General features: G+C 46.0%; 2 protein-coding genes and 1 long non-coding RNA gene across 3 annotated transcripts; 2 read left to right on the top strand and 1 right to left on the bottom strand.

Moving 5' to 3' along the window:
• The first annotated feature begins 29,612 nt into the window (after window positions 1-29,612).
• Window positions 29,613-47,759, top strand: LOC129388369 (uncharacterized). The gene is made up of 4 exons (XR_008615328.2): window positions 29,613-29,833; window positions 42,236-42,295; window positions 45,500-45,546; window positions 47,729-47,759. It is a non-coding gene; the product is annotated as an uncharacterized lncRNA (long non-coding RNA).
• Window positions 47,760-48,579: 820 nt separating this feature from the next.
• On the top strand, window positions 48,580-98,472 carry LOC126543527 (uncharacterized). Its single transcript, XM_050190640.2, has 7 exons — window positions 48,580-48,609; window positions 59,994-60,105; window positions 67,843-67,955; window positions 73,910-73,948; window positions 90,745-90,780; window positions 94,438-94,579; window positions 98,335-98,472. Exons 3-7 carry the CDS (start codon window positions 67,848-67,850, stop codon window positions 98,340-98,342), a joined length of 333 nt encoding a protein of 110 aa, XP_050046597.2. The 5' UTR covers window positions 48,580-48,609; window positions 59,994-60,105; window positions 67,843-67,847; the 3' UTR covers window positions 98,343-98,472.
• A 23,452-nt stretch (window positions 98,473-121,924) lies between these two features.
• LOC126543526 (uncharacterized) lies at window positions 121,925-123,005 on the bottom strand. The gene has a single exon (XM_050190639.2). It carries the CDS (start codon window positions 122,780-122,782, stop codon window positions 121,925-121,927), a length of 858 nt encoding a protein of 285 aa, XP_050046596.1. The 5' UTR covers window positions 122,783-123,005.
• Between the last annotated feature and the right edge of the window lie 9,357 nt (window positions 123,006-132,362).

Here is a 132,362-nt window from a genome sequence, read left to right as displayed (position 1 = left end):
CTCATGGAGCACGTGGTCCTAGCGAGGATAACCACCTTCCTCGAGGACTGGGAAGCGCTCCCACGCACGATGATAGGATTCTGGAGGAATCTCTCAGCCAAGGACGCTCTTTTACCACTAAAGCATCAAATCACAGAAGATTCGGGCAGATCGACGAAGGCGATTCTCGGGTTCGACCTAAAAAAGGCCTACGATAACGCAACAAATGCAACAATACTAGATAGAGTAAGAAAACTAGGACTGGGAAAACGGAAGTACGATAACATACGCAATTTCCTAACAGGCAGAAAGGCAAAGATCACGATAGCGGACCTAGTTTCATAGGAGATCGAGATGGGCAACGCAGGTACGCCATACGGCTCGGTCTTATCACCGATGCTATTCAATCTGGCGCTAATCCGGCTGCCAGCCAAGCTACAAGAAATCGAGGGACTCAATCATACCTTATACGCTGATGATATCACGCTATGGGTGTGGAACGGAAGTGACGGGCCAATAGAACAAACGCTTCAAACAGTGGTCGAAACAATCGAACGATATCGGGACGTGACAGGGCTAATCTGCTCGGCAGAGACATCGGAGCTGTTGCTGTACAGACGAACTCGCTGAGGTCGTAAATCAGGCAACTACAGGGAAGATCCCACTTATAGAGAGGAGATGCAGTTAAAGACGGCCGATGAGGAACCCAAGGTTGACTGGATCAAGGTATTGAGGCTCCTCATCGAAGGCATAGGCAACAACGAAGAAACCCTATGAAGACTGGAAGGAACTGTAGTGCAAATCATGAGGCTGATCAGAAGGAAAGCAAACAAACATAGTCGAATGAGAAAGGAAAACATGATTAGGCTAATACAGGCCTCTGTAATAAGTACAATAGTATACGTAGCGCCGTACTTGAAATGGCAGGTCGCGGAGAAGATCAAACTAGAATGCCTCATTTGGAAAATATAGAATCTAGCCATAGGGTTACCGATCAGCACCAGCACGGACAAGTTGCTACAATTAGGCCTACATAACAGGATAGACGAGCTCATTGAAGCGCAATGTACGGCACAATGTGAAAGCCTCTCTAAGACTAGTGCAGGCTGACGCATCCTAGAGAGACTAGACATAGTTTACCAAACGCAGGATGCTGTCAAGGTAGACATGCCGAGAGAGACGAAGAACTGATTTGATCAAGAAACGACAATGTATGAAAGCCTCTAACCCTACAGCTAGAATAGAATTGACAGAATTTCGCAAGTTAGTCAACAAGCGTAAGACAGCTGACATAAGGAAGCATAATATGGATAGAATTGAACATGCTCTCAGGAACAGAGAAAGCTTAAAAGCAGTGAAGAAACTAGGAATAGGCAAGAATCAGATGTATGCGTTAAGAGAGACAGCCGGCAATATCATTACTAATATGCATGAGATAGTTCAAATGGCTGAGTATTTCTATTGAGATTTACACAGTGCCATTGGCGCCCACGACGGTAATGGAAAAGAGAATAGTCTAGACGAATTTGAAATCGCACAAGTAACGCTGGAAGAAGTAAAGAAAGCCTTGGGAGCTATGCAAAGGGGGAAGGCAGCTGGGGAGGAAGGGTCAGGTAACAGCAGATTTGTTGAAGGATGGTAGGCAGACTGTTCTAGAAAACTGGCCACGCTGTATACGCAATGCCGCATGACCTCGAGCTTACCGGAATCTTGGAAGAACGCTAACAAAATCCTAACCTATAAGAAAGGGGACGCCAACGACTTGAAAAATTATGGACAGATCCGCTTACTGTCCGTTACCTACAAAGTGTTTACTAAGGTAATCGCAAATAGTATAAGGAACACCTTAGACTTCTGTCAACCAAAGGATCAGGCAGGATTCCATGAAGGCTACTCAACAATAGACCATTTTCACGCAATCAATCAAGTGATAGAGAAATGCGCGAATATCAGCAATCCTTATATATAGCTTCCATTGATTACGAGAAAGCGTTTTATTTAATCGAAACCTCAGCAGTCATGGAGGCATTACGGAATCAGGAGGTAGACGAGCGGTATGTAAAAATACTGAAAGATATCTATAGCGGCTCCACATCCACCGTAGTGCTCCATAAGAAAGCAACAAAATCCTAATAAAGAAAGGCGTCAGGCCGGGAGATACGATCTCTCCAATCCTATTCACAGCGTGTTTACAGGAGATATTCTGAGACCTCGATTGGGAAGAATTGGGGAAAAGAGTTAATAGAGAATACCTTAGTAACTTGTGATTCGCTGATTATATTGCCTTGCTTAGTAACTGAGGGGACCGATTGCAATGCATGCTCACTGACTGTGAGAGGCAAAGCAGAAGGGTGGGTCGAACAATGAACCAGCGGAAAGCAAAAGTAATGTTTAACAGTCTCGGAAGAGAACACAGTTTACGATAGCTAGCGAGGCACTGGAAATGGTAAGGGATTACATCTACTTAGGGCAGGTAGTGACCGCGGATCCAGATCATGGGACTGAAATAATCAGAAGAATAACAATGAGCTGGGGTGCGTTTGGCAGGCATTCTCCGATCATGAACAGCAGGTTGCCATTATCCCTCAAGAGAAAAGTGTATAGCAGCTGTGTCTTACAAGTACTCACGTACGGAGCAGAAACCTGGCTTACGAAAAGGGTTCTACTTAAATTGAGGACGACGCTACGAACTATGGAAAGAAGAATGATGGCCGTAACGTTAAGAGATAATAAAAGAGCAGATTGTGTGAGGGAACAAACGCGAGTTAATGACATCTTAGATGAAATGAAGAAAAAAAACTGGGCATGGGCAGGACATGTAATTAGGAGGGAAGATAACCGATGGTCATTAAGGGTTACGGACTGGATTTCAAGGGAAGGGAAGCATGGCACTGGCCGGAAGAAAGTTAGGTGGCCGGATGAGATTAAGAAGTTTGCAGGGACAACATGGCCAGAATCAGTACATGACCGGGGTAGTTGGAGAAGTATGGGAGAAGCTTTTCCCTGCGGTGGGCGTAACCAGGCTGCTGCTGTTGCTGCTGCTGCTGCTGCTGCTGATGATGATGATACCTCGTACATTGAGGACATCCTCGCACTTTGGCGCCGTGTCGACAGTGTTATGCCTGAAACTGACCACGTGCGACACCTTCTTAAGGGTATAGGATCTACTGCCTTCAACGCACTCACCGCTCAAAGCGCTTCGACGGTGTCGGACGTCGTCTCCGTCTGTCAGCGCCTCGACGCCCTGCAATCCATCCGCTTGCAACCGGAATTTTCCGACAACTCCCTGGCAAACAGTATTGAGATCCGGTCTATCATTCGAGCCATAATTCACGAATAGCGAGCGCATGGCTCACCGTCTTGCACGAGCGCTCACGTCCAACCTGCTTCTACAGACTTGCGCGGCATCATTAAGGAGGAAATGGCCTCCCTGTAGAACGCCCACTATTCCAACGCTTTTCCTTGCCCACAAGAGGCTTCTTACGCCCAGGTTGCTGCAACGCCAGCCGCGGTGTCTCCAAGCACACCGCCTGCGCCTGTTCAAGATCACCTGGCCCCTTTAGTCGCCTGAGCTCCGAACCCGCCTTACTACTCTGCCTGGCGTTCGTCGAGGCCTATCTGCTATTACTGCGGCCTTTCGAGGACATATCTCCTGGTTTTGCCGACGCCGCCAGGAAGACGAACGTCGTGGTTACGATGCCTGTGAACGCGATGAATAACCTCCTCGCGTCTACGCACTTATGACGATAATTTTCCAGCCCACCGATCGCCATCTCCAGCCAACTTCTCCGACACTGCCCACAACACACGTGCCTCGAGACGCCACTCCCCATCTCCGCTCCGATGTTCTGTTTCGCCACTTCGGCCTGTCTCCCAACTTCATGTCTGGCGACTGGAAAAATAACTAGTTCAGTTTTTGGAGGGAAAACTGCATCACCAGGAAGTGCTCCATGTCCTCCTGAACGTCCGTAGAACACGTTATCGGTATCTATGGAGGCTGCGCGTTTGTTAGCTCTGATTGACACGGGAGTACTATATCTGTTATGCGTGCGGACCTGTGCTCTCGCCTGCGGAAAGTGAAGACGCCCTCTATTGGATCATCGTTGATTAGGGCTAATGGAGCACTGATTTGGCCATCAGTCCAATGTACAGCACGCGTCTTCATTGATGGTATCCGTCATCACATTAAGTTCGCGATTTTATTCCCGTGCGCTTATGAACTAATTTTAGGTTGGGACTATCTCTCGTCAGCGTCCACTTGAATCTCTTGCCGTCAACGTATAGTCCGTATGACCGAAGCAGCTGACTGCAGCAGGAGTGACGATGAGCCATGACTGTGGTTTCCCCCTGCTGCCGATTATGTACTGCCTCCCGGCCACGAGCACTTTATAACTCTCTCTTCTACGGACATCACCAATGGCGATATGTTCATCCCTCCTTACGGCCGCTGTCTTGCCCATGGGACTGTCTTCGCTTCTTGCCTGGCGCGGTTCAAAGAAAGCTCTGCATTAATCATCGCATTAAACACGACTACCGAGACTATCCTCCTACTTCAAGGCTCTGCAGTCACCTGTTATGCGGACACCCAACCAGTCTGCCTGTTTCTTCTTGCCGCCTCGCAAGCTCTTCCTCAACAGGGCAAATCTGCTTCATCTGCCCTTGCTTCCGTGATAAGTCCTGACCTTACTGCTGTTTGTGGTGAAGCGTTGCTGAAATTGCTTACGAAGCAACAGGTCTTCTTTTATATGAATACTTTGTCACTCGGGCAGACCTCCGTTGCCTCCCATCGTATCGAAACCGATGGCCAGACTAAGGTACGCCGTCGTCCCTACCGGGTCTCTTTAGCCGAACCCCAAATCATCGATAACAACGTCGCCGATATGCTGAAAAGAAACATCATACGTTCCTCCGCCAGTTCTTGGTCGTCACCCGTCGTTTAAGTGCAGAAGACGGATGGACCTGTACGATTTTGTGTTGACTACCGCGCGCTGAAAAGATCACCCGTAAGGATGTATATCCGATGCCCCGTTTCGATGACGCTCTTGATTCTTTGCCAGGCGCACAATACTTTTCCAGCCTTGATCGTCGCTCCGAATTTTTGCAAATTCTAATGCACAAAGTGGACAAAGAAAAGACTGCCTTTTCTACTCCGGACGATCTTTATGAGTTTAACGTAATGCCTTTCGGCTTATGCAATGCTCCCGCCACATTTGAAAGAATGAGCGACACTGTTGTTCTTCGCGGCCTCAATTGGAAACCTTGTCTATGTTACCTCGACTACATTGTCATGTTTTCCTCAGCTTTCACTGTGCATCTGCAATTCTTAGATGAAGTGCTCACATGCCTTTCTAATGCCGCACTTCAACTAAACATGATGAATTGCCGTTTCACTAGCACAACGATTAAAGTCCTGGGTCGTCTCGTTAGCAAAGAAGGCATCCAGCCCGATCCGGACATTTCCGGAGTGCCCAACTTTCCACGCCCACTTCGAACAAAATAACTGCGCAGGTTCCTTGGACTCGCCTGATGCTTTCGACGTTTTATCCGGAACATCGCCAGCATTGCCTCGCCCCTCCAAAAGCTCCTTGCTACTTCCAGTTCCTTCGTTTGGAACGATCAGTGTGAAGCCACGTTCGAAGAACTCAAGCGCGCACTAACCTCCCCACCTGTTCTTTGTCATTTTGATGAGAAGGCGCCCACATTACTGCGTACTGACGCTAGTGGTCAAGAAATTGGTGCCATACTGCTGCAGCGGGACCACGAATTAGGCGAAAAAGGTTGTTGCATACGCCAGCCACGTCCTGACTTCCGCGGAAAAAAAGTACTCGATGACCGAACAAGAATGTTTTACTGTTGACTGGTCCATTCAGAAATCTCTTCCATACCTCCACGGGCTACATTTCACGCTTGTGACCGACCAAAATGCCCTATTTTGGTTGTCGACAATCAAAAACTTGTCTGGATGCCTTTGCCGCTGGATACTCCAATTACAAGCATATGATTTCAATGTCATATACAAGTCCGGAAGGAAGCACCAAGATGGCGATGCTCTTTCACGATGCCCATTACCACCGTCATGGGAGCGCATCACATCATCTTGTCAAATCGGCCGCACGGAGGACGCATCGTCTATTACACCGATTTCTTCCTTGACTCCATCAAGCCACCCTTCAGTGCTTTCCATTCACCAGCGCGCCGATTCTTATTCCCATGATATCATCAATCGCCTTAGCAGTGTTTCATCTCCACCCAATGCCAGGCTAAGGAAACAACTCAAACTGTTCAAGTTCGAAAACGGCGGCCGTTACGTTTTTCACCCGGAAGGCCATCGATGGGTTCCCGTTCTACCGCGCTCTCTTCGCGCTGCAGTTCTGCAGGCGCCACACGATGACCCTACGTTACGTCAGGCCACTTGGGTTACAACGAAACACACGGGCGCATATGCAGCCAATTCGTTTGGCCAGGTCTTTCCACGAGCATAGCTAGATATGTTGCCTCGTGCAGGCTTTGCCAACAGTGTAACGCTACAACCACTTCCTTGTCCAGCAGAGCCCTTCTCTGTCGTCGGCCTTGACCTTTTCGGGCCACTCCCACCTGCTCCAGATGGCAACAGATGAATCGTCACTGCTGTTAACGACTTGACCTGATAGGCTGAAACAGCCTCAGTACGTTCAGGAGCCGCCTCATAAGTAACGACCTTCTTCTTGCAGGCTATCTACTTACGTCGCGGGGCGCCTCAAGTTCTTTTGAGCAACCGAGGCAAGGCATTTCTTTCAAGTTCTCCTAATTAAGTTGAGCAAGCATCCAACACCGTGCACAAGACAACTTCTAGCTACAACCCTCAAAGCAATGGTCTAACAGAGCGATTTCATCGCACGCTGTGCGACATGCTATCCGAGTATATTCAACCTGACGATCGTAACCGGGATGCGATTCTCCCATTTGTAACGTCTGCATACATCTCTTCAACGGACCACCGGATACTCTCCGTTTTTCTTAATAATCGGCCGCCAAGCAACCTCATCACTCGACGTTTCTTTCTTTTCTGGAACCGTCATCGCTTCACCATTCATTTGCGACCAGTTTGTGTCTTGTCTCGCCCAATATCGTCACCGCGCCCATATGAACACTGAAGCCAGCCAAGACGATCGCAAATATGAGTACGATGCCTCACACCGCGTCGTTTCCTACCGCCCTGGTGACGATGTGCTCCTATGGACACCTGCACGAACATTCGGTTTATATGAGAAGCTTGAGTCTCGATATATTGGCCCCTATAAAGTGGTGGAGCAGACCTCGCCGGTGAACTGTGGCATTACACCTGTTGATGTCCCCACTGATCGACGCTGCCCCAGAACAGAGATCGTGCACGTTTCTTACCTGAAGCCCGTTACCTGAAGCCCAGAGAGCGCAGAAACCTCTTCCCATATAATATGGTTGGTTTTCGGCCCGGCCTATCGACGCAGGAGGTTATGCTAATGCTAAGGAAGCAAATCTTTGATAGCGGCACCCGAGACGTGAGAGGGATTCTCGCCCTGGATCTCACTAAGGCGTTCGACACAGTGTTTCATAGATACATTCTGCAAGCCACGGCCGGGATAGGCCTGGGAGTCAAATTCCAGGCCTTTGTCAGGTCGTTTCTCATGAATAGAACTGCTACTATTCAGGTGGGGCAGATTCGGTCGAGCGTGTACGGATTGGGAGCTCGGGGTATGCCTCAGGGATCAGTCATCTCGCCACTGCTCTTCGATATAGTCATGAAGGGTCTATCAGATAGGCTGGGCGGCCTCCAGGGCATAAGTCACGCACTTTACACAGATGACATCACGATCTGGTGCCCAAGGGGCTCCCTAGCTGAAATGGAGCAAGCTCTACAGGCGGCCTTGGACGAGACGGAGGCTTACCTCGCGGACACGGGTCTCAAGCTGTCTACGAGTAAATCGGAGCTGTTGCTTTACAGACCCGCAAGGCAAGGGGTTCGGGGTCTGACACCCCTCAACCAGCTACCCGTGGCATTATACGCGAATAACGGGCAGAAAATTCCTAGAGTCGACTCAGTTAAGATCCTAGGCCTGCTTATAGACGCGAGGGGCTGTAATGCCAGAATAATTACCCACGTTACAGCCAAAACGGAGAATATGTTGCGGCTAATTGCTAGGGTGTCCAACCGAAAAAAGGGGTTAGGTGAAGACAACCTCCTTCGGATGTACAACGCGTTCCTCATGAGCCATATTAACTATGTGGCGTCAGCTCTAGTGTGGACAAAAGCGGAAAAGACCAAATTAAATACACTCATGGGCAAGAGCATCAAGAAAGTGCTAGGCTTGCCTATTGCCACGAGCTCCTACAGGCTAGATCAACTCGGTATTCACAATAGCATAGACGAGATCATAGAGGCACAGGTCACTGCCCAGGTGGTTAGGCTATCGTCGACCAAAGCTGGCAGGCGAATTCTCGACGAGGTTGGCATGGCTCCTAGGATATTGGAGGACCGGCGTATAAGATTGACAGGAGAAACGAGGGCGACCTACCTAATAAGGCCTTTCCCGCGGAACGTACAGCCGCAGCATAACGAGGGTAGACGTAAAGCCCGTGCACGAGCCATATTGAAGAAAGTTAGAGATGACAGAGACTCCGCGGTCTTTGTCGATGCGGCGCAGTACGGGAGCAGGAGAATGTAGACGGGCGGGGGAGATGCTTCGGTCCTCGGCCTCGGTCAGAGCGGCCACCGCGAGTATAGCAGAGCAAATTGCGGTTGCGCTGGCCTTGTGTGACCCAGAGCGTTTCTACATTTACACCGACTCGAGAGACGCAATCAGAGCTTTCGAGTCCGGTAACCTCGCGCGAGAAGCGGCCTCTATTTTAGAAAAAAGGGCTTGCCCCGGTTTTCCTTATATCACGTGGTTCCCCGCACATATGGGGACGAACGTTCTCGAGGGATTCCCAAACCTCAACGAGCTTGCCCAGGACCGTGCGCGAGAACTCACGCGCCGCGACGGTCTGGAGGCTCCGGAGGGGCAGGAAGGGACTCAGCAGAACGATCCACTCCTCACATTTAATGAAATTACTAAACATTACCAACTTGGTCGGAGAATTTATCCTCTGCCTCACCCGAAGCTCAGTAGAGGTCAGTCAGCTACACTTAGAATGCTGCAGACGGGATCTTTCCCGTCGCGAGGATTCCTCAGTAGGATGTACTCTGATGTGGACCCTAGTTGTCCCGACTGCACTGAAACATTTTGCTCAATGGCCCACATGCTCTGGCGATGTCCCGCGTTGCCTAACGACTTCCTCCCCAGCGAGGCCGAATGGGAGGAGGCCATCAGAAGCACGGTCCTCCGAAAGCAAGCCCAGGCTATCCAGAGGGCCCAGGAAAGAGCGGAGCGTCACGGTGTTCTGTCCTTTACGTGGGCGCGGCCAGCGGCTACAATGGCCTCCCGTTAAGAGATCCTGACAGTAGCTCCTCAGGACTAAATAACGTTCGTTGTCTGTCTGTCTAATGTAAGTTCTCTGTAGATGGAGGGACCATTCATTTGATTCCACGTATAAGCTTTCAATCGGGCTTGTTCTGAAAGCGCCAGTGGCTATGCGGATACCTAGATGGTGAACAGGATCTAGAATCTTTAGTGCGCTCGGAGCGGCAAAGTTATATACGACGGCACCATAGTCCAATCGTGATCGAATTAGGCTCTTATAAACATTCATCAGACACTTCCTGTCACTACCCCATGTTGTGTGGGATAGAATTTTAAGCAAGTTCATTGTCCTTATACATTTTTCTTTAAGGTATTTAATGTGCTGAATAAAAGTAAGCTTGGAGTCAAGTATAATACTTAGAAATTTGTGTTCTTTGTTAATAGGTATTTGATGTCCACACAGTTGGACACAAGGATCTAGAACAAGGCCTCTCTTTCTAGTAAAAAGAACGCAAGAGCTTTTGTGGGGGTTGATTTTAAATCCGTTCGTGTCTGCCCACTTGGAAACCTTGTTCAAGTCCTGCTGCATCTGTCTCTCGCATACTGCGAGGTTACAGGATTTGAAGCCGATTTGAATGTCGTCTACGTAGATGGAATAAAAAATGGCAGGTGGTAATGAAGCACGAAGCGTGTTCATCTTCACAATAAATAGCGTACAACTAAGCACGCCTCCTTGGGGTACACCTGTTTCTTGTGTGAAAGGTCGTGACAATACGTTGCCAATTTTCACGCGGAAGATGCGATTCAACAAATAGCTTTCAATTATTTTCAGCATATTTCCGCAGATGCCCATTCCGGACGAGTCTCGCAAGATGCCGTAACGCCATGCTGTGTCATATGCCTTCTCCATGTCAAGAAATATTGATAAGAAGAACTGTTTATGTACATATGCATCACGAATATATCCTTCAATGCGTACAAGATGATCTGTTGTCGACCTGCCTTCTCTGAAGCCACACTGATAAGGATCAAGTATATTGTTGAGTTCAAGAAAATGCATGAGTCTCCGATTAATCATTTTTTCAAAAAGCTTGCACATGCAGCTTGTAAGAGCTATCGGGCGATACCTTGCCGCCAGGGATGAGTCTTTCCCCGGCTTCAAAACAGGGACCACAATTGCTTTTTTCCATGCGTGTGGAAGGTATCCAGCAGCCCAAATAGTGTTGAAGAGTGCGAGTAGTGTAACTTGTGTGTCAGAGTGCAAGTTTTTGATCATGTCATACATGACTCGGTCAGGTCCCGGTGCAGTGCTCTTGCATGAGATCAAGGCAGCTCTTAATTCGGCAATACTGAATGGCCAGTTATACGCCTCATCATGTCTGCATTTACGTACAAATGGCTTGAGTTCTTCTATTTCTTTGTATTTAAGGAATGATTCAGAATAGTGTATTGAGCTCGATACACGCTCAAAGTGTTCCCCAAGAGAGTCTGCCTGGTCTTGCAAGGTATCCCTTTGGTCATTCACCAGGGGCAACGGATGGATTTGTTGCCCTTGCAGCTTTCTCAAGCCATTCCACACTTTTGCCTCCTGCGTGTAAGAATTAATGCCGGAGAGGAACCTCACCCAGCTTTCTCTATTTGCCTGACGTCGTGTCCGCCTTCCCTGTGATTTAATTTGTTTAAAGCATATTAGATTTACGGCATTAGGCGATCTGCGCAATACGCCTCATGCCTTGTTCTGTCTCTTTCGCGCCTCTCTACAGTTTTCGTTCCAGCAGGGAACACGTCTTCTTAGTGAACCACCATTTGTCTGTGGAATAAACTTCTCGGCTAAATCAATAATAAAAGCAGTAAAATATGCAATGGCATCATCTATAGTAAAATTATTTATAAAATCTGGTGATAAATAAGATGATTCTTTAAAATGCTCCCAATCCGCCGAAGCTAGTTTCCATCGAGGAATATGCGGAGGGTTCTCATGCAATGTTGTCAGGTTTAAAATTACGGCGAAGTGGTCACTTCCATACAATTTATTGATCCCGGACCATTCTAGGTGAGGCAGAAGAGAAGAAGAACCGATTGTTAAATCTATTGCTAAATATGTGTTGTGTTGGACACTGTAATACGTCGGCTCCTTCTTGTTAAAAAGGCAGGCATCAGAGGTCAAAAGAAAATTTTCAATTAATAGACCTCTCGCGTCGCATCGCGAATCTCCCCACATCGTGTTGTGGGCATTAAAATCACCCACGAGTATGTAGGGGTCAGGAAGCTGATTAATTAAGTTATCGAAATCGTTTTTTTTTTTTCAGGTGAGAATTAGGCGGTATGTATAGAGAGCACTCTGTTACCAGTTTGTTAAAAGGGATTGCCCGAACCGATATGGCCTCAAGGGGCGTCTGGAGGGCAATCTGTTGACAAGCTACAGATTTATCCGCAAATATTGCAACACCGCCCGAGGCGTTAGCCTCGTTGCGGTCTTTGCGATAGATTATGTACTGACGTAAAAAGTTTGTCTGTGTGGGTTTCAGATGTGTCTCTTGAACACACAGCAACCTTGGATTATGTTTGTGTAACAGTTCTTTAATGTCGTCGAGGTTGCGTAAAAGTCCTCGTACGTTCCACTGTAATATTTGTGTTTTCATTATGATAATGTGTTGGGTGCTGTGTGTTTAAGAGATAAGGATTAATTCACGGGCTTTTTTCAGGCGCCGTGACGGGAGTTTTGTCTCTTTTGGAGCGATCGAGAGTGCCTCGCCGCTCCTTAGGCGCTGGTGGCGCCGTCTTGCTGGCGGTGGTGTCCATCGCCTTTTTCTGGGTTGGCGTAGCAGCGCTAGCTGCAGCCGCCAGGGGGGCGGATGGCGTCACTGCCGCCTCACTGGGTGTGGGACGGTTAGCCGCCGGAGACCGTTGTGGCGCTGCCCCCTGGCGCGCCACTTCGGCAAATGTGTTCTTAGGCAGGTATGCCACCCGCCTACGTGCCTCCTTGAACGATATATTTTCTTTCACTTTGATCGTGACAATTTCTTTTTCTTTTTTTCAAGACGGGCACGACCGCGAGTACGCGGCGTGCTCTCCATCACAGTTTACACAATGCAAAGAGTTCTTGCAAGCTTCAGACGTGTGTTCATTAGCACTGCATTTCGCACAAGTTTGGCGGCGTCGGCAGCTCTGCGAGCTGTGGCCAAAACGTTGGCATTTGAAACATCTCAGAGGATTTGGCACATACGGTCTTACACGGAGCTTGATGTACCCGGCCTCGATTGATTCGGGCAGGAAACTTGAATTGAAGGTGAGTATTAGGTGTTTGGTCGCAATTTCTTTACCATCTCGCCTCATCTTGATTCTTTTGACATTTATAACATTCTGTTCACTGAAGGCCTCCAAGAGCTCAGCCTCAGTCAGCTCCAATAGATCATCATCGGAGACTACGCCACGGGTGGTATTCATGGTACGATGAGGAGTTACTGTTACTTTGACGTCACCAAATGAAACTAGATTGGGTAGATTTTCATATTGTTTCTGGTTGCGGAGCTCCAAGAGGAGATCGCCGCTTGCCATCCTGGATGCTTTATAGCCTGTACCAAAAACTTGGGTAAGAGACTTGGACACGAGGAATGGTGAGATTGTTCGCACGGGTTTGTCTGGTGTTTCGGAGTGCACTACATGGAAACGAGGAAAAGTTTCTTTTTGACGGGCGAAAAATTCGAAGACATCATTGGTGCACCCCCTCTTGAGGGAGCGATCAGGTAAGGGGGGGAAAGAAGAAGCCATAAGAGATTGTAATTTCGGCAGTAACGCCAGCCACCCACCGTGGAGTCCTACAAGGGGACGCTGCAGGACCCGTAAAACACGGCCTGTAAACGCCAGCTGTACGTTACCACTATAACCAAATATGAAATAACCTAGGTTGGCTACTCACACAAGGTTAACCCTTGCTGCCTGGAAAAATTGGAATAAGCGGAAGCTAGGAGAAGACATGAAAGATGAAAAGTTAGAGAAAGACGAAGGCTAGAGGGACAGAGCGACAGGAAAAGGCAACTACCGATTTCCCCCGGGTGGGTCAGTCCGGGGGTGCCGTCTATGTGAAGCAGAGGCCAAATAGGTGTGTTGCCTCCGCCGGGGGCCTTAAAGGTCCAACACCCGGCATCAGCTCAACGTCCAGGATCCCCCTTTCCCCAGACACGGCTAAGCCGCGCACGACTACACGCGGGATGGTCCAAGCCTCGTGTGCTCGGGTCCGGGGTGTCGCAACACACCAAACGCCTGCTATCGCAGACGCCCCTGCGGGGACGAAGATTGGAGGGAGAGAGAGACAGGAAAAGGCAACTACCGATTTTCCCCGGGTGGGTCAGTCCGGAGGTGCCGTCTACGTGAAGCCGAGGCCAAATGGGTGTGTTGCCGCCGCCGAGGGGCCGTAAAGGTCCAAACACCCGGCATTGGCTCAACCCCCAGGATCCCCTTTTCCCTGGACACGGCTAAGCCGCGCACGGCTACACGCGGGAGGGTCCAACCCTCGTCTGCTCGGGTAAGTGGTGTCGCAACCCACCAAACGCCTGCTGACGCAGACGCCCCTGCGGGGAGTGTGAAGTATAGATGTTGAGCAAAGCGACCGTTTACGAACTGCGCGAGCCTCCTAAGCGGTGGTAGGTTCTGGATTACAGATCTCTTTATTCTATATAGCGCATGGTCCAAGCATGCGGCATCCACGGTTATAGATGTATTAATGTTGTGCGGCGTGACTATGCAAGCTCGCATTGCGGCGTTAACCCGTTTTTCTTTCTTTTTCGAGAAATAGGATGATAACCGAATTTTTTTTCGGTTGTGTTCGTCCCATTCTCTCTAAGCACTCACACGTATTTCGAAAATTTTGTCCTGAAAAATAGCCATCGCATTGATGATGATGATGATGTATGGGGTTTCATGGCGCAAGGGCCAGGAATGGCCAAAGAGCGCCATCCCCTGTGGTAGTGGGTGTGCAGTGTAACTATGATTAATATGAAATTGGTGTGTCGTGGCTGTAAAGGGGCCTTAAAATATACGCTCTAAAGCGCGTAGAATCTGTGTAATAAAATTATGGCGATGACGTATGACTTGTGCTATGAACATTTAGATGCATATAAAAAGAATGATACGATAGGTAAAATATATCAGATTATGAGAAATGCCTGAGCACTACTGCCTCCTTAGAGCCCTTGAAACACAAGGGCCTGGAGGCATGTGCTATTCAAAACAATTATCGCAGTGGCATCCTCTCGAGAGAGGAGGCGCTACGAATTCATGGGACTAATAACATGTAAGACCACATCTCTAAGATAACGTAGCACTGTGTCTGTATTAAAAAGCGGTTCTGGACCCAAGAGCATTGCAGGATGAAGAGGAATGTGCTGTCGGTATGCTAATGAAAAATGTCTCTTTCTCTCAGATTCGGCTTCCCGACACTCCAGGAGGACGTGGAGTACGGTCAGCCTCTCCCCGCATCTACCACAGGTTGAAGGCTCACTTCCGGTGAGTAGAAAATTATGGGTGCCAAACGTGTGTCCTATTCTGAGACGACAGAATAGGACATCTGTTTGGCGTGATTTTGCAGTAGAGGGCCAGAATCCTAACTATGGTTTTATCAGGTGGAGCTTATTATCCGTTTCCGCGTCCCACATGCGTTGCCAGTGGTCTCGCAATCTCCTTCGCAAGAAAGGCGTCAAATCTGTGACAGGCACCGCAGCGGTAGGGTTAACAGCTTGCAATGTGATTGACGTGGCCATCTCGTCCGCCAGAACGTTACCCTCGATGCTCCTATGGCCAGGCACCCAGCATATAATGATATGCTGGTTAGATCTGTACGCTTTACACAAGACGGAATATAGTTCATTAAGTACTGGATTTTTGTGTGTATAAAGTGACATCAGGCCCTTCACGACACTTAGGGAGTCTGTGTATATCGCTGACTTTTGGAGTTTTGATTTTCTTATATGCTTCACGGCAGACAGTAATGCGTAGGCCTCGGCCGTAAATATACTTGTTTCCGGGTGTAGTACATCGGATTCTGAGAAGGATGGGCCGACGGCAGCATACGACACCCCGGCATTAGACTTCGAAGCGTCTGTGTAGAACTCTGCGCAGGAGTGCTTGTGCTGGAGTTCTAGGAAATGAGTTCGTATTCCGATCTCTGGTGCGTGTTTTGTTATTTCTAAAAAGGATATGTCACATTCTATGACCTGCCACTCCCAAGGCGGTAACAACTTGGTTGGATGCATTAGGCGAAGCTCGAGGAGTGGGACATGTATCTCATCACTAAGCTCCTTCACTCGAAGCGAGAAAGGCTTTCTTACAGAAGGACGATTATGGAATAGTGTAGCGCAGGTCATATCGTTAACAGTGTTAAAACATGGATGTTGATGCTTGGAGTGTATTTTTAGGAAATATGTAAGGCTGATGTAAGTTCTCTGTAAATGGAGCGACCATTCATTCGATTCCGCGTATAAGCTTTCAATCGGGCTTGTTCTGAAAGCACCAGTGGCTAAGCGGATACCTAGATGGTGGATAGGATCTAGGATCTTTAGTGCACTCGGAGCGGCAGAGTTATATACGACGGCACCATAGTCCAATCGTGATCGAATTAGGCTCTTATAAACATTCATCAGACACTTCTTGTCGCTACCCCATGTTGAGTGGGATAGAATTTTAAGTAAGTTCATTGTCCTTAGACATTTTTCTTTAAGATATTTAATGTGCTGTATAAAAGTAAGCTTGGAGTCTAGTATAATACCTAAAAATTTGTGTTCTTTGTTTATGGGTATTTGATGTCCACACAGTTGAACACAAGGATCTGGAACCAGGCCTCTCTTTCTAGTAAAAAGAACACAAAAGCTTTTGTGGGGGTTGATCTTAAATCCGTTTTCGTCAGCCCACTTGGAAACCTTGTTGAGGCCCTGCTGTACCTGTCTCTCGCATACTGCGAGGTTGCAGGATTTAAAGCCAATTTGTATATCGTCGACGTATACGGAATAAAAAATGGCCGGTGGCAGTGAAGCACGTAGTGTGTTCATCTTAACAATAAAAAGAGTGCAGCTGAGCACACCTCCCTGGGGTACACCAGTTTCCTGCGTAAAAGGACGTGACAGTGCATTACCGACTTTCACTCGGAAGGTACGGTTGGACAAATAACTTTCTATTAGGGCAAGCATATTGCCACGGATGCCCATACCCGACAAGTCTCTCAAGATTCCGTAGCGCCACGTTGTGTCGTACGCCTTCTCCATATCGAGGAACACGGATAGGAAATATTGCTTATGTAGAAAGACGTCGCGAATGTTTCCCTCAATGCGCACAAGGTGATCAATTGTGGACCGCCCTTCCCTGAAGCCACACTGAAAGGGATCAAGCATTTGGTTTAATTCCAGGAAATGTATGAGTCGCCGATTAATCATTTTCTCAAACAGCTTACAAATGCAACTTGTGAGGGCTATCAGGCGGTAACTTGACGCCAACGAAGGATCTTTACCTTGCTTCAGAATGGGAATCACAATCGCTTCTTTCCATGCAAGTGGAACATATCCAGCAGCCCAAATAGTGTTAAAAAGTGCAAGTAAAGTCAGTTGTGTATCAGTGTGTACGTTCTTAATTATGTCGTACATAATTCTGTCAGGTCCTGTTGCAGAGCTCTTGCATGTGATCAAGGCAGCTCTTAGCTCGGCAATGCTAAAGGGACGGTTGTAAGGCTCATTCTCTCAGTCTTTTCTTGTTAATGGCTTACGTTCTTCTGTTTGTTTGTATTTGAGAAAAGATTGTGTATAATTTGTTGGATTTGACACGCTCTCAAAATATTCCCCAAGTGAGTCTGCCTGGTCTTGCAGTGTATCACCCTGTGTGTTTACGAGGGGGAGTGAATGTGTTTACCGCCCTCTAATCCTATTAACTCTGTTCCAGGCTTTCGCCTCATCCCTAAACGAGTTAATACTCGATAAAAACTTGTGCCAGCTTTCTCTTCTGGCGTGTCGGCGGGTTCGCCTGCCTTGGGTCTTTATTTTTTTAAAGTTCATAAGATTCTCTGCAGTGAAAGAAGCGCGTAGCAACCCTCACGCCTTGTTCTGATTCTTACGGGCGATCCTACATTCGCTGTTCCACCACGGTACACGTCGTTTGCATGCCAGACCACTCACTTCGGATATGCATTTTGATGCGGCATCTATTATGAATGATGTAAGATACTCTGCAGCAGCATCAATTTCTAGAGAAGAAATGTCGGCCCATGAGATGTTAGTGAGAGTTCGAAATTTCTCCCAGTCGGCTGTGCCTATCTTCCACCTAGGAGCTTGCGGAGGATATTCGTTTTCTTTAGATGTTCTTATCAGTATGGGAAAGTGGTCGCTCCCGTAAGGATTCTTCGTAACTTCCCATTCAAGTTCGAGCAGTATAGACGAGGAAACTATACTAAGATCTATTGAAGAAAATGTTCTGTTTGCTAGAGAGTAATATGTGGGTAGAACAACTCGAACCGCCACTGCTTCAAGGGGCGTTTGTAGCTGTAAACGCTGACAGGAAATACTTTTATGAACCAAAATGGCAACACCGCCTGATGATACGACTGCATCATCGCGATCATTGCGAAACTTGACATACGGTAGGAGAAAGCTTGTATGTTGTGGTTTTAGGTGTGTTTCCTGTAGACACAGCACTGTTGGATTGTGTTTTTGGAGAAGCTCTTGCACATCATCAAGGTTCCTAAGAAGACCTCTGATGTTCCATTGAATTATTTGTGTATCCATATTTTAAATTAAATTGGTGCTGTGTTTACGGAAACGGAAGGGATGTCTTAGATTACAGAACCCTTTCGAGGCCCTGTAACCGGGGTTTTGCTCTTTTTGAAGCGTTCGAGGGAACCTCGCCGCTCTTTAGGCGCCTGGTGCGCCTTGAGGATAGGTGTAGTGTCCATTGCCTCTTGTGAGGCGCCGGACACGTGCTCTTGCGAGCGGGAAGTTTTCAGAGGGAGTCCCGCCTTGGAGGGCAAGACCCCTGCGCCCACCAGCCCGGAGGTCGATGGGGCTCCCAGAGGGATTTCGCTACGCCGGCCGTTGCCAGCGCTGGAAGGGACCTGGGAAGTTGAGGTAGCCTCGGCTGCGCCCACCTTCGGGGTCGATGGTTCCTTCTCCTGGGTTGACGGAGCAGCGCTAGCTGCAACCGTCGCGGGGGAGATGGCGTGACTGCCGACTCACTGCTTGTGGGTCGGACAGCCGCCGGAGGCCGTTGTGACGCTGCCCCCTGACGCGCCACTTCGGCAAAGCTTTTCTTTGGCAGGTATGCTACCCGCCTTCGTGCCTCTTTGAACGATATATTCTCTTTTACTTTTATGGTTACAATTTCTTTTTTCCTTCTTCCAGGAGGGGCATGACCGCGAGTACGCATCGTGATCCCCATCACAGTTTACACAGTGTAGAGAGTTCTTACATTCTTCAGTTGCGTGTTCAAGGGCACTGCATTTCACGCATGTTTGGTGGCCTCGGCAGCTCTGCGAGCTGTGGCCAAAACGTTGGCGTTTGAAACACCTTAGGGGATTCGGCACATATGGTCTGACACGGAGCTTGATGTACCCGGCCTCTACAGACTCGGGCAGAATACTTGAACTGAATGTGAGTATTAGGTGCTTCGTTTGAATTTCTTTACTATCCCTTCTTATCTTAATTCTTCTGACATTGACAACGTTCTGCTCACTGAAGCCCTCCAAGAGCTCAGCCTCTGTCAGCTGGAGCAAATCATCATCAGACACAACGCCGCGGGTGGTGTTCAGAGTGCGGTGAGGAGTTACTGTCAATGGAACATCACCAAATGACAATATACTGGGCAACTTATCATATTGTTTCTGATCATGCAGTTCTAACAGGAGATCACCACTTGCCAGCCTTGATACCTTGTAGCCTGGACCAAGGACGTCTGTTAAGGACTTGGAAACTAGAAAAGGGGAGATATTCCGCACTTGTTTATCGGATTTTTCAGAGTGGATGACATGGTACCGTGGGAAGTTCGGTCTTTGACGACCAAAGAACTGGAATAAATCTTCGGTGCGCCCTCTTTTGTGAGGGCGATCAGGAATTGGAGGAAAGAAAGTTGCCATAGAAAAATGTAGTTTTCGTCAATAACGCCAGCCACCCATTATGGAGCCCTACGAGGGGACGCTACAGAGACTGTATGAACAGGTCTTGTAAACGCCAGCTGTACGTCATCACTATAACCAAATATGAGATAACCTAGGTTGGTTATTCACACAAGGTTAACCCTTGCTGCCTGGAAAAATTGGAAGTAAGCGGAAGCTAGGAGAAGACAGGAAAGATGGAAAGAGGGAAAGACGAAGGTTGGAGGGAGAGCGAGAGACAGGAAAAGGCAACTACCGGTTTCCCCCGGGTGGGTCAGTCCGGGGGTGCCGTCTACGTGAAGCAGAGGCCAAAGAGGTGTGTTGCCTCCGCCGGGGGGCCTTAAAGGTCCGAACACCCGGCATCGGCTCAAGCCCCAGGATCCCCCTTTCCCCGGACACGGCTAAGCCGCGCACGGCTACACGCGGGAGGGTCCAACCCTCGTGTGCTCGGGTAAGTGGTGTCGCAACGCACCAAACGCCTGCTCACGCAGACGCCCCTGCGGGGAGCCATCGCATTCTTTTTATACGATCCCTCTCATATATTATGGCTTTACAGGACAAAAAGGCAATGCCGAATTACATAGCTTATATATGTATCATACCGGTTCACCAACCGCAGTGATCGCGGTGTTGAGTAGCGCCATCAGCCTCATGCAGGAAGGCTGGCGTAGACATATAGATTTATCATTTCATGCTGGTAACGCAGAGACACCGGTTGTCTTCGTTGAATTAAAACCGATATACTCTAAATGAGTCACAAGACATACACACTCCGCGGCTGATAATGCTGGTAATGCATGTACCAGTTTGCGCCCCCGAGAGATATTTCCCCGTAATATGCATCGGTATGATGTATAGAAAGTCTTCTCTGACAACCTTATATGAACCAACATAGCGTAAATTTCACAAAGTAAGACCTAAAACACCTCGAAATTGTTCCGCAGCACGCGACAGCAATACTTTCATGCAGCGCCGCACATGATTGCCCAAGCAAGAGAGGAGGAAAGGCTCGCCGCGCGCCCTTTCCTCCTCGCCCGATGAAAAGGTCCATATTGTGGCGAAGAGAGCATATTAAAACTTGCAAAAGAAACGTCCACTTGTCGAAACGTTGGCTCCTGCTTTCATGTTGTTTTCGTTTTGCTCATACCTTATTGTTGCTATCCATATCACTACATTTTTCCAGAACAGTTCATGATTACAGATAATTCAAATCCTTTTGGACGAGAGCAGGGCCTATGTCCTAGTAAATGCACTGGTTGGAACAACCTCGCGTGTTAAAGAAGTGTGTAAATATTTAGTGTTCGGTGGCTTTTATTCTACGCAGACTATAGATATGGAGAAGTGCCAACTGTTCTGCAACGGCAGGAAAAATGGCCCTGGTTGAAACGTGTATTTGTGTCACAGGTGTTATGCTCTGAAAAATGAATTTGAAATGCTAGATAAGCTTCTTCGAATGCACACGGTTGGTAAGTTTGGAGCGCCCACTGTGAGGTAACACAATATAAAATCATCGAAATGGTATGCGTAGTCAAAGTCTGACGCCGTTAGAGCTTTTTTATTCCAGTATATGGTCCGTACAGGACAACAGGCCATACAATGGTGCTAATGGGATCGAGAACGATGAACTCAGTGCGTTTAGGGATTGTCAAAGAACGGGTAGGCCAGTAGTCGTCCTGCAGCGACCATACAGACTGCTATTCTGAAGAAGGGGAGTTATTCAACACACTGATGTAGAGCCTTCACAGCGTCGACGCAGGACTTACCGCTACTACTAGTATTACTACTACTACTACGGTTAGTACTATTGCTATTACTGCCACTAATGCTCCCTCTGCCAGCTGCTACTGCTACTAATACTTTTAGTACTATTACTTCAACAATAAGAACTATTACTACTACTACAATTTTATATACTACTAGTGCTACTACTACTGCTGACTCTGTTTGTAGCCTACTGGTACTACGAGTTCTACTACTGTTCGTACTACTTCGAAGACTACTGCAGGAAGCAGTAAAGTGACAAAGAAAGCTGCCGCGGCCACCACAACTAAAGATAGTAGAATTATAAATGGAGAAGCTTGGTAAGTGTTCTACTATTTAGCGCTTTTTCTCAAAAGTGACCCACGGTCGAGTGTAGAACTCTTAATATATATGGACATCTCATACTGTAGAGTAATTGACTCACGGCTTTCCGAGCGCGAAAGCTGGCCTGGCTCCTCGGTTGCACGGCATGTGGCCACGGACGCTGTATGGAAACCAAGTAAAACAACTAAGTGGCTATCTCCAGGTAACTGCAAGAGAAATGCGTGGGCGTTACGTCGCACATCCTTGAAGTGCCCAATCAATTATAAAAACCGCGTTCACCACGAGGAAAGGTGTTGTTCAGGAGCTCAGTCGACACATGCCCTGCCCCTTCGAGGAGCCAAGGGCAAGGGATGATGGTAGGGAGCAGACCGCTGTTGGTAGCGATAGATATATATATATATATATATATACATATATATATATATATATATATATGTATATATATATATATATATATATATATATATATATATATATATATATATATATATATATATACATATATATATATATATATATATAGCATAGAATCAGAGGTTCCGGGACAGCAAAAGTAGAAATAATGCGCGCACTTTACTGCCGTTTCGGTCGGCATCCGCCCCTTATCCAGAGTGTGCGTATATATATATATATATATATACAGACGAACTTTTCAAAGCTCTGCCATCCGCTCTCTACCTCTAGCACGTGACCTGCTTCCTACACTTCACACACATACACTTTATTCCACTTACACTTCTAACACTAACGCATTAATATCAGCAGAGAAAAAGTATGCAAATAGAGCAAAGTACATATTTACATAAACAAATAAGTCACGCACTCAAAGATAACAAATTAGGAGATACATTCGGTTGTTTAAGCAAAGAAAATGCTCTTAGCAAACCTTCAAGCTGTTTAAGGCGGGTTTTTGTCTACCGATTCAGGTATATTATGCACGTGGTACTTATACGTTGAATTCTGCGTCGACTGCGGCTGTGTGCAACCGAGAGAAACACTGCCCTTAGGGAATCGGAAAAGCACAGAATCATTTTACAATATATTTATATGCATTTGTCGGCTTAATCATTTATTGGACAAGGTTTGAAAACAGGACCAGTTCGTAATGGCATTTGGTGTAGGAACGAAATTCGCTATAGAAACGGTGACTAAAGAGGATGATTGTGGTATATGTTTCCGCCCATGTAACTAGCTTGCGCTTTCCGCTCTGGAAGATTCGTCTACGGATCTCGTTAAGTAACATGGCGTGAATGTACGTGTTGCGCTGCAAGGCACAAATACCTCCAGCCAGAAGAGATTAAACACCGCAGAAATAACTGTTCGGTACTTGTGCGTAGGCAGCCACAAAAACAAAATTGCAGTAACAAGTTCTTTAAAAAAACGATGCCCTCAACATATAAATGTGGCGAAGAAAGTGTTCGTTGAAAGAAGTGTTGTAGAAAAGGTTTTAGAAAGAGAGAATAAAAGTAAATTACACACAAAAAAAGCAAGATAGTCTTTATTATCGGGTGAACGTTAGCTCCCGTATTCAAAATGTTTTCTGCCTATTTTGAGGAACAGAACACATGCCGCCGTATGCTACGGCTATAAAGCTATATAATGCCGCTCAAAATGCTTCACACCCCGAAATTAGTTGTTCGAAAATTTTATTGCGATAGCAAATACACAGACACCAGAGGCTTATTATTGTCCTTCCGTTGCTGTCGTGGTGACCCGTTATCGACGGTGCCTACATAGTTCGATCATGGAAGGTTAGAGGGCCTCCACAGAGACGCAGAGTGCATTTGGCTGCACTAACGACAAAGCGAAGTGAGCGTCGACGCGTATCTCAACGAGCTCGGTGGCTGATGCACGATGGCGTTCGTCCTTCCGCTGCAGGCATGAGTGCTGTGATCACGCGCACACTATCGGCAAACTTTAGCGTTCTTGCAGAGCTGCTGTGTGTGCATGCACTGGGGAGGTATTCAGCAGAAGTCCACCTAGTGGACGTGTACATTTCGTCTGCTGTTGAAGTTCTGACTGGCTGGCCATGGCGTGCGCACCCGCAGCAGCAAGGCGCAACCTCCAATGAGCACTTCAGCAGCAGACGAAACGACACGTTCACTAGGTGGACTCTTACAGAATACCTCCGCTGGCCTGAGTAGTGTGGGCAGCAAATGCGAAAGTAAAGTAATTCAATATTTCACTGAGTGGCGACAAACGAAGAGAAGCTTCCATCGGCCTCAGTAAGATGCGCGAAATGCCACCGGTGGCACTGTTTGTCACGGCGTCGTCGTGACAAGCCCGATAGCAGGTAGGTTACGGGTTGGCCAGGGGGCCGTTCCTTGTACCCAGCAACAGCTACGTTGAGTCCAAGCACTGCAAGAAGAGTTCGTACGCAACGCGAAGGTTCGCCATTGCAGTCAATGATTCGGCCAGAACTGCCACATGGATTTTAAAGTTGTCCTCTGACATCGTGGATTTGTGAGCTAATGTAGCGCCCCAAAGATAATTGAGTAGCACGCTGCCAATGCACGAGCTTTACTTACCTGCCAGGACCACAAGGAGTGAGACGGTGAACGACCTCATTTTGGCGCACATAGTGGAATTGATGCCAGACGATGCGAGGTATATTTGGAATATATATGCGCCCGAGGTGGCACAATAGCGCGACCTATCCGCTTTTGGAAAGAGCTAGTGAAAGGAGAGCAGTGATTGTCGCACTTATCCGCACCGTAGTCGTCGTCGTGGCGGAGTTGCAACTGTACGCTTTTCTGCAGAGACTCAGAATGTAGCGAAATTCTTGTATGACGGAAATGACACGTGCGACCTTTAGCGTGTCGCGTCAGGAAGTCGCAATGTGGATCCTTATCTAGAAAACAACGTGCATTGTATAAACAGAGCAGTCTTCAATAAATGAAACTCATAAGCAGATGTAATGAACAACGCGTGCGTATGAAGAAAACAGATTGTTTTTGTATGGCGTCTAGATTAAAATATGCGCAGAAAAAGCTGATAGCGTACTCTTATCTCCAACTAGGGAGTCACCCTTGAGTGACAGGTACATTATTCAGCCTTTTATTCTACAGTCTGTCTCGCCAGTGATATCGCATTTCTTCAGAAAAATGTCCGACAAAAGTAACGAGACTGTCACTAGAGATGAAGGAAGCGCACATTTATATAAAAAAAATATGATTTTAATTTTATTGGAAAAGCGGAAAACAAATGTTATTGCGTCGCTCAGTGGAAGCGTTAGGTCGGGTTGCTAGAGCATTTTATATCATTTTTCTATGAACTGTTTTTGCTATTGACGAAAGAGACAAGGGGCCGAAATCATGAAGATTTTTGTTCCTCAGTGCTCATTGTCATTTGTCTGCGGCCTTCGTTAATAACGTGTCGAGATTAGGGTTCGGTATAATGGTCACTTGGAAACGATTGTAGCGCAAGAGGTTCCTGTTAATACGTGCTCTGCTTAGTACACCTTGCATTTCTTTTGCTATACGAACAGGCAGCATCGCTTCAAATTGCGGTAAACTGTCACATCTCATATTTGATCGATATTATTTTTGTTTCCCTATATGTCTTCGTTTCGAGGGACGCACTTTTGTAGACAAGTACGTTGCACAAGTTTGGCGCAGCCTTAGTATCTTTCACTGATTGAGGAGAGCGAAGTCATTTAGAAGCCGAGAGACATGGAGTTGAGGAGGTTTATCGGGGTTATCCTCCATCACCTACTACGAACCTTGTATAATGAATCCCGTGTAACGAACAAATTAAGAGAAAAAATAGGCTTCACTAATTATTTGCGACGGTCCTAATCAGGCAAGAATTAGGGTATGAACGTTAAAGTTTTGTGAAGCATTGCACTTAACATAACTCCCATTCTCATCAATTTGGCGAAACGTAGAGTTCCCTAGGGAACATCGGGAAGCATAGCTCGCAATGGCCGTATGACACTTTGGAGCACTTACTTATCAAGTTTTTTGCAAAGGCTGCATTTTTCCCATACGCATTTGACTTTGCACGTGTAATTGAGATAGCCTTCGTGCCATATCAGATAAATGTGATCTCGGTAACCAGGGAAGCGGACTAAGTCCTCTGCGCTCGTAAACCATTCATAAAGCTTCGGAGAATTTGCATATATATTTGATCGTGAAGGTCAAGATCACCGACTCACCCTTAAACTTGCCTTCACAACACCCATTACCTGGCCCTTAGTCTCGTCAAACATGAACAAGCTACGTTATTCAGTTCAGCGAGGAAACCAGGCAAACCTTCTATAACGCATCAATATTTGCACAAAAATGAGGGTTCAAATAATATCTTCAATATTCCTAATTGGGCCACTAACGATAAAGTTTCCCGACCCATTGAACTTAAGATGGCCTCTTGGAAAATTCAACCATATGTGCTTATGAACACTTGAACAGGCAATTTCTTGAACAGGCCATAATTGTCCCAAGTACTGAAATTTGCTTAGGCATAATGTATTTAATGCTCCATATTGTCTCCCACTGTAAACATTGCACGACGCTTAGTTACCTGGGAACACTGGGAAACGTAGCGTAGAATTGCCTTATATCGCGATGAAGCAGTTCATAAAGAAAATTGTTTTACGAACGCTGCATTTGATCGACACGCATTTACCTTAGCGAAGAATATTGCCCTGGCGTTCCCCCTAGTCGCGCCATGCTAGCGGGCTAAATTATGTGTATTCGGGAAATACTCGTAACCCTCTGGAGCGTTCGCATATGTAATTTATTTTAAAAGTGAATTTTAACCGTCACTTTGATCTTTGGCTAAGCATAACCCGTAACGTGCCCCTTGTTTTCACCAGATAAAACCAACGTGCCTTGTTTACACCAAGGAGATTACTGGAGAAACTAGCAACGAACCTCATATGGCGCATGAGAATAGGGAAAAATACATTTTATTGAACTTTCGGAAACCTTATATTTAAGCCAGAAGCTTAACGTCTCGCCTGCCATTGCACTTAACATTTCCGCTACTTTCATTGAACTTGCAATGGCTGTCTTGTACAGTGACTTTAAGACTTTGACATGCATTGCGGATAATGTCAGTTTGACATTGAGGAACGCTTTAATAGGAGACTTGCATAATTCTTACAACCCTGTGCTGCAGTGAAACAAGCTGTTTTTAGGATGTCATGGTGAGGACTGACTCCAGAGGGCTCTAGTGTCAGGTTAGCTGCATGGCCGTGTGAATGCATACATGTGCTGTTTCTCCAGCGTTCCTTTCCTCAAATTTGAGATTGCGACCTACAGCTACGGGCCGGTATGCAAGTAGATTGTCTACGTGTGTGGTTCCGGTCGTAAGGTGTACATAGATGCGCTAATTCAGCACGTCGTTCAATGAACCACCTTCACTCGTGGACTCAGTCGCTTCGGGGCTGTATCAACCGTTTGCTTGTTTTTCAAAGCAATTGCGACAGCTAAGTGCAGATGTTTCAATTCGCCACTCATACAGGCTACTGAAAGTTGTGTGTATAGCCTTTTTTACATCATTATTGATCCGCGTCAAACCTACCGTGGTTGCTTAGTGGCTGTCGTGCCGGGCTGCTAAGGCACGAGGTGGCGGGATCGAATTCCGGCCACGGTGGCCGCATTTCGGCGGGGCACATTGCGAAAACACCCGTGTACTTAGATTTAGGTGCACGTGGAGGAACCCCACGTGGTCCATATTTCCGGAGTCCCCCACTACGGCGTGGCTCATAATCAGATCGTGGTTTTGGCACGAAAAACCCCACAATTTAAATAGTTCAATCAGCATCGCATGCATAATCAGCGTCGTGTTTCCTGTGTGGGCAACAGCAGGCACCTTTCTTGAGCCAAGAACAATCTGAAGGCAATTGTGGCCGCCAAAGGCCACCTGGGCTACGATTTCGTAGCGATCGCTTTTCAGACGATGTTCCTTTCCATGCTTTTTGTGTTTAGTAGTGGTCACAGCGACGCTCAGTCCGTGGTATCAATGGGATAAGCCGGTCGTGAACGGTAAATGATAAGAGCGTCATAGAATAGAGTGAAAGGCATCGCTACAATATCACGGCCCCAGTGATGTGGTCGAATACTGTATCTTTCGAGAGGCCATTGCGGACGCGGCATGATCACGCAGTTAGCTACAGCAGTAGACAAGATATCGCAGCATGCAGCCCTTCATGAATTGCTTCATTTTTTCCTGTAGTTTTCTGTGATGGTATCCGAAATGGCGTCAAGGACTCTCCCTTTCACCGCTTGTGCTTTGTAGTGGTCAACTATGCCTCCATGGGGTCAGCAGAAGAGCATGCCAAGGCATTACATTTATCCAGTTCCGTTCTCAGAACCGCGTTATGCAGCGAACACAGTATGTGCATGTCGGAACACCGCAGCTCAATGAGACCTGAACCAGAGTGGACGCGGCCCAGACGCCTTATATGCACGTACTGTGCTGGCCCGTAAGTCTATCTTTTTCGATGATGGCGGAAATGAAATGAGTGCGCACGTTCGTCGTGACTATTCGTCTTGACCACGATCTGATTATGAGGCACGCCGTAGTGAGGGACACCGGAAATCTGGACCACCTGAGGTTCTTTAACGTTCACCTAAATCTAAGCACACGGGTGTTTCCGCCCTTCGCCCCCATCTAAATGCGGCCGCCGCAGCCGGGATTCGATCCCGCGGCCTCGTGTTAGCAGCCCAACATCATAGCCACTAAGTAACCACGACGGGTGCACTCCCCTCTGACAAGGAGGTTATGAAGGGCAATATGGCAGTTTTGTGAAGGAATTAGAGGCATTCTAGTTCAGGTGCGGCAAGCACCTGAATAAATGCTTGGTGGCACGGGTGACGCGCTTACACAGGATTAGACGCAGCCCCGCGGGCCAAAATGTCGCATGACGGCGATCAAGACTGAAGGGAACTCATCCGTCCATGGAGCTGCCACCTGAGCAGGCCCTGCGCCTTCGCGGAGTGATCGCCGGCGTGCGACACCTTGGCCTGCGGTATTTAGCCTGGCACTGTGTAGGAGCGGCGTCCCGCTATGAAGCGTTTCGCCACGTGCTCGTTGCACGCGGCACAATCGATGGCACAGGGCCATCGCTGATTTGGCGAAGTCGCGCGCACACGTGGTCCAATGCTGAAAGAATCCGTCGCCGCACTTCCGTGACAACTTTTCCTTGCACTGATCCGAGAGCCTACCTTTGCAAACCTTGTGGTGTCATGGCGTCGTCGTTCGCGAAAATTCTAGTTATCGGCAATGCCTCCCAGGCCAGCATACCGAGCAGTTGCTACTTGCTGAAAGGAAGAAAACACACGAGACGCACAGCAAAAAGGAAGAAAATGTATTATAGACACAAAATGTTACAAATATAATGTGTTCACTTTCTGGCAAAAATAAAAACATCTTTTCTGCATGAGTAAAAAGTCTGCATGAAATAAAAGAAAACGCTTCCCATTGTAAACATGTCAATCATTAGTATTCAACATGTCCTAATTAAAACTTCTTTCTAGGCGAGTTGGTGCATAATTGATTTGAATATTATAACAGCGCAAACACATGTAACCACAAAGGAACAAGGACGAGAAAAGCGCTGTCAGCTAAATTTTATTGGCGGAAGACGAACACCTTATATAAGGCGAAAGGCAGAGTTGAAGGGCAAGAGAGCGATACAATCGGGAAAAATGACGTCGCGCATCGATGGGCGTACGTGCCGGCAATAAACAGAAATAGAAGACAAGAAATCTAGAAAAAATGCAAGACATATACTAACAGACAATCAATTCAGTAAGTGGTCACAATATAAAAATTCAAGCTCTGCAGCAAATAGCGATACTGTGGCGGTGTTTACGCACTTGCTGCCATATTTCTTTATGTGGAACGCTTTCAAACTGACGCACGCCGTCATGTCGGCACTCTTACCGAGAGTATTTGTCTCTCCCAGCCTACCCTCGCAACCTCTGAATTTAATTACGTGTGCGGCCAAATGTGCGTACTGGCCCTCTAGATCACTTAAATTTCGGGCGTGGTCCTTCAAGCGGTCACTGATGCAGCGGCCGGATTCGCCGACATAAAGCCTTCCATATTTCAAGCGAATGGCATAGATTACTCCCGTGGAACACTTGGCGATCAACATGTCATGTTTTACCTGACAACCTCTTTTTTTCGAGTTGCAGATGCGCGGGTATAAATGTGCCAGCATGTTGGATGCCGAAAAAACAGCGGATACCCCATGCCTGTTGCCCACCTTGAGATCGTGGTAAGTCTTGCGTAGGTACTGCACAACCAAAGGCTTGTCCGTCTTCTGACGGTCATCTTTTTCTTTTGACAGTCATCTAGTTTTAGCTTTTGAAAGAGGTTCTCAAACACAGCAATCAAGATCAACCAGGGGCACCCCGCCGCCAAAAGTCGGCTGGCACAGTTCTCAAAACTTTTCCGCATTAGGTGCGGGCACGATTTCTGAAGGGACGATTCCAAACAGTGCGACGGCATAGCTCTTTTTACAGTTTTGGAATGTGCTGAATCAAATGACAACAAATCCTTTTTTGCTCGAAGGAAGTAGCCCCAGCAAACGTGGCTTTCACAAAAGGTTAGTCACAGGTCTAAAAACTGCAAAACGTCTGCATAAGGTAATTCATGGGTAAAATCGAGCCCAAGTACATGTTTGCAATATGCGTTTAAAACTTCACCCACGGTAGAGAGGTAGGTGAAGGCTGTCTGCTTTTTTAGAAGCACTAAAATGTCATCAACGTACCTAAAGACACTTAAAACAAACCCCTCGAAAAAAGACCTATCTAAAAGTTTATCTACTGTTGCTAAAATATGTCACAAAGAATAGTTCCTTTGTGGTTGCATGTGTTTGCGCTGTTATAATTTTCAAATCAAGCATGCAGCAACTCGGCCAGAAAGAAAGCTTTAATGAAGTATCTTTGTCGTTCAGTGAGCCCTTCCTTCCGTGTTCTTCCCTCTCCTCGCATCACTGACCATTCACTGACCCACATCGTGGACGCTACATGCCTGGCAAGGTGGCGCCTTCTGTATCCGCAAGCGCATCGTCCCGGATGAATTAAGTGCTCTTTTTGGCCCTGTAAAACCGTCGCGGGGACACGGTTAAAGGCTGTGCAGATTAATGCGGTCAGAACTGCGGCGGCAAGTTTGTCTTTTTCAAGATTGGCTTCAATGGGGGGGACCACATGCAGCGACAGTCCCTCCTTTTGTAGACGTTTGCCTGGTTTCGCAAACAGATTATATATATATATATATATATATATATATATATATATATATATATATATATATATATATATATATATATATATATAGATATAATACAGAAACTAGAAATGATTTTTATACAGAAACATGTGCAACTGGCAAGAAAAGAGGGCTAGAGCGTAGGCAATCCGCCTACTCGTACCGGAAATTGCCGGTGAATTAAGGCAGCAAATACCGACTATCGCATGCATATTTGCATATTTGCAAATTGCATATTTAAAAGCCGACTATCGCATGCTTTTAAATATGCAATTTTGACAGACTTCTGCAACTAGCACAAGTTTCGTGTAATAAAAAAAAAGATAGTCCATCGTTATGTCTGCAGAAAACATTGGCGTCTGAATATCGCAATCAGGAGCCTGTAAAAGTACCAGTACGCATTTTTCAACTTGCGCAGCCTGTCTGACTTGCTTCAAATGTTTCACGGCACTCAAGGAATTGGTGTATATGTGTACACGAATTACTTTTGAAGATTGACGACCACCGTTCGCGCACATTGAATATCCTCCATCGTCGTAAAAGATAGACTTGCGGGCGTGCGCACGACGCGCAGAGAAAGCTTTGGTACAGCTCTCATTGAGCTACGGTTTTCTGATGGGCCCATACTGTGTTCGCCGCATAACTTGCCCTGAGAACGGAACTGGATGAGCGTAATGTCTTGGCATTACCCTCTTCTTGCTTCAGGAAGGCATAGTTGACCACTACAATGCACAAGCGGTGAAAGGGGGAGGGCTTGACAGCAGGAGTATTACGTCATTCCAGATTCCATCACAGAAAACAAACAAAAAAGGAAAATGCTGCACGCTGCGATATCTTGCGTACTACTGAAGCGAAGTGCGCGATCATGCTCTTGCTCTTCCGCAGTTGCCTCTCGAACGACACAGTGTTCGGCCAGATGATCGGCGCCATGATACTGTAGCGATGCTTCCACTCGATTTTTTGGCGCTCTTATCGTTTACCGCTCATAGCCGGATGATCTCATTGATAACACCGGCTGAGCATCCCTATGACCACGATGTAGCGCAGGAAGCGCGGAAAGGAACATCGTCTGAAAAGCCATCGCAACGAAATTGTGGCCCAGGTCGGGTTTCGTGGCCGCCATTGCCCGGCATATCATTCTTGGCTCAAGAGAAGTGCTTGCTGTTGCCTACACAGTTTTCGTTGTGTGACAATGTTCAGTAACCATGTAAAAACGCTATAAATAGAACCCTAACTTTATTGTGTGAATGGTGAATCAAAACTTCTGCTTTTACCTCTTGCAATTAGTGTGAAACATAAATGAGCGGTTGGCACGGCCACCAAGGATGGAGTCCGCAAGGGAAGTCGGTGCATTTAACCACGTGCTCAATTTAGCGCCTCTATGTACGCCTTACGACCGCAACCGTACACGTAGACAATCTAATTGCATGCCGGGAAATAGCTGTAGGTGAATGCGAAATTTCAGGAAACGAACGCTGGAGAAATAGAACCTATGTTCACACACACGGTCGCGCAGCTAACCGGATACTAGAGCCCTCTGGAGTCAGTCCCCCACTATGGCAACCTGAAACCAGCTTCGCTTCACTGTAGCACAAGGCCGTAAGCATTAGGCAAGTCTCCTATTGAAGCGTTCCCGACTGTCATACTGACGTTATCCGCAATGCATCCCAAAGTCTCAAAGCGACTGTACAAGACCACCATTTCAAGTTCAATGAAAGTAGTGTGAATGTTAAGTGCCATGGCATGCGAGACGTTAACGTTCCTGGCTTCAATATAAGCTTTCCAAAAGTTTAGTAAAATCTTTCTTTCCCTATTCTCATTCCTCATACGAGGTTCGTTGCTAGTTTCTCTGGTGACCTCGTTGATGTAAACAAGGCACGTTATGTATACTTGGTGAAAAGAAGGGACACGTTAGTGGTTATGCTTAGGCAAAGATCAAAATGACGGTTAATTTTGGCTTTTAATATACATTACATATGCGAACGTTCCGGAGCATTACGAGTATTTCCGGAATACACATAATTTAGCACGTTTCCATGGCGCAACTTCAAACGCTACAGAGATGAAATATAAGAACATGGGGAACGCCAGGGCAATACTGTTTGCGACCGTAAATGCGTGTGCATCAAATGCAGCGTTCGTATAAATATTATTTATGAACTGCTGCATCGAAATATAAGGCCATTTTACGCTACATTTCCCAGTGTCCTCACGTAAATAAGCGTTGCGCCATGTTTGGAATGGATGACTGTATGGGGTACTATATGCATTATGCGTCAGAAAAATTCAGTACTTGGGAGAATTATGGCCAACCAAATATGTATGCAAGTGCTCCGAAGTTTTATGGGTGTTTTACGAGAGCACAGGAGTTAGTCAGCTTACGTGGTTCATCGAGATCACATTTATCTGGTATGGCGGCAAGGCTATCTCAATTACGCGCGCGAAATCGAATGCGTTTGAACAAAATACCGCCTCTGCAAAAAAATTCGTAAAGAATTGTTAGAAAGTGTCACACGGCCATTCTCAGCTATGCTTCCCGATGTTCCAAAATAACTCTACGTTACGCCAAGTTGATGGAAATGGGGGTCTCGTTAAGTGCGATGCGCGACAGAACTTTAGCGTTCTTGGCATAGTTACGAGCGTCGTAAATAATTAATGAACGGCATTTTTTTCTCTTCTTTCGTACGTTGTACGGGGGTTCGTTATACGAGGTTTATTAAAACGCATCATATCTGCCACCCCCAGTACTCTTGTCGTCGATCTGCTCCTTCGCCCGGGCTACATAAGCAGTGACCGGTGGCAAGCTCGCGTCAGAGCGGTGGTGGTTGCGGATACGAGCCTAATTGCTGTTCCCTCGTCCTACGGGTCAGGCGATTTGCTGAAACATTACTAGTACGTGCTGTCTTATATCGCAACCACCGCTGCTTCTGCTCTTTTTAATTTGTGCTTTCGCCCGTTTTTCAACTTGTGGATTCGCGAGGCCAACGCATATCGAATTAGCTAAGAGCCTTGAAGCAAAATTTGACCACGAATGACAGAGCTCATAGACAAAACCTTAGTTGATGTCAAAATGAAGCTTAGAGCATTGGGATTTGATCTCAGTGCTTTTAAATCGGAAGTTACGAGCATGGTTGCTAGCCTCAATGTGCTTAATGACATTGTCGAGGCGCAGCGCATGATCAAAAGAAATAGCTTTGTTCTGATAACTAAGATTTGAAGAATGAGAATGAGGCACTAGGAAAAAAGGTGGCTGACAGTGCAGTCTATTGGCAACAAAAATAGCTGTCCGGTATCCAACACTCATCTTGGTGTTGTTCACCGAGTACCAGCAAAGTCAGGGCAACAAAACATTGTGGCCCGTGTCTGTTCCCTTGAGAAAAAGATTGATTTTACAAGGAAGGCACGCAACGCTCACCTTAACTACCGTTTCATTGAATTTTCTTGGCGAAATACTCAGGCTGTCTTTGTCAACGATCACATTTCGCCAGACAAGAACGCTTTTCGCTAAAGCCCTTGCACTCCAAACAGAGAAACAGTGAGCGTCGCTCTGGACAGATAACCACCGGATAAATACAAGGAAGTCGGCGAACAGCAGGGTGTTTTGCATAACATCGGAGCTCGACCTATTTATATTCTCCCAGATGTATTTACAACCCAGCGTCTGTAGCGTTTATCTAGTCATACGAGGGCCTATATTTCAACTTCGGATCTTGCTTCGCAACTGTCTCTACCATGTAGGTCATTCGTGTATAATAATGCTCGAAGTCTAAGAAGAAACTCTGATAATATTACAAACTCATTGTTGTCCATTTGTCGCCATTTTGCGTATATATGTATTAATGAAACATGTTTAGGTGAAAGTGATAAGGACCTTCTCACGTTTTCTTTTTATGTTTGTTAATTTTTTCACCGAAAGTATGATACTCATGGTGGTGCAGTTGTTTTAATATCAACATGCTTTCCACATCACAGGCGACCAGATTTGACCTTAAATGTTACATCACATCTTGTCCAACCACAATAATCCTCCTGAAGCTGGTGTTGTCGTAGTGTATGTAACCCGGTTTTCGCGCGTCTAACCACTCCAAGTATTACCTAAATGAACCGGCACCTTAACAATCGCCTAAACATAGCGTCAATCGTTAATGTTATTGAGCAATGTGACTGGTGCTCAATATTTAAGTGCAATAATGCGAAAATTGCTGATAAACAGTTTTTATCCAGCATAGCAAATGCACTTTCAGCCACCTCGACATTGGTATCGTGCACAAAAATTATGCTGCCCGATTGAACCGTGCCTGAGACCTAATTTATTAAAATGTCCCCACTACAAGGATAACCTATACGAAAAGACAAAAAAATTGCTGTTTAATGATAATTTACAGAGGGGCTATGACGATTACTGAAACACTGAAGGAAAATTGCGTAAAGCCGCTAAATTGAAGTACTTTGAAGAGAAAATAAAACGGGCTGAGAGTGACGGCATCCAACAGTGGAAAATTGTTAATTCCTTTCTTGGTAGAACTACTGCGCATTCAGAGATAACGTTGATTCACTCGGGAAACCATGTGATTGAAAACCGATCTGATGTTGCAAATGCTTTCACTGATGCATTCAGCATTGACCAACCTCGGTCGGCAGCACCCCTCAACTACACAAGCTCGCGGTTATCACATTTTTTCTTCTTTATCCGGCTTCACCGGAGGAAGTTTACACCGTTATCATTAGCATTAAGAATGCAGATGCTGGTCTTGATAATTTTTCTGCTGCCAACACAAAATCTTAGCGCATTTCATCTGAGATGTACTTTTGACATCATTAATCTTGTATTTATAACTGTCTTCTTTCCAACAGCGCTGAAGAAAACGAAAATTATTCCCGTCTTTAGGAAACGAGACAAGTGATTAACTTTTAGATTCCGTCCCATAGCAATTTTTTTAATCAAAGTCATACAAAAGCATTTTGCAGGACGTTTAAGAACCCATCTAGACAAGTTTCCTATTCTTTGCAATCACCAGTGTGGTTTCAGAGCAGAATACTCGACTGAATTTGGTCTAATATCGCTAACAGAAAAAAAATTTATTCTGTAATTGACACCGGTAATGTCGTTGGAGGTTTATTTATAGGCTTTCAACAGCTTTTGATTTGATTATGCACGACATTTTATTGCAGAAATTGCAGTCAATCGGTGTATCCTGGCCCCCATTAGAACTACTTCATAGTTATTTGCATGATCGTGACCAAAATGTACATGTGTCGTGTACCTATTGTAATGCCCGAACCATCAACATGGGCATTCCGCAGGGGTCAATCCTGGGTCCACTTTTACTTCTGATTTACATCAATGATCTTCCGCGAACTCTTGTACATTCTTCCTGTACACTTTATGCGGATGACACCACTGTAATGGCCGCCGATGAAGATGTTAACTCGATGTTGCTTAATGTAAATGCAGATTTGATGCAGTTTTTGAATGGTTAAAAAAGAATAAATTAAATGTAAATGCCAAAGGAATCTAACTTCCTTTTGCAAACTGAAATAACTTTCTCGAACATAAATCCAGGACTAACTATGGCAAGTCTACAGCTAGCTTCTCGCCAATATCATTCTGCAATTCCTTGCCAAAGCAGAAATCCTTTGAAACGTTTAAAAAGGCTTTTCGCTCATACTTGTTAAACTCATAAACGCTTTTTAATGTTCACAGTTATAATGCAGGTATAATATTGTATATATGTCTTGTTTTTTGCTTAATTGAACATTTCTATAACTCAATTTTCTGTTTACCACTGTTTATCAACATGTTCCTGTCTGATGTATGCTTTTATAGGAAGTCTCACTCTCAGTCTCGCGACATTGAGACGTCTAGCAGTATTTATATGTGCGATGCATCACATGCACTTCGATAATAATTGTAAATAATAAATTAAATTATGGGGTTTTACGTACCAAAACCACTTTCTGATTATGAGGCACGCCGTAGTGGGGAACTCCGGAAATTTCGACCACCTCGGTTTCTTTAACGTGCGCCTGAATCTAAGTACACGGGTGTTTTCGCATTTCGGCCCCATCGAAATGCGGCCGCCGTGGCTGGGATTCGATCCCGCGACCTCGTGCTCAGCAGCCCAACACCAAAGCAAACAAGCCACAACGGCGGGTAATAATAATTGTAGGTGATGCAAGGAAACCCGGAGGACCTACTCCGCTCTTTGCCTCTCGTATACTGAATCTCTTTGTTATCGTCAATCAATAAAAATATTGATGCTGTACCGAGTGTGTACAACGTGTTGGCCCACACGAGTGCTTCCCTCAAGACGAAGATATGTATTGAAACAAAAGTAATAACGCTAAAATATAATATATGACAGTTTACCACACTTTGAAGGGAGGCCGTCAGTTCGTATAGCAAAATAAATGCAAGGTGTACTAAGCAGGGCACGTATTAACGGAAACCTCTTGCGCTACAATCGTTCGCAAGTTAACATGATAGCCAACCCTAATCTCGATATGTTATTAACGAAGCCCGCCGGCAAATGGCAACGAGCATTCGGGAACAGAAAGCTTCACGATTTCGGCCTCATATTTCTTTCCTCAATAACATAATCATTTGATAGTAAAATGAAATAAAATGCTGAAGCAACCTGGCCTTAACCCTTCCACTGAGTGACGCAGTGCTATTTGTTTCACGCTTTCCCGTCTGGAGGTGAGGGACCTCGTTTGGTGAAGGGGACACTACCTACGCGTTCCAGAGGAACTAACATCACATTCTTTTTTTTTTTCGACGTAGATATGCGCATCCTTCGTATATAATTATTGCAGCGATGTTTTGTCGGACATTTTCCTGCACAAATAAGATATCGCTGGCGAGACGGACTGTAGAATGAAAGGCTGAGTAATGTACCTGTCATTCAACATCCACTGCGTAGTTGGAGATAGAAATACGCTGCCAGAACGTCTGCGCATATATTAACCTTAACGCTCTACAAAAACAGTCTGTTTTCTTTATGTTCTCGCATTGTTCATTACATCAGTTTGTGAGGATTCTTCAGTGACGACTACTCTGTTCATACAATGTATGTAGTTTGCTAGATAAATATGGACTTTGCGACCTCGTGATGCGCGACGAGGTCATCTCTGTCATGCAAGAATTTGATGACACGTTTAGTCTCTGCAGAGAAGCGCACAGTTTCAGTCCTGCGACGACGAAAACTGCGACCCCCATAAGAGCTACTATCATTGCTCTCCTTTCCCTAGCTCTTTCCAAAAGCGGCTAGTACGTGCAATCGTGCCACCTCAGGCGCATATATATTCCATGTGAATCTCGCATTGCCTGGCATGTGTACCAGTATGTGCGCCAAAATGAGGTCGTTCATCGTCTCACTCCTTGTGGTCGTGGCAGGTAAGTAACGCGAGTGCATTGGCAGGGTAATACTCAATTATCTTTCGGGCGCCTCATTAGCTCACAAATGCACGATGTCTAACAATAACTTTAACAGCTATGCGGCAATTCTGGCCGAAGCTTTCCCCGCAAAAGCAAAGCTTCGCGCTGAGCACGAACTTTTTGGGCAGTGTTCGGACGCTAAGTAAGTGCTGTTGGGTGGAAGGAACGGCGCGCTGACCCTAGCTGCGATTCGGCTTGTCACGACGCCGGCATGGTAATGAACGCCACCGGTGCCACGGTGTGGGTCGTACTGAGACCGACGGAAGCTCGTCTTCGTTTGTCGGCACTCGATGGAATATCGTATGGCGTTGCTTTCACTTTTGCTGCCCCCTCCACTCTGACCAGTACGTGGGCACACAGCAGTTGGGTAAGAAGGCTACAGTGGGCCGATGGTGCGTGCGTGACCACAAGGCTCGTGCATTGAGAAAGAAGTTCAACAAGAGACACTCGCAGAAAACTTGCAACAACAAACACCTCACGCCTAGTGTTAATCCCATCCGTTAGCTGACGCGAGCATCGAAAAAAAGAAGGAAATAATGCGAAATGAACTTACCGTTAACGTTTTATTTTTTACTCTTTCCCGCTAAAACTAAAATGTTTTACGTATAAATGAGCGTATACCTTAAGAGATATTTTCTTGCGTTACCTAGCAACGAGCTAGCGGCAGGCCAGACGCGCCCGGTGCTTGTGTAAAGCACCAGACACGCCACTGAAAGGAGCGGGGCCGGTTCGCCGGTTCTGTGACGCGTTTCTTTTGGACGTAGTCTGTTTGTTGGGTTCACGGGGTATTCTTCCGTTCCCTTCGACACGGCACCACTGCACGGCAAGGCAAGGTGAGAACTTTTGCTTTACAGTCTGCGACACATTTAAAGCAACTTTGGCTTCCACGGCACGGAACTGAGATTTGTGACGCTCTTAGGCATAAACAGCGCGGCCTTCCTGCCGCAGAGAATTTGAGTTAATGACTCGTACTGGGAAATATCTGCGCCACTTTCTCTTAACCCCCTACTTATTTCGGTAGTTTTCGGGCAGACTCGCCGCACCCGGCTTTCTCACGCGGTTAGCGAAAAGCACCTCGGCCGTTCGACGCAGTTTCGCGTGTACTGACTCTTACTGGGACAAGTTTTGGTACGTTCTCTGACCCCGAACGTTATCGTAAGTTATTTCGTTACTTTTTGTGGTACTTTTCAGCCACAGTGGCCGCGCCGGACGTTGTGAGGCAGTTCGCGAAAAGCAGCTCGGCCGTGTGACGTAGTTCGTTTCGCTTCTACTGAATCTCAGTGAGACAAATTTGTGACGCCCTCTACGGATCGACAACAGATGCCTTACTTCGGTACTCCCGCTTTTCTAAAACGCGACGAGCAATTTCCAGGAGTGATAACATTGGAGTGTGCTGCTTGCGCCGGCAGAACGCGTACATGATAACGCGGAGGAGCTCACAAATCAAGAGCTCGAAAACTGCCTTCTGAACGAGTGAAAACACTCTTTTAGACCAGCGCATTTGTCTTGATTGCGAGTAGAAGGCGGTCTGCGAGCGTCCAGCATGGTCCTCGTAATCACAATGGGGTTTTGGCACGTAAGGCCCCATAATGTTTTTCCTTCGCGATTATTTTAAGCGGTTGCCTTGCTCTCTAACAGGCTTTTATGAGAATCGCAATGCACACATAACGTGGTAGTAAAAGCATTGGTGAGCTCTCGATCCCTCACACTACATTATCTCCCACGCACACAGCCTTCGGATTTTCTCGCTGTGAACAGACGTATTGCTCCTCTAACATCCCGTCAACATACAGAAGATTATCGTATTCCAAAAAAATAAAAATACATATAACGATAAGATCGCTACACCGTCAACAACTACCAAACCACCTCTGGAAGCGATCAAGAAAACAAATATTTGCGAGCTGTGCATTTTCGTCACGCTTACAGTAATGCACCCGGATGGACATTATCGGTCGATAACCTGTTCCTCCACCGTGAGGACCAATCTCTTCGTCAAGTGTGGAAGAGTGCCAGAGTTACATTTGAATGGCCCGCGCCAGTAACGCAAGGGCTTGCAAGGTAGTTAAACTTGCGTATGCAGCGTACTAAAATGTCGGCTAATGCCACGTTGTTTTGGAAACGCGCCTTCACCCAAGTATTTGTGCTATTTAATTGCAGTAAATAATTCATGAGAAAGAGGGAATGCTTGGAAATCAGATGTCTTTTTCATATGCTATACACGGCATTGTTCGGGATGAGTCGGGCATTTTGTACGCCATGCATTTAAAACAGAGCTGCTTTTGTTTGTGATGCAACCCATTCACCGCTTTCCCACGTTTCGCCTATACACACAGTATTTCTATAAGGTCAAAGTACCGAAATGACAGATCGTCGAAATTAACCTTTTTCAGCTGATGCCGCGCGGTGGGGTTTCGTGCGGAAACTACTGCTGCTTACCTCGTGCCAGGAAGTTGGATTGATGCACAAAAAGCCCTGCACCAGCATTTATGTAGAGCGGAATAACAATTTCCTCATTTAGAAGGAGTCTTGGTTCTACTTTATACAACTGCACGTGACACAGATGCGATGAACGCTTGTAAAGATGGTTCGCAATAATTTTTCTGAATAATAAAGCAATTTCGCACTACGAGCACGTGCGGTTGAGCAGCAGTAGCAAAAAAAATTAATAAAGCCTCGACAAAAAAAAAAAAAAAAAACGCCGCCGGCTTACCGCCTGCTAGCTGGCGTTCAAAACGCGCGCGCCCATAACCCTAACCGGAAAGTGTTAATCCAATCCGCTTGGTGCCTTGCAGTCAACACGGCCGCTAAGCGCTTTGGGAGTGTCCGCAGTTGTGTAATGTCTTTCTCTGTGGCTTATGCCTGCATCGGAAGGAAGAACGCTGTCCTGGATTCACCACCGAGCTTGTTGGGAGACGCATTGACGCTCACTTCAATTTGTCGTTTGTGCAGCCTCAGCACTCTGCGTCTCTGTAGAGACCCTCTAATCATCAGTGCGTGAACCTCGTATGCGCCGTCGATAACGGGACAGCACGACGGCGACGGCAGCGCAATAATGAGCCTCCGGTGTATGTATATTAGCTATCGCAATAAAGCTTCGAACGAGATGCGTACCTGAAGTATCCAGAGCGGGAAGCTAAAGCTAGAAACACGGACGCAAACACAGACCACGATCACACACTTTAGTCTCCGCTTCTATAGCGGATGCCATTACGAAGGGGTGCTGTTTTCAAACCTTGTCCATGAAATGATTAAACTGACATATACTTGCAACGTATTAGGTAACAAACTTCATTACTGTTCAGAATCTCAAAGGGCAGAGTTTCACTCGTCTGCACACAACCACAGTTGACGTAGAACTGTACGTAGAAGTACCACGTGCGTGATATATCTGAAGAAGTAGGCAAGAACCTCCCGCCTCGAACAACTTCAAGGGATTTTAAAGGCATTTTCTTCGCTTAAATAACCGAATCTACCTCCTAAATTGTTATCTTTGAATACACGACTTACTTCTTTGTGGAAATAAGTACTATGCTTTATTTATATACATTTTTCTGTCCCTAGATTAATGCGTTAGCGTTAGATGTGCCCAAGTGGAATAAAGTGTACCCGCGTGAAGTGTAGGAAGCCGGTCACAAGGGAGAGGTATAGAAGGGATGGGAGGTCATTGAAGCGGGTATATATTTATATATATATATATATATATGTATATATATATATATATATATATATATGTTGTGTGTGTTATCGCTAGTGACGATGGTTTGCTGTGGACCACCATTGCTGGCACTTCGCTGCTCAAAGACGCCGGACGTTTACCGAAGGAGCTCCTGAACAATCTTTTGCATAGTGGTGGGCGCGGTTGATGTCATGGATCCGGCACCTCAAAGAAGTGTGACGTAATGCTCCCGCATTTCTTTCGCAGTTGCTTTTATATAGCCACTGAATTTTTACTTGCTTTCCATACAGCATCCGTGGTCACAAGCTGTGGAACCGAGGAGCAAGGCCAGCTTTCCCGTTCGGAAGGCCGTGAGTCAATTACTATACAGTATCAGATGGCCATATAATTCAACAGTTCTACCCTCGACCGTGGGTCACTTTTGAGAAGAAGCGCTGAATAGTCTAACACTTGCCAAGAATCTCGGTTATTAATTCTACTATATTTAGGTGTAGTGGCTGCGGCAGCTTTCTTTGTCTCTCTACTAGTGGCTTAAGTAGTAGTCGAAGTAGTGCGAGCAGTAGTAGTAGCAGTAGCTGTAGTAGTAGTAGTACCAGTAGGCAACAGAGGCAGCAATAAGAGTTGCAATAGTACTAACCGTATTAGTAGTAGTAATAGTAGTAGTAGCCGTAAACGCGGCGTCGACGCGGTGAAGACTCCACATCTGTGTTGCGTAACTCCGCCTTCTTCGGCATAGCTCTCTGAATAGCTTCTCCAGCAGAATTGTTGACCAACCTGTTCTTTGACAGTGCTCAATTAAACGCACTGAGGCAATCGGTCTCGAATACATTATCGCCATTGAACGGCTTGATTTCCCCTACAGAATATATACTGGAACAAACGAGCTCTAACGACATCGCACAATGACTACTTGTGCCATTTTGATGACATCATTGTGAGCGATCCCACAGTGGGCGCTCCGAACTTACTAACCTGATGCATTCGGAAGACGACGAGGGGGGGGGGGGGAGAATATTATCTGCTCCGCTGAAAATCAGTGAACTATCGTCTCTCTGAAGGAGAGCGTCATAAAGCGGCAGAATAAAAGCAGGGTTTCTTGCCTCGCTCACCCACCCAGATGAGGTTTTGCTCATCGTCTTGAATTTCCATCTCCCGTAATCCCCGAAAATTCCCAAGAATAAAGCATGGTATGTGTTGAACGAGCTAGAGACTATTGAAGGACAAAATCTCGATTGCTTTGTCCAAGGAGCAATAGTGACCTTTACTGTGCAGCGTAATAGAGAAAAAAACCACAGTCTGGCGTATTTTTTTTTCTTTTGCTCTGTGTACATTGATACATCAAAACACCAACCAGCCCGGCTTACAATCATTTCATCTATTGTACACGTTATTGGGGGAGGGAGGTGGGGGGGAGGAATTTAAGGAAGTTATTTTTCAAGATATCTTTCTGTATCCTTAAGTTTGAAAATGAACCTCGAGGTCCGCACGGTGAGGAGATAAGTTCTGCGGTGGCTAGAGGTAATTTAAAGCAATGTTTCAGGCTTTGTTTTTTTAAAAGCCTGCGTTTAAGCATACTAATATGTGAATAAAATAATAGATACAGGATAAGATTCTGCATGATAAATTGAAAAAAAAAACATTTTAATTGGATAGTATCATCCTTTCCTCAGGGGGCACCATTCCGGGTCTAATATATGTCTAGTGAAATGTACAGTTCGTCGTGTACCAACTATCGTCTTCTTTGCCAATTGGATGAGAGGTGAAAGTGGAAAAAAATTAAATGACACACGACTGACACGAACATCAACACCAAGCTTTAGCTCGGTGCGAACTCCCGATTTCGCTATTCGGTATATGTAAAACGCTGAAAGGCTCTAATGAGGCAAACATGTTATGTGCCATTTGAATAAAATTGCTTGTACTTGAGAGAGAAAATTACATTCTACCCATTGTAGAGACACGATTCCTAATTATAACCTGCGCTTTAATAAACATGTTCGGAAATTTGTAAGAGTAAAACATTAACCTAGGCAAGAAGATTAAAAATCCCTAGTACCGCACGAAAAGCCGATGCCACAGCTTCGTAAACTGCACGACTTAAGATATACGAAGCAGGAAGTGTAAGATAGGAATCTACAGGTTACAGGAAATTGTTTGCGTTTACGAGGTTTGTGCACAGTTAGAAAAAGCGTGTTATGCATCAGTTGTATACATTTTATATGTCCCGGTTGAAGCAATTGCAGAACTGCGTTATTTTTATTTCTTACTGAGATGCATAGATGAATTGGGCAACCTTTTCCACACATTATCATGGGCCTAACTCAAACTTCTGTTCACTAGGGTCGCTAGATTTTGATTTTACTTCTAAACGCAACTACACTTATGAAAATCCATGCAGCTGACGCAGGGCAGAGCAATTCCTCCATCCCCATGGATTTATGATTTCCCGAGGTAGAGCATCATTTAGTGCAAGCATTAGCTATCCTTGAGTAATTATGGCGTATAGAAATATCGGACCTGATGTGAAGAAAAAGCATGGTCACATGTGCGCAGCGACCTGCACTCGATTTGCATGGCATTCATTTGATATTTCACAAGCACGGCATGAACAAACTACTTTTCAACGCATAAGCAAACATACGTGAACTAAAAGCGAGCGGATGCTATATGACCGTACTGAAGAATGCAATCTACCGCTAACGGAAAGTGCTTTATCAGGATCGCCGACAAACAGCTGTCTTCAGGTCTGGTTATTTCAACATATAGGCAAACTCATGGCCAAGGAAATGAATCAAACAAAATAGCTGCCTCCCTCTACTCATTTCGACAGTATTTTTCAAGGGGTATTGACCTGTGACGTGTTTTAGGGCCCTACAAGTACTAGAACTCGCACAGGATGCATATCAGCAAGAGTAGGAAATGTTCCAACACACGTGAACGTTTTCGGATTTCAAACATGTAGGGGTTGAAAATGCATGGAGCTACAAGTTCGAAAGAAAAACATTCTCATATTTTGTTTTGTACTATTTAATACTAGTACCTGAGCTGCCCGTTACGAGTGATAAAACCTGTGCTTAAAAAGGGCGGGAGGTCGAGCTATCAATGACAACACCACGTACGTTCCACGCACTGAGTTGTGTTCGCTTGCTGATCGGTACTGTATAGCTCGTCGATACAGGATGCTTTACCTAGTGGCCATAACTTATATGGCTTTATGTTCACCTTTCATCTATATAAGCGTTGCTGACTGTGCGACTGAAGGTAAGCAATTGTTCGGTTTTATGAATCTCGAAAGCTGCGTATTGCGAAGCACCTTGTTAAAAAGGTAGAAACGCTTTTTCTTGCTGCTGCTTAATTATTTTCTCTCAAAATAGTGAATTATTCTGAAACAGTTATCTACCCCTCTAAATACTAAGCGCAGGACGTGCCTGCGGAAAAAATATTAATACGTCGTGATGTCATAATATTCAAATACAGGGAGGCAGTTTCGATCTCAATGCACGTTTTACCATATTTTCGGAGCATGCACTTGTTGTTACTTACATTTTTTACAGAGTCCTGTGAAGGCATTGAACTGCCAAACGTGAGAAAGCTGGCCACGGTAAGGGTAACCATTTTCTTTCTATAAGATCGCAATATCCTTGCCGCACAGTTTCCAATAAATGTAACTGAAGGAATCCTGGGTTGCCATGCAAAGAAAAGGTAGAACGTGAATTTGTCCACCTTTATAATAATGGCTTCGCACATTTTACTGGCGTTATTGATTGCGCTTCGTTTCTTTGCGAAATTCCCAGCAACTACAGCTTTCTGACCACACATTGGCAACAAATATCTGCACCCATGCTGATTCAATGCAAATTGTTCTGTGTACTCTCCAACAGTTTCTTGAAAATGATCAATTTACAAAGTCACAAAGCCGCTTTATGCCAGAACAAAGGCGTTTAGACAAATCAATTAAGTTGCCGTCTTGCCTATGCCACATGAACAGGCATACCCGTAGCTTCTCTTAACACTAGCGCTGCAGTACCCTCTAATAACTTCTGTGTGGAGCACTATGGTCGCTGTAACAGAAAAATAACACTTTCTTTTTATTGCCTTCAAACGGGTCAACTGTTTGCGTGCATGGCCTTGCCGGATAAAATTGCAGCGATACCACGTTTTATATAACTTAAAGTTCACAAAAGATGGAATAAAGCAGTCAGAAACTGTGCACAAAGCAGTATCCCAAATGACTAGGCAAATATTTAGGGAATCTTTTAGGACAATCTTAAGGCGTTAAATTGAAGAGCCATCGTCACATTAAGCCTTTCTTAAATATAGTCATGTTGTTAGGCGGCACCATTATGGATATTTAGCAGAATGTTCCAATAAAATTTCGCACTGAATGGAATACGACTATTCACAGAAAAAGTCGACCTTGCAATATTGACTCAGATAACGAAATTTGCTGCAAAGTGAAAAAGCCCTGTTTAGGTTCTGCGATACACTCCTTGCTGTGAACGACTGGATTTCTCGTCAACTGAGAAGGTTGTGAATGAGAGGCAAAGGAAATACTCTATCTAGCGCACCATGACAGGGGCAGCAATGAAACACATACAAAAAAAAACAGTACGACAAGAGATTAGTGTAGTTAAGGACAGTGCTCCTTGAAGAAACTAATTGCAGTATTGAAACAGAGGAAATTGTTTCGGAATCCAAACATGCTGAAACAGGCCCAATGTGAAATGAAAAGAAGCACCCAATTCGTGGGCCACTCAAGAGAAAACATTCTAATTTAACCACTGGCAACTATTGCTCGTATTTGATTTCCTCTCTGCTTTCTCCGGGGTACTGGTTGGCCAGTGCATCGATGGCCCTTCTGCCTTCTGACTCATTTGGAAGAGTTCACTTGCATCTCTCCTTTTCCCTCTAGAGTGCAACAGCGGTTGTTTTGTTTTATAGCACGCAAACAGAGCGAATATTCGACAACTTCAAGTAGGTAATTCTCGATTCTAATTCGAACAAAATATGAAGTCCTCTATAATTCGTAGTCCAAATTTATAATATTCGAACTCCTTCGGTTTTTATTATAATCACCATTTGGGTCCGTTATTAGCTACAATTTGGGTACGCCCGCCTAATGATGCCACTCACTTATGTAGTAAAAAATGCGATGGTTTTGACTTCTAATTGCAGAAAGCGGCTATGAAGCGTTAAGGGTTAGTCGGGAGACGTCGGAAGCAGACTAACAAGCAAGGTTCACTTTATAACAAAGAAATACTATTTTTCGGCCGCTATTCAACCATGGCATGAGTAAATATCGGGTATCATTTACTGATTTATTTTGCCATGCAGAACCAAGAATACCGTATATATTTATTTATTGAAGATACGTTCCGGGCCAAAAGGCACTACAGAAGGGAGTAGGGGGAACATGGCAAGACGTGAAGCTAACAATATATATATATATATATATATATATATATATATATATATATATATATATATATATATATATATATTACAAGGCATCTTTTAAAGCGACCTGGAACTCGTGGCCAACAGTTATGCTGGCGATTGTGGAGGGCAGATGGTTCCATGCGGCACTTTTTCTAGGAACAAAAGAGTCATTACACAATTCTGTGCGACAAGACGGTAGATCCACCTTGAAGCGATGATCGGTCCTTGAAGGTATTATAATGAGGAGGATGAGACAGATCGTCCTTCAAATCGTTTTACAATAATAGATTGTATGAAAAAGGTTAAAAGTTATTGTTCTGATGCAAAACTTCTTTTTCTTACAGTGCCTCAGTTCATCCTGCGATCCCTCACAGGCGAGTAACTTCTCCACCTTTTGACAGGAACGCTAGAAATATTAAACATGTGTTTATGGCTTCACATTCAATGTTGCCCGTTCAACTCGTCCAGCTTCATGTCAGAAGACGCAAATATTTTCACTAAGGTAGTTATAAAGCAGTAATCACAGAGATCCGAGGGAGAGAGAAAAGAGATGAAAGGCAGAAATGTCAGTGAGAGTAACTGGCTGCCTGGCTACCCTGCACTGGCGTGAAGAATAGATAGAAAAGTTCAGGAGAAAAGATACGATGACAATCTGGACTTACAAGCGCTATGAAGGCAAATGACAATGATGGCAGCTTTTTCAGTCAGTTCCAGTGGGATTAAAAACCACTAATGCTACTAGAGCATCTGCGGTGACGTCACCTGGAACTAATGTCCGAGAATCGCTTTTCCTAAAGTGACGGTTGTCAAGCTTGCCCAGCGTGTTGCCGACAACCATTCTGTGCTACCACAAATGGGCAGTCACACAGAACGTGCCGCAATTGTTTCTTTTCACCAAGAAAATTCACGCTAAGGAATTGTTGGCATTGTAAAGAGGAAGGAATAGTTAGTTGTGAAAGCTACTCAAGAAACAAAGAAACTGCTAGACATAGGGCACGTCCTGTTCAATGCTGGTATAACCTGGACTCTCTACCATCTAGACCAATGCTACTTTTGTCATAAGAAATAGACAATGGTACAGTAATGATTTGACATAAGCTTGACCTGTTTCGCAAATACCGACTCGTAAAATTTTTAAGCCAATCTACTGCACCGCGTTTCATGAATTGCATTTTGTTTATTTACTACCCAGGATCTTATTGATGCTGTTGGGCCATTGGTAAAGGTAAGTGTGTTGCCGACAACTAAATCAAGTAATTACGTTCTTCAAATTGAGATGTGCTATCTACAAAAGAATGCCTATAGTTATATGTTTGGTACACGGCTATAGGACGCTTACGTACACTGCTCGCTTTCTCTAAGAAAATTTTATTGCAAAACGTACAAGAGAGCAGCTCTTAGGCGCCCGCTCCTGGGTTGAGCGTCTCGGTACCTCGGCTCTACCGCGCGAGCACACTCGTGCCACTGCTCACGCCTTCGTCATCGTCTGCTTCCCCAGCTGGCTCCCATGCCACTCATCATGTCAGCATTCCTATACTGCTCCTCCCTCTGCCAAGGCGCTGATGGAACTGACGCCCTACCCGTCTGTGCGATGATTTCGGTCTAAAGTGATTTGCCTCATCACGAAATGAAAGTTCTTTTAAAGCTGCGCTCATATTTCGCATTAAAGGGAAGCTGAAGAGTCTGTCGAATTCAATAAGACGCTCATATACGGATGCGGGAACCTTATAAACCATGTAGGTAAAATTTGGGGCTTTTTTCAATTAGGAGCGACGTAACCGTCGGTTGAAATTGCGGTGTAGCTCCGCCCCCCGTCGAATGCCGCGCGCTGCTGCTGACGCTGACGATGCGAGCGGAGACCGGAAACCGCGGTGTTGTGACGTCAACTCTAGTGTTTCGTTCCTTCGCAGCGTCCGCGACCGTGCCTGACCGTGCTTGTTTCTGCGTGCGTGCCATCGTAATCTGCTTCGATCGACCCTGCATTCCTTTGTTGGTGCGTCTGCGTGTATGTAGAGTGGCAGTCAACGTGCGTGGTAATCAACGTGAGTGGTTATCAACGTGAGTGGTAGTCAACGTGGTAGTCAACAGATGAAGGTCACTACGCGTACTGCACGAACCGGGAAGCTTTTCACGCGTTTAAACCGTCTTTGTAGATTGCCGACAGCTTTGGACAGCGCACAAATGCCGACGATCGCATCCCCCCTTACGTTCCACGAGGAGGCATGCAGGAACACAACACTACAGTTGTTTGACCGGAAACGAGCTCACTAGATCGGCGAAAGATCGGCGAGATCACTAGATCGCTTTGCAAAAAACATACTCACGAAAGAGCATTTCCAACACGAGGAGATCCCAAGACTTTGCTTTCGTTCGCGTCGAAAGCACTGCTCGCACCAGCATCGTTTGCTTCTTCGAGAAGCCGGCTCTTCGCAATCAGCTCGTACATGTAGGGAGTAACGCCGAACTCCTCAGAAAAACGCAGTCTCTCTAAATTTTCCATTACCGTCTCAGAAAAACAGCACCAAACTACCTGGCACCGCGCTTCATGTGTAGCGGCAGCGGTCGGTTACTAGAGTTGACGTCACGAGGCGCCCGATCAATCACAGGCGGAAAGGAGACGCGCGTGCTGGGCGTGTCCGCTGCTGCACTTTTCGTCGAAATAAAATATATTTGCGCTTTATTTCGCTCAATTTAGATACGATATTCGAATTCGGAGGGTTGAAAACCATTATGTACAGATGTTCACTCATTTTTTTCTGGAAAACCTTTCAGCTTCCCTTTAAGGAGCATCGTCACCGTCAGATCTGTTTTTAAAGACCGCAGCTCTTGATGGTCCGCTTCTGCGGAGAGCGTCGGCGGTCGCAGCGGCGTAATCGAGCGAACGAACCCAACAGCGAAAGATAAAAGTGCGAGCGCGGAGCGGCAGATGAAAGACACCACCTGCGAACGACAGAGACCAATGAGGGCTGCTCCTTAAATGACGTGCGCGCGGGAAGCTGGTTTCATGCAGACCTGCCCGAACGCTCGATGCGTATTCGTGTCTGGCCTCAGCCGGAATGCTCGTTTCGTACTATCGTCCACTCGCGTCAGCTCTTGCACGCGCTTGTTTGGTTTGCCTGGGTTTGCCTCGTTTGCTCTTGTTTCCATTGTCATGGTTTGAGATTGTTTTGTAATCTCATTGTATGCGCAACGCAAATTGTGTAGTGCAATCTGGAATACACGCGGCACCAGCGATTACTATGGAACCGTTCTCGATTCAGGTTTGAAAGCCGACCCGCTTGACCCCCGGATCAAATTGCCGATTCTGCTGCATATCTCTCTCAAATCATTTGCCTCCGCATATCGCAAAAGGAAGACACGTGTATATCAGCACTCAAATTTTGCCATAGGGATTGTTGTACTTTTGCATAGCTTCTAGGTTACGTTTGCTAATGGAAAGCTACCGCACCTCTTTTGTGCCTTATATTGCCCAAGCTGTGTATTCAGGAATTCTTTGTAAAATTTGACTCGCGTAATCTAGTTGATACATTAGATTGACCAAGAACACATGCCAACAAGAGTAGTATTTCGCCTATTGTTTAATGCACCAAAATACCAATGGTGTGCCTTAAAAAACATTGGCTTATAACTCTCTTGCTCTACTTATAGACAGCCTCGGCCAAGATGTGGGGTACATAGATTGAAAATGTAAGGTCATGTAGGCAGTCCCTCATACTTAAAAATTTCTTCGGGTACGTTTCTGTATGAGTAGGGGGGAGTGCATAAGTATCGAGGTATCGACGTAAGGTCGTGCGCACTTCTGTCTGTAGCACTCAGACGCTAGGCTACGGACGAATCAAAGAACGAGAACAGAGGAGCCGCTCTGTTCAGCGTAAGGGGCTGAATACGGACTTGCACAGATGCGCTATGGCTACTGCTGATCAGAACCATTGTCTCTCAAGCTGGCCTGAACAACCTGATATTGATTTCCTTGCATCAGTATTCTAGACGAAAGTGTGGACCTCGGTGCATGCCCAGATCCGGTGTTATTACTGGGCTGACAGTGATTATACACAACGTCGCTGCAAGTTTAGCACTAAATACATTAGTGTTTATGTAGTGTCACTCTGTCTTGTGCGCACACTGTTCTGCGCAACCGTGGTAATGCAGCAAATGTACGTGCCTTATCAGCTGCTGCCTGTATATGAACACAGCGGGAATAAACACGGGATGCTTCCGACGTGCATCTGTCAACTGTCGTGCTTGAGTCTCCTCTTTGGTCGTGGCGCGCCTTAGGCACGATATGTCACGAGTGGGATAGTGTTTGTCTTCCGCGTGTCTTGGGAGTGGTTGTCGTGGCGCTCTACTGACGGTGATGTGTGCGATGGGCACTCCCTCGTGACCACCCGTCCGACCGGTAGCTGTATCGGCAATTCCTCCACCGGAAAATTACAGCTGTAATCGGACGTCGGAGTGGCCGGAATGGATTTAGGAGTCAGACCACTACCAATATGCAGCAGGCCTGAACGAAAGATCACAAATAGTCCAAGTCTGGACGCTGCTGTATACTATGGACAAACAAGCCAGGAAAGTCATGCATGCGGTTGGTCTGTCAGAAAAAGAACAAAAAAATCTACAAGGCTCTCCGCAAAAACTTGTCTGCTCATTTCATGGCTACAAATAGCATGGAGTATGAAAGCGCCTGTTTCCACCGTAAGTAACAACAGCTCGGTGAGACAGTGAGATTACCAGTTCGTAATTGTTTTACACGCCCTGGTAGACCGCTGAAAATTGCGGCATCCTGCGAACAGCTGATCCGCTACAAATTCGTCGTGGGACTTCCAGATGCCGCGCTGTTGCAGTTGCCCCAGATGGATTCGAGTCTTGCTCTAAAAACAGTGGTGTCGAAGGCGCCACTGAAGCAGACTGTTCAGTTACAACAGGGGAATCCACGCTCCACCATGGCGACGTCAGAGGAAGTCGGCGATGTGGCTAAACAGAGGACACCAAGGGCTTCAACATATAGCGTCAACAACGTTCGCCAAGCCCTTAGTAAACGGGTGCAGAAAATATACAGGACATGCAGCAGTGCATTTTTCGTGGATGTTCGTACCATCCAAGGTTAAAGATGCCTGCTCGGGCAGTACGGTGTAACATTTGTAAAGTCAAAGGACACTTCGCTGTGGTTTGCGGTTTGCCATTTGTATATTCGGAGCACATTGTTCTACTGGGGCTTCCAGGCATTGAGGCGCCGGGCGTCGTGAAGTTTATTCATATGCTGTCGGATAAAGAGTTTGAAGCGATGCACCCCCAATTGTTCTCATGGCCAAGCACAATGTCCGCCGAATACACAATTCGCTTGAAGCCGGAAGCCCCGCTATTCGCTACACACATACTTCGTCGTGTTCCCACTGCAATAATGGATGCTATGAAAGTAGAACTGTTGCTGATGGAACACAGAGGAGTCAAAGAAACAGTTGATGTACCAACCGAGAGGTGTGCGGGCATTGTGCCAGTGCTCAAACCGTCATGCGAAGTTTGCATCGGCGTAGATTTCACTCAGCCAAAAAGGAGTGTGCTGCGGGAGCGCTTTGTGTTGCCCAGAGTTGATGATGTGTTTGGCATATTGGCGGGAGCGTCATAAACTTAAAAGTTGGATGCTACTTCTTGCTTACTTCAAATTAAACTGGCATAAGTGTGTCAGAAGGTTACCATTTTCATTACGTCTTTCAGCCGCTACTGTTGCATCCGGTTACCGTTTGGAATGAGTTCCGCTCCGGAATGTGTTCAGAAGCGCATGGACGAAATCTTGGATCGTATTTCAAGCTTAGCGGACCTAATTCATTACATATTGGTTTTTGGCACATGAAAGAGCTAACACGTTGAGAGGCTGCCTATACTTCTAAGAAAGCGCTCTGTGGCCGGAGTTAAGCTTAATCGGACTTGATGTTCATTTGGTATCCGCGAAGTGGCATTATTTGGCTATGTTTTTTAGGCAACAACGTAAAAGCAGACCCTGAAAAAGCGCAAGCAGTCAAAACGATGGTTGCACCGTAAGACGTGCGCAGGTTTCTCGCCATGGTAACTTATTTGGGAAGGTTTATGACAAACCTAGCTGAGCTGTCTGGCCACTTCGTGAATTCTTTGTGAAGGCCAAAGAGTGGCATTTGGATTTACCACGGGAAAGAGGGTTTGCTTGTTTGAAACAGCTGGTGTCTTCAGCTAGGTTTGTTGAGGAGTTCGATCACATGCTTCGCATGGTTTTATCTGCTGATTCGGCTTAATTCAGCATCGGGGCGGTGTTGCTGCCATAGCAGATAGATGGGCAGTAGTGAGCTGTTGCGTTTATCTCCCGTGATTTAGCCCCTACTGAGAAGATACCTGCAAACTGAAGAATAAGTTTTGGCTCTGACCTTCCAGGCCGAACGCCTGGAATGTTACTAAGGAGGTCTAGACTTCCAATTTGAACCTGATGACCAAGTCTCTCGTTACGCTTCTTGAGAAATCTCCGATGCACGTGTTACAACCAGAATTCAAAGGTCCCGAATGAGGCTTATGCAGTTTTCGTTCCTTCACATTCGTCTACATCCCGGGGAGCAGATTATCACGGCTGATGCCCTTTCTCGAGCGCCTTGTAAAGAAATCAGTCTAGTGCGGGGCCAGTTGTTGCCTGGTGAAGTTTTGTGGAAGGCTGCATCGCCGAAGGTCACTCTTGAGCACATCTAGACACGGTGCGGTTGACGCAATAGGGTGACGTCCTATTTCAACAGCTATTGTTTGTCTGCCGTAATGGTTGTCCATGGTTCGCAGATGTCAAACGCTGACTCAGACCTTTCGGGCCCCACGGAGCACACCTTACAAAAGGTGACGGGGTGTAAATGTACGTACCTCGTCTATTCCTTCGTCAGGAGACGAGGGGCGAAGTGATGGCTGTGTTGCATGAAGGCCATCAAGGGGTCGTAAGATGCCGGTATCGAGCCCGCGAATGTGTCTGGTTGCCGTGGATTAGTTCGGAGTTGGTTACTGTAATGAATAATTGCCCAGAGTGCACTAAGTCGAGAGTGCAAAGAGCCATACACACCCGAGACACGCTCCTCAAACAATCTACCCCCGACATATACGCCCAATATTTACGTCACGCCAGGAAGCGTCTGCAACCAACCTTCACTTCATTCCCTTTATTGAGAACGAGGCCACCGCAGCAGTGCCGAAACGCCTTTTGTTTGCAACGATTAATCAGCGCTCGATATTTCCCACCTATACAATACTAACGCTGCAATAAAAATTTTTTGCAGCAGCAAATAGGGCTGAAAACGATAGAGCAGCACAAACGTCGTGCGTGCGAACTCCTTAGAAAAGACCCTTTTGCTGAAGAATCCACGACATAATTCAATTATTTTGGGGAAAAGCAAGCGCGTATATCGCTCAGAGAAAAATTTATATCTTTAAAAATTTATTTACAAAGTTCCGGCCACTCAGAAAATTGTTTTCTTTTGCCCTGGTTTAGGTTTAAGTAATCAAAAACGATGCGTGAGCGGTTACACAACAAAATAAGGCACAGGGCTAAGCAACCGACTAACCCTGCAGAATCCTCATAAAAACTATATATATATATATATATATATATATATATATATATATATATATATATATATATATATATATAAAGAAGACATACTCAATGGAATGTACAGGAGCTACAGTTACCAGGACACGCACCAAGATCTTCAAAATGTCACGGCAGACCTCTACAGAATGTACCTATCGCACTTAGAGCTTTTAAAAGTAACAGCCAATTCTGGAACGTCATTCCCTTCATCTTTTGCTCGCAGAAAGTAAGAGAACCTATGAACATTAGTTCTGAAAAAGTGCAGGGCAAACGTAGAGCTTTAATGTGAAGGGCTTTCGTTGTTGGAGCTGGCGTGAAAAACTGTGAGGTCGAATCAGGTAGTTTACCATGAAGCAATAGGTGCGGTAAATTTAGCCAGGCCATTTGATTCAAAGCTGCAGCGGCTAAATGCGGTTGTCAGACCTTCACACGGATGGTGAGTGCATTTTATTTTATTTGTTGAAGATGAAGTACGCAGTGCGCTTCTAGAGTTTTTTTCGATGCTCAAGCTGTTGCTCTGCCTGTGACAATCCGTAACAATAGGGTGAAAAACACCACCGTCAAAAAGCAAAACAATGTATTCGCGATAGTAAGAAGAGTTCCTGAATTTCCAATTACCTATGCGTTCGTGTTCGTTACATAGCGCCAGGAAAGTAAGTTGAAAGTGCCGTGTTTTACTCTGTTCGAGGTCGTGGTACAAGCCTGGGCTCATGAACACGCGTGAAGGAATTGTGTGGCCTCTTTCTTAACCATGAAACATTTATAATTTGTGTCGAAATGCAATAAAATATTAGTAAAAGAAGCACGCATACGCTAAGTATACATTTTATCCCCTCCTAAATACTGAAGACTAGAAATGCTTCCTGCGGTAAAGAAAAGGTTATGCAGATAAATCGCAGGTTTTGAAATCTGAGTGAAAAGAAGCATTTGTGAAGTGATTACTTATGTGCGAACGAGCTAACTGCGATTCGTATGATTCCCTTTGTTGTAATATAAGCATCGCGTAATCTTATGCAGTGTTATGCAGGCACTGGAGTATCACAAGTGTAATTTGATGTAGTGTTCATACTAAGCGCTACGCCGTTCACAGTCGAAGACGAAATGCAAATAACAATTCATGGAAAAGCACAGTGCAAGACATGGAGGCAGGGATGTGAAGCAGTATGAAGGTGATGGTTTCCGAGGAAGGAATGATGAGAACACATGCGCGGGGAGACAATTACTGCGGGAAGGACAGTGGTAACGTTGTCTACTATTTGGCCATTTCACCCGCCGTGATTGCTCAGTGGCTATGGTGTTGGGCTGCTGAGCACGAGGTCGCGGGATCGAATCCCGGCCACGGCGGCCGCATTTCGATGGAGGCTAAATGCGAAAACACCCGTGTACTTAGATTTAGGTGCACGTTAAAGAACCCCAGGTGGTCAAAATTTCCGGAGTCCTCCACTACGGCGTGCCTCATAATCAGAAAGTGGTTTTGGCACGTAAAACCCCATAATCTAATCTAATCTATTTTTCCATTTCATTTTCGCTTCCTGGCCTAATCAAACATGGCACGTGATTTCGAGCGCACGTACGTTGTACGCGACATGAGGTGCACGACTATTCGGCAGGACAGCAGCTGCAGTCCCCGTCAAGAAATACAGTGACGTTGGCTGAGGAAACAACGCCATAATATTCGGCCATTCCTATGCTAAGAACTGTATTTTTTTTTAATATTGTTGCGGTCCAACCAAAACTGGTGCCAGTCAGCAAAAGACGATTTGACGTGGAGAGGTGTAATTGATCTCGACAACCATTTTGTTTATGCATCGTTGTCGCTCTTGTGAACTGCCTTTGTAACACCCGACGGCAACTACCCATTCAAGATTATGCCGATAGGCCTTTGTAATGCCCCAACAAGCTTATAAAGAATTATGGACTCCTTACTTAGGTGCTACGAATGATCCACATGTCTGTGTTATCTAGAAGGTGTCGTAGTTCTTTCACCAACTTTCACGAGTCATCGTCTATCGGCTATTATTGCTGTTTTCACACGCGCCCGCCTGCAATTGAACGGAGGCAAGCGCCGTTTTGGACGTTGTGAAATTAGCGTTCTCGAACATCTCCTAAGAGCCGCTGGCGTTCCACCGGACCTTCACAAGATTCGCGCTGTTCAGTATTTTCTGTTCCGTCTTACGCCGCAAACATAAGAATCTTTGTTGAGATATGCTCGTATTTGCGTCGTTCTATCAACAGTTCCGCCGAAACCGCTCGCCCCCTCACCGACTTAAGAAGGGCGTTGCTTTCACACGGGGCCTTACTCAAGCCAAAGGCTTCGCTATCCTCGTACGTTGGCTCCCCTACCCCCCCCCCCCCTTGCTGGCTCTTTATGATCCATCTGGCGTGACTGAACGTCCAACAGATGCCAGCAGCGTTCGAATTGGACGTCCCACAGATGCCAGCAGCGTTCGAATTGGAGCAGCAATTTTGAAATGGCAGCGTAACACAGAGCGCGTAATTACATACGCCAGCCGCCTCTCGTCACTCACCCAGAGGAGTTTATTGATTGCCGAACTGGAGTGCCTGGCGTTAGTTTGGGCAGTTGCCAAATTTCCGTCCTACTTGTACGGCCGTACATTTTCCGTAGCTGACGACCCCACGGTTTGTGCTGCCTCTCCTTACTTAAAGACCTCGCTGGATGATTGGGTATATGGGCGCTACGGGTCTAAGAATATTCCTTTCCTGTTTAATACATGTCAGGCCGTTTGCACAAGGATGCCGACTGCCTCTCTCGTCATCCTGTCTACCGCCATTAATATGATGCGCATGACACCGACTTTTGCGCCCTGGTGATTTCTGATCTGCACAACAGCACTGAACACCGGTGTAATGACTGCTTACGTGTTCTCATCGGTCGTCTCAATTATGGACATTCTGAGCCCAGACTGTGCATGTTCATGCTCTGCGACGACGTTTTCTACCGTCGTAGCTTAGGCCCTGAAGGACCCGGATTTTTACTCGTTGTACCACGCCATCACTTTACCATGGACCATGTACCATGGACCATGGACATCAATTCTAGAGCAGTTGCATGCGCCCCTACTGCAAGCTACCTCGGCCTTACATCTACTTACGATCACTATCGCGTACGGTGCCGCTTTTGCTGGCGAGGCCTGTACCGCTCTGTGCTACGCTACGTTGCAGCCCCGGGAAAAAGCTGCTGTGCTGCCCGCTGGATGCCTTCACCCAATCGATGTGCCCTCAGAACCATTCTGTCACGTCGGTCTCGATCTTCTCAGCCGTTTTGCGACGTCGAAATTTGGCAATAAGTGGGTCATTGCCGCGACTGAATACGCGACTCGGTACGCGATCACGCGAGTTTTGCGCGCAAAGGGTGAAGTTTAAGGGGCAGATTTCATTTTACAGGAAGTCATCCTCCATCACGGTGTACCCCGGCAGCTCCTCACTGATCGCGGCCGCGCCTTCTCGTCCCGAGCAGTTGAAGACCTAATTCACTCCTGTTCTGCCTAACACAAGCTGTCCACCGCCTACCACTCGCCGACGAACGGATGGATCGGTTCAATCTCACGTTAACAGAAATGCGGTGCATAGGTTTTGAAGACCACACTGAGTGGAGCAGGACGTTACCCTTCATGACTTTCGCCTATAATTCATCTCGTCACGAAACCGCTGTCTTTTGTTCTTTTACCTTCTGCTCGGCCGCCAAACTTCTTTGCCCTTTGACACGCAGCTTCCTTCCTCCATGATCGCACCCACTGAATATGTTCAAAACGTCTTCGCCCGGGCTCACATGACAGGCCAGATTGCTGTATGGCGGCTCCCCGAGATCCGGTATGTCAGGTGATATAGGAACGTTCGATTTTCTCATGGCTACGTTGTCCTCCTTTGGACATCATGTCGCTGCGTCGGCTTGTCTTAAAAGCAGCAGCCGAGCTACACAGGGCCCGGCACGATATTGCGTCCGGTTGGCGATACGAACTACGAAATTACTTACTCCCCTGGACTCGTGTGTCCCCACGGACGTTGTACATGTGTCCCGGCTGAAGCCTTACTTTGCCGGGACTTCACCTCCCTTATAGTTAGCGCCGAGACGGCACCTACACATGCGGAGGTTATGTTAAGGCGCAACCAAGGGTGGCGCCAGTGAGAAAAAGACGATTTGACATAGAGTGCAGGAATTGGTATCGAAAGCCATCGTGTTTATGACTCGTTGTCTCTCTTGTAAATATGGTAAATACATCTTTATATGTGACTTCTGCAACGTAAACATATACTGTAACTTTCGTATTCTTTAATATGGGTTTCTGCATGCTAAAGTACTATAATTTATATCGAAGGACAACAGAAAAAATTATGTATGAGCACAAAACTATTTATATGGTATGAAAGCGATTACTCTTACAAATGAGAACAATATCTCATCGCCTTGCAGACCTCTCTCCGATTGTCCATCTTACGGTGGTATGCAGGATTCTGTTCGCAGCAATGCTTCTGGAAAAATATTAAAAGGAGCAGGAAAGATGCCAGTTTATTTTCTCATGGATTAGTCATATTATGTAAGCAGCCCATACGTGTTAATGATTTGGATATAAGGTGCAATATCACGACTACAGGATACCTGATACTTGAATATGAGCGAAGACTTTCAAGATATAATGTAGATGCAAGCTTTGAGTTGTGTCTACGCACTTACCTTATAACTATTCGAGCAAAGGACGCTCATAAAGCAGTTCTGCTAGAAAGTCTGAATGTTATTATGCTCCCTAATATATTTCGCTAGACGTCTCCCCAATAACTAAAAAATAACTGTTCTTACTTGCAAAAGACATTAGCTATATCAATCTCTATCAGTTGGCATATACAGGCTCTTTTATTCACAGGCTTAGAAACAACGCAATATAATATGGGGATATGAAAGTGTCATTTTAGCCACGTGCATGTTGGGCGTGAACTGTTCAATTCCATGGTCAACTGTTGTGATTAGTTGTCCTATATTCCGTTCCCTGCTTTAAATATTTCAGTGCGTATATGAAGCCTTGAAGGAATACAACAGCCCTGCAGATGCAGTAGTGGCATATAGTAACGTCATCCTCGAGCTTGTCAACGCGGTCGACAACGAGCACACACAAGCACGTAAGTACGTGAGAGTGCCGTTTAGTCAGGCTGCGAACACATGCCTCATCAAAGAGTCCAGGGGGGGGGGGGGGGGTATCCTGCAAGAGTCCACCTAGCAAACTGCCCATTTCGGTCGCTGATTGGATGCAGTTGTAGGAGCGAGGAGCGTCCCTAGCCAATCAGGAACAGCTGAAATGGACAGTCCACTAGGTGGGCCCTTACAGAATACCTTCCCTGTTTACTTTTCCTTTTGGAGACCCTGTTTTTCTAAACGCGATACCGCCATTTATTTGTAATATGTTTCTATATTTCTAGTGAGTTTTGTGGAGCGATGCCAAAGGTAATGCAGTCTAAAGTATTCCCGTGAGTACGTGCAGTCTAAAGATGTGTGTCGAAAATCTGGACGATATCGAAGTAAAAAGTTTAAGGATATTGACGGCCCTCCTAATCCCCACACAATGAGGACTGACCGGATAAAAGACATCGTGTAGGGATTCCGCTCCATTCTCACGCCCGACATGGTCAGAAAAGCATCGATGTCAACTAGACATTGAATCACCTTCCCACTTTTTTTTTTCACTACTAGCTCATCTGTTACACTCTGTTAGCTCATCTGTTACTGTTACATCTTAGATATATACACGAATGGGAGGCAACTGCGAGGACAGCTAAGGTCCGGTTCAGGCTAGACTGGTTACTGTTCCTTATGGATATTAATGACTGTGAAGAGCGTACCGTAATGACTGGAATATAGGTTATTTGTGTTTTTAAAAAATCGCGGCGAAATGTCGGCCCCCGTATTATATACAGCTCATTTTTACCGGTTCATACCAGTGTATATATATTTTAACTTAAAGTTTGGGAGCTTGACCTAAATTTCGGTCCCACCTGCATGCCGGTTTTTAGAGCAGGTTAGACAATTCTTGAGAAACGTGTCTGTAGGAGCAGGTATAAGTATTATTCTTGATGTTTCATAGTGGTTATTTGAAGAATAGGTTACAAAAGTTCGGTTAATCTGTAATATCCTGCAGTATTTTGGGTGCGTTAGAAGGAATACGTTTCAAGAAAAAGAAAACAGAAATGGCCTAATGCGGCTGAACCTTTATTTATACGTATAATAAGTATCCCCTATGTTGGCTAAGTGGTTATGACGTTGCACTGCTGAGCGTAATGTCGAACGTTCGAGTCTCCGTCGCGGTGGACACATCTGATCAAGAAAGAATTCAAAAAACATGCGTTTACTTGGCTTTACCTGTATGATAATTCTCTCAAGGTGGTCTGTATTTCTCCGTACCTCCCACTAAGGCGTGCCTCCTCGCCTGTGTGTTTCACTGGCACGGTAAGCTCTGTAGTTTCATTTATTAGGCTATGATAAATGTCCCAACCACAGTTTCACACTAAGCTCAGTATACCTACATCTGAGCTCTCAGCACAAGCAGAAGGCACACACAGTCGGAGACACCGCAATTTATAGCTTTCAAAGTAAACTTGCTGAGAAATGGCGGCCATGACTTCTCTCTCACGATACCCCTATACGGAACCTACGGCTGATGTGTTTCCGTCGAGAAGAAATGAGCCAGACTGACAATTCAGAGTCACCTGTGCATTTCGCGAGCTTATTCAGCTCTTAAGATTTGCACACGGCAAAAGCCTTAGCCAAACCGAACCTTAGCCAAACCTATGTTTGGCAGATCAGTTCTTCAGAATACCGCAAAGTGGAGGTAGCATCGTGAATGAAAGATATTATTATGCACTCGAATAAAGCAAGCAGGTGCAAAGCAACCATTAGGTTTCTCAAAAATAACGCCTCGATGCTCAAAAAAATAAAATTCGTCCCCACTGCTGGATTCTTGACCACGACAATTTTTTTCCTCAAATGCAAGATGTGTTTTCTGAAGACCCTTACAAGCTTCCTTTGTAGCTTGGCGCTACATTTGGGTGCATGAAAGCGGTTCTTCCCTTTCAAGCGTTTCTTTCAATGTGCATGGTTTTTCTGTGTGTTGCGTCGTTGCTTGCGCTGGGAGCTAGGATACACAACCCGCACAAACTTCCCCAACAGCGCGTAAACTGTATTCGCGCGATTGAGCGCACGTATTCCGACGTTCTTCAGGGAAATAAAATTTTCTAGTTAAATGCCCAAAAGATTTGCAAATCCCAGAATACCAGCTGTCGTATTAAACTTAACGAATACGTCTGAAGCAAAGTAAGAACACAATGTGTCAAGCTGAAAAGGACCTGTAAAGCGCTAAAAAAGATGCATGCCGTGAAACACCTCGAAAGTGAATGGAATAGCCGTCACACAGAGAGCATGTCTCAAACATCGCCGGCTACTGGAGTCTTCTGCATACAAAGCTCATACAAAGGGATACCGTAGTAAATGAATTTTGAACACGTTTAGAATGTAAAAGCTATTTATGGGGTTTTACGTGCCAGAACAACGATATGATCATGAGGCACGCTGTAGTGGAGGACTAAAGATCAATTTTGACTGCCTTGGGTCCTTTAACATTCTCCCAATGCTCTACACAAGCATTGTTTTTGCGTGTCACAGTCGTTGAAATTCTACACAAGCATTGTTTTTGCATTTCACACTCATTGAAATGCGGTTACTGCGGCGGGGATTCGATCCCGCACTCTCAGGCTTAGCAGCGCAACGCCAAAGCTACGACGCCACCACGACGGTTGGAATGAAATATTAAGGATGTTTTCATCATATCTGCAAAAGAGGCGTGCAGCTCTGTTGGCCATTACGATCACGAACGAATAGGCTTTCATGAATGCGATGACAAACTACAGGCGACAATGTAACGTTTTTTTCACTACGGGAAAGTCCCTCCTTCGTAGGTTTATCATTATTCCATGGTGCTCAGCTTCAACGCATAATGAGTCGCAGAAGGGTTGAAATCCGGGCAAGTTGGTAAATAGTTGAAGGAAAAAAAAAACAGTCAAAAACACAAAGGACAAGAAAAGAGGTTCGCACCACAACGACAGGACTTCCACAGTCCAGTCGTTGTGGTGTGAACCTCTCCTCTTGTCCTTTGTGTTTTTCGACTGGTTGTTTCCTTCAACATAATGAGTCTTCAGCTATCTCAATTATTGTATTATAAGACAGAGAAGAACAAGAACTGTGTCGCAAAATGAAAGCCCCGCAAGTAGGCAAGATACCATACTTTCAGCGCTAGTGTTGCGCGACCTTTAACTTAAGATTGAAGAGAAGAGTTGTACCTGTCATGTAAATAACTGAGAAATGATGCATTCGCTATGAAACTCACTCCTTTATTCGTCCTGGCTGGGTGTTTTGCAGTAAGATGTTGTTTCCATGCAAGGCTTCCATGTAAGGCCTTCTAAAACTGAGCTCTAGACAGGTAATAGAACTGATCATTTGCTGTCTTTAGTGGATTTGTGAACAATCATAACTCTGGTAAACGCAAAGGTCGAGAAGCATACACTACAAACTACCGTGCAACAGCTTGAGACTCTGTAGGTTGCGGCACACCTATGCAGATACGACTGGTATGCACTCATTTGGGAATCCTGAGATTGCGGGTCAAATCTAAATTCACCTATGTTTTTGAAGATATGTATTCAAAATGTCCAGATCTTTACCTTTCTGTGCAACATGCCAAATATCATCTAGTACGCAAAGTTGCGACATAAAAATGTCGAGGTCGTACCTAACTCTTAGACGTGGCACACTGTGTAACCTGGGTAATGGTTCTTTCAGTTCCTTTTATTTATTTATTTCAAATACCTTACAGGCCCACTTAAGGGCATTGAGTAAGGGGGGACACAAAGTAACTGTTTCAACAGGAGTAAACAATATAAATACCTATACAGGCAGTCACAAGATAAGTAAAGCAAAGTTCAAACAATGTTTGTATAGGCTGAGCTTTACACAGCGTAAACACAGTAATATACTCATACGCACAAAAAATACAAAACTACAAATGTGAAAAACAGGGAAGGAAAGCAGGTCAATAACATCCTTATACAATGTTTCTACAGGAAGCTTTGAAATTCTTCGCGAAAGGCGTCACGATTTGTTAAGCACGCAATGTTACCAGGAAGGCTGTTCCATACGGTTATCGCACGTCGCAGTGCTGATGCGTTAAATGACAGTGTATTGCCGAATATGCGCTTGAAACTATGGCTATTTTTAAAGCGACGTGACGTGCGCGCTGGTACTTCAAGCGGCAACACATGGGGTCGATTATCATGAACGTATCTGTGGAAAAGGCAAAGAAGACTTATTGTGCGACGAGTTTCAAGTGGCTGGAGCGAAATATCTGCTTTAATCTGCAAGTTCTGTCGTAGTTGCTTGTGATGAAGCGCGATGCTCCGTTTTGAATTGATTCTAGCGCATCAACTAAATAATTTTGATGTGGCGACCATACTGATACGCAAATTCTAACTGTGGGCGAAGAAGAGTCTGATATGCTAATTTACGAACTGGAGCAGGAAATTTACGCAACTTCCGTCGAAGATAACCAAGAGTCTTCGAAGCTCTTGCGCAGATAGCTGTTTTATTTGTACTCCAGGAAAGATTAGCTTTAAGTTCAATGACAAGGTACCTGTAGGACGATGTCGGATTACGGCGGTGTTGTTTAGGACGTAAAAATAGCGAGAGTTTGAATGTTTTCGCGAGAAGGACATAACTTTACATTTGTCTGAGTTCAGGGTCATCTGCCATGCACTGCACCAGGAACTGACAAGGTTAAGGTCGTTCTGTAATACTAAATGGTCATCAGATGTTTTTGTCGCAGGTATAAAATGCAATCGTCTGCAAAAAGCCTTATGTGCTATGATATGTTTTGTGGAAGGTCGTGAATGAAAATTAAGAAAAGAAGAGGACCAAGGACACTGCCTTGCGGTACGCCAGAAGTAACGTCAGAAAGCGACGAGTGGTTATTAACAACAGTGAACTGTTGCCGCAAGGAAAGAAAGTTTCGGAGCCAAGATAAGGTTAATGAATCCAGTCGAAGCGCGGATATTTTTGAGATGAGGCGACAATGAGCGACACGATCAAATGCTTTCGAAAAATCTAAGAACACACAGTCAGTCTATGGTTTGTTATTCATGCTGGAATGTAATTCTGTTGTAAATTCGAGCAACTGAGTTTCACATGATAAGCCTTTTCAGAATCCATGCTGGTTAAAATAAAGAAAAGTCGTTTGATTCGAAATGGCGGTAGATATGCGATGCTATGATATGTTCCAGTAGTTTACAGCAGATGCACGTTAATGAGATGGGACGGTAATTTCGTGGAGAGTACTTGTTATCCCCTTTGAATACAGGGATAACCTTTGCAATTTTCCAGTCCAGGGGTAGTTCGCCAGATGATAAGGATTTCCTAAAACTATGGCACAAAATATGGCTTGAAATTGTAACGGTATTTTTTATATTTTTGAGTTGATATTGTCTATACCGGAAGATGTGGACAATTTCAGATTATTTATTAAAGACGAAATGCCATCTGCTGTAATATGTATTGGTTCCATAAAGGGATATTCAAAGTCGGGAACTACAGGAACAGTGGAACAGTCTTCCTGTGTGAAAACAGATGTACAAAATTGTTAAACACTACTGGACAATCAGCGTCAGACAAAGGGCTTTCGCCGTCATCATGTAGCACAGTATTGCGGACAGTGTTACCTGGTGATATGACTTGCCAGAATTTTGAGGGGTTATTGATTAAAAAGAGATGGCAGATCACGTGAGAAATATTTGTCTTTGGCTGCGCGTAGCTCTTTGCAGTAAAATTTAAGAAAATAACTGTATGCTGCCCAAGATGAGGCTTGATTGTCCCTTCTGACCACCCGATACAGGCGCTTCTTCTTGTTTCTTAATGTTCGAAGGTGCTTATTAAACCAAGGATTAAATCTGTCATTTGCTATAAAAATTTCTGGCACGTAATTTTCTACCAGAGCTGATAATTTTTGCTTAAAAAGTTCCCAGCTGTGGTTTACCGATCTTGAATTAAAGAAAGGCAGAAACTCTTCACTAATAAAGATAGCCAATTCAGCAATAATATGTTTATAGTCGACTCTATTGTAATCTCTAATACTTTTAGTCTCAACCCGATAGAAAGTTTGTGGAATATTAATGCCTAATTGAAGAATTTTGTGATTGCTCAAGCCATCAATGTAAGCAATAGGCCCGGCGGTATCAGGTGCGGTAGTTAATACTAAATCTAGGATGTTGGGACCACGGGTGTGTTGATCGACTGTCTGGGTTAGATTGTAATCTAGTGTTAAGCTAATAAATTCAGCAGAGGAGCGATATGATGATGACAGATTTGGCCAATCAATAAGTGGAAAATTAAGGTCTCCCAGGAGATAAACGACAGCCGCGGAACATTGTTGAGTAGCAGATGTAATGCTTTCACGTCGTACATAGAGAAACGAGTGCTCAGCGCCGGGCGGCCGATAACATGTACCCACTAGGACACGGGTAGAGGCTGTTGCGCATGCGACCCAAACTATTTCAGCAGGGCAATGTGTCTACCAGAAAGGATGAAATGCAGGTTTTTGCAGCAATCAGGACACCACCGTCCCTCTTGCCAATACGGTCATGCCTGTAAATATTATATTTGTTAGTGTTGCGAAGAAGTTCTTCATTAGTGATATCGGTGTGCAACCAAGTCTCAGTTACAGCTACAATATCGGGATCGCCATCTTCCAAATAGGCACTCAATGCATCGCGCTTGTTTAGTAGACTGCGAATCTTCGTGTAAGATAACGGCAGCGGTGACGTTAAGGAAGATTGCGATTTCTTGGCTATACAAGCAAATGTTGCCTTTTAGGTACAGGACTGACGGCACAACTGTGTCGGTAGCGCGGTCATAAACATTAGTGGTGTCATTAATACGAACCTTATCTATTGTAAGCTTGAAAGGCTGTTTACTGGTTTTGGCAAATTCAATTAATTTTTTCCTAGCTTGCCTTGTGGATAAAGAAAAATCTTCACGTATCAAATACTCACTACCTTTTATCTTGTGCGCAAGTGCGAGAATATACTGCTTGTCTTTAAAAAAGAGCTAATTGTGGTACGAAGGGCCAACATTTCTCAAAGAAAAGCGTCCCAATCTATGCACGCCCTGAAACTGTGCACCCACCATGGTAAGGCCAAGCTGTTCAGCGCAAAAGTGTAGTATTTTTTTTTGCAGATGCAGCTCAGTTTTCGCCTAGCTCATCATCAATATCGAAAAGCAGTAAATTACATCGTCGCATTCTGTTTTCTGTATCATCACATCTTGAAGTGAGCGAGTGAAGTTGATCACATAAGCTGCGTAACACGTTATTTGGCTCCGAAATGTGAACACTATCGAGAGATGCAACAGTATTTTCGAATGCATCTATCCTTCCAGCTAAGCAGTTTACTCTGGCATTTGCGGCTTCTTGCCGTTGCCTGACACCTTTAAGCTCATTTAGAATAGCCAACTGTCCCGCTTCTAGTCTGCTCACAGTCTCAAGAGCGGAAGCAAGCGTTTGCGCGATGACATTAGTGGCATTAGTCTTTAAGCTAATGTTTATTCATATGTTCACCGAAGTGTACCAACAAGCATCAGTGTGTATGCGTTTAGCGGTGAAAACGTTTTGGATGGGGGAGAGAAATGCCACATTTGAAACGCAGCTTCTTTGTACTGTACACAGTCACAATTATATGAATTCTTCAGATTTCTCGAAGGTGCGAATTTGACTTTAAGGTGCCCTGCTTGTTTCACTGAAAAACTGTATTACTGAATTTTTGTTGCAGTGTCAATGGATTTTGTCAACACCGTTAACATGGTGGAGACAGGAACTATACAGCTGACCTACTGTTCCGGAGGAAATATCAGTGTTTCTTTGCCAGGTGCCCTTATAGGACAGGTAAGTTGAGTAGATATATATTGAAAAATGTTTCTGAACGGGGTGGTAACACGAACGCGGCACAAAGTGGCAAAGGAAGAAAAATGAGCCATTTACCTGGAACTTAATTTCACTGTGGCCATTAGCTAACCAAAATAACGTAGTTGGATGGAGTGAATACCGGATTCGTGGAGTTAACAGAAAACGAAAAGCAATATAAAGACCATTTAGACGGCACATATTACATGGTTAGGTCATTCAAAATTTTGACGCATGGTCATGTGCCACTGAGAAACAGTTCCAATCATCTTCATTGGCAGCCTATTAGTTATAAGGCCCATGGTGAAAACACAGACTGCAAGAAAGCATCCTAGAAGTATCCCCAGTTAAGATTTGCTACAACCCACCACAACGTAGGCCGACACATCTGCTGATTTGATCCCTCGAACCAACACTGTGCCATTGTTGCCAATATTTTTCTTTGCTAAGGTCCCATTCTGTCCATCTGACTGAGCATTTATCAGCCAGTTGCAGGTGCTACATAGTCTGCTGAACGTGCTCAACTTCTTGCTCACAATATAACTGCATGTTTATTAGTTTTTTTGTCTGACGTTTTCCCGAAAAGCATGCACGAATAAATGTACAAGTCTAGGCATTTTGCGTCAATATGTGCCCATACAGCATGGTGGTAGGGTTCTTGGAGCCAAGAATGTTAGGCTGGTCATCCCGTAGCGTAAACGTCCGGGGTTTGCAGGTAGCGTAATGAGCCATGGGGCGAGTGCCGCCCCCACACTACGTCTCGGCAACAATACTTTCCGCTGGCGGGAAAGGCCGCCTGTGAGGATTGAAGTGCAAAATATGTTTAGATATCTGCTGCGGCAAAGAGTATGTTTAGAATGGACCAAACCAATTGTGGGGCACATCTGAAGGATCTGAACAAATGAAATGTGCTTGCATTATGAGCGGAAGAACTCTAACCAAGAATACGCTTTGCGTACGAAGCTCACCAAGCACCTGTGCCGTCATGAAGATTTCGTCAGGAAGAAGCTGGGAATTTATACTCTTTTGTCTTTCTCAATGGGTTAGATTGAGTTTCTGCGTATCATAAAAGACGTCGGGTACCCACCTGTTATATTGATTCTTATAAGATCTATCATCATCAAACTTAAGTTTCTTCATTTATCTACTAGTTGCACACTCTTTAGAATCCCGCGAGCAAATATACTCTGTTTGATATCTGAGCCTAAAGGTCGCTGAAATACCATTCAACACTCAGTGTTTAGTGGGTGCTCCTCGAACACGAAGGAATTGCAGTGGCCATCCTTGGTATAAGAATACGTTGTGCAGAAGAGTGCCTTGCAGAAACACGTCACCCGCGCAATCGCAATAAACAGAGCCTGACGCAGTGAGAGAAACTTTAATTGCAGTACAACCAATTTATTGGTAGGAAAGATGTTCGGAGCTCGGTTTGGTGGAGGCAAGGAATCCACGTTTTAACAGGTTGAGAATGAAGATTCGAAGGCGTTATGAAAAAGCAAAATCAGGTTTGCTCAGTGGAATTGGTGGCGCCACAGTCGGGCAGCCTCTCCGGTTCAAGGAAGAGCACGGGGAAATTGTACCGATGCCAAGGACAACAAATTCAGGGACGGTCACTACAAGGGCTCCCCGTCTAGAAAGCAGAAAGCTTACGTGAGAATGGCGGAAGGAGTGAGGAGTTAATGTTCGACATAGGCTGGCTTCACGCGATCGCACGACACCGCCTTTCCTTTGCCGCGAAAGCCCACCTTCAGGGTTTTCTCTGAATGCGAAACCACGCGAAAACGGCCTTCATAGAAAGGAGTCAATGGTGAGGAGTCAATGGTGGCTTGACCAAGTCAGACGTGCGTGGTTGCGTGGATTGTTGTGAAACACAGGCTGCCAGGCTGTGCCTAACACAGGCTTGCCTATGCCCCCCCATACGTGCGGGTATAGTGCGAAGCTGGTCGAGAAAGGAATGTAGCATCGATAAGGGCTGCGGGTCCGCTGGAGGAGTGCGTTGCTGCGTGCCGACAAACTGGCCTGGAACGTGGATTGCTGACCCATGGATCGTTTCGGCTGCGCTTACGCTGAGGTCATCCTTGATTGTTTCTTGCAGCCCCAGTAATACTACAAGTAGCCTTACCACAGAGTGCTGTCTGTCGAGCTTGGTTGTCAATGACGCCTTAAGTTTTCGGTGGTGACGCTCGACCATACCGTTGCTCTGTGGGTGATTAGCGGTGGTGTTATGAAGGCGCGTGTGGAACAGTCCCGCCAGGGCAGAAAAAAAGTGAGCTTTGGAATTCTCGGCCTCGGTCATTAGTTATGCGCGAAGGGCTACCGTACCACGACGCCCAACTAGTAAAGAATGCTTGCGCCACAGTTTCGGCCATGATGTCTTGCAGAAGCGTCGCCTCAGGCCACCTTGAGTACCGGTCCACGCACGTAAGGAGGTACCTGAAACCTTGGCAGGGGGGAAGAGGCCCCACCGAGTATACATGCGCCTGGTCGAAACGGCTCTCTGGTGGTTGAAACGACTGTACTGCCGAACGCGTATGCGGGTCACTCTCACGGCTTCGCAGCCTTTGCAGCTTCTCGCCCAGCTTCGAACGTCTTTTTTATCCCTGGCCAGTCGAATCAGTCCATGATAAGCCTTTGTGTCGTTCTGATGCTGGGATGGCTTAGCCCATGCAGTCAATCGAATGGGGAACGAACTGGCGAGGAGCTGCCTGCGATATGTCACACGTGACCAGCGTTCTTGTGTAGCTGCCTGATTTTCGGTCCCAGAGGTATGGCGCATGTCCATAGAAAATTCGGATTTAAAGGAAAGTTGCCGTAGCTCACTAACTGAGAACGAGGAACTTTTGTTCTTGAAAACGCAGGTTGACGGCTTATGGTTGGTCAGAATGTAAAAGCTACAGCCTTCAAGAAAAAACGGAAATGCTTGAAAGTGCAATGGATGGCTATTGTCTCCCTCCCAAAAGTGCTGTAGAAAGCTTCTGTAGGTCTGAGATGCTTGGAGAAGAAGCCCAGCGGCCTCCAATCTATTCGACAATGCTGCTGCAGTACTGCGACTATTGCCGTGGTCTATGAGTCTCCCACAAGGAGTATTAAAGTGAAAAGTTGGGCAAGTTGGTATAGATTCGTAATGGGAACAGCACGATCAAGACGACGACGGAGTGAAAGGACACAGGACCGCGCTCGTCCTGTGTGTCCTTTGACTCCGCCGTCGTCTTTATCACGCTATTCCCATTATGAATCCCATAAGGAGAGTTCGCGATCGGTCATCAGATGAATCAACAACGCTACAGTCGCCAAACGCGTTCTCGCATCCTGGAAGGAGCGTTCATGCTCTGACGACCAGTGGGAGGTAGGCGTTTGTTTTTGGAGTTGTGGCGCAGCATGTCGATAAGCGACTAAAGAACTTGCGCACAGGATGGCATGAAGCGTCTGTCAAACTTAAAGCCCCAGAAACTCGCGCAAATTTCTGGAGGAGATTGGAGAGGGGAAGTCCTCGATTGCCCGCACCCGTGATTCCAGTGGCTTGATACCTTGGGGTGAAATGAAATGGCCGAGAAAATCCAGGGCTTCAACTCCGAAAATGCATTTCTTGGGCTTTAGTACTAGCCCCTGTTCAACCAGTCGTTTAAATAGAAGGAAAACGTGCTCTTTGTGCACTTCGTCTTTGCGACTTGCAACAAAAATTTGAACCATGTACCTTGGAAAGTTTACGCCGCATTCTTGAAACCGTAAAGCATACGAACCAAAACACAAATATCCCAAATTACGTAGTGATTGCAGTCTTCGGAGCGTCGCTAGGTGCTACGAGAATTTGGTGGTACGCGCTCGTTAAATCAATCTTGGTGTATATTTTGGTGCCTGCGAGATGAGCGCCGGAAGTATATATGTGGGGAAGGGGATAATTATCCGTAGCAGTGATGGCATACAAAGCTCGGTAATTACCACAAGGCTGCCAGTCGCCGCTGCCCTGCTTTGAAACTAGATGGAGAGGTGAAGACCAATTGCTGGAAAAAGGTCGAATAACGCCGAGCTGAAGCATGTGTTCGAACTACTGCGGGCGACTTCCAACCTCCGTTCAGTAGGCCTCCTTGGCCGGGCAGGCAACAGGTGGGCCGGTTGTGGGGATATGATTTTATGATATGATATGATATGGTGTTTCCCAAGCTGCGCATCGTTTCAGCACATCGTGAGTAGTGGGTACTCAGCAAGTGTGTTGTCGTACATTGAGAGCGGCCTAAATATATGGATACCATATGAGGTGAGGTTGGACTGGAGGCAAAGTACATCGAGGGATATGAAGTTAACCTTTAGGCGCCGATCGCTAACACTCACATCTAGGTTGAAATGGCTGAGGATGTCTGCTCCCAGTATGGCAAAGCTGGCGTCAGCGGTCACAAACACCAACCTGTGCAAGTGCCTGAGTCCGATGTCAAGCGTTCTTGACCGGAGCCCATATCGCGCGACGGCAGCGTTGTTCTCTGCGTGGAGCGTGGGTGTGAACTTGCCGCGTTGGCGATCTAAGGCCGCGGCGTAAACTATAGACAGCTCAGCTCCGGTGTCGACGAGGAGGCAGGTGCTGGCGATGCGGTCGACTGCGGGGAATAGCGGGCCTGTGCGATGGCCGATGTCGCATGCCACGGTTAGCGACTGGCCGGTGCGCTTCCCCTCCATGAAGAGGGTTGGGTTCAGCGACTTCCTTGCTCGCGAAAGCGACGGGCTACCAGCATAACTGCCACGGCGAGTCATTAGGGGCGCTACGAGATTGAGAAGGCGAACGGTTGTGCGAAAGTTAGTCGCCATAGCTCCCAACTGTCGTCAGCTTCGATAGTGCACTGGTAAGGCAGTCGACTGTTTGTCCAGGTGCGAGAGTTGGTCTCCTGACTCTGAGACTCTCGCAGCGGCAATAGGTAACTGTGCCGCAGACGAGCAGTTACATATGCGGTCATCGCGTGCAGCTAGCCGATCAAGGTCCGCGTCGTCGGAACCCCCCAGTAGCATGCGTGCGGACTGTGGGAGACGTTGCAAGAGCAGCTAGCGCAAAATTGGAAGCCGGCTCTCGTTTACGGAATGCTCACCTAGCAACTGACGCAACCGGTGTAGGAGTTGTGGCGGTCGTTGGGCGCCGAGTTCCCCGTAGAGGAGCTGTTGGAGCCTACTGTCTTACGATGGCTCGAGGCGCAGCAGGACCGTGTGCTTCAGGTCGTCGTATGCTGTGGCCTAAGGCGTACCCACTAGCAAGTCGTCTATGGCATCGGCGATGTCAGAGGAAAGCGCGGCGCCGACGTGCAGGTACTTTACTGTCTGTGAAGTGATGCGCCGGAGTTTAAAACGGACCTCTAGATGCATAAACGAAACTCGGGGATTCTTGGGCCAAACGCTTAGAAACAAGCTCTGTGGCGATTACAGGAGACGTAATCGCGGCGTCGTCTCTGTCAGCACGAGTATGGGCAGCGTCATCCATTGCTAGTGCTCGAAAGAACACGTAAATGTCCTGGGTCACCATTTGTCGGGAGCTCTGTTTACTGGAGGCAAGGGTTACACGTTATGACAGGTTGAGAACGAAGAGTCCGCTGGCTTAATTGAAAGAGCAGGTCTGCCGTATGGCAGTGGTGGGGCCCTCGTCGGGCGGCCTCTTCGATGCCAAGAAAGAGCAGGAGGCAATGGCCCCCATGGTGGGACAACCAAGTTAGAGACGGTTGATGCAAAGAAAGCGGCACAAGATCTTCATAACGCCTACTGCTTGAAGAGAGCCGAGTGAATACTATTTCCTTCCTGGTGTTCTCCAGAAAATAGTAGTCTGCATCTAGCGCTGGTGCTTATGTCGTTACAATAAGAGATAATACGCAAAGATTTTTACCGTTAGCTTAAATATGACGTATAGTTCAGGTAGGTAGCCTCTATTTATATCCATACCAGTATTATTTTTTTCATTCTTGCAGTGTAACTCTGACCTTGGTACCAGCTGTAAAAAATCGAAGGTAAGTTTTTTCACTTTTCAAATTGTGCATTATTTCTTGACAAACACATGCGAGAGTTGTTGAGACTATTGGCCTTGCAAATTGCCACTTTTCTCTCTCAGCACAACAAACAATACTCTTACAAGTTCACTGTACTCAATATAAAGGGAGTAAAGGTGAGAATATGGAGAATGCAAAGAGCGACATCACATTAGGAACAATTTCAGCACGTGAAAGCATCGGTACCGCGTACCATATCAACGTTGTGCCAGAACTAAAACTCCGCTTACGTATTTTGAAGGTCTGACGGAACACACATCACAGTTTTTAGAACGACTGTGAGTTGGTCGTGAAGGTAAGCGTTCGTGATTGAAAAAAAGCGCTACTAAAAATGGAGACGTAGCAAAAACACAGGAGCGCTTTGACTAGTGTTCTTGCAAAGTGTGCGTTTGACTAGCGCTTTTTTCATTATGAAAAAATCACAACACTTCAAAGCAACCTGAGAACATTTCCACAAATAGGTCAACTTATAGTTGGCGAACAAAAGAGGGTTTTAGGGCGGTATTGGCACAATATTAGAAAAGGTGAAAGGTTAATAAAGTGAGTAAATGAGGAAGATTGTGAAACGGGTCAAATCGCCATGAAACACATTCTATGAAACTATTAGACATCTTCACAACTGTCGCCCGCAAAGACACATAGAGTTTCACTCTCTCGTGGAATGTGTCACAAATACATAGTTCAGCAAACAAACAGTCACGTAAGCTCATGAACGGTTGAAAGCAGTTCGTAATATTTGGGCCTTTCGTAATATTTCAATCAATTCTAAACCATGGAGATAAGTAGATTGAGGGGCAGGACCCCCAGATTTAATAATGGTGGCGTTACACCGAGCAGCTAGTTGGGAAATAAAGTGAAAGGTTCTTGTGTGATATTGCCTTAAGCCTTTATCTAACGCTTTTTCGAACAACTGAAATTTGCCTAATCGGCAAGGTCATTGGCATGGCAGTGTCATTGGCAGAAAATAAAACGCAGTAAAGGAAGGAGACGGACAAAGCCGCCGTTTTCTGTCCCTTTCTCATTTGTGCTCAGTTTGGCGCCCTTTGCTAGATTTGAATTCTGCTCAAATATTGACACTTTTTCATATACAACGGGAACTCACCATGGCTGACAATAGTATCGTTCTTTCTCGCCAGAAATATAAATAAGCGCATCATTGTTATTTCCGCGGTCGTTTATTTTAATTACTACTATTACCACCGTGCGCACCCATGCTCCTTGCACTTGGTGTCAGAAAAAAAAAAACGAATTCTAGTTTCCCTGTAAAAAAATTAATAAATTAGGGAGTCTTACGTGCCAAAACCATGATATGATTGTGAAGAATGCCATGGTAGGAGGCTCCTTGAATAATCTGGACCACATGGAGCTACTTACCGTGCCCTCAACTCTACGTGCGCAAGCGCGGGGACCTTTCGCCCTCATCGAAATACGGCGGCCCCGGCCGAGACCTCAAAGTGTGCAGCGCAACGCCGAAGCCTAAGTTTTTATTTCACCCCCATAATGGACCATATCCGAAATCCCGCAACCAGTGGAGTTTTGCAGGTAGTCCCGAGCTTGTCAAAATTTGGGTTCTTCGCGACCTCTGGCGAATACCTCGAATGGATGAGTTAAGTGTATCCAAAAAACAAAATTCAGCCATAGGCGCGCCTGCGAAGGGTTTTACTGCTTTCATTGGCTTATCTAGATTCGCCCTCGGGATATCATCTCTTGGGCGCCGCGTCACGCGCGGATGAAAAAGCAGTCACGTGGTCAAACTGTGGTCACCTTCTTTCATTTGTTTGTAGTTCCATCGACTGCATTACTTGTGCAAGTAAACTGTGGGAAACAATGTTTTGTGGTGTATCTTTATTGCGCTCTTTATAATAGTTTCTAAGCATTGAAAGAGTGCAAAAGCTTCGCTAACTCTGCTTTAAAAAAAGTCGCACTTTCGCCCGAAATCAGCAGCATCGATGGCGATAGGAAAATAGTAGATCGCTGAGTGAAGTAAGGATAGTAGTTTTATCGGCTCTGTAACCTCGTAAACATTCGCCTACTACCTAAGCATGATATGACGCGCGCCAACAGGATGCTCGTATGGTTGACCTCCCTGCGTTTCCTGCCCTTGCTCTCTCTCTCTCTCTCTCAACACGTCTAACTCGACGGCCGCGCAATTTCGCCTTCAAATCGTTGACGTGAGAAAACGCAACAGCAGCGAGCGAGCGAATGGACCTTCATGCTGCCTCTGGCTTCAACGCCAACTAAACGATCAAAACAGTGCATGCGAATCGATGAGCACTCGCACTCTGTGTCCATCGCAGATTGCTTTCAAGATACGACCCGCAAGGTATATGCACCCAGGGTAGCGAAGGTGCCGTAGAAGCCCATACGGCCTTCAATGGCGGCTGGATGGATGGATGTTATGAGCGTCCCCTTTGGAACGGGGCGGTGGGTTGCGCCACCAAGCTCTTGCTATTATACCGCCTAATGTCCAATCTAGGTTAAACAATGAGAAAAAAAACACTATGAACTACCACGCCCAAATGTTCTGATCCCCTATGGCGAACTGTGCTATTGTACGTCTCCGTCTTTTTTCGTTTCCCTGCTTTTCTTCCACCAATCCTCCAATCACCTCTTACTAGTGCCTATTGCGGACATGTTTGCTTTCCCACTGCTCCCGCTGGACCCAAAGGCTTCAAGGAGGCCAGTGGTGCCTAAATCGACCGCTGGGTAGACGTCTTAACCTTCTAATAAAACATGCTCCGTCGTTTCCCTAGCTTTACCGCAGCGAGCACATGCTTCTTCTCCCTTCTTATATCTCGCTTTATAGGTGCGTGTTCTAAGGCATCCCGATCTCGCTTCGAAAAGTAACCTACCTTCCCTTTGAGTTAGCATAAATGGTTTTTTTCCTGATTTCGTTTTTTCCTCCTAAGTAGTTACTCATGGCAGGTTTCTTTTCCATTGCCACCACCCATGAGATAATTTCAGCCTCTCTGACTTTCTGCTTGACCTTCTTTCTTGCTGTGTTGCCCACCCTATAGGCCGCATACTTGCTGGTAAGCCTCCCAGTTCTTTTCCTCCTTGTGGAGCCACATCAGCGCAATCTACATTTCGCGGGGCCTACTTCCCGGTGAAAAAAAAATATCCGTCTGTCATTCGGGACATGTTGCGCCAAGTCGTCTACTGTTCTTCTACGCCGGCTGACCTCACATCGCATATACTGAGCATACGACCGTAGAAAATTAAGCTTGTGTACGTGATAATACTGACCCCAAGATTGCATGTCCTAACATGACAATGTAACTTGACTACACCCATCTGTATTTATACGTTTGATTCTCTAACGGCACACATTACACTGGTTGAATTCATAGCAAAGTGTTCACCCATATCTTGAACTAAGTCACATATGCATGTGCGCATAGTACGAACACACACCTGTTATTTCGGAGTTAAGATACAGTCAACAATACATTGAAATAATTCACAAAAACAACACAACAATATTCAGTAACACAGCACGCGTGCGACCTCTATCCTTACTTTTCTTCCGTCACTGAACACATAGCTAGAACATAACATTTCGTGAAAAGGGCACTCAGAAAACAACGTTACAGACCAAATTTATAAAGTTATAAGGCTCATACCATGCATATGGCATATTACTTGTTATAGCTACGCATAAGAGAGCTGCAACGCAATTACAGTATAAAATACGGCAATACGACTCAGCATATATCAGCACGCAAGCCACGAGCAAACTTCAGAAAGCCTGCACGGTTTATTACTCATAAGTATTCGTGGACCAAAGAAAACAACCTGTGACTAGACATTTGGTATTCTAACTACATTGTCTGTACTTTTTCGAGTGTTTCTGTTGATGTCGTATTGGATGCGTAATTTTCATCAAGTAGTGTTTTGCCCCGCGAGATGTAGTAGCACTTCGATTTCACGACCATAATTGATGTCGAGGCTCATTGTTTTGGCAGGGCATTTCAGCCTCACTTTCATGACCATGTGAACTCACCTTGGGGCCCACGCGACCGCGCCATAAGCAGTAGACGCTAAAGTAGAACCTTTCCCCGCCATCCGTCAATTAAAAATTAAAGTTGAGTAAATTATGGGGTTTAACTTGCCAAAACCAATTTCTATTCGTGAGGCATGCCGCAATGGAGGACTCCGGAGATTAGGACCACCTGGGGTTCTTTAACGTGCATCTAAATCTAAGTACACTTCAGCTATTAGGACTGGTAAATCTGAGACACGTGTTTTCAAAGCTTTGATGGTGTCAAGGCGGCAAGGGCGCAGGTATGGCGTCATCATCTATCATGTTGACACCTTGATGATGTGTGGAGGTTTAGGGCGCAAGGGCCAGGTGTGGCCAAAGAGCGCCATGTCTGTGGTAATGAGTTTGCGGTGTAATTATGATTGCTATGAAATTGGTGTGAGGTGGCTGTAAAGAGGCCTTAAAATATACGCTCTAAAGTGCGTAAAATCTGTATGATAAAATTATGGCGATGACGTATGACTTGTACTACGAAAATTTAGATGCATATAAAAAGGATGATACGATGTGTAAAAATATAGAAGGTTATAAGATTGGCTGGAGCACTACTGCCTCCTTAGAGCCCTTGAAACGCAAGGGTCTGGAGGCATGTGCTATGCAACACAATTATCGTAGCGGCATCCTCTGGAACGAGGATGCTCTACGAATGTAATGGGCTTATAACATGTAGGACAACGTCATTTAAGAAATTGAGGACTGCCTTAATATTAAAAAGGGGCTCTCTGCCAAGAAACATAGCCGGGTGAAGAGGAATGTGGTAACGGTATGCAAGAGGAAAATGTTTCTTTCTCTCCGCTTCGGCTTTCCGGCACTCCAGGAGGACGTGGAAGACGGTAAGCCTCTCCCCGCATCTACCACAGGTTGGAGGGTCACTTCCTGTGAGTAGAAAAGTGTGGGTGCCAAACGTGTGTCCTATTCTGAGACGACAGAATAAGACATCTGTTCGGCGTGATTTTGCTACAGAGGGCCAGAATCCTAACTGTGGTTTTATCACGTGGAGCTTATTATTTGTTTCCCCGTCCCACAGGCGTTGCCAGTGGTTCCGTAGTTTTCTTCGTAAGAGAGGCTTCAGGTCAGTAGCAGGGACCGCAGCGGTAAGAGTAGCTTGCGATGTAATTGATCTGGCCATTTGGTCTGCTAGAACATTTCCCTCAATACCTCTATGGCCAGGTACCCAGCATATAATGATATGCTGGTTAGATATGTATGCTCTGCAGAGAGCGGAGTAGAGCTCAACAAGTATAGGATTCTTGTGTTTAGAGAGTGAATTCAGGGCTTTTACGACGCTTAGAGACTCTGTATATATGACTGTTTTTCGAAGTTTTGATTTCATTATATGCTTCACTGTCGACAATAGTGCATGGGCTTCTGCCGTAAATATACTAGTTTCCGGGTGCAGCGCGCCGGATTCTGAAAAAGATGGGCCGGTGGCTGCGTAAGAAACCCCTGCATCCGACTTGGAAGCATCCGTGTAAAACTCAGTGCAAGAGTACTTATACTGGAGTTCTAAAAGATGCATTTTAATATGTGCCTCTGGCGCATGTTTCCCGAAATCTACAAATGACAAATCACAGTCTATGATCTGCCACTGCCAAGGCGGTAACAGTTTCGCTTGAGTCATAGGACAATGTTCAAGGAGGGGAACACCCATTTCCTCAATTAGGTTCCTCACACGCAAAGCAAACGGCTTCCTCATTGCAGGCCGGTTATGGAAGAGCGTAGCCGCGGCGGTATCGTGTGTGGTTGGATAACAAGGATGTTCAATGTTCGCTTGTACTCTCAGGAAATATGTGAAACTGCTATATGACCGTTGTAGATCAAGTGCCCACTGATTTGACTCTACGTAGAGGCTCTGGATTGGACTGGTTCTGAAAGCGCCCGTCGTGAGACGGATACCCAAATGGTGGACGGGGTCTAGGATTTTTAATGCACTTGGTGTTGCAGAATTATAAATTATTGATCCGTAATCAAGGCGGGAGCGGACAAGACTGTTATATAAGTTCAAAAGACACTTTCGATCACTACCCCATGTTGTGCGTGACAGAAGCTTGAGAAGGTTCATTGTTTTCAAACATTTTATTTTCAGATTTTGAATATGGGGAATAAACGTGAGCTTTGAATCTAAAGTGATTCCCAGGAATTTATGTTGGCTGCTCACAGAGAGGTGGTCTCCCTTGATCATAATACTAGGCAGTGGTGCTACCCCCCTCTTGTTTGAGAAGAGTACGCAGGTACATTTTTGGGTGTTTATTTTGAAGCCGTTCTCATCCGCCCATTTGGAAAATTTGTTTATCCCAAGCTGCACTTGTCGTTCGCAGACAGCAATATTGCAAGATTTGAAACTTACTTGTACATCGTCAACATACACGGAATAAAACATTGCCCGTGGAACGACTGTATGTAGGCTGTTCATTTTAACAATAAACAGTGTGCAACTAAGTACTCCCCCTTGCGGAACACCAGTTTCTTGGATGAATGATTTGGATAAGACTTTACCAACCTTTACGCAAAAAGTGCGGTTAGACAGATAGCTTTCGATCGTGTTCAACATGTTCCCACAGACGCCCAACGCGGAAAGATCGCGGAGGATCCCATATCGCCACGTCGTGTCGTACGCTTTCTCTAAGTCCAGAAACACTGAAAGTAAAAACTGTTTATGAATGAAGGCATCTCTAATGTTTGCCTCAATGCGGACAAGGTGGTCTACTGTCGACCTTCCCTCTCGGAAACCGCATTGAAGGGGGTCTAGTTTATTGTTGCTCTCTAGGAAGCTGATTAATCGCCGGTTTACCATTTTTTCAAAAGCTTTGCACAGACAGCTTGTTAGCGCTATTGGCCTGTAGCTGCTGGCTAAGGCAGGATCTTTCCCTTGTTTAAGTATGGGAATTACTATAGCTTCTTTCCAGGACGATGGGATATACCCCGCCGCCCACATGGTATTAAAAAGAGAGAGAAGTGTTTCCAGAGCTTCAGGGTGTAGGTGTCTAATCATTTCGTACATGATACGATCGCCACCTGGCGCCGAGTGGTTGCAAGAAGCCAGAGAGGCCTTAAGTTCCGCCAAAGTAAATGGACAATTGTAAGCATCACTCGATGAGCCTTTGCGGTTTATGGGATGCCGCTCCTCACGTTCTTTGTGTCTTAAAAATGTTTCTGTATAGTGCGATGCACTGGAGATATATTGAAAGTAATCGCCTAGACAATCCGCCTGATTTTCCAGGCTATCACCTTGGCTACTTACTAACGGTAGGGGATGTGACTCCCGGCCTATTAACTTATTTACCCTATTCCATACTCTGGTTTCATCAGTGTACGAATTTATACTAGAGATGTACCTATCCCAGCTTTCTCTCTTTGCTCGTCGACGTGTTCTCCGGCCTTGTGACTTGACTTGTTTGAAATTAATAAGGTTTTCGGCGGTTGGACAATTTCGAAGCAATCTCCAGGCCTTATTTTGATTTTTCCGTGCTTTCCGACATTCGTCGTTCCACCATGGGATGCGACGTTTACTTGCCAAACCGTTAGTTTGCTTGATACATTTAGTTGCAGCGTCAATAATAAAACCTGTTAGATATGCCACAGCGTCGTCTATATTAAAACCAGCAATGTTATCTGCGCCTAAATGCGTCAGCTCTTGGAACAGTTCCCAGTTGGCTGAGTTCATGTTCCATTGCGGAAAATGTGGCGAGCATCCATCCTGCTTGGTTAGGTTTAAAATAATTGGAAAGTGGTCACTCCCAAAGCAGTTCTTCAGAACAATCCACTCAATATACGGAATTAGTGTACTCGATACTATACTTAAGTCTATTGATGAGTACGTGTTATGTGCAACACTATAGTACGTCGGCTCTTTCTTGTTAATTATACATGCTCCTGAGTAGGAGAGAAAATTTTCAATTAGGCGACCTCTCGCATCGCAACGAGAGTCTCCCCACAGAGTGTTATGTGCGTTGAAGTCGCCGACAACTATGTAAGGTGCCGGAAGTTCATCTATATAGTTTTGAAATTCTGTTTTGTGAAGTTGGTAATTTGGAGGAATGTATATGGAACTAATCGTGACTAGTTTGTTAAACAACACTCCTCGGACAGCAACTGCCTCTAGGGGCGTACGAAGTCTTAATTCCCGGCAAGCAACACTTTTTGCAACTATAATGGCCACACCCCCGGACGACACGACAGTGTCATCACGGTCTTTACGAAAAATAGCGTACTGTCGGAGAAAATTAGTTTGCGTATGTTTGAGGTGTGTTTCCTGAACACACAGCACTTTTGGAGTATACTTGTATAGGAGTTCTTTGATATCATCAAGATTATGCAGCAGACCTCTGACATTCCAGTGTATTATTTGTGTATCCATGTTGAATGTGGTTTATGTGCTGTGTGTTTAAGAAAGACGAGTTACCTCACGGAGCCCTTTGAGGGCGCCAAGATGCGGTGCTTTTCTTTTTGGGAGCTATTGCGAGAATCTCGCCGCTCCTTAGGCGCTAGCGGCGCCGTCTGGCTGGTTGTGTCCATCGCCTCGGAAGAGGTGCTGGGCAAGCGCTCTTGCGAGCGCTGCGTTCGAGAAGAAGGCCTCGTCCCTGTGGAAGAGACCTTTGAGGCCACCTGCTCTAAGGTAGATGGCCCCTTCGGCTGGGCTGGCGTAGCAGCACTAGCTGCAGCCACCGGGGGGGCGGGAGGCGTCACTGCCGCCTCACTGGGTGTGGGTCGGACAGTCGCCGGAGGCCGTTGTGGCGCTGCCCCCTGACACGCCACATCGGCAAAGCTGCTCTTGGGCAGGTAGGAAACCCGCCTGCGCGCTTCTTTAAATGAAATATTCTCTTTAACTTTTATCGTCACGATTTTTTTTTCTTTTTTCCATGACGGGCACGAGCGCGAGTATGCAGCGTGCTCGCCATCACAGTTGACACAGTGTAGAGCGCTTTTGCAATTTTCGGAAGTATGATCTCCGCCACTACATTTAGCACATGTCTGCCGGCCTCGGCAGTTCTGGGAACTGTGTCCGAAACGCTGGCATTTAAAGCATCGAAGAGGATTTGGGACATAGGGTCTGACACGTAGCTTTACATAGCCTGCCTCGATTGTCTCGGGCAGGATGCTTGAGCCAAAAGTGAGTATAAGATGCTTTGTCTTGATTTCCTTACCGTCACGCCTTAGCATAATTCGCTTGACATTGATAACATTCTGTTCGGTCCAGCCTTCCATCAGTTCGGCTTCTGTCAGCTCCATTAGATCATCATCAGAGACAACACCACGGCTCGTATTCATAGTTCGGTGCGGTGATATAGTGACTGGAATTTCTCCAAATTTAACTAGGTTCGGAAGGCTTTCATGTTGCTTCGCATCGCGGAGTTCCAGAAGGAGATCTCCACTAGCCATCTTTGATGCCTTGTAACCTGCACCAAGTGCTTCGGTAAGACATTTTGACACAAGGAAAGGTGAAATCATTCTCATCGTCTTTTCAGGTTTGTCGGAATGGATGACGTGGAATCGGGGAAAGCTTTGTAGTCTGTTGCCAAAAAACTTAAGGACATCTTCGGTGCGCCCTCGTTTCTGAGGGCGATCAGGAAGCTTAGGGAAAGGAGTTTTCATGAGAATATATAAAAATTCGGCAACAGCGCCGACCACCCACCACGGAGCCCAACGAGGGGACGCGGCAGAGCTTGCGTACAAGTCTGCACGACGCCAGTCGTACGCCGTCACTATAACCGAATATGGTGTACCCAAGGTTGGATAGCCACACAGGGTTAACCCTTGCCGCCAGGAGAAAGGAAGCAAAAAGAAGAGAGAAGGAGACAGGAAAGGTCAAAAAGTGAGAGATAAAGACGAAGATTCGAGGAGGGAGAGACAGGAAAAGGCGACTGCCGATGTCCTCCAGGTGGGTCAGCCTGGAGGTGCCGTCTATGTGAAGCCGAAGCCGAAGAGGTGTGTTGCCTCCGCCGGGGGGCCTTAAAGGTCCAGACACCCAGCATCGGCTCAACCCCCAGGATCCCCTTTTCCCCAGACACAGCTAAGCCGCGCACGGCTACACGCGGGAGGGTCCAACCCTCGTGTGCTCGGGTGCGTGGTGTCGCAACGCACCAAACGCCTGCTTGCGCAGACGCCCCTGCGGGGCATGTTGACACCTTAATCACGACCTTTCCCAACGTCCTCCATCGTGGTTAGCTCAAACTAAGTGTGTGGAAAATTCTGGTTACTGAATTTCATATATTACCGATTGGTGCGAAGAATTCGTGAGAAGGCTTCTTCTAAACTACAATAAAGGCACGTAGAGACAGTTAGGGTAGTTCTCTCCGTTAAAAAAACGGTGGTTTATGGCTGGTTGTCTCCCCACTATACAATGTTCGCGGTACTCATTTGCGTTAGGATTTATTAACTGCAACGCAACGAAAACAAATATTTCAGATATGAATAAAAGGCTTAAGGCACGCTACTAGCGAAGTTTATTAAATCTCTGTCTAAATATTTTTCCATAACGCCACTAGTTAGAGAAGGGTGTTTTTTTCTTTTTTTTTTTGGCCGTATTGACAGTCCATGCTTCAAGCACGAAGCCAAAAAATACAACACTTGCAAATGAGAAAATTGCATTAACTACTTAATTACCATTGTATTAACTATTATTTGTGGCGCTGTTTGCCTCAAGACTACCTAGAGCACGGCTATTAAACATGTTACAAAAAAGGGGAAGAGAAGCATACTGCTCCACCAACCGCTTAGGTGTGGTTTTCCCGCACGCAGACTTAGGAGTTCCCAGAACTATAACAAATAAAATCTTAGTGCTAACGAATACTCAGGAAAAGCTCGACCACGGCGGGAGCTAACAAACGCTTTATGCGCATAGTATTATTGATGAAGGTTTTCCAATTAATTGCCTGATTAATGACACTCTGTGGTGGGTATGTAGCTAGGTAGGTAAATCCCTTTCTTGCCTCGCTTTATTAAGGAAGATCGGCAGCAACTTACGCTCCTGTAACAAGTGAAGGCGAAAGCCTGTTGCACACTTGGTACTGCACCGTCTGGCATGGTCGCCTTGCTGCTTTCGCAGTTCGGCTCATTTTCGATGCTTAGTTGCGGCTTCCCGCGCTCGTATAGCGTGGTCAGACTAACGCCAACGACGTTTGTCATCGACCTTGCTTCGCATCACCTCAGCAGGGGATTCAAACGTATGCTGTTCTGTGTGTTGTACGGGTGATGTCCGCGTGATTTCTGTTCAGTGCATGTGACGTACACACTGGTATTTTTTTTTATTTCCTGCTTTCATCGAATGTACCCTGCTGAATCAAAATGCTGAGTTGTATGTTTTCTTGGAACGAGCACGATACTAAACGATTGACTTTTGGCCTTCTTGGTGAGCGGATTCTCCCGTCGATTCCTGTGTCCTTCGTTTGAGTCGCTTGTTTTGTTCCGTATTTGGTATAGTACTTTATCGTGAATACTATACCAATTACTGAACAAAACAAGCGACTCAAACTAAGGACTCCGGAATCAACGGGCTAAATTCGCTCAGATCCGTCACCTATTCTGTTGCCCTCGAATGGTATTCTAGATTTGTAGCAGCGCGTTTGCATATTGACACCTTGTATCCACGTATTCTGTACGCTGGAATTCATCGGGCGTTCCTTCCTTTCATCAATCTGCCGTAATAAACGCAACGTAAACAAATATTTCAGATATGAATAAAAGGCTTAAGGCACGCTACTGGCGAAGCCTATTAAATATCTGTATAAATATTTTTCCATAACGCCACTAGTTAGAGAAGGGTGTTTTTTTTTGGCCGTATTGACAGTCCAAGCTTTACCTCATGGCCAACACCAATTTCATCGTTAAAAACGGGTAACGCGCAAGTGGTCTTGTTGCTCTATCACGTAACCAATCTGAACGAAATTTGTCGCATTTCACTGCAAAATATTAGTCTCTGCCGACTGCAGGACGAACAGCTTTCAATCAGAGGCTCACGCTATCTCATATATACTACATATACATATATATGGAAGCAGGTCTCTAAAAACACTTTTCTCCAAGCACAAATAAATAGCGATCGTTTTCCGACTGAAGTTTCTCCGTTGTAGTGAGACTACTAACAATAGAATATCACTTTAAAATTATGCCTCAAGTGCATATTTCGGAGAATATAAGTTTACAAAATGGTAACATGGCCACAAAACAGATATCTTAGTTATCTAAACTGTACCTGTTAGAGCATCAGACGTCCAAAGAATTTGAACTGCCCACTAACGTTAAATCGCTTCACTGTTTAAGAGGTGTTCGAAAAAGTTATATTCTAAAGCGAGTGGTATCTTTCCCACCGGCGTATAGTACATAAATTTTGAAATTAAATTAGGGGGTTTTACGCGCCAAAACAACTTTCTCATTATGAGGCACGCCGTAGTGTAGAACTCCGGAGATTTCGACCACCCGGTGCTCTTTAAAGGGACCCTGAAACGATTTTGACGATTTTCTACAAACGTACTGAGTCGTTAGAGTAGGTCCTTCTGATCATTAATTGACACATCTAAGTGCTCCGCGTAAAGCGTGTAATTTATTATAAGGTTTTAAAAATGCACATCGCTGCCGATCGGAGCACGCTGCTCGGCGGAATTTTAAGCCGCCCCTACCCATATGACGAAAATCACCCATATGACGTCAGTGGGGCGAGCTATCCGATTGGCTGACCAGGGCGCGTGATCAATAATTTTTACAACTTTATGGTAAACAAATGATCTTCGTAATAGTTGGAATGTTAGTTCATTTGTTTTTATAAACAGAAAGTAACATAAAGAGAATGCACAAGAACGACTTTTCAATACAATTAAGCACTTCCGGCACACAGCAAGTGTCGTCTGCTTGTGTTACAACGTACTCCATTTTGACGAAAGCTCCGCGGTCAGAGTCGGTCTCAGTCTTTTCGCGAGCACTATGATTCGACTTTGTTGCTTTGTGGACTGCAAACGTAGCGACTGGCAATATGTCAAGCTGCGACATCGTGTCCCTCTGCAAGGCAGCATACGAGCGAGCTGGCTGCTGCGCATCGGACTGCCGCTATCCGATCGGCGCCAGGGTTTGCGCGTTTGTGGCCGTCACTTTACACCGGAAAATTACTAACGGAATAGCGTATCGCAAGTCCGGTATTAGGACAAATGCAAGCGCAAGGGGACAGGGTCTGGCCGCTTGACTGTGCCGTAACGGGATGAGCCATGGGATGAGCAGAATCGCAAATGCGAATGGTCTGCACGGTGCAGCCACCTGGTGGCACAGAGCTCAACCATACACAGTAGCAGTAACGAAGTGTATTCTTCTTTGGCTGCTGGTGTGTATTTTTCGCAGGAGTGTAATCATCAACACTTTGTTTTTATAAATGTTTAAAATGTTTTACACTTGGTTAGAGCAATATTAGCGATTTGTTTGGCTGGTTAAGCACTGCGCCAACAAGTGGCTGGACCGTGCAGACCGATCAGGCCGCACGTATGTCTACGCTAAAGTTCCTTCATCAGCTTGAGTTTATGCCTCCAGTCGTTTGCCGAAATGACCAGCTTGCCTGTGGTTACCGGAATACCAGACACGTTCGGCGCTACGACAGAATGCTCGCAACGCACGCTGCTTCGATGGCTCTCGCTTGGGGTCGACGGCCAAGCAGCTAGCGGAGAGGTTTCACGCGGCGGGGGCGGGCTCCAAAACAACCGGAAGTGGACGATGTGACGTCGCATCGTGACGCGAAACCAGTGAAGGCGGAGCTTAGCCCCGATCGCTCGGCGAACGAGTTGAGGAGGAAAAGCATGACTAGGGAGGAGGGTAACTTCTAATCGCTTGAAGCTCCATTAATACGTAACGCTTCACTTAAATTGTGGTGTGAATGTTCTACTTAAGCTGTACCCTACGCGTCTACAAAATTTGTCCGAACCGTTTCAGGGGCCCTTTAACGTTGACCTCCTCAATCTAAGTACGCGGGTGTTTTCGCATTTCGCCCCCATCTAAATGCGGCAGCCCTGGCCGGGATTTGATTCCGCGACCTCGTGGACAGCAGAACAACACCAAAGCCACTGAGCCACCACGGCAGGTTTACATCATTTTTTTCCGCTCTACATGCATAAATGTGTGGGCATTTAGAGAAGAGCGATAGTGTTATTTATTGCTTAGCAAGTGTTGTAAATTCATTCTTCAGGTTTACTTTACGATAGCTATTTAATGGGCACTCCAGGCGGATTCCCGTCGTCGTCGCCGTCGCCGTGAGGTTCTGTATGAAGTTCGAGCGTGATAAGACCGCGCCCGCTGTAGGTGCGAGAGGATGCGCGCGAGAGTGAGCTGGGAAGGAGGGTGTCTCGATGTGGTGGCGTCTTCTGGCTCGTGCAAGATCGACGGAGGGGAAAGGGAGTAACTTGATGTGGTGGCGTCTTCTCGCTCGTGCAAGATCGACGGAGGGGAAAGGGCAGCCGCTTAGCCCGCATATCTTCTTCCACTCCGGCCGAGACTGCGCCGTCCGGCGTGGCCGTGCGCGCCGTGCGTGGCCGTGCGCGCCGCATCTTGGAAGTATTCTGCCAAGGCTGGAAGAATTGGGCGACACGAGAAGCCTGATGAATTTGTGTGCACTGTATTTCTGCGCTCCTTCTTCGTGTTGAAGCAAGAGGCAGCACAAATGGCCATTCGCTCGCCCGTAGTTTCTCTTCATGTCGCCAGCGTAGTGAGAGCGAGTGTCTGGGGTCATCCAGCGAGATGTGTTCAAAATTGCCTGTTCGCGCGTTCCTCGTTATTTTGTTAACAATGCTTGTTAATTTAGTTACTACGCGATAGTTTATATCAGTTTATGTGACCGATATACTCGTAACCTTACGTCGTATTGCTGTCTAATAATTTGCCATCGCAATGAGTCCTGTGCCTGTCGGACGAAACTGGGGTATTTTCTTTCAACTGTGCAATTTCCTGCATTTGTGACAGCCAAAATTTCTGACAGCCATTGACAGCCAAAAGAAATGTCCTTGCTCAAGTTAATATAATTTATACCATTCTTCTAACGCTCATGGTATACGGTGCAATTGACGCAGCACAATTTCTCCTTTCCCATGTGTTTAGAGAGAAGATGTTGTGCTGACACTGAGCGCTGTAACGTAAAAGTATTCCAAACTTTTCTATTCCGATTCTGCTACCAGCCCTCCACGATTGGTGAAAAACATTTTTCGACCACCCCCATTTCACCTGTCTGTCACGCGAGGTCACGAAAACCGCGATACCTCCACATCTGATATGATGTTTACACACTGATTATGCATGATTTGACAGAAAAAAGAAAACAGTTATTTCTGATTCGACCCCTTTTCACCATTAGCCCTCGGGTATTGGTAAAAAGTCTTTGTGCTGCACCCACTTCACCTGCCTGTCACGCGAAGTCAAAAAATCGCAAAAACTCACCGCGTCAAAGTGGTGTGTACGCGATAAAGTTGCATTAACATGCCGAACAAAACTGAATTTTCTTCGGAATAGCCGCAGGCTGCCGGTTCCGTAAGGAATAAAAGGTGGCTGCCGCCCATCGCTCAGACGCTGGCTACTCACACCTGCCGTATAGCATGGGTATATTTGCCTATAATAAAATTTCTTGCGTGGCCATGTAACGTTTTCGAGCACTTTCGGCACGTTTACCACCCCATTCTGCCAACTCTTCTTTGCTGAGGGTCAGTTTAAGCGTCATTCTTAAGCTTCCGTTGCATGCCACCGCGATTTGCGACCAGCCATCACAAGCTAAGTAAGGGAAAGCCGACCAATCAAACACGCCGGCACCGCCCTCTTCATCCAGTTATCGATTTTCAGTGCACTGGCCCTGCCCCAGCGAATTCCTCTCCACTTGAGCGTTCTCCTCGCCTCTTGTCAGCGAATTAGATACGACAAGCCGCTCAGTGTAGGCAATGTTATTAGTTTTTCAAGCAAACAAAAGTGACCTCCTATGGAAGAAGAGAGCATTTGATTGGTATGTTCAAACAACCCTGCGGGTGACCGCCCGGTGCTTGCGTCGGTGGTTACGCAAATTTGACGTCAGGATATTCGAATAGAAACATATTGGAATAGTTTTACGTTATAGGGCCCACTATCTCTTATTGTCACCACACGGATGTCAAGGTAGCTCTTTGTGGGCAATTTTATGTTTCCTTGCCTTAGTGCCATTATTACCTGAATGAAACTGCTAGTGATGACATATGTTTACTTCCATCAATAGCAACAGTAGTTACATCACCGCATTATACACACCCATCGATTCCATGTGAGCAAGCTGGACGAGACTGAAGAATGAAACAAACATTGCTGCCTTAACAACTGTAGGATCGTAAATGCCCTACAGAAAGTGTCGTTAATAATATTACTTCATCAGGAAAATGGTTAATATTAGTAACTGCTGCCATCAGTACAGCAGTACACTTTGTGTCCACTTATCTATCGCATTTAAACAAGCCTCACTGTCCTGATGAATAATGGGCCTGTTGCTGTCTTTGACGCTACAGATTCGTAAAGAACCTGCAGGAAAAGCAGCCGTAGTCTTCGGTACTGGGACGACCATGCACTGTTCGTAACGGGTACTCATTATGCAGCTGCATGTAGAGCCTGCGACCTGCTATCGTACGACATACTGTATGGTGTTTCAGTAATAACTCGCGGAATGCAAATCGTTACAGAGTTTACAATCAATATTTCATACAACTCAGACACCCTATTTTTTCTCATTTCTTTCTTTCAGACAAGCCTTGTTGCGCCGCTTGTGTCACTCATAGAGGTATGTAAGAATCATATACTTATCAGCACTCTTTTCTTCACGAATTGTTGATAGAACAATGGTATAATACAAAGTTTTGTAAGATACGGTCTCCTTTTACGAATAATTTATTTTCAAATGCACATCAGTGCAATAGACCACGTAAATCCCAAAGTACATTATTATGATGTAAGGAAAAAGCATAAATCACACTTCAATATTAAAACGAAACTTGATACAAAGCCGTGCGTCTAAGGTAGTGGTACATCATTATCATCATCATCATCATCATCATCAGCCTGGTTACGCCCACTGCAGGGAAAAGGCCTCTCCCATACTTCTCCAACTGCCCTGGTCATGTACTAATTCTGGCCATGTTGTTCCTGCAACCTTCTTAATCTCATCCGCCCACCTTACTTTCTGCCGCCCCCTGCTACGCTTCCCTTCACTTGGAATCCAGACCGTAACCCTTAATGACCATCGGTTATCTTCCCTCCTCATTACATGTCCATGCCCATGCCCATTTCTTTTTCTTGATTTCAACTAAGATGTGATTAACTCGCGTTTGTTCCCTCACCCAATCTGCTCTTTTCTTATCCCTTAACGTTACACCCATCATTATTTCCATAGCTCGTTGCGTCGTCCTCAATTTAAGCAGAATCCTTTTCGTAAGCCTGCTTGGTTTCTGCCCCGTACGTGAGTACTGGTAAGACGCAGCTGTTATACACTTTTCTCTTCAGGGATGATGGCAGCCTGCTGTTCAAGATTTGAGAAAGCCTGCCAAACGCACCCCAGCCCATTCTTATTCTTCTGATTATTTCGGTCTCATGATCCGGATCCGCCGTCACTACCTGCCCTAAGTAGATCCACTTCCACTTCCAGTCCCTCGCTACCTATCGTAAACTGCTGTTCTCTTCCGAGACTGGTAAACATTATTTTAGTTTTCTGCAGTATAATTTTTAGACCCACTCTTCTGCTTTGCCTCTCCAGGTCAGTGAGTATACATTGCAATTAGTCCCCTGAGTTACTAAGCAAGGCAATATCATCAGCGAATCGCAAGTTACTGAGGTATTCTCCATTAGCTCTCATCCCCAATTCTTCCCAATCCAGGTCTCCGAATACCTCCTGTAAACACGCTGTGAATAGCATTGGAGAGACCGTATCTCCCTGCCTGACGCCTTTCTTTATTGAGATTTTGTTGCTTTCTTTATGGAGGACTACGGTGGCTGTGGAACCGCTATAGATATCTTTCAGTGTTTTTACATACGGCTCATCTACAACCTTACGCCGTAATGTCTCCATGACTGCTGAGGTTTCGATTGAATGAAAATCTTTCTCGTAATCAATGAAAGCTATATATAAGGGTTGGTTACACTCCGCCCAATTCTCTATCACCTGATTGATAGGGTGAATATGGTCTATTGTTGAGTGGCCCTTACGGAATCCTGCCTGGTCCTTTGGCTGACAGAAGTCTAAGGTGTTCCTGATTCTATTTGCGATTACGTTAGTAAATACTCTGTAGGCAACGGACAGTAAGCTGATCAGTCTAAAATTTTTCATGTCTTTGGCGTCCCCTTTCTTATGGATTAGCATTATGTTAGCCTCCTTCCAAGATTCCGGTACGCTCGAGGTCAAGAGGCATTGCGGATACAGGGCGGCCAGTTTCTCTAGAACTATCTGCCCACCATCCTTCAACAAATCTGCCGTTACCTGATCCTCCCCAGCTGCCTTCCCCTTTTGCATAGCTCCCAAGGGTTTCTTAACTTCTTCCGGCGTTACCTGTGGGATTTCGAATTCCTCTAGACTATTCTGTCTTCCATTATCGTCGTGGGTGCCACTGGTACTGTATAAATCTCTATAGAACTCCGCAGCCACTTGAACTATCTCATCCATGTTAGTATAGATATTGCTGGCTTTATCTTTTAACGCATACATATGATTCCTGCCTATTCATAGTTTCTTCTTTACTGTTTAGGCTTCCTTCATTCCAGATAGCATGTTGAATTCTATTCATATTATACTTCCTTATGCCAGCTGTCCTACGCTTGTTGACAGCTGACATAGTAAAGTATAATATGGACAGAATTGAACATGCTTTTAGGAATGGAGGAAGCCTAAAAGCAGTGAAGAAAAAACTAGGAATAGGCAAGAATCAGATGAATGCGTTAAGAGACATGTATTTATGAATGTGCAAAGTGATGCCACTGTAATAATTAAAGACGTTGTACATTTATAAAATTGCATTTATGAATGCGCAACAAAGCTTCCACTGTTCCTCAATTGCTTTGAAAGATGAATCTAGAGCTTTTTATTACTATTAGCACTTTTTTGCCTGATTTATGTGTTTTGGGCCTATCCATCTGTCAATTTATCGATAATTTATCCAGCCTCTTATTCCGGCCCAGTATGCGAAGTTCTCCACCAGCTTGGACCACTACATTCGTGATCGTGATTTTGTCGTCATTGCGTTGGCATCGTTTCAGCTTCGTCATGTGACTGTCGGTATCACGTCATCGTCGTGCCTTATACACCTACCTAGTGGCCTAAGTTGTCTAGTACCTTAGTCCACGGAATAATTGTTAGGCGTCGTGATGCAGTTGTGGTCGTTGCATCGCCGTCAATCAAGCTTTGTCATCCGACTCTCGTCATGTCATCGCATCCACACCACTCTCGTCATTCAATACTCATACATTCGCTGTCGTTCCATTGTCCTCATGTCGTCGTCTTCAGCTGCCTTCGCTGTTATTCGATTTATTATTCGAATATCCAGTTATGCCTTGTCCATCATTCTAGCGTACTTGTGCTTTGCTTGATGCCGCTCTTTCATGACACCCATGCTAGCTTCATCATCCGGTTTTGCTCAACAGCTCGTCGCCATCATACCGGTCCTCGTTCCGTCGTTGTCACGCTGTCGACCATATGCCATCGTCATTCTTTTCCAATCATCATGTAATTGTCGTTATGCCGCCGTCGTCATACCGCCTTTCTCACTTCAATGGACTTCATCTTTCTTCGTCCATCGTAGTCACTTCTCGTCCTCATTCTGTCATCGTCATGCCGTCATGCTCATCGGCGATCTTCCCAAGCGAGTTCCATACTAAAGCGGCCTGATACTCGAAACGGTGTACTTCACACACAGCCGAAGCAACGGAAGTTTCAGAATGCCCGCTACACAACTTAAATAAACGTGACTTCAACAATACTGCTTCGCTACATTGCTTGGAGGCTGATCGTATTAGCGTCGGCAGTCATCGACAGACAGGTTCTCCTGTACTTTTTTCTTTGTTTTAATGACACTCGTTTTTTTTTTCCTATTCAAGAAAGGAGATTGGTGCAATTGTTGAATAGATATCGCCATTACCGCCATTGCTAACGATGTCGCAAAATTCTGCTGCTTCGCTTGTCCTTCTGCTGTGCCCATTAGGTTGTATTTCTCAGGGAGTTCTTTTTTCTTTTCTGCGGGAAAGAGTCGCGCACAGTTTCTGTCGGCGTACAAATTTAAACTGCCTGCTACCAAACGTACGCACAATCTAATTACACGCGCAACACGAATAAAGAAAGAGCTCATTATATAATTTGGCGTCCATAATGTTGCCTTAGGATAACTTGAATTTTAAGGGCCTCTTCAACGCTGCATTTAGCATTGAAAAGCCTCTGCATATATTTTTAAAATTACAGTGTCTTGTTGGAAACGCACTTCCCAATGCTCCGCAAGACAAGATCATCGCCCTCGTCTGCGACCTCATCAACAGTACTGACATTGCTTCCTTCAGCCGCTTACCATTATGGCTGGGCGTCTACGACATGAAGAGAATGTGGTGTAAGTTTTACAACTAGGGGTCACAAAGTTTCCGTGTAGAAATAGTATAGTACGTAGTTTTTGCACTATATAACGTGTAAAGGAGTTTTAACGGGGTGCTTATGGAAAGCATGTGGCGGAGACCTTGATAAGACAGTGAAAGAAGATAGACGCCAGTAGAAGAAAGGGCCGCCCTGAGCTCATACTATCTGCTTGTAACTTGTTTAGCGTAAATGCACTGGAGGTAAGTCTTTTAAAATGTAAAATGTTGCCCAGTGTCTCTGCACGCCATGCTATCATCAACTGCAGCACACGAGCCCCAAGCCACGAGGCTACAGAAATAACCAGGAGAATGCTTCTGGTCTTCGTGTTGTTTTCCAATCTGTGAGGACGTCCAACCGTTGTTAAACATAAGCGCCCCCTCATACCATGTACTATGTGAATCTTGCCATCAGTACAAACAGGGCATTGCATGCTACCGGCATGTTCGAATGACGGCTTCTGACTAGCACATAAGGCAGATCTTTGAGTGACTGTAATTTTCGCTTCAATTTGATTACATACTGACGTCACAAAAAAATAATATTTTACATGGTGACGCATGCCTCGATGTTCATGGATGGAATAGTATCATGTTACAAAGAATGAGGCACCGAGTCTCTAAAGTAGTTCGTTTTTTCAGAAAAACTGCCAGTTGTGCCTGAGTGAAGAATTGAAAGTAACAGTAAGGGTTTGCGTTACTCTGAACGAGTGTCGCAGCCCTAAATTGATGTGAAGCAACGAGTTGCCAGCGTGGCAGTTCGATAGTGCAGAACCGCAGAAAAACCAGTGGCGTTTCCCAAAGAGAGAATTATATCGATTTAACCAATTCCGACCACATTAGGCATCGCGGTGCCCCAGTAGTTGCACTAATGTGTGCGAGCGCCACACTCACGCCAGCAGTGGAGGCCAGAACGCTGTCCTGGCTCTGGCAGAGCCGCTTGAGTTGAATGCTCGGATCTAACTTACTTCGTCACTTTGGCCGAAACGCATTGCGCGTCTTTCGAGTCCTTCTAACACTCATCGCGCAAATTGTTTATTCGCGTAGATACCGTGAAACCGTGCCGGCACTCACACCGGTGGCGACGATGGTGGCGGCGGTAGTGGTAGTGCAGGTAGTAGAGCTGGCGGCGCCAAAGACAACAGCACGAGCGCGCCTCGAGCGTCCGCATACTTGCGATTCCAATAAAACTCTATCAAATTGACGCTGTCATCCTCGGAACAACACATGTGCAGACAAGAAAGGAATCATGCCTAGAATTTATTGTAAGGAGCTGCAATGGCAGTGGCTGCCAAAGAAGTCAAGCGTACTGATTATGCTGGTAAGGGGAACCAGCTTCAGTGGTCATCTACGTTATCCTAAATATCAGATTCCAATTGCATATTGGTTCAGCGTAAGTTTCCTTGCAGCGTTTTAATTCTTCAGCACATGAACGCGTGATCGTTTAAAACATGGCCGGCCACGCTTGTAGTTGTGTAGTTGTAGCCGGTTTAGTGTGGAGGAGCATCAGGAGCGAATGCAGTGAGTTGTTTGCCAAAGAATGAGAGAAGGCGATGTGATAGCTCGGCGGGAATCTTCTGTGTCACGTAAGTTACTCTTGCTCCTTTCTTTTAGTGACTGCGTATTATCAAATCAAGTATTGATTTCCACCATGTACATGCAACTTTGTTTCCAGAGGCATTGCGTGCACTTCCTTGTTTCATCCTCTCATGAATTCGTACGGTTTGCTAGGAAGCTAGGGCTGTCTTCGGTAATCATTACGGAAGGTTTGTAACAGAATGGCCAAGACACCGAATTCCAGACTAGAGCATCTGCTCACTAACTTCTAAGTGCGAAATACGATTGGTCATCGGCGCGGTGATTAGTTTCTTTTCACGCTGATTGCTATTTAGAGTGGTCATCGCTAGAACGCATGCCAACGAGCAAAGAATTTTATGTGAGAGAGTTATTGCCTACCATCCTTTGGTTAGTCGCACAAAGGTTTATTATTACTCTAAAATTCTCCCTAGGTAGGTCTTCTTGGCCTCTTAATGACGGATTTCTAAGCGCCGCCAATCGTTTACACTACTGAATTTATTGTGAACATTGCAGATAATGCTTCGACTCAGCCATCCACCAATAATGATACATATGTAAAGTGTACCCAATGTAAATATGCAGTTTCACTTGGTTAATTTTAATGACTTTGGTGGATGTTAGGTCGCATCATATTCCCTGTGTCCAACTAGGTTTAGCAAAGTGTCCGCGATACAAGTATTCAACGTGATGGTTCTGCCCTAGCTTGAAGCGTTAAAAATGACAATGAATGAGTTAATTGCATTCCCTAAGAAGCAGATATGAGGGTTCATTCATTTATTTATATTGTTTGTTCAGTACCTTTGAATACGTTTCACAGTTAGTCCTAAACGTTTGAATATAACATAGGCCGTTGTTATTGTGACGTTAGAATTATTTGCATGCGAGCATTACCTCGGAAGAAGCATTTTGCTACGTGTCATATGAAATTAGCAATAATAAACGTACTAAGCTGGTAATCTGTTATATTATGCTTATACTTTTTATTTCTCACAGTGTTTCTCGAGGAGCATCTTTACTATTTAGGTGGTAAAGATGAGTAAGCTCACAAAATGTATAAAGATATCAAACCATAAAGAATTGCAGTAGTTCACTGGGCAACACAGTGAGTGCACCTGAGAACGCTCGGATGATTGAACGTTTCGCGCATAAAGCGTTTCGCGTGGCAAACACAGTTTTATATTGCATTTTGGGGTCGCGAGTAATACCAGTGCTAGCGTAGTCAGCCTGTCGTGGGGCCAGGCCCGTCTTTATTAGGCAATAAAGCATCGTGCTTACACGTCTCACTGTTCTTATGACCCGATATTCTTGTATTGACCTCAACGTGACATTCCATCTCTCAGGAATCTGATCCTTCTGAATTGGAAGGACATTTTTTGACTGCATAAATATAGTTTCTTGCTGCATGTAACGATTCTACACCTACTTGGGCTAGTTTTTTGAGCAAGCTCTTTAGCTCCCGATAACGCATGTGTATCCGACCAAGGCTAAGCAGTTGGCGCCCGATTTCGTTGGCACTCGCAAAAGGCAAGCCCAACACGAAGCATCATTAGAAAAATTTGCGGCAACATTTTATGAGATACGGTATTGCTGTTGTCAATTGTCACATCCGCATTCTCCTGCATAAGTGGACCAAATAAGGTTTTCAATTCTATTGTCATGCTCAGTTGTTAAAAGATCCACGAATAACTTAAAAATATGTCAAGTGAATATGTGGGCTTTTATTTTCGCAAGAGTATTTATTTAGGACATGTGTGATTGATCAGGCATTTCACACGTAATTAAATTAAAATAATGTTCTTTAAAAATCAAGGTATTTAGGTCGCTCGGATAGTAAGATTTAGAAAAGCGTCTGGCCATAATGAATGATTTGTTACCCGCCATGGTTGCTTAGTGGCTATAGTGTTGGGCTGCTGAGCACGAGTTTGCGGGATCGAATCGCGGCAACGACGGCCGCATTTTGATGGGAGGGAAATGCGAAAACACGCGTGTACTTAGATTTACGTGCATGCTAAAGAACCCCAGGTGGTCCAAATGATTTCGGAGTCTCCCACTATAGTATGCCTCATAATCAGATTGGAGTATTGGCACCTAAAACGCCATAATTTAATTTATTTCTTACTCTAATAAACGTTTTCTTTTTGTTTGTTTCTTTTACCAGGTATGTAATTCGTTCTTCACCGTGCATCGAAACAACCGCACACCAAGCCTTGTTTAGACGACAAGTTGCCTTTGCTAAATTTTTCTTTGTTAAACCAAAAATTACTTTTCTGTTGAGCAATAAACTTTTGTAAGAGAAGTTGCTTCTACGAATGAGTGATGTTCCTTAGTGTACTTTATTAGGATAAGTGCATTTTAGCTTGTATTTTTGTTACTGGCTGCGAAAAAAAAGCGATTTTTTTTATACTGGCTGTTTCTATTCTATAGACCATACAGACTTTCTTCTAATCACTTGGGGCTGATAGCATAATCGTAGTCATTGAGAAAGATTCCTCAAAGAGGTGGACATTGCCTGCAGAAAAGATTGAAATGCATATTTTGATTATTAAGAAAAATTATTACTGTTTCGATTATTTACCGTACGGTAGACATTGAAGTCTATGAGTTGTAGCCAGTGAGTTAGCAAAACGTATCGATTTGGAAGGAATCTTCCCGAGCAAACGAGTTTCGACTTATACATTGCCACAGCGCGCGACAAAATACTCGCGTGTTTTAATTACTTGCGTGCTTCAATGCATAAGACGGGGGTTGGTAAAAAAAGAGCAAGTGGGAGAATCGTGCATTTTTAAGGATAGTTTCAAGGCACGTGTGTCGAAACCCCTGCATGCAATCCTTAGAAGGAGCTCCAAGTAAATATGCATTACAAGCTGTCCTGCTACAATTTATAAATTGCAATATGTGACGCAGCGGAATTAAAAAGCTGATTAGCACATTCTGTTAATTAGACAATTATGGATTTTAATTTCTCGAGCGATTAATGTCCGCCGCTTAGTGTCATTATGCTCATAGATTGAATTGCGCTATTACACAAGCGACTTTTGAAAATTCTGCATGGCCTAAAAGAACAGCCCCTATTTTTCCTTCTGCAGTTTTCTGCTCAATTGCCGTTACATCCATTCCATACACTGATGGTTACAGCATAGTTGTAACCTGAGAATAAATACATGCAAATTTACACTTCCACGCATTAACTAGTCTACGCATGATGAGGCAAATTTATCCGCGAACGTAGGAAATATCAGTGCACCGGTATGACAGGGTAGGTACCGCCAGAAATGCAAACGAGGTTTCTTAGAAAACCTACTCAAAGAACGCCTGCGCAAACAGCATAACAGATTTGTAGTGGACTGCAAGCAATCAAGTTGGCAATTTTCAGCCCCAAGGTTGAGTTCGTGACAGGAAATAATTGTGCATGTTAAAATATTCATGCAAATCCAACATAGGTATCGGAGTCTATATGGAGCGAAGCTCAAGTAAGGCGGTTCAGAATTCACCAAGACGGCAAGTTGGGGCAGTTGGTTAGGATTCGTTGTACGGTTCAAAATGCTTTACAACTAATGACGATGCGTACAAGTTTATTTCCACCGATACCTTGCAACGCATATACTCATACAATGTTTATATCGATCTAATACATAAGTCACAACCTTATTTTCATGCAACATTTATGTTTAGGCGCGGCCTCGTTCAGAAGCTCTCCCATAAAGGAAACTCCAAATCAAGCGCATGCACAGTGTGATACGCATACGTGGTGATGTCAAAAGTACGAAGGAGATGTATGATACTTGTTGAGGGAAAAATGGTAATGGCTGGTACATGCACACGAAAACACGACATGCACCGTGCAGCACTTAGGATTTGTGTAACTCTATGGTCACAGTGCAACATACCCATTTTGGAGATGCGCCACGAACACACACACGAGCGGACACAACCCCAGTACGACATACCGAATTGCTAAATCAAAGAAAATAAAGTAATAGAAAGAATCGCTCAGTTATGTATCACCATTCTTTAAGCATATCGGTGTGCTTGAAATATATTTCTGAGCCAACGATACATGTCCAGGTTTTATGTAAGCATCACCGCGGGACATATATCTCGAGAGGGACAACATTCTCAAGCATTGGCAAAGAATACACAAGACCCCAATAGCACATACCGAATGACTAAATAGAAAAGGAAAGCGAATCAAAGGAACTAGAAAATATAATTGACCATTCTATAAACCGAACGCTGTGCGTTAGAGTCTGTAAGCCTGGGAGCCTACATCATATGTTCACGTTTTATGTGGACACATATTTTTTGTTAGCCAAAACTGGACTGCGAATACATGATCGCCTTACGAGGATTATATAGGCCACTTCTGTAGTGCTTTTATGTCACTTTTGCAAATATATTCCAAACACAAGTTCGTCGAGGTAGTAGCCGACCCAGCAAGGAGCCATGCCACAACCTCGAATGTTGGCAAAGGTGCATTTCCAAAGAACTCGGTTGTGGCAAGAACCATGCTGCGGTGTGAACGCTGAATTTTTGCCTTGCGTCTATCATACCTCATGGATTTGGGCACAACTCACCTGCCGTATTCACTCTCCTTGTGCTTCTAGTTCTTAATTATTTCACCCATACCCTGCATTCCTCTAGCCTCCTGGTTAGCGTAGGTAGCAGGAAAACCACCCCCCGAGAAGTATTTGGCCGCTGCTGGATATGAATCCCCTCCCAGGACTTTTTCTCTACTCCACCCCGCAGGAGCGTCTGCGTCAGCAGGCGTTTGGTGTGTTGCGACACCACGTACCCGAGCACCCGAGGGTTGGACCCTCCCGCGTGTAGCCGTGAGCGGCTTAGCCGTGTCAGGGGAAACGAGGATCCTGGAGGATGAGCCGATGCCGGGTGTTCGGACCTTTAAGGCCCCCCGGTGGAGGCAACACACCTCTTTGGCCTCTGCTTCACGTAGACGGCACCACCAGACTGACCCACCTGGGGAAAATCGGTAGTTGCCTTTTCCTGTCTCTCTCTCCCTGCAACCTTCGTCTTTCCCTTACTTTCCACCTTTCCTGTCTTCTCCTGGCTTCCCTTTTACTTCCAATTTTTCCAGGCAGCAGGGGTTAACCTTGTCTGAATAGCCAACCTAGGTTATTTCATATTTGGTTATAGTGGTAACGTACAGCTGGCGTTTGCAGGTCGTGTTTCACGGGTCCTGCAGCATCCCCTTGTAGCACTCCACGGTGGGTGGCTGGCGTTACTGCCGAAATCTCACATATCTTTATGGATAGCTCCTTTCCTCCACTGCCTGATCACTCTCAGAAAAGAGGGCGCACCGATGAAGTTTTTTAGTTTTTCGGACGCCAAGTCCACAACTTCCCACGTTTCCATGTAGTTCACTCGGAAAAACCCGGCAAACCAGTGCGCTTTATTTCACCGTTCCTTGTAGCAAGGACTTTGACTGATGTTTTTGGAGCCGGATGTAAAGCGACCAGGATGGCAAGCGGTGATCTCCTCCTGGAGCTCCGCGATAAGAAGCAATACGAGAGACTGCGTAAGCTAGTGTCATTTGGGGATAACCAACTAACAGTAACCCCACACCGTACTATGAACACCACCCGTGGCGTTGTGTCGGACGGTGACTTCCTGGACCTCACTGAGGCTGAACTCTTGGAGGGCTTCAGCGAGCAACATGTTATCAATGTCAGAAGAATAAAAATGAGGCGAGATGGTAAAGAGATCCAAACCAAGCACCTAATGATCACCTTTGGTTCAAGTGTCCTGCCCGAGTCAATCGAGGCCGGGTACATCAAGCTCCGTGTCCGTCCATACGTGCCCAATCCACAGCACCTATTTACTACCAACATGGATACGCAGATAATTCTATGGAACGTCAGAGGTCTTCTTAGAAACCTTGATGATGTGCACGAACTCATCCCAAAACACAATCCAAAAGTGCTGTGTTTACAGGAAACACACTTAAAAAACAAACACACAAACTTTCTCTGACAGTATATAACTTTTCGCAAAGATCGCGATGATGCCGGCGCATCATCGGGTGGTGCTGCCATTGTCCCTCATAGAAGTAGAGCGTGTCAACTTTTACAGCTACAAACGCTCCTTTAAGCAGTGGCGGTTCGAGTTGCCCTACTAAACAAACTCATCACCATTCGCTCGCTTTACATAGCCCCGCATTACCAACTAAACAAACATGAATTTCAGTCCATGATAGATCAATTGCCAGAACCTTATGTTGTTCTTGGCGATTTCAATGCGCACAGCAGCCTATGGGGAGACTCTCGTATCGATGCGCGCGGTCGTCTCGTTGAACAATTCCTTTTTTCGTCCGGTACGCGTCTGCTGAATAAAAAGACACCCACATATTATTCTCTCGCAAACAGGACATTTTCTTCAATTGACCTCAGCCTAGTTTCCCCTTGTATACTGCCTGAACTCGAATGGGAAGTAACCAACAATCCTTACGGGAGCGACCACTTCTCCATACTGCTAAGAACACATAAAGAAAAAGAATGTCTACCACAGGCTCCTAGGTGGAAGATCGATGCAGCCGACTGGGAGAAGTTCCGAACTCTCACTAGTATATCATGGAATGATATGTCTTCTTTAGGAATTGATGCTGCTGTGCAGTATTTCACAGCCTTCCTTATAGAGTTTGCATCTAAATGCATATCCGAAGTAAATGGCTTGGCATGTAAACGGCGGGTCCCGTGATGGAACGACAATTGTAGGATCGCTCGTAAGAAACAAAACAACGAGTGGGGGTTGCTACGCGCTTCTCCCACTGCAAAGAATCTAGTCAACTTTAAGCAAGTAAAATCCCAAGGCAGGACAACCCGCCGACAGGCCGGCAGAGAAAGCTGGCAGAAAGTATTTGTCGAGTATAAACTCGCTTACAGATGAGGCCAAAGTCTGGAACAGGGTAAATAGAATTAGAGGGGGACAAACATATTCACTCCCTTTGGTAAATACACAGGGCGATACACTGCAAGATCAGGCAAACTCACTTCCGGAGCACTTTCAGAGCGTGTCAAGTTCAAACCATTACTCGCAATCTTTTCTCAAATATAAACAAATAGAAGAACGTAAGCCATTAACAAGAAAAAGTTGAGAAACCGAGCCTTACAACCGTCCTTTTAGTATTGCCGAATTGAGAGTTGCCTTGAGCGCATGCAAGAGCTCCGCACCAGGATCTGATAGAATCATGTATGAAATGCCCAAAAACTTACACAATGACAGGCAAATTACACTACTCACACTTTTCAACACCATCTGGGCTGCAGGGTACCTTCCAACCGCATGGAAGAAAGCCATTGTGGTCCCTGTTTTGAAACAAGGCAAAGACCCTTTCTCAGTGACAAGTGAGGGCAAGGAGAGCCCTCACAATTTGCATTTGTAAGGTTTTTGAAAAAATGATAAATCGGTGACTCCTTCATTTCCTTTACCAGAGCAAAATGCTTGATCCTTATCAGTGCGGCTTCCGAGAAGGGCGCTCCACAACTGATCACCTTGTACGTATTGAAGCAAACATCCGTGACGCATTTGTACACAGTTTTTCCTATCCATATTCCTCGATATGGAGAAGGCATACGACACAACGTGGCGCTACGGAATCTTGAGAGACTTGTTAGAAATGGGCAACCACGGTAATATGCTTAACCTAATAGAAAGCTGTCTGTCTGATCGTACCTTCCGGGTAAAAGTCGGCAATGTACTTTCACGTCCTCTTACGTAAGAAACAGGTGTACCCCAAGGAGGCGTGCTCAGCTGCACGCTCTTTATCGTGAAGATGAACACGCTTCATGCTTCATTACCACCGGCCATCTTTTACTCTGTCTACGTGGATGACATTCAAATAGCTTTCAAATCTTGTAACCTCGCAGTCTGCGAGAGACAGGGACAGCATGGCCTGAACAAAGTGTCGATGTGGGCAGACAAAAATGGTTTTAAGATCAATCCTAACAAAAGTTCTTCTGTTCTTTTTACAAGAAAGAGAGGCCTGATCCCAGATTCTTGCTTAGAACTATGTGGACAACAAGTACCCGTAAACAAAGAACACAAATTTCTAAGTGTTATGCTTGACTATAGACTCACTTTCCTCCCCGACATTAAACAACTTAAAGAAAAATGTCTGAAAACAATGAACCTAATGAAACTTCTATCCCAGACTACGTGGGGTAGTGACAGGAAGTGCTTAATTAATCTCTATAAGAGCCTGATTCGTTCACGATTAGATCATGGTGCCGTGATCTATCATTCTGCCGCCCCGAGTGCGCTAAAGATGCTAGACCCTGTTCACCATCTAGGTATCCGCTTAGCCACGGGCGCTTTCAGGACAAGTCCCGTTGAAAGTTTATTTGCAGAATCGAATGAGTGGTCACTTCATATCCAGAGAACATACATCAGCCAAGCATATTTTCTGAAAGTCCACTCTAATCCTCAACATCCGTGTTATAATACCGTTAACGAGATGTCATATGCTACACTCTTTAATAATAATAATAATCATCATCATCATCATCATCAGCCTGGTTATGCCCACTACAGGGCAAAGGCCTCTCCCATACTTCTCCAACTACCCCGGTCATGTGCTAATTGTGGCCATGTTGTCCCTGCAAACTTCTTAATTTCATCCGCCCACCTAACTTTCTGCCGCCCTTTGCTACGCTTTCCTTCTCTTGGAATCCATTCCGTAACTCTTAATGACCATCGGTTATCTTCCCTCCTCATTACGTGTCCTGCCCATGTCCATTTCTTTTTCTTGATTTCAACTAAGATATCATTAACTCGCGTTTGTTCCCTCACCCAATCTGCTCTTTTCTTATCCCTTAACGTTACACCTATCATTCTTCTTTCCATAGCTCGTTGCGTCGTCCTCAATTTGAGTAGAACCCTTTTCGTAAGCCTCCAGGTTTCTGCCCCGTACGTGAGTACTGGTAAGACACAGCTGTTATATACTTTTCTCTTGAGGGATAATGGCAACCTGCTGTTCATGACCTGAGAATGCCTCCCAAACGCACCCCAGCCCGTTCTTATTCTTCTGATTATTTCAGTCTCATGATCCGGATCCGCAGTCACTAGCTGTCCTAAGTAGATGTATTCCCTTACCACTTCCAGTGCCTCACTACCTATTGAAAACTGCTGTTCCCTTCCGAGACTGTTAAACATTACTTTAGTTTTCTGCAGATTAATTTTTAGACCCACCCTTCGACTTTGCCTCTCTAGGTCAGTGAGCATGCATTGCAGTTGGTCCCCTGAGTTACTAAGCAAGGCAATATCATCAGCGAATCGCAAGTTACTAAGGTATTCTCCATTAACTCTTATCCCCAATTCTTCCCAATCCAGGTCTCTGAATACCTCCTGCAAACACGCTGTGAATAGCATCGGAGATATCGTATATCCCTGCCTGACGCCTTTCTTTATTGGTATTTTGTTGCTTTCTTTATGGAGGACTACGGTGGCTGTGGAGCCGCTATAGATGTCTTTCAGTATTTTTACATACGGCTCGTCTACACCCTGATTCCGCAATGCCTCCATGACTGCTGAGGTTTCGACTGAATCAAACGCTTTCTCGTAATCAATGAAAGCTATACATAAAGGTTGGTTATATACCGCACATTTTTCCATCACCTGATTGATAGTGTGAATATGGTCTATTGTTGAGTAGCCTTTACGGAATCCTGCCTGGTCCTTTGGTTGACGGAAGTCTAAGGTGTTCCTGATTCTATTTGCAATTACCTTAGTAAATACTTTGTACGCAACGGACAGTAAACTGATCGGTCTATAATTTTTCAGGTCTTTGGCGTCCCCTTTCTTATGGATTAGGATTATGTTAGCGTTTTTCCAAGATTTCGGTACGCTCGAAGTCATGAGGCATTTCGTATACAGGGTTGCCAGTTTCTCTAGAACTATCTGCCCACCATCCTTCAACAAATATGCTGTTACCTGATCCTCCCCAGCTGCCTTCCCCCTTTGCAAAGCTCCCACGGCTTTCTTTACTTCTTCCAGCGTTACTTGTGCGATTTTAAATTCGTCTAGACTATTCTCTCTTCCATAACCGTCGTGGGCGCCACTGGTACTGCATAAATCTCAATAGAACTCCTCAGCCACTTGAACTATCTCATCCATATTAGTAATGATATTGCCTGCTTTGTCGCTTAACGCATACATCTGATTCTTGCCAATTTCTAGTTTCTTCTTCACTGCTTTTAGGCTTCCTCCGTTCCTGAGAGCATGTTCAATTCTATCCATATTATACTTCCCTATGTCAGCTGTCTTACGCTTGTTGATTAACTTCGAAAGTTCTGCCAGTTCTATTCTAGCTGTAGGGTTAGAGGCTTTCATACATTGGCGTTTCTTGATCAGATCTTTCGTCTCCTGCGATAACTTACTGGTATCCTGTCTAACGGAGTTACCAACGACTTCTATGGCACACTCCTTAATGATGCCAACAAGATTGTCGTTCATTGCTTCAACACTAAGGTCCTCTTCCTGAGTCAAAACCGAATACCTGTTCTGTAGCTTGATCTGAAATTCCTCTATTTTCCCTCTTACCGCTAACTCATTGATCGGCTTCTTATGTACCAATTTCTTCCGTTCCCTCCTCAGGTGTAGGCTAATTCGAGTTCTCACCATCCTATGGTCACTGCAGCGCACCTTGCTGAGCACGTCCACATCTTGTATGATGCCAGGGTTAGCGCAGAGTATGAAGTCTATTTCATTTCTCGTCTCGTCGTTCGGGCTCCTCCACGTCCACTTTCGGCTATCTCGCTTGCGGAAGAAGGTATTCATAATCGTCCCTCCGTAAGACAGCCTTTCTCGCTGCGTGTGAGGGAGCTTAGTCATGAAATGCATGTTCCACTCCTCGAGCTTCGCCCAATGCATCCAGCCAAGCTGCTACCTCCTTGGGAGTGGCAGCCAATACAATGCGATATATCTTTCATGCAAGTTACCAAACACGCTCCAGAGTTTGAAATCCAAATGCATTTCCGGGAACTCCAGCACAAATACTCCTGCACGGAGTTCTACACAGACGCATCGAAGTCACACGACGGGGTGTCCTGTGCAGCCGTCGGTCCATCCTTCTCGGAAGCCGATGTACTGCATCCGGAAACTATTATCTTTGCGGCTGAGGCCTACGCATTGCTGTCGGTCGTAAAGCATATAAATAAATCAAAACTCCAAAAAACAGTTATATATACGGATTGCCTTAGTGTTGTGAAGGCCTTGATGTCTTTCTGTAACCACAAAAAACCGGTAATTAATGAACTCTACTCCGTGCTATGTAAAGCATATATATCTAACCAACATGTGATTATATGCTGGGTGCCTGGACATAGGGGCATCGTGGGTAACGTTCGAGCGGACCAGATGGCCACATCAATTTCAATGCATGCAGTTAATCCTACTGCTTCGGTCCCTGTCACAGACCTGAAGCCTTTCTTGAGAAGGAAACTGCGAAACCACTGGCAACGTATGTAGGACGCAGAAGAAAATAACAAACTGCACGTGATAAATTCACAGTTAGGTTCTTGGCCCTCCGTAACAAAATCACTGCGTACAGATGTCCTATTCGGTCGTCTCAGAATAGGACACGCATTTGGAACGCATAACTTCTTACTCACTGAAAATAATCCTCCAACCTGCGGTAGATGCGGGGAGAGGCTGACCGTCCTCCACGTCCTCCTGGAGTGTCGGGCAGCCGAATCTGAGAGAAGGAAACATTTTTCTCTAGCATACCAGCATCACATCACCCTACATCCCTTAATGCTACTCGGCCCAGAACCTTTATTTGATATCAACGCAGTCCATGTTTTCTGAAAGATGTTGTCTTGCATGTTGTTAGCCCCACATGTTCGTAGCGGGTCCTCTCTTAAGAGGATGCCTGTGATAGCTCTTTCGTATAGCACATGCCTCTAGGCCCTTGTGTTTCAAGGGCTCTGGCGAGGCAGCAGTGCTCCAAGTAATTTTATCATCTTATATATTTTCTATTTTGCATCATTCTTCTACAATGGATTTTAATGCTCATAGTATTCGTCATTAGTCATCGCCATAATTTTATAGCACCTAGATTTTACGCACTTTACAGCGACTATTTTTAGGCCACTTTACAGCCAAGTCACATCTTCCATAATACATCGTCAACATTACCACTTGTCATGGCGCTCTTTGGCCAAACCTGGCCCTTGCGCCATAAAACACCACACATCATCATCATCTCTACTTCGAAGCTCTGTTTCTGAGAGACATGCCTGGTATGTCTTGGTTCCGGCGCTGAAAACTCAAGGATTTGATAATTTAATGGCCGTCGTTTAGCTGTGTGCTACTCTTCAAGTAGATGCCAATTATTTTTGTTTCTGTAACTTTCTACGCCTCGCGGATTTTTGCAGAACTGATTCGCAATTTACTTCTGCTATTTCTTTTACACTCCAGTATAATACGAAAATACGCGATACATAATTCCCTTCAACACTTTTACACAAGATCAGATAAATGACATGGCGTTATGATGCAATGCTCAATTATTTGTACTTGATATGTTCAGATTATTTGAGCAGCGTTGTTACTCTCCGAGACATGCCTAAAAATAAAAGATAATTGCGGCATTTCCTTGTTATAAAGAAAACCTTAAAAGTGAGAATGTACACACATGCACACACAAACACGCTATATATAATGTGGGCATTTCTTAGGCTCTTCTTCGTCTGCACATGATCATCATAAAATCGGGCTCTTCGTCTTCATCGCTTGGCACACATTGATATTTCGCTTGAGGGTGAGCGGTCCGCCACCTTCGGGTAGTATTAAAGGTCGTGCTAACGGACACGTCATACGTGGTGTAGGTTGCTCCTCGGTCCGCCGTCCTCTGATCGCCCGCTCTATCTACTGGAGCTTTGCTCAGGTCGCTGTTTGTGCCAGCTGTCCACCAGCATGCCGCAGGACGAGCCACCCGGCAATTCTACATCTACAATGTAGGCTCCGCCTGCCGCAGCTTCTGCATATTGGATCGTCAGGGGGCCCAATCGCCACTGCCATCTGTTCGCTGACCTTCGCTGTGAAAATGTGGGGGATTGGCTTGACATCTACGACCAGCGGAGTTGTGCTAACCGTTGCGACACGTCGCTGAAGCTATGCCATGTCTCCTTTTATCTCACGGCCATAGAGAAGACTGTTTTTCAGCTACGGTACTGAATCCACCGACTTGAGTACTACGAACAGCAGCTCGGAGAAGTTTTGGGTACTCCGGCGGTTCGTTTGGCACCCGCGAAGAAGACACTCGACACTCGGAAGCAACAACTCGGCAAGCCCTACACCTCGTATATAGAGGATGTCCTGGCTCTTTGTCGCCGCGTCAACGCTTTCATGACATAATCAGACAGAGTACGCCACATATTCAAAGCCATCGGGACTATCTCCTTCAATGTGTTTTCCATCAAGGATTCGGCTACCGTCGCTGATATTGTAGCCACTTGCCAGCGCCTTGACGAACTCAAATCAGCACGACTGCCGCAAAACATCCTTGAAAACCATCCCACCGCCGATCCCTCGTTGCACGCAGTGGTCCGTGCGATTGTGCGAGAAGAGCGGCAGTTTATTGGCTTCTCGCAACGTCCCAAGCCTTCCCATGCCACCATTCACATCTTGCGTGACGTTGTCAAGGAGGAGGTGGCATCCATGGCTGGTACTGCGTATACTAACCCTGTAGCCCGTACGCCGCCTCCAACATACACGCACGCAGCCGCCGCTACCCCAGCCATCGTTCAATTGATGCCTCCACACCCGACGCTGGCCCACTTCGCATCGATGTCCCCCAACGCACCTAACCAACCTTACTATCCACCACGGCGTCTGGTTGTGAATTGTGGATTTCATGGCTTCATCGCACGTTTCTGTCGCAACCGTCAGCACACCGAGCGCCGTGGATTTGGCACACACGAACGGGCGATTTTTCTGCTGGGGTCACTTTCCAGCGTCGTCATTACGCTTCGCGTCATGGCCACCCTCCATCGCCATTTGCAACGTCCGTGATGGCTCTCAGCTGCTGCCCTGTCGGACGTCGCTCGCCGTCACCCTTACGTCGCTCTACGTCGCCACTTCGACCAGCCTCTCAAGTCGGCGACCATCGCGCGGAAAGCTAATTTATGCAGCTTTTGGAGGAAAACCTGCATTGCACGACAGGAAACAAATGGCTCCAGTGCGCCCGCATAATACGCTATCCGTTTCAGTAGATGGAGTACACGTGATAGGATTAATAGACACTGGCGCTAGTTTGTCCATTATTCACCGTGATTTGCGTTTGTGTCTAAGGAAAGTTACCACTGCTTCTGATGGACCTAACTATCCCTGCTCAAGCGGGCGTCATTCGACCTTCATCCATGTGCACTGCTCGTGTCCTCATTAATGTGCTTCTGCATTATGCACAGTCTGCAGTTCTAAGTTACTGTGCTCAGCAGCTGATATTAGGATGGGCTTTTCTTTCTACAGCGTCCATTTCCGTTTACTGCCGCCAGCGTGTTCTCCACATGACCGACACTGTCTATTCGCTTCATGGAGGTGACGCACCACTTTGTTTGCTTGATTCAGAAGACACCTAGCTACCTCCTTGCCATCAACGCACTGTTGCAATCGCGTCGTGTGTAACTGGCCGTGGTGACGCGCTGGTACAACCGTCTAAACGATATCTCAAAAAAGGGATAGCCTTTGTATTTGGCCTGGTCCGGTTTGCCAGTGGCTCGGCATTCGTCTGCGCTACTTTCGAACCTAAACTCGAAAAAATTCTTGTTCCTAGTGCCACTATGTTGGCTTGCCTCACTCAATCAGAGTCGCCCTCTTTTGTTTCCGTTGAGGCGGCTTCCTCTGTGGCTCCTTCTATTGGACATTCCGCCTCTCTTTCTGCAATTGCAGCTGCAGTCAGTTGCGATCTGATCCGTTCGCATTCACCACAGTTGATTCGCTGAAAAAGCCTGAAGCTTCATTTGACGCGCTTACCATTCCAGTGGCACAGACGTCTGTCACCACGCATCGAATAGAGACAAATGGCAGTTCCATCGTTCGCCATCGACCATATCGCATATCTGTAGCCGACCGGAAAGTCGTTGAAGAAAATGAAGACGACATGCTGCAACGGAAGATGATACGCGCCTCCGCTAGTCCTTGGCCACTCCCTTCATTCTGGTTCGAAAAAAGGGCTGCTCTGTACAGCTTTGCGTAGAGTACCGGGCACTCAACAAGATCATGCGCAATAATCTATACCCTATGCCGCGCATAGACGTTGTCTTGGATTCGCTGCAAGATGCCGAGTACTTCTGGAGCCTCGATATGTGTTTGGGCCACTCGCAGATACCTATGCAATATAAATACAAAATAATTGGGGTTAATATGTAGACAAAGCGCACCTTCGTGCTAGGAAAACTATGCTGTTTTTGTTCTTTTGAATCGTGCTTTATCTGAAGGTAATTGAAAATTTAAGCGGTCATAATCCGGTATTTAGATAATAGAAATAGGCGACCAACTTTTTCGAAGACGAATAGTAACTTTTGGATATCGAATTGAATATCGAATAGACAAACACAGGTGAGCGTATTTATAGCAGGAATATTTGTTTCGGTTTAAGGAACACGCTTGTACTGTATAGACGGGCAACTATCGCGGACGATTAGGATCGTTTTAAACAAAAGATCACTACAACCGTCATGAAAAGAACTGCACGAATAGCCCAAGGTCGATGCAAATAGGGGGGGTGGAGGGGGGCATTTGAATATATAGCTCTAAAGGCAGGCCAACAAAATAAATTTCGCGCCTTAGAAAACAAAATGACGTCACTTCTGTTTTTAACGGATATGGCGTCATATTTTTCCTTTCGCCGGAAGTGACCCCTCGGTGATGATGATGATATGTGGTGTTTAATGGCGCAAGGGCCAGGTTTGGCCAAAGAGCGCCATGACTAGTTGTGATGTTGACGATGTATTATGGAGATGTGACTTGCCTGTAAACTGGCCTAAAAATTGTCGCTGTAAAGTGCGTAAAATCTACGTCCTATAAAATTATGGCGATGAGTCATGACGAATACTTTGAACATTAAAATCCATCGTAAAAGAATGATGCAGAATAAAAATTTATGAGATAATAAAAATACCTGGAGCACTGTTGCCTCACCGGGGCCCTTGAAACACAAGGGCCTAGAGGCACATGCTATACAAAAGAGCTATCACAGCGCCATCCTCCGAAGAGAGGAGACGCTACGAACATGTGGGGCTAACAACATGCAACACAACATCTTTCAGGAAACTTAGGACTGCGTTGGCGTCAAATAGCGGTTCTGGGCCGAGTAACATTACGGGATGAAGGGGGATCTGCTGCCGGTATGCTAAGGGAAAATGTTTCTTTCTGTCATATTCGGCTTCCCGACACTCCAGGAGGACGTGGAGGACGGTCAGCCTCTCCCCGCATCTACCGCAGGTTGGAGGCTCATTTCCAGTGAGTAAAAAGTTATGCGTGCCAAAAGTGTGTCCTATTCTCAGGGGACAGAATAGGACATCTGTTCGCCGTGATTTTGTTACGGGGGGCCAAGAACCTATCTGTGGTTTTATCACGTGCAGTTTGTTATTTACTTCTGCGTCCCACATACGTTGCCAGTGGTTTCGCAGTTTTCGTCTTAAGAAAGGTTTCAGGTCTGTGACAGGGACTGCAGCGGTAGAATTAACAGTGTGTGATGCAGTTGATGTGGCCATCTGGTCCACTAGGACGTTACCCTGGATGCCGCTATGGCCAGGCACCCAGCATATAATTACATGCTGGTTAGATACATATGCTTTACATAGAACGGAATAGAGTTCGATTATTATAGGATTTTTATGCTTACAGAACGACATCAAAGACTTCACAACACTAAGGGAGTCCGTATATATAACTGATTTTCTGAGTTTTGATTTCCTTATATGCTTCACGGTCGACAATATTGCGTAGGCCTCAGCCGTGAAGATACTAGTTTCGGGATGCAGTAAATCGGATTTCGAGAAGGATGGACCGATGGCTGCATATGACACCCCCTCGCGTGACTTCGATGCGTCTGTGTAAAACTCCGTGCAGGAGTGTTTGTATTGCAGTTCCCGGAAATGCATCTGGATTTCAATCTCTGGAGCGTGTTTTGTAACCTGCATGAAAGATATATCGCATTTTATCGTCTGCCACTCCCACGGAGGTAGCAGCTTAGCTGGAGGCATTAGGCGGAGCTCGAGGAGTGGAACATGCATTTCATTACTAAGCTCCCTCACACGCAGCGAGAAAGGCTGTCTTATTGAGGGACGATTGCGAAAAAGTGTAGCATATGTCGTGTCATTAACGGTATTGAAACACGGATGTTGAGGATTTGAGTGGACTTTCAGAAAATATGCTTGGCTGATGTATGTTCTCTGCAGATGAAGTGACCACTCATTCGATTCTACATATAAGCTTTGTATGGGACTCGTTCTGAAAGCGCCAGTGGCCAGTCGGATTCCTAGATGATGCACTGGGTCTAGCATCTTTAGTGCGCTCGGGGAGGCAGAGTGATAAACTACGGCACCATAGTCAAGTCGCGATCGAATGAGGCTTTTATAGAGATTCATTAAACACTTCCTGTCACTACCCCATGTAGTCTGGGATAGAAGTTTCATTATGTTCATTGTTTTCAGACATTTTTCTTTAAGATGTATAATGTGGGGGACGAAAGTGAGTCTGCAGTCAAGTATAACACCTAGAAACTTGTGCTCTTTGTTTACAGGTAATTGTTGTCCGCCCAGTTCTAAGGAAGGGTCTGGGGTCATTCCTCTCTTTCTTGTAAAAAGGACACAAGAGCTTTTGTTAGGATTGATCTTAAATCCATTCCTGTCTGCCCACATTGACACTTTGTTCAGGCCATGCTGTACGTGTCTCTCGCATACAGCGAGGTTACAGGATTTGAAAGCTATTTGTATGTCGTCCACGTAAACAGAATAAAAGATTGCTGGTGGTAATGAAGCGCGTAGCGTGCTCATCTTCACGATGAAGAGTGTGCAGCTGAGCACGCCTCCTTGGGGTACACCCGTTTCTTGCGTAAAAGGACGCGAAAGTAGATTACCGACTTTTACCCGGAAGGTACGACTGGACAGATAGCTTTCTATTAAGTTTAGCATATTACCATGGATGCCCATTTCTGACAAGTCTCTTAGGATTCCGTAACGCCACGTCGTATCGTACGCCTTCTCCATATCAAGGAATATGGATAAGAAAAACTGTTTGTGAACAAATGCGTCTCGGATATTTGCTTCTACACGTACGAGATGGTCAGTTGTGGAGCGCCCTTCTCGGAAGCCACACTGATAAGGATCAAGCATTTTGCTCTGTTCAAGGAAATGAATGAGTCGCCGATTAATCATTTTTTCGAATACCTTACAAAGGCAACTTGTCAGGGCTATCGGGCGGTAACTTGCCACTGAGGAAGGATCTTTGCCTTGTTTGAAAACCGGGATCACAATGGCTTCCTTCCACGCGGTTGGAAGGTACCCTGCATCCCAAATGGTGTTGAAAAGTGTGAGTAGTGTAACCTGCGTGTCATTGTGTAAGTTTTTGATCATTTCATATATGATTCTGTCAGATCCCGGTGCAGAGCTCTTCCATGCGCTCAAGGCAGCTGTCAACTCGGCAATGCTAAAAGGACAGTTGTATGGTTCATTCTGTTGACATTTTCTCATGAGTGGCTTACTTTCTTCTATTTGTTTATATTTCAGAAAGGATTGCGAGTAATGGTTGGCACTTGACACGCTCTCAAAGTGCTCCCCAAGTGAGTCCGCCTGATCTTGTAGGGTATCGCCTTCTGTGTTTACCAAAGGGAGTGCATGTGCTTGTCGCCCTCTTATCCTATTGACCCTGTTCCAGGCTTTCGCCTCATCTCTGAACGAGTTAATACTCGATAGAAACTTCTGCCAGCTTTCTCGTCTGGCCTGTCGCCGGGTTCGCCTACCTTCGGATTTTACTTTTTTAAAGTTAACTAGATTCTCTGCAGTGGGAGAAGCGCGTAGCAACCCCCACGCCCTGTTCTGTTTTTTACGAGCGATCTTACAATCGTTGTTCCACCATGGGACACGCCGTTTGCAGGCCAAGCCTTTTACTTCTGGTATGCATTTAATTGCGACATCTATTATGAATGCTGTAAAAAACTCGACTGCAGCGTCAATTCCTAACGAAGACAGGTCAGCCCATGGGATACTAGTTAGAGATCGAAATTTCTCCCAATCAGCTGTCTCAATCTTCCACCTAGGAGCGTGTGGTGGATATTCGTTTTCTTTATGTGATCTTAGCAGTATAGGGAAGTGGTCGCTACCGTAAGGGTTGTCGGTAACTTCCCATTCAAGTTCAGGCAGTACAGACGGGGAGACTATAGTAAGATCTATTGACGAAAAGGATCGGTTTGCAAGAGAGTAATATGTGGGTTCTTTCTTATTGAGAAGGCACGCTCCGGGAGAAAAAAGGAACTGTTCAACAAGACGACCTCGCGCATCTGTACGAGAGTCGCCCCACAGGCAGCTGTGCGCATTGAAATCGCCAAGAACAACATAAGGTTCTGGCAATTCGTCTATAAATGACTGAAATTCATGTTTGTTTAATTTGTAGTGTGGGGGTACGTAAAGCGAGCAAATGGTGACGAGTTTATTAAGGAAAACAGCTCGAACCGCTACTGCCTCAAGGGCCGTTCGTAGCTGTAAACGTTGGCAGGCTACGCTTTTTTGAATTATAATGGCGACACCGCCCGATGATGCGACAGCATCATCGCGATCTTTCCGAAAAGTAACATATTGTCGAAGAAAGTTTGTGTATTTTGATTTTAAGTGTGTTTCCTGTAAACACAGCACTTTTGGATTATCTTTGTGGATAAGTTCTTGCAAATCATCAAGGTTTCTAAGGAGACCTCTGACGTTCCATTGTATGATTTGTGTATCCATATTTAATGTAAATTAGTGCTGTGTGTACGGAAACGGAAAGATGCCTTAGATTACAGAGCCCTTTCGAGGCCCTGTAATAGGTGTTCTGTTCTTTTTGAAGCGTTCAAGCGATTCTCGACGCTCCTTAGGCGCTTGGTGCGCCTTGGGGACAGGTGTAGTGTCCATTGCCTCGTGTGAGACGCCGGACAAGAGCTCTTGCGAGCGAGAGGTTTTCAGAGGGAGTCCCGCCTTGGAGGGCAAGACCCCTGCGCCCACCAGCCCGGAGGTCGATGGGGCTCCCTGAGGGATTTGGCTGCGCTGGCCGTTGCCAGCGCTGGAAGGGGCCTCGGAGGTTGGGGCAGCCTCGGCTGCACCCACCTTCGGTGGGGATGGTTCCTTCTCCTCGGTTGACGGAGCAGCGCTAGCTGCAACCGCCGCGGGGGCAGATGGCGTAACTGCCGACTCACTGCCTGTGGGTCGGACAGCCGCCGGAGGCCGTTGTGACGCTGCCCCCTTACGCGCCACATCGGCAAAGCTGCTCTTAGACAGGTATGACACCCGCCTACGTGCCTCCTTGAAAGATATATTTTCTTTGACTTTGATTGTCACAATCTCTTTTTCTCTTTTCCAGGACGGGCAGGCGCGCGAGTATGCGGCGTGCTCGCCATCACAGTTGACACAATGTGGAGTCTTCTGACATGTTTCGGAGGAATGTTCAGTGTCACTACACTTGGCGCATGTCAGCCGGCCTCGACAGTTCTGTGAACTGTGGCCGAACCTTTGGCACTTAAAGCATCTCAGAGGATTGGGCACGTATGGCCTAACACGAAGTTTGATATAACCGGCCTCGATGGACTCGGGGAGGACACTTGAACCGAAAGTGAGTATCAGGTGTTTCGTATTCATCTCTTTGCCGTCTCGCCTGATCTTAATTCGCTTAACATTTATGACATTCTGTTCACTGAAGCCCTCCAAGAGTTCAGCTTCAGTGAGCTCTAGCATGTCATCGTCCGAGACAACGCCGCGGGTGGTGTTCATGGTACGGTGCGGAGTTACTGTTATTTGGGTCTCCCCAAAAGAGACAAGTTTCGGCAGTTTCTCGTACTGCTTCTTATCGTGGAGCTCCAAGAGAAGATCACCACTTGTCATTCTCGACGCCTTATATCCTGTTCCAAAAACTTCAGTTAATGTCTTCGAAACAAGGAACGATGAAATGTTACGCACTAGTTTGTCTGGGTTTTCTGAGTGAATCACATGGTATTTAGGAAAGTTCTGGACTTGTCGTCCGAAAAACTGAAAGAGATCTTCGGTGCGCCCTCGTTTGTGAGGGCGATCAGGGAGTTTGGGGAAAGAAGTTTCCATGAAATATATAAAAATTCGGCAACAGCGCCGACCGCCCACCACGGAGCCCAACGAGGGGACGCGGCAGAGCTTGCACGCAAGTCTGCACGACGCCAGTCGTACGCCGTCACTATAACCGAATATGGTGTACCCAAGGTTGGATAGCCACACAGGGTTAACCCTTGCCGCCAGGAGAAAAGAAGTAAACAGAAGAGAGAAGGAGACAGGAAAGGTCAAAAAGTGAGAGATAAAGACGAAGATTCGAGGAGGGAGAGACAGGAAAAGGTGACTGCCGATGTCCTCCAGGTGGGTCAGTCTGGAGGTGCCGTCTATGTGAAGCCGAGGCCGAAGAGGTGTGTTGCCTCCGCCGGGGGGCCTTAAAGGTCCAGACACCCAGCATCGGCTCAACCCCCAGGATCCCCTTTTCCCCAGACACGGCTAAGCCGCGCACGGCTACACGCGGGAGGGTCCAACCCTCGTGTGCTCGGGTACGTGGTGTCGCAACACACCAAACGCCTGCTTACGCAGACGCCCCTGCGGGGGGACCCCTCGACATACAGATGGAACTAAGTCGTCATGAACCGCCGATGAACCGCTATCTTCTGAACCGATGGAGTCCTTTGGAAGCTTCGCTACCAGGTATATTCACCTTGAGTAGTCACTAGCCACTTAGAGCCTTGTGGGGAACACGCTTTCCAAGAATGACTGGCTGCTGTACGTTCAACGCTTCAAAATGCAACATAATTGTTGTAAAAAAATTAAGTTAAGGAAAAGGCACCGAATAAACTAATGAGGTATTTGTGTGCCCTAGACACAACAGAGGCCCTGTTACAAGAATAACATCTCTGCTTCTAACGTTAAAGGTTAAACTGCTACTACAAGAAAGACTAATTGGTAGGCCAGAAGCAAAAATAGCCGGTTTTCGTTTATTGGACAGAAAAGAAGGGGAAACCAGGGCCTCGGTTTTGTAAGAGCGCCCGCACATATTTGTTAGTGAGAACCATATGAACCGATAAGATAAGGAATAAAGGGAAAGCTTAGGCGAAATTATTTGTCGATAATAATTGAAGTATAAAGTGCGAAGCTAAAAGGAAGTGGAGGCAAAACCAACTTGCTGACGGTGAGAACCGAACAACCTCAGCAATACACACGCGTCGCACTACCAATTGTGCTACGGCGACGGCAGCTACCACGTCCTAGCATTGTTGTGTAATTCTGTACGTGTACATCTGACCCAAGGAGTGTTAAGCAGCGCCGCACTGACACCATCAAACCGAAAACAAACCTTGCATTATCGATTTCGTTTCTGCATTGCTTCAACAGCTTTGTTGCTGTTTACTTCTCATAATAATTGCAACATTTTGTTCGGCAGGCGAAGAACAGTAGCGCGATTATAATTGTCGATTGTTGCGAAATGTTTGGTCAGTTCTCACATTTGAAAATACTGGAAAGATCATTTTTGAATAGGAATAAAATATTACGCACCGACTATTCATATTAGAAACTTGGAATATTCGCCAACGCTATATTCAGTTCAGTTCAGTTTATTACCTTAAAGGTCCCCCGTAGGGGCATTACATAAGGGGTGGGTTTTTATAAGTAAGCAAAACATCGTCAGAAATAATTATTTAAAAAAATGGTCGGTTACAAGTTCGGTGAACGAAGATGGACAAGTCGTATTAGCGATGTTGGCGGGAAGGCCATTCCAGTCTGTGGCGGTACGGAAGAAAAAGGAGGCTGCGAAGGTGGTTGTCCGTGCACGTGGGCGTGCCACTTGAAGTGGATGGCTGGTGCGATGAGATATGCGTGCTGCTGCTGTGATGTAAGGCTCTTGATTAAGGGAGGAAAAGTAGAACTTGTGGTACAGGGAAAGACTGGAAATGCGACGTCGACATGAAAGTATTGACAAGCCGGATTCTGATTTCAGTGATGAAACGCTGACGTCATATGAATATGAGGTATGAATGAATCTAACAGCACGATTTTGAACTGATTCTAATGCGTCGGTGAGATATGCTTGATGCGGGTTCCAGATAGCTGACGCGTATTCCAGTTTCGGCCTGACAAGTGACGTATATGCTAGTAATTTTAAATCTGATGGGACCAGCCGTAGGTTCCGTTTTAGAAAACCTAAGGTTTTGTTAGCTGCAGAGATAATGCTAGTGACATGTGCGCGCCAAGACAAATCGTGAGACAGGGTTACACCTAGATATTTATAGGATTGTACTGATTCTAATGGTGTGCTAATAATTTCATATGGGAAGAAGGAAGGGTTGCGACGGCGGGAGAAGGACACGAATTTACATTTCTTGGCGTTAAGGGTCATCAGCGAATTGCTGCCCCATTCTAAAACACTGTTAAGATCATTTTGGAGTGCAGTATGGTCAGATGAGTTATTGATAGAGCGGTAGATGACGCAGTCGTCTGCAAACATGCGTATATTACAGGAGACACACTGAGGTAAATCGTTAATATATATTAAAAATAACAGGGGACCAAGAACAGATCCTTGGGGCACGCCAGAGGTTACTGGGAGGGGACTTGATAGGTTACCGTTGATAAAAACCATTTGTGTGCGATTAGACAAAAATTCATTTATCCAGATTAGAACGTTAGGGTCCAAGTTCAACAGTTGAAGTTTTAGAAGCAAACGTTGGTGGGATACTTTATCAAATGCCTTTGCAAAATCTAAAAAGATTGCGTCAGTTTGTACATTGATGTCAAGGTTAGTATGCAAGTCATGAACGAAAATAGCTAATTGAGTTTCGCAAGAAAAACCTTTGCGAAAACCATGTTGTGAAGGGTGAAAAAAGTTTTTACTGTCCAAGAAGGCAATGATTTGAGAGTAGATGACATGTTCCATGATTTTGCACGGCCCGCTTGTTAGCGAGATGGGTCGATAATTTAATGGAGAATTCCTGTTACCGGTTTTGTAGACTGGAATGACCCTTCCCACTTTCCAATCACCCGGCATGTTTCCTGAAGAGAGTGACTGTGAGAACAGTAAGGACAAGTATGACGCAGCCATGTGTCTTGTGTTTCTTAGAAGTTTAGAGTTAATTTCATCAATGCCAAATGACGATGATAGCTTAGTCTTCTGGTTATGGATGAAATTCCGTCAGCAGAAAATGTGATGCATGGCATGTGACCTTCAATGTTGTACAAAGGTAAAGAAATGTTTGTTTCGATTTCTTTGGTAAATACTGTTGCAAATGCGGAATTAAAAGTGTCAGCGCATTCAGTATCGGTAATTGTCTCGTGTGAGTCATTGGTGAGCATAATAGTGTGAACAGGATGAGGATTTATTACTTGCCAAAATTGTCTTGGTTTAGTGCGCAGCAAATTTGGGAGTGTAGTGCCATAAAAGGAACGCTTTGCGCTGCGGATTGCAATCAGATATTCGTTTTTAGCTTTGCAGTAGATTTCCCATCGATGCGAGTTCCCGTTATTTGTAGCCACTCGGTAAAGACGTTTCTTTTTATTTTCTAGTTTTTTTAAGGCGTTAGTAAAGCAAGGTTTTTGATTATTGGGGCGAATGTGAACTTTAGGAATATGTTTGTTAGCCAAATCTGTTAACTTATCCTTAAACATCGACCAGTTATGGAATATTGACCGATTGCGATACGCGGCTTCAAACGTGGGGAAGAAGGTCTCAAGTTCGCGGTTAATTGCGTCATAGTCACCCTTTTCGTAAAGCCTTATAGTTTTCTTATGTGTCTTATTTGGTGTTACAGGAAAAGAGAAAGTAGCATGAATGACTTTATGGTCACTAATTCCTCGAAGGTGTGTAACTGATGAGAGGGTACTGGGATCATTAGTCAGGATGAGGTGCAGAATGGTTGCAGATTCTGGTGTGACACGCGTTGGCTCCGAAACTAATTGTGTTAGATTAAAGTTCAAACAAATGTCAATGAAATTCCTTGTCTCTGGGGGACCTACTATTGAAGAATATGTTAAGTTGGTCCAGTCTATGTTTGGGAAATTAAAGTCCCCGAAAAGTAAGATGGAGGCATTAGGGTAGATGGTCGTTAGTTGTATTAAATTGTTATTGAGCTCCCCACAGAATTCAGGAGTGGCATGTGGATGCCTGTAGCAAACCCCCAGCAGCACTGTAAGTCGTGATGTGCGATATAGTAGCCATAGTATTCCGAGTTTTGATGCGATGTTAATAACTGAACACAAAAGTTGCCGGTGAACTGCTACAAGAACGCCACCGCCCCTTGTGCCTACGCGGTCAGTTCGATTAACATGGAAGTCGGGTAGCTCGGCCAAAACTTCAGTATCAGTGATGTCATTGTGTAGCCAGGTTTCTGTTAGAATGAGCAAGTTGCTGCCTGTTGATGATATGATGTTAGATATAAGCTCGCGCTTTGGAAGATAACTACGTGCGTTAGTAAAGACTGCGGAAAACGAAAGATCTTTTCTAGGTGCAAGTTCTGGTTGATTCTTTTTTTGTAGAGGACGGGGTGATTGCTACACAATTTCTTTTACAGAGTTAGATGATTCACCAAAAACATATCGTTTAGGACCAATGTACAAAGTTTTATAGCGTAGAGAATATGCAAGTGATTTAGATTTGGCGAAATGCAAAAGGGCCTTCCGTGCTTTCTGAGTCAGGCGAGAGAAATCTTCACCTACACTATAATTAGTTCCTTTCAGCATTCGGCCTTTTGACAGAAGGGCGTCTTTCGTTTTCCAATGTGCGAATTTTACTATTATTGGACGATTTCGATCTTTGGTGTGTTTTCCTAAGCGATGTGCCCGTTCTATATCTGTGGGGTTGATGTCGGTTTGTAAATGATTACGGCAGATCTGGATTATTAATTCTTCAGACTTAGTAAATGTTCCATTTGTAGTGGGGTCAGTAATTCCGTGGAAGATCAGGTTATTGCGGCGAGATCGGTTTTCGGCGTCGTCGAAACGGGCCTCTAATGCTGTGACTAGGCGAGTTGTTTCAGTTGATGTTGTCTGCAGTATTTCTATGTCTTGGCGTAGAGGCATGAGAGCCTGATAATGGGCCTCTAAGTCGGTCATGCGCTTATTCAGGTCACTGATTGTTTTGTCTGTGGTGGTCAGCTGCAGTTTCAGGCCCTTTAGCTCCTGCACAAGTGTTGTTTGGCCGGCGGTTAGTTTCTGCAATTCGGCCAGTACAATGTCAAGGCTGGCAGGACCAGGGTTAGTCTCGACGTCACCAGATATGATTAATAGCAGACGGATGACAGAAATGCACTCAGTGGCAATCGCGACGCAGCACCGTGGGCTCGGGAGCTGTACCAGAAGATAATTGCCTGATTTTTTAGCAAAAAGTGCATATGTTTGACTAACCTGCATGGCAAAAGCAAAGCGGTTAGCGAACTGCACCAAGGTACAGTCACCGGGCCCACAGAGCTGCGTCGACGGTGGTTGTTGCTTTATAGCTGGTAGGGCTGTCGATGGCGATGAATCTTTCCAAGTTGGCTCCAGGACCGGTAGGTGGCATGCAAACGGTGAGGCAGATGGAGATGGCGATATGTGGAAACCAGGCAAAGGATTGCACGTGGCCGCTCCGTCTTCGTGACAAGGGGAAGCCTGCACAGACGACGCATTCGAGGATGCGCATGCCAGAACAGGGAGCAGCAGGTTGTAGATGCGATAGACGACCATCTGCATGGCAAAAGCAAAGCGGTTAGTGAACTGCACCAAGGTACAGTCACCGGGCCCACAGAGCTGCGTCTACGGTGGTTGTTGCTTTATAGCTGGTAGGGCTGTCGATGGCGATGAATCTTTCCAAGTTGGCTCCAGGACCGGTAGGTGGCATGCAAACGGTGAGGCAGATGGAGATGGCGATATGTGGAAACCAGGCAAAGGATTGCACGTGGCCGCTCCGTCTTCGTGACAAGGGGAAGCCTGCACTGACGACGCATTCGAGGATGCGCATGCCAGAACAGGGGCAGCAGGTTGTAGATGCGATAGACGACCATCTGCATGGCAAAAGCAAAGCGGTTAGCGAACTGCACCAAGGTACAGTCACCGGGCCCACAGAGCTGCGTCGACGGTGGTTGTTGCTTTATAGCTGGTAGGGCTGTCGATGGCGATGAATCTTTCCAAGTTGGCTCCAGGACCGGTAGGTGGCATGCAAACGGTGAGGCAGATGGAGATGGCGATATGTGGAAACCAGGCAAAGGATTGCACGTGGCCGCTCCGTCTTCGTGACAAGGGGAAGCCTGCACTGACGACGCATTCGAGGATGCGCATGCCAGAACAGGGAGCAGCAGGTTGTAGATGCGATAGACGACCATCTGCATGGCAAAAGCAAAGCGGTTAGCGAACTGCACCAAGGTACAGTCACCCGGCCCACCATAGCTATAGTAAGTATATTAGTAAAGCTAAAGCCACCTATACCATGCAGGTAAATTTACTGTTTCACTTCAGATTCACAGACATGAAACGTCTACTTAAAGGATTTACTTCACGTTAGCCTATATTATAGAGTTGCTAAACACATACGCTCTTAAATTCCACTTCACAGATATAGCCAGAAGTTTAGTCATGTTTTAGGATTACTACCAAGCGTTAGTGGCCCGCCAGTGAAATCAACGAAGGTGATCAGCGGCCGCTGCGTACGACACGGCCGCGCGAGCGCTATCTCGAAAGTCATCCGCAATGTGGCCAGTCTAGGCGACTAGGTAGGCCGAGGGCCGATACTTTGTATGCACTACAGCAACCATACGCTTGCGTGTGACACGCGTACACGAAGTGAAACGTTACTTGCTCTATTGGCAACGCAGGACGGTAATGGTCGATAAACCGCGATTTAAAACTTGATCTGTCGAAGGCAAAGATATTATTAAAACAGCGCTCGTATATGGAACGCGAACAGGGAAGCGAGCTTCCAAACGTGCGGAAATTTTCGTCGTCAGCTCTCGAGCTCAGACCGATGAGATTACGCGCAACAACTTATTGAGGCTTGGGTACAGAAACCCAACGAAACCATGGCCATGTATGCGGAAGATATGGCACGTCTGTTTCGCCGAGCTGACCCCGATACGACCAAGGCAAAGAAAGTACGACATCTGATGCGGCGAATTAAGGAACCACTCTTCGCCGGTCTTGTACGAAACCCGTCAACGACGGTCGACGAATTCATCAAGGAAGCAACTGTCATCGAGCGCGAGCGTCAGCAACGTTGCCGACTCTTCGACCGCCAGCCCAACAACACGCTCATCAGCTCCACAGCTCAGATTGTAGACCACACTTTTTTACTGGGAAATGGTTCAATACATCCTACGTGAAGAGCTGTGAGCCCTCGGCCTTCCTCTTACAGAGTCGCGGGTCGTTGCTGTTGCTGAAGTCCTGTGCCAGGAGTTGGAGGACGCCTTCTTCTCATCAGCCCCATGCCCAGCAACACGTCCGCCCACCTATGCCGACATGGTCCGACGCCCTCCTCCTTCACCGCCGGTAACGCAATTTCAGCCACGGCCCGTTCCCGTGCCATGGTGGCAACGGGAGTCGCTCAGACGATCTCCAGTTCACCGTACCGACTTGTGGCGAACCAGGTCACATTGCCCGTTACTGCCCCCATGAAGATGCTGGAGCCGGGCCCTTTGCGCCTGCCACTTCTCTGCACTTCGATGACCGTCGCGCCCCGAACAGCGATCACCTGTCACCCCGCCAAGCAGCTTCACTACGTCGTCGCTGGCAGTCCCCTTCACCTGTGCGTTCCACTTTTCCAAACCGCCAGAGTTTAACCACTGACTTCGGCAGGGGTAGTCGCTCCCCTAGTCCGCTCCGGAGAAACTAACGGCAGCGACCTCCGGGGGCAGGGTTGCGCTGCGTCGAGACGCCAAAAATACCCCCCATGCTCCCGACGAAGATGATATGAGGACGACAATTGCTAACGCCGACGAAGACGGCGCGACGACGACGAATACTCACGCCGACGACTTTGCCCGTGCCGATCTTAGCATTGTGGTGGATGGACATCACGCCACCGCACTTGTTGACAATGGCGCACACTTCTCTATTTTGCGGCAAGAGCTGGCCGACCGCATTAGGAAAGTGAAGAAGCCATGGACAGGGCCCCACATAAGAAGTGGGAGGGGTCAGCTAATGACACCAACAGCTACATGCACTGCCCGAATTCACATCGGTGATTCCATCTTCGTTGCGACTTTCGTAATTCTCCCCGACGGCTGCAAATACCTAATCTTGGGGATGGATTTTCTGCGAGATCACGGCACAGTCATAAACACTCCGGAACGTATGGTGATCTTTTCTGTCAGCCCATATAGCGACACGATGAATGACGGGAAACATAAGCGTTTTAGAATCGCCGACGATGTGACCATTACGCCCCGATCCTGCCGCCTTGTCTCTGTATGCGGAAGTCCTTCTCACGAACTTCTGCAACGAACGCCGTCACATCCAGAAGGGTACCGCAGTTGCGTACTGCGCCGACATCACCCAAGTAAAAGATTGTTTCGCTCTACAAGAAACCACCGTGCCGCCTTCGCCATCTTTGTCTGTCGATGTCAGCTCCACCCTGTCGCCTACGAAGCGGTAGCACCTGTTGGAGCTGATATACCAGTTCGAAGGTAGCTTTTCGACTACGTCAAAGGTCAAACAAACACCACTGACCAAGCACCGTATCATCACGGATGACACTACGCGGCCGATTCGACAAAATGCCAACCGTGTAATCCTAAGGAACGTGAAGAGATTCAAAAACAAGTGAAGAAGATGCTCGAGAATGGTGTGATACAGCCTTCGAAAAGTCCCTGGGCGTCACGCGGGGTATTAGTCCAAAAGAAAGACGGCACTTCGCGATTCTGCGTCGATTACCGCAAATTAAACCAGGTCACGAAGGAAGACGTCTACCCGCTACCACGCATCGACGATTCGCTAGATAGGCTGCAGCATGCACGTTATTTTTCATCAATGTACCTACGAAGCGGGTATTGGCAGATCGAGGTCGATGAGAGAGATCGTGAGAAAACTGCCTTCGTGACTCCCGACAGTCTTTACGAATTTAAGGTCCTTCCTTTCGGTATGCGCTCAGCGCCTGCCACTTTCCAGCGTCTAACGGACACCATACTGTCAAATCTGAAGTGGCAAACAAGCTTGGTCTATCTATACGACGTCATAGTGTTCTCCCCTACATATGAGGAGCACCTAATCCCGTTACTCACTGTGCTCCAAGCTATACGCTCGGCTGGCCTGACGTTAAAACACGAGAAATCTCATTTTGGTTTCAGTGAACTGTGCTTCCTGGGCCACGTCGTCAGTCACGAGGGCGTAAAACCCGATCCAGACAAAATAGACGCTGTGGAAATGTTCCCCACACCGCCGGACAAGAAGGCAGTGAGGCGCTTCTTGGGGTTGTGCGCCTATTATCGACTCTATATTGCGAACCTTTCATGTATTGCTGTGCCGTTAACACGTCTAACACGAGACAATGTTCCCTTTCTGCGGGGCAAAATGAGCAAGTAGCATTTAACGAACTACGCCTACGCCTGAAAAGTCCTCCTGTTCATGCGCATATTGACCAGCATGCTCCTACAGCACTTCACACTGAGGCGAGCAATGTTGGTCTTGGCGCCGTACTGGTGCAGTGGCAAGACGGCTCCGAAAATGTAATCGCCTACGCTAGCCGAACTCTCTCTGGTACGGAGGAAGACTACTCGACTACCGAGAAGGAATGCCTCGGCGCGGTGTGGCCGGTTATCAAATTTCTCGCGTATTTGTGCGGCCGTTCATTCAAGGCTGTTAGCGATCATCATTCTTTTCGTTGGCTGACTACCCTGAAAGGTCCATCTGGCTTTCTGACACGCTGGAGTCTGATGCTTCAGGAGTTCGACATGACCATCATTTAGAAGTCAGGGAAGAGGCACACCGACGCGGACTGCCTCTCGAGGTAACCCGTCGCGTCCGCAGGTACCGAGGACGTGGACGTGGATGCAGCATTTGTGGGCGTCGTCGACGCCGTCACCATTTCACAAGAGCAGCGCCACAACCCAGAGTTGCTCCCACTAATTAATTTCTTGACAGGCCACAGTAAAGACGTTCCGCGAATTTATGCCAGGGGACTGCCGTCGTTTTATCTCCCGAACGGTGTTATCTATAAGAACTTTTCTGCGAGTGGCAGCACGTACCTGCTTGTCGTACCGGCATCTCTCCGAACAGAAATACTAAAAGCATGCCACGATGAAACAACTGCAGGTCATCTAGGCTACACTAGAACATTGTCCTGACTCCGACGCAAGTACTACTGGCCAAAGCTATCCGCTACTGTAAGACACCACGTGCAAACATGTGCCGACTACCAAAGACGCAAAGCACCTCTCGGTAAGCCTGCAGGTCTCTTACATCCGGTCGAGGTACAGGGTCAGCCATTCGCCCAAGTTGGAATGGATTTGCTGGGCCCATTTCCAACTTCTACGGCTGGCAATAGATGGCTCATTGTTGCCACCGATCACCTGACGCGTCACGCCCAGACAAAAGCTACCCAGTGGGGCACAGCAGCCGAAGGAGCTTATTTTTTTATCGAACACATCTTCCTTAGGCACGGCGCCCGAAAATTCGTCATCACAGACATGGGAACTGGCTTCACAGCCGAACTCCCTCACTCGATTCTCAGACTCAGTGGTACAAGCCACCGGAAAACAACCGCATATCATCCCCAGACGAACGGACTAACTGAGCGCCTTAATTAGACCCTCACAGACATGCTTTGCTTGTATGCCGTAGAACATAAGAAATGGGATCAGGGGTGCTATGCAGGATGCGCCGAGTTTCTCGTTCACCCGAGTTTTACCCGAGTTTGCTCGACGGCAGTCAGTGAACGGAGATAGCGTGAAACGCGCAAAGGCTGCAGGTAAAAAAATATGTAGACAAAAAGCCGCGTATGACAACATGAGCGCACCCTGCGCGGCACGCTGCTTCCACGTTTCAAGCGCAGACGGCTGCACAACGAAACTCGCCAGCGCCGCGTATTGTTATCAACGGATTATCGCAATTTAGCAATACCGTGACTGTCCCGCTGTCTGTCTGCAGACTTGCCGTGAGCCGCTTGCCACGCCTTTCCCGGGCGCGTCAAGGGCGTGCCTCATCTTTCGGCAACTATCTTTCTATCCTCCATCGAATGCGAACAGGGTACATGCGGCGCATTCTTGCAGCTACGCTTTCGCTCAAACGAATACGTTATAATACAACAAATAAAATAACGAACATTTTTATTTCTTTAAGTGTCTGTTTTTCGTTTTGAATGCTAGAAATTTCTGATGACAAACGGAGATCGAGCAAATATATTAAATTTTGCACTTCTTGCCGCGAGTGGCGACAGTGAGGCGAAAGCTTAGAAGCGGATACATTGAACCGGGTCGCACGCACGAGGCAGTTCATACGGTGAGAAGTCGCCTAGGGGCGCTACAGTGCTATTCTCAATAATGTCAGTGATCACCACTCTTTCTCTATTAGGGGAATAGAAACGCAGCGCCATGGTACGGCTGTTCATCGCAGGCGCCTTAAGACGCCCGCTTTACCAACTAAAATCGACACACTAGTCATAAATACGGGAGCAACGGTTGTCGCTACAAAATGGTGGTCCGTAGTGCTCGTAGTGACGCAGTTTAGTGAAAATGTACCAGTTTATCTTTGTGCGCGAAGCCTCGGCGATGCATTGCGAAGAAGTGCGTGCTTCCCATCGACAAAGTTCATCGCTTGTCATCGCTTGCCCACTGAAAGTGCCTCTGAGCGCATGTACGCAGTATTTGAGTGTTTTGTGCGCACCAAGGTGCTTGCGGATTACTTATGCTGGAGCCAGCAGCGATCGCAGAAGGATATCGTAACGACACCGCAGGAATCGCATTTTGGCAGGTGAGGGCTCTTGTGTGCGGCTATGAAATGAGACTTCGAACTGAGGAAGGTGGTGGAACTGTTGAGTGTGCAGTGCTTGTGATGAAGAAATGCCATTGCCCTGGGTCTAGAAGAGCGAGCGATTCTCGGACGCTGATCGTGTTTACGACGTTGTGGCTCCGATACATCACCGATGACGGAGCAGCCATCTCAAACGACTGCTGCGATACGCACTCCTCAGCATCGTCGTCACCCTCGGCGCATCGACGCCTTGCAAGCAGCTACAGTGACGTGCCGATAATTATTTACTGTGCGCTACGTCGCCACAATGCAGGCAATGAAACCGTGCTGTGGGGCCATCTCAGCCCGAGAAGCCAGCGACAGTCAACGCTTTGTTTTTGATAGTAGTGCGCAGTACATCACCGATGACAGTGTGTTGTGCGTGTTTTATGTCGGTGGTGAATATTGTTGATGCCTCTCAGCTCGGCACCGCGTCGCTGTTGCCGAAAGATAAGTTGGGCGTGGCCCAACCTTGGTGGGTGCGCGCACTAGAGTTACATGCCTCGCGCGGGGCGTGACCTCTGGCTTTGATTGACAGGCGAACTCGTGCTAAACTCGTACATCGCGAAACCCCCTCCGAGTTCAACTCGGGAACATGGCGGCGGCAGCAGCAGCCTGTGTTATTGCAGCCAGCGGCAGCAAGCGTCAGTATGACCGTCTGGACCCGTTCGCGTACATGACCGCCGTGGAGTTTCAGCGTCATCTTGGCCTGTCGAAGACATCAGTGCGCTGGCTGTGTGACGAGCTAGGCGAAGACTCTCGTCTGTGGAGACAGCGTGGCGGGCTTCATTCGCTCACCGTTGAAGAGCAAGTCCTCTGCGCCCTCCGTTTCTACGGGACTGGGGAGTTTTCAGGAAAGCGTCGGCGCCGAGCGTTACATTGGACGTCATCAAACTATTGCGAGCCTCTGTGTCAGAGATGTCTGATGCGCTTATGGATGCGGCGGTGCGGAAGCGGTGGCTGGCTTTCCCGAAGACTGCGGCTGAGCGGGCATTTATAAAAAAAAACGCTTCTTCGCGGAGACATTACGAACGTAGTCGGGTGTGTCGACGCAACGTACGTAGGAATTAAGGTGCCTTCAATGTCAGCGTTACTCTGATTAGCATTGTAGCAATGTCTAGACGCACCATATTGCCAAATTTGTCACTTCTCTGTAGCCGACCTAAATTTTGTGTTTCCGACGTCACACATGCGGCAGCCTATAATACTGACTTTTTCGCTGGTTGCTGACTTTTTACCGATTGTTCTACTTGTCTATCAAGGTGCCTTCCAAATGGCTCACTTTTTTGGGGAAAGAGGTTAATGAAGTATAAATAGATAGATGGATATCACAAATTGTGTGAAGTACCCTGTGAATGCTAATCTCATAAAGAACTTGCTTTTTTTTATGAGATTACTTAGTACTTAGTACAAGTTACTTAGTATGCATAATGCTGAATTTTGGTCATGCGTCATCTATCGGCCACACTATGAAACAGTAAGGCATTGCACAATTTGTTGCAGTGCGAGATGCGGATGTCGCGCCAAGCCGGTTGTGCCTATGCATTTATGGCAAAATGAAAATGCATTGAGAATCTTAGTGTGCTGGCTTGCATGAAGAAAATACTTCAGAGTGTTTGCTGTGTTCACTGTTGGTGCATGTGCCAGTGGTTCAGTGTATTTCTTTTGGGGGGGGGGGGGGGGCAGCGTTGTTCTGTATGGACAAATCGTATATTTTCGTCTCATACAGGGCTCTAATTCTTCAGCAGTAGAACAATGCAGATCCAATGCTCTGCAGAACTCGGTGTGCGTGAAGATGTCGTGAACCACCAAGGCAAAATTACATATCGGGAGAAATGTGGTGCAGATGCCAATGAAAAGTGGGTCTTTAACCCGCCATGATAAAAATAAAGATTGCAGATTGAATAGACCTTTTGTACAGCTTTAGAGCAATGATTACACAAACTGACATGCTCAAACGTGTAAAAGCTTGCCGCAATTCCAAAGTAGGATGAGTGATATGCAGCATATTTTGGCATTGAACATGTCTTGTAAATGCTATTTTTATTGTAAGCCTCAAGCCTCGCTGTCACGCCTTTCCCTCCGGCACTCCCTTTACTGAAACGCAGCACTGTCTTTCTATTGGTGTCATGATGATGATGGCAACGGCAGCAGTAAGGCTGGTTAATGCTTGCCCCTTTAATTCCTGCGAGTTTAGTGGTACAGAATATGGCACGTACATACACCTGTGCTGCAAAATTTTATGCTTGCGGTGATTTGTTGGAGAGCTAATTCGTGTTGGGACATTTCAAAGATGTGTGCCATTGTGGCTTAATAACTAGATCATTGGTGAGGTTGAAGACTCGTTGTATCGTTATAGAAGCTTGTAGCTGAATCGCACCACAATTCGACGGGACACAAAGAAGAGAAATACACACAACAGAACGCTCTGCTGGGTGTGTTATTCTTCTTTGTGTGCCGTCGAATTGTGCGGTCCAACTTCAAGTAGAGCATTGGGCCTCTTCGGTGCAGGACCGAGGAAGTGTAAGCTATTCGACACCATGCCAGTGCCTTGCCACACAATTATGGAAGTCTGAAGGTTTGCAAACAAAGCTTTGCTTTCAAACCCACCTGCTCATGTAATACAAGCACTGATTGAAAGAACCATCATACAAAAATAATGGTGAAATGAATCGCCTTTGAAAATTTGTATGTCGACACTAATGACATAATAGGTGCCACAGCAAACTCGACAGTTGTACTGGACAGAGCACTTTGTTTCCTATGTGAAGCACAAGCTTTCATTACATGCTGTGCAGATAACCAAGCTCAGTTTGTTTTAACGTGGTACACAGCATTCACTGTAATCTGTTTTTGATTCTAAAGTGCCAAACACCACCTCTTTTTCAAGGATGTCATGGGAATATTTGGTGAGAACTGTTTACAGCCCCTCATAATAGAAGTGTGGCCAGCCAGCTTTGCTTGGGTGCCTTTATAGATTTCTGTTCCTGATCATTGTGTGCTATCAAGTTGCTAAAGT

Source organism: Dermacentor andersoni, chromosome 10, assembly GCF_023375885.2.
Source record: "Dermacentor andersoni chromosome 10, qqDerAnde1_hic_scaffold, whole genome shotgun sequence".
Taxonomy (NCBI): Eukaryota; Metazoa; Arthropoda; class Arachnida; order Ixodida; family Ixodidae; genus Dermacentor; species Dermacentor andersoni.
This window is presented reverse-complemented; position numbering and strand designations above follow the sequence as displayed.

Excerpts from the sequence above, each read along its gene's own strand:
- LOC126543527 (XM_050190640.2), top strand. The coding sequence starts at position 67,848 with ATGGATTTTGTCAACACCGTTAACATGGTGGAGACAGGAACTATACAG. Across the intron at positions 67,956-73,909 it reads CAGGTGCCCTTATAGGACAG|TGTAACTCTGACCTTGGTAC; the intron begins GTAAGTTGAGTA and ends TCATTCTTGCAG. Across the intron at positions 90,781-94,437 it reads CGCTTGTGTCACTCATAGAG|TGTCTTGTTGGAAACGCACT; the intron begins GTATGTAAGAAT and ends TTAAAATTACAG.
- LOC126543526 (XM_050190639.2), bottom strand. The coding sequence starts at position 122,782 with ATGCAGGTTAGTCAAACATATGCACTTTTTGCTAAAAAATCAGGCAAT.